The 131,848-nt window shown below is 42.5% G+C and overlaps 1 protein-coding gene across 1 annotated transcript; it reads left to right on the top strand.

Moving 5' to 3' along the window:
• The first annotated feature begins 18,955 nt into the window (after window positions 1-18,955).
• Window positions 18,956-84,637, top strand: LOC126213050 (uncharacterized). Its single transcript, XM_049940660.1, has 6 exons — window positions 18,956-19,115; window positions 67,078-67,257; window positions 72,443-72,565; window positions 77,292-77,408; window positions 77,523-77,588; window positions 84,410-84,637. Exons 1-6 carry the CDS (start codon window positions 18,956-18,958, stop codon window positions 84,574-84,576), a joined length of 813 nt encoding a protein of 270 aa, XP_049796617.1. The 3' UTR covers window positions 84,577-84,637.
• Window positions 84,638-131,848: the final 47,211 nt, after the last annotated feature.

Raw genomic sequence — 131,848 nt, 5'->3', positions numbered from 1 at the left:
GCTTAGCCTATCCAGTCCTTCATCATTTTAATCAGTCAGAATTCCGTCTTCTACCCCAATTTCTTCCGTGATCTACGGGCGTCACCGCCAAGAGGTGGACAAGGAGAATGTGTTTTCCCCCTCCCTGCCCCCTAATATTTTTTGAAAGGAAATTTCAATTTGTTGAGCCTTGACTGACGAAACATTACCGCGTTGAACGAATATATCCAAGCTTAAGTAAGTTCTCATACTCAAAGCTATTGTGCAGCTAGAATTAATGGTTTACAGGATTCACTAACACGCCAGTAAATCAAATCCACTTATATTATTCACTAAAAAGAAAATACGCCGAGTTTTAACGGATTGTGTTGGCACAATTACGAGCGATGAAGGAGCAAGGTAGATAAGCACGAATCTGCTTAGGTGTGCTGTAAGTTTGTAGGAAGGCTAACAATCGAATGCCACGCGATCATCACTTAAAAGACAGGCTCAAACTGGCATCCTTTAGAAGTTTTATGTGCCATCGAAATATATTGTCTAAGACGTCCAGAATGCCACAAAAAGTGGTTTTGTCCTCATTATTTCAATTTTTTCAAGGGGATTCTGAGTTTAGAACCCCTTGTGATCTGCGGATTCATCCCCCCTCCCCCTTCACAATAATTCTGCACTGATGACACCCGTGCCGTGACAAATTTGTTTCTTTTTCACTGCCTCTGTTAACAATTCCCAACATACACCTCCCCACTGACTGCTGAACAACTCTCAGATTCAAAAAATGTTCATTACAGCCCACGTCTAACTGCTATTAGCAGAACCTGTTATACATATGAGCTGTAAATTTTTAGACTTAGGCACGCTGAAAAGCAACTTCTGAAACCTGTGCCGTATTAGAGAGTGGTAGGGATAGGTTGACCTGCGAGTAATCATTATTTTTTAAGTTTCATTTAATAAAATGACAATGAATAAATATAACACTTGATAAAAAAACTTAATAGAAGCACCGCGTCAAACTTCACTACCAGATATTCAGTAACAGACTCATAATGTTGACTGGAATACTGTTTTTCAAATTCTAAAAGTTTCAGGGGTAAAATACAGGAAGCGAAAAACTATTTACAATTCTTGCAGAAACCAGATGGCAGTTATAAGAGTCGAAGGGCATGAAAGGGAAACGCTGTTTGAGAAGGGAGTAAGACAGGGTTGAAGCCTGCCCCCGATGTTATTCGATCTGAATATTGAGCAAGCAGTAAGGTAAACAAAGGAAACATTTGGATTAGGAATTAAAATCCGGGGAGAAGAAATAAAAGCTTTGAGGTTTGCCAATGACACTGTAATTCAGTCAGAGACACCACAGAACTTGGAAGAGCAATTGAACGGAATGGGCAGTGTATTGAAAGGAGGATATAAGATGAACATCAACAAAAGCAAAACGAGGATAATGGAATGTAGTCGGATTAAATCGGACCATTCTGAGTGAATTAGATCATGAAATGAGTCACTTAGAGTAGTAGATGAGTTTTGCTGTTTGCGAAACAAAATAATTGATGATAGACTAAGGGGGAGGATATAAATTGCAGACTGGCAACGGCAAGAAAAGAGCTTCTGAATAAGAGAAATTTATTAACATCGCGTATAGATTTAAAATTCAGGCAGTACTTTGTGAAAGTGTTTGTATGGAAGTGGAATATGGACGATAAATAGTTTAGACAAGAAGAGAATAGAAGCTTATGAGATGTGGTCTAGAGAAGAATGCTTAAGCTTGGATACGCAGATCATGTAACTAATGAGGAGGTACTGAATAGATTTGAGGAGAAATTTGTGGCACAATCTGACTAAAAGGATTGATAGTTTGGTAGGACACATTTGGAGGCACCAACGGTTGTCCAGTTTAATACTGGAGGGAAGCGTGTGGGGTGAAAATCGTAGACGGAAACCAAGACATGAATACTGTAAGCGGATTCAGAAGGACGTCGGTTGCAGTAGTTACTCGGAGAGGAAGAGGCTTGCCGAGGATAGAGTAGCACGAAGAGCTGCATCAAACCAGTCTTTGGACTGAAGACAAGAACAACAACAACATGCTATGTATACGTCGAACATGTCCGACAGAAAAGACACTGTACATATACAGCGTATTTCTTGAAACATTAGGTAAGTAAATATTTCGAAAACGACGCATCGTACGGAAAATATGTTCAAGTTAGACACTTGATATTAGTAAAGGGGTCATCTCCTTGTGTTACAGCTGGCCTCCTCCTAACCACCTTTCCTCCGTGGGCGGTGCCATCTTTTTATTTTCAAATGGGAACCACCCATTTTTGTTGCATATTCGGATTACACGCCAACAAATACGTATGATTTATTCAAACCATTATTTTCCATCCGTGGTACATGGCGCTGTAGTCGACAAATATCAAATGTGCCTGTTTTTGCAATTAAGACTCGTCTCATTTGGTTCTACATTTAATTTATGATGAAAATGTAAAATCTCAGTTTTCTAATGGTTGATACTGAGTTCAAATTTCACTTGATTGTTGCATAACAGTACAAATAATATAGGTATTCAGAGATATTTCTCGAAACTAAGCTACTTCTATGGCAATGTTGTTCTCTCCTCTATGCGGGGTTGATTGTGGTGAGTGCCTAAATCATCGGAATCTATGATTTCAGTGGCCGCCCTCCAACGCCGCCATCAGGATTTCGGTCTGTTCTTCCATCCAACCACCGTCACTCTCGCCCCGGCCGTTATGAGCTCCTGAGGACTGCAAGACACAACCATTGTAATGAGGTACAATGTCCATAAAGTGATAGAGTCGAATAAAGAAACGCACCCTCGCCACATTGCTCAGTGCCTCACCACGCGCCACGTCCCGATGCAGAAGGAGCCTTTATAACGACCTACAACGAACATTTAAGCATGATTCCTTTCTCTTGCCTGTTCTGTCACAGCTAGTGTAATGGATGTTGTGTCTCTTGCAAAGAAAATCGAAATAATTTTAATTTATGGCAAGATTGTGTGAGTTAATGGACAAGTTGCGGCGCCTTTGAAATATTCAAAGTTCAGAGTTGGCGGCCACCGCTCGGCCCGCTGGGCAAGCCGCGGCTCGTTAGCAACCGCGTAATGCCGCACAATGGCAGGACCACGTGGTCCATCGGCAGCGTGGCTGGGAATTCCATAGTGACGCTGTGTCAGTGAAGCAGACCCGCCGGGAGTGCCAAAGATGCTGGACTTTGGGAAACCATCATGGCAGACGTTTCACAGTTCGTATACAAATTAATATTAGCCAGATGAATCATGGTACCTCAAAAAGAAACACGTACATTACTATCATTTGCACGACGATTCTGATGATGTAATCAGATTTTCAATATCTTTATTAGTTTAAAGTTTAGTATCTGACGGTAAATTATACAAGTAACACCCAGCAACGAATTTCCAAAATTTAAACACTTCACCCGATTTCGTCGATCGATGTGTCTTTAGAAAGCTATTAGTGTAAACCTAAATTGGTATAAACTACAGGCATGTAACTTGAATAGTACATGAGTTATTGGAGGTCAAAGTGGCCGATTACTATCGATCGCGTCAGGCCGTAAGTACTCCACAGTTACACGAAAAAACGGTAGCAGCCTGCTTATAAATATATTTATTCATCATGTCTTTGTTTATATCCGATATAATCCATTCATGAAGAAATTAGTTAAATATTTACTGTGTTTTAGAAAGCACAGACACATTAGGCTACTGGCCTACCTTCTGTTCTATTCCTTTGATATATCTTTATTTAACTTTTTTATTTATTTAATAATATGTGTTAGAACGTGTTTACGGTGCAGTCATAGAAATATTTATTTAATTTCAAGTGACTTAAATGTAACTCCAGTATTTAGTATGTGTTTAAATATGTTTGTGAGTCTACGTTGGACTGAAGACATGGCGTGAGCGGTCTAGCCAATCACAGCGTTCGTTAATGGAGAGACTGTATGGGAGTGGGGGAGGAGCATGGAGTACGGGAGAGGACACGGGAAGGGCTGGACGCGACGGCGCGGCGGACGCTCGGTCGCGACAGAGACTTGGAGAGAGTGGAGCAGTTTGCTCGTGGTCGCGGCAGATAGAAATACTTCGGAGTGCCGACTTGAGCAGTTGTGAGATTTCCGTGGTTTCTACAGTGAAGACGTAGTGTGCGGTTAGAAGTGAATATCTCGCGAGCTGTGTTGTTGTTCATAACTAATTATGTGCTGTAGGAATCTACTGTTTCCCTGTTATTCAACTTATATTTTATTTAATAGCTGGATCATCGACACCAATATGTGTTTTGCAGAAATATACCGCATTCTCAAAAGTACTTCTACTATCATACTCATCATTTAAAGTCGTTAAGATAGTACCTGCAGATTTTATTTAATTGCAATCTTTCATTTATAAATTTATATGTTACATTCATAATTCGCAATTGCCGAGTGATAGAAACCTTCGACCATTCGATTCATGTGTGTATTCTTATCGTATACTGTAGACTCAGCAGTATTTGGCCTCTAATGCGGCAACTACGTATCCTAGCCCCTAGACAACGAAACCAGCCAAAACTTTTAATATTGCACCATTGTGTCGGAGGGCGCGTAGTCGTTTTGAAAGCCCGCAATTGCAAGACGCACCCCTACGAAGAGAAACATGGGGACTCACCAATATCAAGCACCCCAATGGTGAAAGGCAGATGGACTCACCAACATCAAGCATTCCGGTGTGAAAAGAAAACTATTATATCCACGTCGTTGTTCTTGTACACGCTAAACGTAGTTTCTAACCAGATACTGAAACAGGTAACCATACTGTACTGTACAATCAAATTTGAAGACCACAGTGAATTTTGAACATGAATATGAACTGTTGGAACACAAAGGTTTACATTTACATCCTAAATGAAATGTAGAATCAAACGCTTCGTTTCTTAATTGCAACACACTACACATTTATCAATTACAGCGCCATCTACCACGAATGGAAAACGGTGGCTTGAATAAACTGCACGTGTTTTCTGGCATTGAATCCGAATATGGAATAAAAGTTGGGAGTTTCCCACTTCAAAACACAAAACTGACACCGCCCACACTATAGTGAAAAGATGACTGCTAATTTAGTAAAAATAGTAACATTTATTCCTGCCTTAACTGGAATTGTAGTCCCCCGACATAACAGTGCGATGCATTCTCCGTTACATCAAATTGTCATTACAGATCCGTTCCGTAGCTTTAAACATCAGCAGTACAGGCACACAATAGTAGAATGCAAGAGTGAAAGAACACGTGATAAATATGATAAAGCTGTCAGAACATCGTCATGCGGTTACCTTTAGTTACCATTTTACCTCCTCTATTGAACTTCAGCCGATGTAAGATCAATCTGAAGTAGAAAGGGTCCTGTGCATCTTGAAGAATGCTAAGTATAGAAATTCAAGGCAACGAGTCAGATTGCCAAAATTAGGATAAAAAGTGGTAGTGATACCAACGGTATTTGTCTCATACTGGCTTCAACTCTTAAAATGTCAATTGCAGAGGCCTGACTCCATGAAAATGCATGTTGTCGATTAGATGGTTCGTTTCACATATTTGTCGTTGGGAGAGGCACTTCCATGGCTTAGACTGAAAGTTCAGTTAACAAACGCATGAGGTATACAATGTGCTTTGTTGAAGACCTTCGAAATTTTATTGTGGGGCACGTGTTATGTATAGATGGCAGGATGGTTCTTGTATCGTACTAAAAAATATTAATAACTGCGCTGCGTTTCCCACTCGTGATATTTTACTTCAAAGAACATACTTCTCATGCCACTGTTTATGAGCTTCTCCTACAGAGAAACTACTTCCAAACAAGCATCCCTTCTTTTTCACTGTTGAGAAGACTACTGAATAACAACATTCAGTCATAAAGGTTTTTTTTCTTGAGGTTTACGATGGTCTTCGCGATATATAGACATTGTCTTCAATGTAGAAAGGTATTACATCTATATTTGTGTATGGCTACTTAATCATCTAACGGATCGTTTTTCGACTTCTTAAACAGTTGCGTATTATTGTAGTGAACACACAAAAAATACAAACTACATTAGTCTTCTATGGATTTTTGGTTGTTTTAAATAATATTTCTTCTTTCGTCGTATTAAGCTATCACTAGCGGTTATAAGATCTAAGTATTTGATAAATGATACAGACATATTTCCAAACATCAAAACGGAGAAGCTAATTGTTCTAATACTATCACCCTCAAGCTATAGATAATTTAGTTACTGTACAAAATAAAAAGATGTATACAGGAATTACAAAAATATATTAAACGAATAATAAATAAAATCCTTACATTAGTGTAAGCATCTGCAACGAAACGTATACATTTGCTGTTTGTAAATATTAGGCGACATATCTTCCATAACACGCCTTAACCAAGGTGTTTTCTTGTGACAGTAACATACCTACAGCTTGGCAGTGTTAAATCTGTAGGTGATAGTATTATAGGAAGAAAAGCAATCGTGTGACGTTATGATCGTTACATTTATTTCATGTGTTGCAGTCAACAACTAAAAGGCGAACGTTACAGTATATTTGGTTGCGAGAGGTGCTGCGGTTTCTCTGTCGCCGGGATGTCGGCTTCGAAATGTGGGAAGAAGAAACGTCGTCCCTCTTTCAACGGTTCCAGAGCGGCGGTGGCGGTGGGGGATCGTGACTCGGTTCCGGCACTGGGTCAGGGGACTAGTGCTCCATCCCATGGTACTCATGTTGAGGCAGGAACTCGTGCCGAAAGTCAGGGTACGGCACGTGCTTCCAGCTGTGAGAATGGCTCTTCCGCTCTGCAATGAAGGACAGTTGTTAAAAACAGAACGTAAAAAATAGTAGAGAAAGATATTTTTCAGGTTATCGAAGTATTTAGACATGAAATTTAGAGATATGTAATGTACTTTTCATTCTCATCGGCAATTTATTTCTTAAATTTATGTGTATGTAGGCTCGTGAAAGAGTGGCTATATACAATTATTTTAATGTGTGCTTAAGTTTTCCTATGTCAAATATTAACTCTACTCGCCTTAGATCCACACTGGTGTCTTTTCTCTCGAGTTACGAGAAAGTGATCCCTTCAGGGAATAGCTTTCCCACTTGCAACTACTATGACGATCTAAAAAACATATGTTAATATGCTATTCATGTAATTATTTCAGACTGCAGTCTGAAGAACTGTGTTAAAAAGTAAGTAATTTCCTTAATGATGTATGTAAGGTAACATAAACACAAGGATTTTTTGCCGATAGATGAAAATGTGTCATTGTTAAACATCTTTATTACAAAGATGAGAAGGAAACTCTAAAGAATAATTGTTCATATTTCCTTAATGACATCTACACGTTATCGAGGAAATAACGTAGGGGCCTACTCAACAGTAGTATCACACTTACGTAGAAACACTTACGAGAGTTGCTTGATTGTGAATTTCACGTACATGCAATATTTGGCAGCGTTAAGCAACAAAATATTTTTGTGGTACTTCTAAGGCGTCTTATATTCTCTTTAAAAACATTAACTAGCCTGGAACTGAGTTTATAAACAACTGATTCGAATCATATATCAGAAACGAATGCAAAGTGTTATGATGATAATTCAATCAATACTGGATGGAGAAAAAATGTAATAACTGGGCATGATCTTCCACAGGGCTCATTTTTCGGGCATGTGTACGTATACATGTGAATGATTTCCTACTTAATAATCACAAGAAAAGTTAACACTATTTTTTGCAGATGCTCCGGTCTTATAATTAATTCTACTAGACTGGAAGTGACAGATAATACAGCTATCAATCGTTTACAGGGAACTACCCTGGTTGCACAGGAAAAGTGCATTACCACACACTTCTTGTGTTCATCAGTCAATACAGTTTATGTCCTTAAATGTGGCATTCCATTACGAGCAACAACCTCGAGTTACTGCATCTTATATAGTGGAAACTTTCCAGCAGTTGGTTCATAGACTTACCACCAAGACTGCTAAGGTAGCAATCGATCTGGTTCCCAGTCTTCGTACAGCCATACCAATCAGTGGCTGCAAGAAAACATAAAAATAATTTATATCGTTTTTAAAACAGGAAAATAAAACATTTTTGTCTATAAGTGCAATATGTGACCTAGAAATGAGTCTTGTTCCAGCTCGTATAACTTACCCTTTCCACTCGCCGGCACCAGCGGCTCGTGTGACCAGGGACACAGTCTCAGCTCGCACGAGAGTCTGTCATCCACTATATCGCAGTGATACCAGTTCTTTCGGCACGGCGGCGGATCTACAGAGTTACAGTACTTACATCAACGAGTGCTGTAGTAGAAATAGACTGTTCTTGTCATAATATATTCTACTGTATGCTGTGGTCGAATTTTCATCACTATGCAATAGTTTTTCTCCTTACGGCTTATCTTCAGTGGAACTCTTTCTCAATCATATCTTTGGAATTTTTTCTACTAATTCCTCATAGCCATGCAGTCCAAAATGCTATACAAAGTGTTCCTAAAACTAGAATTTTCTGCGAATTGGTGTACTTTGTAATGATGGATTACAGATCAACTCCACAGAGCAATAGGAGAGCTGAAGAATCCGTGAACGAGATGGAACATGAACCGCAGAATTCTAACGAAGCTCGGGAGCTCCTCAGAGATTGATTTTTACGGTAGTGGATAAAGTGAGTAGGGCCTGTTCCATGAGCATTTTGTATCCAGAAATTGAAACCTCTTGATTTTGCTTCTGGAAGATTTACTGCAGGTACAATTAGTACACAATCCGACTGAGTGCGAAGGCTGAGCTCAGAATACGAAACATGACCGCGTTTGAAGAGGTTGCACCTGCCTCTCTGCAGCAGCTTCTAACAGAAATGAATTAAGGAAGGGTGTCTGCCACAAAACGAATAGAAAATACGACTACTGTTAAAAAAACTAGAAGGTGAAAAGAACGTGACTAATTTTCTATAGAATGGTCAATTAATTTACACTGATGAGCCAAAGAAACTGGTACACCTGCCTAATATCGTGGAGGGCTCCCGCAAGCACGAAGAAGTGCCGCAACAAGACGTGGCATGGACTCGACTAATGTCTGTAGTAGTGCTGGAGGCAACTGGTACCATGAATCCTGCAGGTCTGTAAATTAATCCTTAAGAATACGAGATCTCTTCCGAACAAAACGTTGCAACCCATCCCTGATATGCTCAATAGTCTTCATGTCTGGAGAGTTTGGTGGCCAGCAGAAGCGTTTATACTCAGAAGAGCGTTCCTGGAGCCACTCTGTAGCGTTTCTAGACGTGTGGGAGTGTCGCATTGTCCTGCTGGAATGCCCAAGTCCGTCGGAATACACGATGGACGTGAATGGTTGCAGGTGATCAGACAGGATGCTTACGTACGTCTAACTTGTCAGAGTCGTATCTAGACCTTTCAGGGGTCCCATATCAGTCCAACTGCACACACCCCACACCATTACACACCCTCCTCCAGCTTTAACAGTCCCCTGCTGATATGTAGGGTCCATGGATTCATGAGGTTGCCTCCATATCTGTACATGTCCGTCCGCGCGATACAATTGGACTACAGTCTGGAACCGAGCGACCGCTACGGTCGCAGGTTCGAATCCTGCCTCGGGCATGGATGTGTGTGATGTCCTTAGGTTAGTTAGGTTTAACTAGTTCTAAGTTCTAGGCGACTGATGACCTCAGAAGTTAAGTCGCATAGTACTCAGAGCCATTTTTTGATACAATTGGAAACGAGACTCGTCCGACCAGGTAGCATGTTTCCTGCCATCAACAGTCCAATGTTGGTGTTGACGGGCCCAGGCGAGGCGTAAAGCTTTGTGTCGTGCAGTCATCAAGGGTAGAGCAGTGAGCCTTCGGCTCCGAAAGCCAATATGGATGATGTTTCGTTGAATGGTTCGCACGCTGACACTTTTTGATGGCCTAGTATTCAGATCTGCAGCAATTTTCGGAATGGTTGCACTTCTGTCTCGTTGAACGATTCTCTTCAGTCGTCGTCGGTCCCGTTCTTGAAGGATCTTTTTCATACCGCAGCGGTGTCGGAGATTTGATGTTTTGACGGATCGGCTTATACAGGCGTTGCCGACCGCATCACCGTATTCCGCTTGTTTACATATCTCTGTATACCAGTTTCTTCGGCGCTTCAGTTTATATAGCTGTGTATAATTGTAAAACTGTTATTGAAGATCTTTGTAGCTGTGTGGCTAATTGAAACTGAATATTAATGTCAATCAATGTCTAAATACAACTTTATTTTCACAATTCTCATTTGCGAGTGAAGTTTCATTAACACTCTTTAAATCTGCTAAGTAAAAAAAATCGCAAATCGTTAGGTTAGGTTAGTGTTTTTTTAACGTCTCGTCGACAACGAGGTCATTAGAGACGGAGCACAAGCTCGGGTTAGGGAAGGATGAGGAAGGAAATCAGCCGTGCCCTTTCAAAGGAACCATCCCGGCATTTGCCTGAAACGATTTGGGGAAATCACGGAAAACCTAAATCAGGATGGCTGGAGACGGGATTGAACCGTCGTCCTCCCGAATGCGAGTCCAGTGTGCTAACGCAAATCGCAACATGGAATAAGGAACCAGAGAAACAGAGCTAACCATTTTTGATACGGATACTGTATGGTACCCACCTGCATATCTTTGTGTTACGATACTCTTACACGCAGAGAGACTAAAAAAAATGGCTCTGAACACTATGGGACTTAACATCTGAGGTCATCAGTCCCCTAGAACTTAGAACTACTTAAACCTACGTAACCTATAGACATCACACACATCCATGCCCGAGGCAGGATTCGAACCTGCGACCGTAGCGGTCGCGCGGTTCCAGACTGAAGGGCCTAGAACCGTTCGGCCACAGAGGCCGGCCAGAGAGACTAGCTATATCCTTAGTAGTGATAGTGTCGGTTATCTTCACTAAACTGTGTATTATTAATATCGCCCTTTTCAAACAATGTACATTGCAGGATGATAAAAACGTTCAGTTAAATTATCCTCTGCGTTGTCATCAGAGTTTCGATAATGTCATACCTGCGTACTTTTGTATTGCTAAATCTTTCACTTATTTTCCCAAGTGCTATCAAACGCAGATAATGTATGCATGCTTCCTTTAATAATTAGTAATTGTTTCAGTATCCCAGACCATTAAATGTTATTAGTATTAGTCATATAAAAGGAAACTCGACCTTCACTTGTGTTATAATTTGTCACAAATCGTATTTCGATAAGGGTACCACTTATGATGTGTCAGAATGGCCTTCGCTACGTGATAACCTTATTACGTTTACCAGTCGAAAATAGGCACAAGAGAACAACTGCTGTAATACCAACGGTGAAAGAAGATCGCAGACTGACGAAGTCGGAAAGGCGTAGCTGCTTGGCTTACTACCACAAGCAATTTTGTTTAAGTTCCAACACCAACGCCTCAGTGTTGCCACAGTGATCGAAGGCCAAAGCTTGCAGGCAATACTGACGGCCGACTTTTGCATCTCGCGCTTAATACATCACCAGAGTACTGCCATGTGTTGTTGTTGTTGTTGTCGTGGTCTTCAGTCCTGAGACTGGTTTGATGCAGCTCTCCATGCTACTCTATTCTGTGCAAGCTTCTTCATCTCCCAGTACCTACTGCAACCTACATCCTTCTGAATCTGCTTAATGTATTCATCTCTTGGTGTCCCTCTACGATTTTTATCCTCCACGCTGCCCTCCAGTACTAAATTGGTGATCCCTTGATGCCTCAGAACATGTCCTACCAACCGATCCCTTCTTCTAGTCAATGTCATGTGTTAGGGCTCTTCATTTACCATATGGACTATGGCACATTTCGCAAATAAAAATATTTAAAAAGATTATATATGAAACACGCGTATTCACAAACATACGTTCTGTAGGCACTCATATTCAAAACAAACTTGCACATAAGAACAAACAATTTGATCTTCTCTTGCATACGAGATTTATATACACGTCACGCCCACAGAGAATTCATAAGAGTAAACATAATCCACCTTCCACCTTGTTACGAAGTGTCGTATTGCTTACGATCTGCCTGTTGTTGCAGCCCACGTTATTGGGTATGTAAACTGATGTGAATGTTTGAGTTAGTGAACGTTATTTTTATATGTTTATCAATAAACAATAAAATCCACGTTAAGCTGTTATCACTAATATCATCAATATTTTGTTTAGCATGCCATATTAAACAAACGTGAATAGTTATTACCTTTATGATGCCATTCAAGTGGTTCTGACCATGTTCTGTCCGATTTGGAGCAATATCTCAGGGATAATTTTATTTGCCCTGCGTAGTTGATATAATTGTATATGAAACCGAAGTCATCATGTCCTGTGAAAAGAAATGCATGTCCGATATAAAACACCATTTTTATTCCTTTTAAAAGAGGCTATATAGTATGAGAACAAAATCTGTCAACGAATTTTTGTAGATGGGTAGCTGGTAACAGAGCATCACTTTCATATGAGGAAGTTATGATGGCCAATGATTTAGCATTCAGATGATTCGCGGTGCCTCTAGCTCCACTATAGACGGAAATTTCTACGTTATAAGGAAAATCAGTCAACTATTAGTTACGTTCTGTACTGTTAGGTTTGATTTTGTCGATGCTAAAGAAATGTTGGCAAAACAGATTACGAATATTGCAAGAGCTACGAAACAATCATCAGATATTGTCGACAACTGATACTTTCTTCTGCTGCAGTCGCAGGAAATAATATTCGGAAGTCTCTGCAGCGCTGTCCTATGTGTTGTACTGGGACGCCTCTGTGTAATGCGGAATAGGCCACTAGAAGTCTCGAGAGGCGTATCAGATAGTACAAAGGTTGGCGGGTTCAAATGGCTCTGAGCACTATGGGACTCAACATCTTAGGTCATAAGTCCCCTAGAACTTAGAACTACTTAAACCTAACTAACCTAAGGACATCACACACACCCATGCCCGAGGCAGGATTCGAACCTGCGACCGTAGCAGTCCCGCGGTTCCGGACTGCAGCGCCAGAACCGCTAGACCACTGCGGCCGGCCAAAGGTTGGCGGGAAGAGTATTATGATCCCAGTATAGAGTAGTAGTAGCAGAGTGGGTCCTTCAGGACACCTCAGCCCGGGTACCGTGTTATGTGTTTTCCTCATCATTTCATCATCAACATCATTCGTGACAGTGGTTCAATTGGATTGCGTCAAATTGTGTGAGAAAATTGGGACTTTGTACGGGCACTGATGACCGCGCAGTTGAGCGCCCTATAAGCCAAACATCATCATCATCATCAGGACGCCTCAGCGTCTTCGAACGAGGACAATCATTCGATGTCACGTGAATAACAAATCTATCAGACACATTTCAATCCATCTTAAGCTTCTCAAGTCGGCTGTTAGTGATATACACTACTGGACATTAAAATTGCTACACCAAGGAGAAATGCAGATGATAAACGGATATTCATTGGACAAATATATTATACTAGAACTGACATGTGATTACATTTTCACGCAATTTGGGTGCATAGATCCTGTGAAATCAGTACTCAGAACAACCACCTCTGGCCGTAATAACGGCCTTGATATGCCTGGGCATTGAGTCAAACGGAGCTTGGATGGCGTGTACAGGTACAGCTGCCCATGCAGCTTCAACGCGATACCACAGTTCATCAAGAGTAGTGACTGCCCTATTGTGACGAGCCAGTTGCTCGCCCACCATTGACCAGACGTTTTCAATTGGTGAGAGATCTGGAGAATGTGCTGGCCAGGGCAGCAGTCGAACATTTTCTGTATCCAGAAAGGCTCGTACAGGACCTGCAACATGCGGTTGTGCATTATCCTGCTGAAATGTAGGGTTTCACACGGATCGAATGGAGAGTAGTCCACGGGTCGTAACACATCTGAAATGTAACGTCCACTGTTGAAAGTGCCGTCAATGCGAACAAGAGGTGACCGAGACGTGTAACCAATGGCACCCCGTACTCACGCCGGGTGATACGCCAGTATGGCGATGACGAATACACGCTTCGAATGTACGTTTACCGCGATGTCGCCAAACACGGATGCAAACATCATGATGCTGTAAACAGAACCTGGATTCGTCCGAAAAAATGACGTTTTTCCATTCGTGCACCCAGGTACGTCGTTGAGTACACCATCGCAGGCGCTCCTGTCTGTGGTGCAGCGTCAAGGGTAACCGCAACCATGGTCTCCGAGCTGATAGTCCATGCTGCTGCAAACGTCGTCGAACTGTTCGTGCAGATGGTTGTTGTCTTGCAAACGTCCCCATCTGTTGACTCAGGGTTCGAGACGTGGCTGCACGATCCGTTACAGCCGTGCGGATAAGATGCCTGTCATCTCGACTGCTAGTAATACGAGGCCGTTGGGATCCAGCACGGCGTTCCGTATTACCCTCCTGAACCCACCGATTCCATATTCTGCTAACAGTCATTGGATCTCGACCAACGCGAGCAGCAATGTCGCGATTCGATAAACCGCAATGGTGATAGGCTACAATGCGACCTTTATCAAAGTCGGAAACGTGATGGTACGCATTTCTCCTCCTTACACGAGGCATCACAACAACGTTTCACCAGGCAACGCCGGTCAACTGCTGTTTGTGTATGAGAAATCGGTTGGAAACTTTCCTCATGTCAGCACGTTGTAGGTCTCGCCATCGGCGCCAACCTAGTGTGAATGCTCTGAAAAGCTAATCATTTGCATATCACTGCATCTTCTTCCTGTCGGTTAAATTTCGCGTCATCTTCGTGGTGTAGCAATTTCAATGGCCAGTAGTGTATTTTTGAAGCGGTAACGGAGGGAACAACTACACCTAAACCAAGACAAGGTGGATCTCATGTACTAACGGACAGAAACTATCCAGTATTGTCAGGAGTGACTGCAAAAAATCGCGTGAATTCAGTGGAAGGAATCATTCGTGTGTTCCAAATTGCCAACAGCAGTCATCACACCGTGGTCTCGTGGTTAGTCTTGCTGACTCTCGATGAGAGGACGCTACATTCGATTCCCGGAGAGTCGGCGAATTTCTCCATTCGGGACTGGGTGTGTATGTTATCCTCATCAGTATTTTATCGTCATCGACACACAAGTCACCGAAGCGGCTTCAAATACACTCCTGGAAATGGAAAAAAGAACACATTGACACAGGTGTGTTAGACCCACCATACTTGCTCCGGACACTGCGAGAGGGCTGTACAAGCAATGATCACACGCACGGCACAGCGGACACACCAGGAACCGCGGTGTTGGCCGTCGAATGGCGCTAGCTGCGCAGCATTTGTGCACCGCCGCCGTCAGTGTCAGCCAGTTTGCCGTGGCATACGGAGCTCCATCGCAGTCTTTAACACTGGTAGCATGCCGCGACAGCGTGGACGTGAACCGTATGTGCAGTTGACGGACTTTGAGCGAGGGCGTATAGTGGGCATGCGGGAGGCCGGGTGGACGTACCGCCGAATTGCTCAACACGTGGGGCGTGAGGTCTCCACAGTACATCGATGTTGTCGCCAGTGGTCGGCGGAAGGTGCACGTGCCCGTCGACCTGGGACCGGACCGCAGCGACGCACGGATGCACGCCAAGACCGTAGGATCCTACACAGTGCCGAAGGGGACCGCACCGCCACTTCCCAGCAAATTAGGGACACTGTTGCTCCTGGGGTATCGGCGAGGACCATTCGCAACCGTCTCCATGAAGCTGGGCTACGGTCCCGCACACCGTTAGGCCGTCTTCCGCTCACGCCCCAACATCGTGCAGCCCGCCTCCAGTGGTGTCGCGACAGGCGTGAATGGAGGGACGAATGGAGACGTGTCGTCTTCAGCGATGAGAGTCGCTTCTGCCTTGGTGCCAATGATGGTCGTATGCGTGTTTGGCGCCGTGCAGGTGAGCGCCACAATCAGGACTGCATACGACCGAGGCACACAGGGCCAACACCCGGCATCATGGTGTGGGGAGCGATCTCCTACACTGGCCGTACACCACTGGTGATCGTCGAGGGGACACTGAATAGTGCACGGTACATCCAAACCGTCATCGAACCCATCGTTCTACCATTCCTAGACCGGCAAGGGAACTTGCTGTTCCAACAGGACAATGCACGTCCGCATGTATCCCGTGCCACCCAACGTGCTCTAGAAGGTGTAAGTCAACTACCCTGGCCAGCAAGATCTCCGGATCTGTCCCCCATTGAGCATGTTTGGGACTGGATGAAGCGTCGTCTCACGCGGTCTGCACGTCCAGCACGAACGCTGGTCCAACTGAGGCGCCAGGTGGAAATGGCATGGCAAGCCGTTCCACAGGACTACATCCAGCATCTCTACGATCGTCTCCATGGGAGAATAGCAGCCTGCATTGCTGCGAAAGGTGGATATACACTGTACTAGTGCCGACATTGTGCATGCTCTGTTGCCTGTGTCTATGTGCCTGTGGTTCTGTCAGTGTGATCATGTGATGTATCTGACCCCAGGAATGTGTCAATAAAGTTTCCCCTTCCTGGGACAATGAATTCACGGTGTTCTTATTTCAATTTCCAGGAGTGTATAAAGTCTTGCAACATTCCAACGAAATCCCCAAAAGGCGACTCCTGGCCCAGTATGGTATATGCACATCTCATTTTTTGCTACCAGCTAGCAGAATGACTGTGTGTAGGGAGATGGGGTACAATGATCAAGCAGCTTCTCAAAGGCCACACATTTCCTTAAGCGATGCTAAGTGACGCTTCAAGCGGTGTAAAGAGTGAAACCTCTGGACAGAAGTTGACTGAAAATGGGTGACTTTGAGTGATTTAGGTTTGTCAAATGCCTGGAGAACGTTATCTGACATCACGTGTAGTATGAACAGTGAAGTAATGAGGATTTGAGTTAGAACGTCGACTTCACTCTAGATCCTAGCAACCGATATCACTATATTTTCTGTTGAAAGACTAACAGCCCTCGGTCACTCTTTTTAACAAATCAATCTGGTTTCAACACTGCTAGGAGTGTCTTCCTCAGAATTTAAATCAAAGAATGGTCTATATTCTATAACATGGTCACAGAATTATGACTAAAAACGTATGATAGGGTATAAGTACGGAATCATCGTAAAAGACTGGCAGTACTTATGTGTCATTTATAAAACAATAAATATGTAAAAAGGGCATTAGTCACAAAGATATTTAAGATAAAGAAAACTTACGTGTTGAGCCACTAAGGGCTGCTCGTTACTTGCGTGGCGCAGGTTACAAAACGGACGTGTAGTATTAAATGTATCAGTCAACAGTTCTGAACAAATTATGTAACTACAGCTCCACCAAAAAACTAAAGAATGGCTTACCACAAGGATCAGTGCTTGCACCACTGCTGTTTAGCCTCTGTATTGCAGACCTGCCGGAAACACAATCAAGAAAGTTTGGGTATGCTGACGATTGGGCCCTCGCTACAAGATATAGCACAATTGAAGCATCTGAGGATATCCTAACGAAAGACCTGAAGACAATGGGTGAATATTTCCGTAAGTGGAGACGTCAACCAAATGCTTCCAAAACAGAGGTTAGTTGCTTCCATCTCAACAACAAACTCGGTGGAAAGGAACTCAACATTCGATTTGAAAACACCGTTCTCAGGCATAATAAAACTCCGAAGTACTTGGGCATGATGCTGGACAGAACACTATCTTTTAAAGAGCACCTAACAAAGACTGACGAAAAATTAAAGACAAGAAACAACATTATTCAAGAGCTCTGTGGTACTACCTGGGGAGCAACGACCTCCACTCTCCGCACCTTTGCTTTAGCATTTGTATTCTCGGCTGCCGAATACTGTGCTCCGATTTGGCTAAACAGCCCACATGTAAAAAAGGTGGATGTCCAGTTGCATAACACTCTAAGGTAATTAAACCCGCTCCAACGCAATGGCTCCCAATATTAAGCCACATCCCGCCCCCACACCTGCGACTTACTGACGCCCTTGTACGTGAATACAAAAACATCATGGGAAATCGAAGCCTGCCAATCCACCAAGACACTGACGCTGCAAACACTAATAGGCTTCGATCTAGGAACCCGCCAACAAGAACAGCAAGGAACTGTGTACAAGAAGGTTTCAGTATCACAAACGCATGGTCTGAAAAATGGAATGCATGGCAAAATCATAACATGCCTTGCATCACACAAAAGCCACCTGGTTTTGACCTACCACGCAAAACGTGGTCCATTCTAAATAGGATTAGAACTGGTCATGGCAGATGTGCTTACTCCCTGTATAAGTGGGGTAAAATACCATCCCCTCAGTGTGACTGCGGAGAAAGTCAGACCATCAGCCACATTGTTGAAGAGTGTTGCAGAAAAGCCTATAATGGGAGCCAAGACGACTTCCTGCTCGCAACTCCAGAGTTGATAGAGTATATTAATAGACTTGATGTTTGTTTGTAATCGGTAAACTTTGTTGTATTAGTAATTTTGGTTTGCAATTATTAACGTTTGTTATATTAGTGATTTGTCTGTTTGTTTCTTATGTGTCTGTATTGCCATACGATAAATATGAAAACATATTGATATTTTATTTCAATTCAGCGCAGTAAATAATTGAAGCATTGTCTTCGGGACATGAGTCAATTTAAATAAAATTTCTTTTGGTTTCAATGTGTCGTAATCGAAAGAAAACGACAGAAGTTTCAGCCACAGTTACATGCATCCTTCATCAGGTAAAGAGGAATGCTGATCAAGTTTGTCCTTCCCAGCAGGCTAGCGATTTTTCTTGAAGTTAGTGGGAAATGGATTCGCTGGTGCCATGCGACACAATAGTGAAGTCAAACAGCAAATGAGTATTATACATTACGCGCCGGGTATGTGGTTTGTGGAAGTAGAGAAACTAGCTCTCTTAGACTCTTCCAAAGTTTAAGACAGAACACGTACCTGTGTTGTGGTCCTGGTTGCCCGTCGCAATGGAGCGCGTCCAGAGTGGGGCTAGCGGCTCGACGGAGCCGCGCTTCACGTTCACCTCGCAGATGATGCCGCCATCGTGGTGGCCCCGACACCAGTACCAGTTGTACAGCAGGTCGCACGACGGCCACGGCGACAGGGCTGGGTCTGCAAGAGTCATCGGTAGGAGTCGCCAACAGCGCCTGCTGCCTGACGGGTAGGTTGATGTTCCTGACCGGTGCGTACCCTTTACATTTCTGCTAACACGTTTTCCAAGTATCTGTTGTCGTTCATCATTAAGCATTCGCATGCATTTAAATATTCTTGTCCTACTACTGTATAGCGCTTTAGTTTTGGTTTCCGGTATGCGTCTCCTGTTGTAGATATTTTTAGTTAAACTATTTACTGCTACCATTTGATTAATTCTCACGTCTATTGCACATACTTAAATGTAGTAAATAGCACTGTTTTACCTGGTTGTGCTGCTACATGTTTTGGTGCATTCTTTATATTTGCCATGAAATCTGCGTTTTCAGCTGAAATTCTGAGACCAGGCCTATTCAATTTTTTCTCGCAAAAGATTTATTTGACTAATAACTTCTATCAGTTGTGGAAAATCGTCTCCAAAAGCCAGGTAGATCAGTCTAATTCCGCTTGATTTCCTTTCCAGAATTACTACTTCAATTTTAGTATTTTTAACTCCAAATATCAGATTCTTGGATGTTTATCTAAAACATAGTTGAAGAGAAAATGTTATATACCATCCCCTTGTCTAGCACTACTTATTATTTCAAATGTCTGAAAAATTTCTAACACAGATTTCATTTTAGATATCGCATTTGTTAGAGTAATATGAATTATACTTCATAACATTGCTTTAGCGTCTTACTCTCTAACGTTCTTTCTGTTCGTTCTCTGTCTACAGAAACAAATATTTTTTTGCAAATCAACAAATAATTCTATTACAGGTTTTCTGGTTAACATCCCGTTGCAAATTATTAATTTTAAGTTAAAAATCTGTTCTGTGCATGATATTCGCTTTCGCTAACCATCCAGTTATACCTGCTGTTTACCTAAAATTTCTTCAGCTCTGTTCAGGAAAATTTTTCGTAGTATTTTGTACTCCTCGGAGATACTTGAAACTTCCCTGCAGTTGTTCACCTTCCGTTTGTAACCATTTCTATGTAGTGTTAGATTAATGCTGTTTACATTCTTCTAAAATCTTTTTCATTTTCCAGATATTCTCAAAAAGCGAGTTTAGATCACCTATATCCTTTGGTCCCAGTCTTTATTTATTACTATTTAATGAAGTCCTGCCTTCTTTATATTTATTACAAGACGTCTGACACAAAAGTAGCTCTCTATTACAAACAGAACATTACCTATAGGAAAACAAAATGTTTCATACAGCAAAATGAGCACAATAAAATGAAATTTTCGTGTACTCGTCACCAGCTGAAGATCAGAAACTAGACCTAATCTATAATCGTCGGTGCGGAAGGGTTGTAACATATATGTTTGAGAAGACCGCGCACAGAACAGCTGTTTTAGGAGGTCTTGCTGCTCGGTTCCTATTTCAGCTAGAAACTTGGGGTACAACGTTTTTGGTTTATACCGGACCAGCTGCCATTTGTATAGCCTTTCGAACATCTTACTGCAGCCACTTTTGAATAACAATCCGTTGGAGTCCAGGTAAATTGTGTAAATCGATTAATTTCTTTTGCAAAAGATGTGAAATTGATTCTCTGCTAACGGCGCCATTTGTATATGGACCATTCGCAGTGTCAAAAACCTATTTCCCTGGGAAGTTTTTGAAGCGCACTGCTTCTATTTTAAATCTGAATGGATTGGTTCAGACTTTGTATTAAGATAGATAGATGGATAAACTCAAAATGATATTTTTTTGTCAAGTAATCTTTACCCATTGTTGAAATACGGTGGTTTAAAGTCGAGCTAAATGTAGCACGTAAAAATAGCTCTTACATGAACTGAATGCGCGGGAACGGTATAAATGATTCTTACAATAAAACTGAAAACTTGCTTTTAAAAAATATAGCCTCATTCGGATTTTACATGCAGAAAATAAGTGTTTTGTGATGTTTTTACGCGCACCAATTCCACGTTTCGTGTGGGAATCAGTTAAAATTTTGTAGGAAGGTAGACGCATATAATTAATGGTCGTCCTGTTGTTTTGTGAAAGTTTTATTCGTTCCCACGATATAAGCAACATGCTTCGAAAGACACTAAAAAACCTATACAGCATCACCTATGGCTGTCTAATGTCAGAATTATATAAGAGTAAGAGTTGGAAATCAAAGTGAAAAATGCTCCTTTCATAGCACAAAAAGGTGAACATGTCGTAGGTGGAATTAGAGATGTAAAAGAAGCGAATTAGCTTTCAGACTTGGCAGGCAGCATCAAAGACATTTAAATCAAGATAATCTTGACATATACGCGCTTTTTTACGAGTTAACTGTACTTCCACAGCCCAATGAGGGCTCTTAGCTGCATGGTGTTGGCACACCTGCGTCTTGCAACTCATAGGCTTAAGCCCATGATCCTGTGCCCAAAATCCAGTAGATTCGCCAGCCACAGTAAATAATATATAATGTCATATGGCTATATAGTTTTTCTGGAGGATAAAATTTCTGTGAATGGATTTGTTCCTACACGAAGGACATCACGTATGATGTTACTTTACGCGATGCATTACGTCACGTGATATGGGTACTAATACCAACAAGTAAAATAGAGCGAATATGCCAAGATGTTATCATTTAAATGTCTCTGAATCTAGCAGATAAGTCGTTCCCAGCGAGAGTTTCCCCAACTGAGAGGTGAAGGACAGAAGCCAGAATGAACTATTTCGTGCTAAGACTGGATTCAAATAGCCCATCTTTCGATTTGCATGCACGAGCTTCGTAAGCTGGACCACCAGGCCCGACCACTCCATCTATGTACGACCATTCAACACGTAATCCATGTACGAGGTGCATTCAAGTTCTAAGGCCTCCGATTTTTTTTCTCCGGACTGGAAAGAGATAGAAACATGCGCATTGTTTTAAAATGAGGCCGCGTTCATTGTCAATACGTCCCAGAGACGGCAGCACTGTACGGCAGATGGAATTTTACCGCCAGCGGCGAGAATGAGAACTGTTTTAAATACTTAAAATGGCGACGTTTTCCTTACTTGAACAGCGTGCAATCATTCGTTTTCTGAATTTGCGTGGTGTGAAACCAATTGAAATTCATCGACAGTTGAAGGAGACATGTGGTGATGGAGTTATGGATGTGTCGAAAGTGCGTTCGTGGGTGCGACAGTTTAATGAAGGCAGAACATCGTGTGACAACAAACCGAAACAACCTCAGGCTCGCACAAGCCGGTCTGACGACATGATCGAGAAAGTGGAGAGATTGTTTTGGGGGATCGCCGAATGACTGTTGAACAGATCACCTCCAGAGTTGGCATTTCTGTGGGTTCTGTGCACACAATCCTGCATGAAGACCTGAAAATGCGAAAAGTGTCATCCAGGTGGGTGCCACGAATGCTGACGGACGACCAAATGGCTGCCCGTGTGGCATGTTGCCAAGCAATGTTGACGCGCAACGACTGCATGAATGGGACCTTCTTTTCGTTGGTTGTGACAATGGATGAGACGTGGATGCCATTTTTTCTATCCAGAAACAAAGCGCCAGTCAGCTCAATGGAAGCACACAGATTCACCGCCACCAAAAAAATTTCGGGTAACCGACAGTGCTGAAAAAATGATGGTGTCCATGTTCTGGGACAGCGAGGGCGTAATCCTTACCCATTGCGTTCCAAAGGGCACTACGGTAACAGGTGCATCCTACAAAAATGTTTTGAAGAACAAATTCCGTTCTGCACTGCAACAAAAACGTCCGGGAAGGGCTGCGCGTGTGCTGTTTCACCAAGACAACGCACCCGCACATCGATCTAACGTTACACAACAGTTTCTTCGTGATAACAACTTTGAAGTGATTCCTCATGGTCCCTACTCATCTGACCTGGCTCCTAGTGACTTTTGGCTTTTTCCAACAATGAAAGACACTCTCCGTGGCCACACATTCACCAGCCGTGCTGCTATTGCCTCAGCGATTTTCCAGTGGTCAAAACAGACTCCTAAAGAAGCCTTCGCCGCTGCTATGGAATCATGGCGTCAGCGTTGTGAAAAATGTGTACGTCTGCAGGGCGATTACGTCGAGAAGTAACGCCAGTTTCATCGATTTCGGGTGAGTAGTTAATTAGAAAAAAAAAATCGGAGGCCTTAGAACTTGAATGCACCTCGTACATTCAAAATCTCATGGACCTCTCAGAAAGTAACTACACTAAATGTATCTAAGTTACTGAGTACCCTCCGGCTGTTTCGTGTCTAGGCACTGATCGAGTCTTAATAAGTTCTTGTGCATTGTTGCCTTTCTAATTCCGAACTAAATTATACGCGACTTTAATAACACTTAAAAGAACTACCAAATACACTTACATATATATAACAATCAACTACTGAAGTCCAGCACACTGTGGTCTAAGAAAACAAGGAAGGGGTGTTGGAGTTTAACGTCCTACCAAGGATGAGGACGTTAGAGATGGAATGCAAGAACTGCATTTACTAATTTGGCATGGTCTTCAGATAGCGGAGGTGCGTGACTCAGGATGACGGCACATTACGCAAAAGAAGCAGCACTTATTTAGGCTTGCATTTAACAATACCAGTTCTGTCTCAGAGCTCGTTCAGAAAACGTGCAATAACTAATACGGCCTGCTTTTAGAGCAGGGGTTGGCTCGGCAGCACTTACGATTGGCCGCTGCTGGATAGAACAGCGCGGCCAGAAGGGCTACGGCTCCAGGAAGGATGGACGGCGCCATCGTCACCGCTGGCTGCCAACTGCGCCCACAGCACAACTGAACTACTTTTATGACGCAGACGTGCTCACATTTTCTCGATAAGCCTCGCCGTGTTACTGCACATGGACTGCCAAGACTGTGATAAACACGAAACTGTAAACTAAGTGGAAATGTTCGCTGTTCGTGGTGACCACAAACGGACCAACCGGACCATAAACCTACAGCTGTATTCCGCGTTCGAGTGTGGTAATTAGCGCTGTTCATATTTTCATCATGACCATTATATCTCCCATCATTAATTCGTAAAATATTTATCCGTTCATATTACATTTATCAACTTCTTAACTTCCAAATAAGCACGAAGACATTATGTAACTCTTGATCTTCGAAACTTCGTCCCTCTAAGTTGATCCAGCACCTCTCTGCTGAAATCATTTGCTGGGTCTTGTTGGAAGAGATAATTTGTGATATTCTTAAACATTTGGTTCGTGTTGATGTTTGCAATGGGCAGGTGCTGGGCAGTGTGCCTTGCATGTCTCGCGCTTGGTAGTAAACAGTTCACGTCTCTCATTCAAATGTAGCTGCGTACCACTTGGTTCTGTACTTTCATGCTACAGATGTCAAACTGTAAATAATTATGTTACTTATACCAATTCATGATGAAGATGAAATGGGAGATACGATACTGCGTGAAGAGCTTGACAGAGCACTGAAAGACCTGAGTCGAAACAAGGCCCCGGGAGTAGACAACATTCCATTAGAACTACTGACGGCCTTGGGAGAGCCAGTCCTGACAAAACTCTACAATCTGGTGAGCAAGATGTACGAGACAAGTGAAATATCCTCAGACTTCAAGAAGAATATAATAATTCCAATCCCAAAGAAAGCAGGTGTTGACAGATGTGAAAATTACCGAACTATCAGTTTAATAAGTCACAGCTGCAAAATACTAACGCGAATTCTTTACAGACGAATGGAAAAACTGGTAGAAGCCGACCTCTGGGAAGATCAGTTTGGATTCCGTAGAAATGTTGGAACACGTGAGGCAATACTGACCTTACGACTTATCTTAGAAGAAAGATTAAGGAAAGGCAAACCTACGTTTCTAGCATTTGTAGACTTAGAGAAAGCTTTTGACAATGTTGACTGGAATACTCTCTTTCAAATTCTAAAGGTGGCAGGGGTAAAATACAGGGAGCGAAAGGCTATTTACAATTTGTACAGAAACCAGATGGCAGTTATAAGAGTCGAGGGGCAAGAAAGGGAAGCAGTGGTTGGGAAGGGAGTGAGACAGGGTTGTAGCCTATCCCCGATGTTATTCAATCTGTATATTGAGCAAGCAGTAAAGGAAATAAAAGAAAAGTTTGAAGTGGGTATTAAAATCCAGGGAGAAGAAATAAAAACTTTGAGGTTCGCAAATGACATTGTAATTCTGTCAGAGACGGCAAAGGACTTGGAAGAGCAGTTGAACGGGATGGACAGTGTCTTGAAAGCAGGATATAAGATGAACATCAACAAAAGCAAAACGAGGATAATGGAATGTAGTCGAATTAAGTCGGGTGATGCTGAGGGAATTAGATTAGGAAATGAGATGCTTAAAGTAGTTAATGAGTTTTGCTATCTAGGGAGCAAACTAACTGATGATGGTCGAGGTAGAGAGGATATAAAATGTAGACTGGCAATGGCAAGGAAAGCGTTTCTGAAGAAGAGAAATTTGTTAACATCGAGTATAGATTTAAGTGTCAGGAAGTCATTTCTGAAAGTATTTGTATGGAGTGTAGCCATGTATGGAAGTGAAACATGGACAAAAAATAGTTTGGACAAGAAGAGAATAGAAGCTTTCGAAATGTGGTGCTACAGAAGAATGTTGAAGATTAGGTGGGTAGATCACGTAACTAATGAGGAGGTATTGAATAGGATTGGGGAGAAGAGAAGTTTGTGGCACAACTTGACTAGAAGAAGGGATCGGTTGGTAGGACATGTCCTGAGGCATCAAGGGGTCACTAATTTAGCACTGGAGGGCAGCATGGAGGGTAAAAATCGTAGAGGGAGACCAAGAGATGAATACACTAAGCAGATTCAGAAGGATGTAGGTTGCAGTAGGTACTGGGAGATGAAGGAACTTGCACGGGATAGATTAGCATGGAGAGCTGCATCAAACCAGTCTCAGGACTGAAGACCACAACAACAACAACATACCAATTCATATACCACGCTTGAGAATGATCTGAGGGCAGAGTCACGGTGAAATAATGTATTAAAACATAGTGCAGCTACAGTGGAAAAGTAGTTTGATATTCTTCACGAATCTGTCTGACTTAATCCGAGAACAGTCGTACATTACACAATTGTGAGACCATTGGGCGGATATTAATGCGCAATTGCTACACCATCAATCACTATACAAAATGAAATGAAATGAGTGTATGGCATCGTTGGCCACGAGGCCTCATCCGGGTAAGTTCGGCCGCCAAGTGCAAGTCTTGTTTCAGTCGACGCCAGATTGGGCGACTTGCCCATGAGGATGAAAGAATGATGACGATAGGGTAACACCCAGTGCCCGAGAGGAGAAAATCTCCAACCCGGCCGGGAATCGAACATAGGTTCTCTTGCATGGGAACCGAGCACGTTACCACCCAGCTAAGCAGGTTGCCAATCGCTATACAGAGACTGTACAATATTTCTACACATCTTCAAACTGCTTCAACTTATGGCAGATTTTTATTTGCTGCTATTAAAACTCTTTTTCTCTTTCCCATCATGGGTTGTGAAATCTATGAAGCCTCAATACTATAGCCACAGCTTTTGGAACAATGTATTGTTAAAATAATGCAGAGCCTTAAATGAGGTGAAATATGAGTAGTTGCCATCTGAAAAGCATTTTGCTGATATCATACATGAATAACTAACTTTCTTTCATAGTTAGGTTTCTGTGACATTCCCACTACAAGTTTACACCCTGTCATGTTTTTCCACCCATATCCAGTTTAAAGAGGCTCGGTGGGGTTTCTACAACACTCCTCAACAGTAGCCGATCAGTATCAGCTACATCGGCATGCTCCAGATACTGTGAATATTGGAACAACACAGATTGTGCCCCGAAGTACCGTTATCGAAAATGTGGGGCTATGACGTCACAGACACACCCCCAGTGACGTCATCCAAGATGGCGGCCGTGACGTCACAAACACTCCCCCCAGTGACGTCAATCAAGATGACGGCCGTGCCGTCACTGACACACCCCCACCGACGCCAATCAAGATTGCGGATTTTGGCGGCGAGTTTGAATTTTCGCAGGAAAGTGCCACGCCTCCCTCCCCCAGAAAATGGTGCAAAGTTCAAATTCCAGCAGGATAATGCACCACACAACTCTTATCTCTACTAAGCAAAGAAAATGGCGGGAAATAAGGACTTGTCTTTATTATTTAACCAATTTCAAGCATGTGTGTTCGCCACTGGGTCTGGACTCCAACTGACTTAGTACACAACACCACCACCAGAGGGTGCCCTCATCTGTGACATAATCCAAGATGGTGGATTTTGGTGGGAAGATAGGACACTTGGCCTACCTCAACTAAACTAACCCCTCCCTCCCAAAAATGGCGCCAAGTTCAAATTCCAACAAGATAATTCGTCACAATTATTTATCTCTACTAAGCAAGGAAAATGGCTGGAAAAAAGTACTTGTCTTCGCTATTGAACCAATTTAAAGCAGGTAAGAAAAGGGGTTCGCTATACTTTCAACTACCTAGTTTCAACTACTTTTCAAGGTCCAGACCGCCACCTCTTCCTAGGAACTGGCGCCGAGTTTGAATTCTGGCTGTAAAGAAAGGTCATTTCTGCTTTTGGTACCAACCTAAGAAAATTGTTGCAAACGAAGCTCACCACCACTAACCTAAGCCTCCAGCATGCAACCTCTTCCTAGGAGTTGCTGGTAAAAGGACTCAGTCTGCACTAGGCTGATGGAGAGAGGAAGGAGTGTACTTTATTTATTTGGGGGGGGGGGCAATTTATTTAATGGTTCCAATGGCTCTGAGCACTATGGGACTTAACTGCTGAGGCCATTAGTCCCCTATAACTTAGAACTACTTAAACCTAACCTAAGGACATCACAAACATCCATGCCCGAGGCAGGATTCGAACCTGCGACCATAGCGGTCGCTCAGCTCCAAACTGTTGCGCCTAGAACCGCTCGGCCACTCCCGCCGGCGCAGTTTATTTAGGGATTGAGTATATGTATCAACAGAACACACGCTCTGACATGCCCCACAGCATACAGACCTGCAAACTACTCCTACATAACCCATGTATAAGGCTCTAAACACACACTTGCTAATTGTAAACCATAAAAAATAACGCATTGCACAGCCTAAAGACATGCGAACCACTCGTAAATAATGCAGTGCATTTATGTCCAGATAGCCAAACAACTCTTAAATTGTCAAAATAATAATCCATCTACACTCCTGGAAATTGAAATAAGAACACCGTGAATTCATTGTCCCAGGAAGGGGAAACTTTATTGACACATTCCTGGGGTCAGATACATCACATGATCACACTGACAGAACCACAGGCACATAGACACAGGCAACAGAGCATGCACAATGTCGGCACTAGTACAGTGTATATCCACCTTTCGCAGCAATGCAAGCTGCTATTCTCCCATGGAGACGATCGTAGAGATGCTGGATGTAGTCCTGTGGAACGGCTTGCCATGCCATTTCCACCTGGCGCCTCAGTTGGACCAGCGTTCGTGCTGGACGTGCAGACCGCGTGAGACGACGCTTCATCCAGTCCCAAACATGCTCAATGGGGGACAGATCCGGAGATCTTGCTGGCCAGGGTAGTTGACTTACACCTTCTAGAGCACGTTGGGTGGCACGGGATACATGCGGACGTGCATTGTCCTGTTGGAACAGCAAGTTCCCTTGCCGGTCTAGGAATGGTAGAACGATGGGTTCGATGACGGTTTGGATGTACCGTGCACTATTCAGTGTCCCCTCGACGATCACCAGTGGTGTACGGCCAGTGTAGGAGATCGCTCCCCACACCATGATGCCGGGTGTTGGCCCTGTGTGCCTCGGTCGTATGCAGTCCTGATTGTGGCGCTCACCTGCACGGCGCCAAACACGCATACGACCATCATTGGCACCAAGGCAGAAGCGACTCTCATCGCTGAAGACGACACGTCTCCATTCGTCCCTCCATTCACGCCTGTCGCGACACCACTGGAGGCGGGCTGCACGATGTTGGGGCGTGAGCGGAAGACGGCCTAACGGTGTGCGGGACCGTAGCCCAGCTTCATGGAGACGGTTGCGAATGGTCCTCGCCGATACCCCAGGAGCAACAGTGTCCCTAATTTGCTGGGAAGTGGCGGTGCGGTCCCCTACGGCACTGCGTAGGATCCTACGGTCTTGGCGTGTATCCGTGCGTCGCTGCGGTCCGGTCCCAGGTCGACGGGCACGTGCACCTTCCGCCGATCACTGGCGACAACATCGATGTACTGTGGAGACCTCACGCCCCACGTGTTGAGCAATTCGGCGGTACGTCCACCCGGCCTCCCGCATGCCCACTATACGCCCTCGCTCGAAGTCCGTCAACTGCACATACGGTTCACGTCCACGCTGTCGCGGCATGCTACCAGTGTTAAAGACTGCGATGGAGCTCCGTATGCCACGGCAAACTGGCTGACACTGACGGCGGCGGTGCACAAATGCTGCGCAGCTAGCGCCATTCGACGGCCAACACCGCGGTTCCTGGTGTGTCCGCTGTGCCGTGCGTGTGATCATTGCTTGTACAGCCCTCTCGCAGTGTCCGGAGCAAGTATGGTGGGTCTGACACACCGGTGTCAATGTGTTCTTTTTTCCATTTCCAGGAGTGTAAAACACTCTGCTTGCTAATCGTCAACCGTCGAAATCATACACCAGCCTTTATATAAAGAATTAGAGGCAGCACCACCACCCAGTGTAATCGCCACTGAATCCAAGCCCAACTGACTTAGTTCATATCGATGCCACTATACGACGCTGTAGTGATGTCAGGTGATGACGCAAGTACTGTAATCTCAGATGGCGCCACCTAGTGGGTTCACCACGAGCTCCAGACCCCAACTGTCTTAGTAAATTTAATCGTCGCCAGACGACACCTCCGTGGCACCAGCTGATGACACGAGTACAGGTATCCATGATGGTGCAAACAGTGTGTTCTCCACGAGGTCTAGTACTCGGTAGCACCAGCAGAGGACGCTGTCGTACTTTTCGTGACGTATACCAAGTTGGTGAGGGAAAACGGCGGGAAAACGACTCAGCTTGCTCTGGCCTGCTGGGGAGAGTAAGGATGGAGTGCACTCTATTTATTTTGAAACAACTTATTTAAGGACAGAGTATATCTATCACACTCATACAAAACATCCACTCTGATGTGCCCGGGGTCATGTTGCACAGCCCACAGACACGCAACCAACTCGTAATTTCAGTACACATAGCAAACTGCTCCTAAATAATTCTTCACACTGATGTGTAGACACGCTCAGTACTCGTAAACTATCCAAATAGCGCATAGCAGGGTCTACAGAGCTGGTCGCGAGATAATGCAATCAACACGTGCAAGCACAGTCCACCGCCACCTGTCCAGTAGAGTACACAGGAGGTAGCGATAAGTAATGCATCCGACAGATGTCAAACCGCGCACAGCCCCTGCTCGGCTTTCACAAGCATGAGGTGGCGGCACCCCCATTCAAACGTAACACATGAGAAATTCTTATCCAAATACGTGTTCACCTACACACACATGTTGACGTGATCAGGCGGGAGCGCAACTGTGAGCTGCAGCCGAACGCCCCCGCTGCACTCAGTGGTAGTAAACTATTTTACACTGATCACCATTTTGCACCGACAACTAAAGAATGGAAAGTTGTCTACAGGTCATCAAATACATGCAATACTCTCAAGAATATTGGAGTGTCAAACCGATTTCCATCCAGGGAATATATCACCGAGTACTGTCTCGATCTAGTAAATACGCAATTCATATCCCCCACCATACCAAATCATCCGTTTACATCAGCGAACCGAAGTCACTCTCTCAGAGCTGATGTGAAAGACAGGCTCGTTTCCCCCGGCACAAATACGTTACTGTTTCCGTTTTCTTGCTCGCATTTCTACAGACATCTCCAGACTCGTCGATTAAAAGAACAACCATATTTGCGCCACAATATTATACAATGTTCGCCGTACTTCTCGATATCAAGCACACAGCAGTAAGCTCCCGATCGCTATCGCAACATAATGCACAAGATATAGACTGTGAATTATTTCTCCACAAACACCAAACTTTAGCTAGGTGCAGTGTGCTATAAACCATTGACTAACTAGAAACAAATAGAGTAAAATGATATTTGCACTCTCGAATACCGAAGTCGGTGATGTAACAGATTCCAGATGATCAATATTATTTGCAAACCAACTAGGGTCTTTCCCACGTCTAGAGAACAGACAAACGCGTGTCCAACACACCACAATCGATATTCCCTCAACTAAATAAAGGCACCAAATGTGCAGTAGCAGTCGACCTAACAATTTACGTGGGAGGGAATAACGCTCCACCGCAAACGCAACATCTTCTCAAAGCTACACTTGATCATGAAAGCCGCCCAGCACATACTTAGTTCGCTATTCGGTCATGTAGAAGATGGTAAAGTAAACGATGATACATTCCTACACTCCAACAGGCCTCTGCTTTCGGATGACTGCTACTATTAACATGGTAACGCGAATCAATACCATCACTGACTCTGCGTACACGATCACAGTCTAGAAAACCTCTCACGTATTTCTTCTATCATTATACTTACAATTAAATCTTACGATCGAGGTCTCAACTGAACGGTATTCGGCATTGAGCGAAGTATCGGAAACACACTCTGTACACTGCTGTATTACACCTCCCGATTAGTGCATTTGGGCTAGGTGTTGGCAGCTGTGTTAAGTTTACAGGCAATTTTAGGACCCAGAACGAGCGGTTACGTCGTGATCGCAGGGACAGATCTGACGTAAAAGCGATAGAATTGCGAAAAATGTCTAGGGAATTGGTATAAATTGATCGAATATACACCGAAATGCGGGGAAATTGAGGAAGTACTTGGGTATGTTCTGGTTCGCGCCGAACAGTTTGTACATTGGATCAAGTATGTGCCAACAAGAGCAATGCGAGAAAACGTTGAGATCGAAACGAAGGGGGATAAGGGAGGTAGTCAATTTTTTCCAGTTGAATCAGTATTATACTGTATGTCTATTGAGGTATCAGTGATACACGCAAGTTGACTATTGTATTTCGTGCTTTTGAGGAGTACAGAGATCGTTTCAGCTCTAAACTTACTTGCATCTGCGTTATAGGATAACAGAGACTGGAGGGCTTGGTCGATTGAGGAAGAGCTGTAACGAGGTACGATTTAGAGGTTGACTAATTCATTCTAGAGTAGGAGAAGTAGGTGCAGGTCAATTTTTTTTTCTCCAGTGTTCTATCCAAATGCATGGGTCACGTGACATAGCCTGCGTTCTACTCGTATACAGCTACGTGTTCCGTATGTGGTTTAAAGCAGTGTCTACTTGCGATCGTTAGCGGTAAACCTCTCGGTCATCAGTGGACTTCCATCTCATGTGTGATGAAACTTGACACATTCCTCTAAACAAATTTTGATTTTATGCGATCTCCCTGTCGCATGTTGGGTGTAAAATCGAGACCTCAGGGTCATAACTAGCTTAGCGGTAAGAGCTTGAGATGCGCTGCAATCCCTGTGTACAGATTTGCCCGACTGATATGCTGTTTACAGAGTTAGTGACGGAATGACTTGTAACGTCGGACACTGCTGCTATGCGTTTATCTGTTTCCTTGCAGGATGTATCCCCCGCTACTATCTATCATTTTATATATAAGCCTGATGTAGGCATCGTATAATTTCTGAACCGTGATCGGATGTGAACAGTGGACACTATACGTCTCCACAAAGTTATATTGTGCTCGTATCATGCAAGGCAAGTGTTTTACGGTTCGATAAGATAATTCAGCGTAGATAAACGGGAAGAAGAAAGTGTGTCTCATAGGTTGGAAATGTATGCGATCTAACATTATGGCCAGTTTTTAAGTGCAGAATGTTGTAGTCTTAAGAGAGCGTGTGCTTATTTTGTCTCTCTTAGGAATACCTTCCAGGTGCGGATCCTAGGCTCTATAACAATACTTTAGAGTTGATAGCTTGGTTGATTTACGTAAAAATGCGTTGAGCTCCATCAGTCTGGGGCTCCATTGCATATAAAAATCAATCCTTTGTTGTTCTTCTTAACTGTCTGCTATTATATGACCGCACTTTGGAATCTGTTACTATGCATCGATAAGGGGTGCTAAGCTCCTCGACATGGTCGCATCTCGAGAAATCTCGTGCACTTGGACGGGTTAGGACACGGAAAGCTCAATTCATTCACGAGACGTGGAGTGTAGAGGTCTTCTTATGGTCGGTTGCAGATTAACTCGCTAACTGTGCTGCAGGGCTGGTTGGTCAATGATAGTGTGAGGATGATCTTTCACCTTAATACAGCGACAGTTCTCTGTGACTCCCATACGCTGAGAGATAGATCGTAAATTAAAGACCATGCTGGAGGTGATAGAAATATGTAGAGCGCTGTCTCATATACATTGATGATATGTGTTCGAGAACTAAGATTTAATGTACGCATTGCTCAGTCATCTATCGGTGTTCGCAATGATACTCGCAACGTGGATAGGGCATGGTTTAGCTATGATACTGAAATTGGGCAAAGATGCTGTCACATCATTGGCCGGTGCTGAACTTAGTGTAAAATTCTTTGCGCTATCAAGTCTGTTGCTTAATATTACGGTACATCGACGCTGTCTTTTTTCCATCACATCTGTGCATTGGTTATGACATAATGATTGAGTGTCATCGCTTGTTTGAGTTGGGGAAGAAGTTTTGGGAATGGGTGACAACTTCTAGGGACTGCTAGCAGCTAAACAGCGATCGCGTACATGAGTGGAAAGTAAGGAATAACTCGAAATGGAACGCAGAGCCATAATCTATTCCATGACGGTTACATATGAATTTAAATCACTTGGATGATAGTTTGGAAACTCTCCACAACGCTGCCAAACTCTTCTAGTTTCCTTATGTTGTAAGTGTGTTTTATTGAAAAATCATCCAGTGTTATGCTATCCGGCGTAAGAATATGATTTACACCCTGTGATGTCTAGTTTTCTGTGAGAGGTCGTGGATCAGAGCGTCTCAATGTCAGTTTAGAATCTGACACAGACCTCGAAGTCGTGGCAGAAAAAGAAATGTTTGCCAATGTACAAAAGCGTGTTAGAAAACAGTGTTTAAATCAGGACCAGTGTCGGCTGGAGTGGCCGAGCGGTTCTAGGCGCTACAGTCTGGTACCGCGCGACCGCTACGGTCGCAGGTTCGAATCCTGCCTCGGGCATGGGTGTGTGTGATGTCCTTCGGTTGGTTAGGTTTAAGTAGTTCTAAGTTCTAGGGAACTGATGACCACAGTAGTTAAGTCCCATAGTGCTCAGGGCCATTTGAACCATTTTTTTCAGGAGCAGAGGGAATGTCTCATACGATAATTCGCTTAGAGTATAGGTGATGAAAGTTTAAAGTGGTCTCTGCGGTGTCTGTATATTTAGCATGATCGTCTCCACATAGGCAGGTGCAGTTTGAGGTGTCGGACTTGGTGAACACCTGGATGGCTGCACACTACGGTATTCTGGGGAAGTATTGTGAAATGTCTTTCTTCGCACTGGAGAGCCACCGTAGCTATACGTCATTGAGCCCGCATTGACACCTGGGTGACTTGTAAATAGGATGAACTTTTATAGTTCGTAATTCTTCTATGTTGAGGTGGGTATAGAATAACGAAGACAGCATGTTGGGGGTCTGTAGTACTTGTATCTAGTTTGGGTACGCATTTCCACCGGATGCTCATAACGCGGTCCTGTTTGCAGTAACTCAGCTCGATCTGTTTCTACACGGGTTGCAGAAGGTGTTGGATATGTCTTTCTCTGACTTAAATTGGATCTAGCACTTGCGGAAAGCTGCAGAAATGGGTGTGACTGGAGGAAGTGTAGGGTGTGATTAAAAGGAGGTTGTAGTTTTACTGTAGCAGACAGATTCAAGGAAGGTGGCTCGTTTAGAGATATGAGAGTGCGTGAAATATGATTGACTTGTGGTTGTGAGCCTATGGAAGTATGTGTTTGAAAGGACGTAATTTCTAATATATAGCGTAAGGCTAGAGATCTGAGAAGTTAATGTATATTTTTCTTCTTAGGACCTCAATCAGCACATCATCTACTATTACTGTCTGTCATCGCCTATAACTCAGCGGATATATCGCGGAACGTCTGATATGGTCTCGAGACAGAATACGTTGCAAAAACTAATGAATTATGTTGTTGCATGTGGTGTGATGGAGTCGCAAATAGCGCTTGCGTACCACGTTCCTTAGCCCAATGACTTTCAAAGTTCATTGAGTTTGATACAAGGTTGCATCGTTGGCTCTTAATACACACATTTCTACATTATTTGTCCGGAAAACACCGCTTCATTCAGAGATAATGTCATACCTCGATTCGTAAAGCGGTTATAGGTTTTAACATGGTTACTTGGGTGCACCTGTAGAACCAATACTGATTGTGACAGTAACATGCACTAGTTGCTGGGATCGGTTTTTTTTTTCTTTAACATCTCACCGATTTCGTGGTAGGACTCGAATGAAGAACAAAAGACATGCACACCCATCATTGATTTTCGGTCAGTATTATTTGGTGTCGTAAGCATCCAGTTATTGAGGAGGTAATATTATACTTAGTACTAGTGCTAGATATGTGATATGTTCGCATTTGAGCATCAGGTTTATAAAGTATATCTGTTTGTGTAAAGGAAATGTCTAAGTGCTGTTGTAGGAAGGATATGGATTTGACTTGGAGTACTGTGATAGCGAAGGGAAGAGTATGTCTAGTGGTAAGGAAGGTACAGGTATTTCCAGAGCCACAGCGGTCAACTGAGTTTATTTCTGATACTTTGCTCAATGCCGAATAACGCTCAGTTGAGACCTCGATCATAAGATTTAATTGTAAGTATAATGGTAGAAGAAATATGTGAGGGGTTTTCTAGAATGTGTTCGTGTATGCAAAGTCAGTGGTGGTCGTCTTGGATGATGTCACTGGGTGTGTGTCTGTGACTGTACTTTGGGCACAATCGGTGTTGTTCCAATACTAGTGTGTTCTGGCATACATTGTGAACCACAGACGCACTCGGAGGCCTGTCTTCCACCAATTCAGTGCCAGTAGGCGGCGTAGGGCCCATGACCAGTTAAGAAGGGTGTTAGGCCTCCTGAGGGTTTCAGATACTTCATCCCCATTCGGATCATCCACCTATGGCAGAAATGATGAGTTGATGCCGGAAGAGCGATGTGCCCCTATCGTTTTATGCCAAATATAGATCGGCAGCAACTGAATCGGAACGGAAGACTCCATGTCAAGGAGGGACTGTTTTGCGAATCAATGGCAGATCTTGGGCAACATTGCTGACGTTATTTCAAGAAGGGTTTGGGCAGCGAGTTATTAACCAATCTCCGTCTACTGCACTACGAGAGGTTGCGGCAAAAGATCGAGAAGCAATGCGGTGAAGGCAGATGAGTCAACAGCTGCGGTAGAGGAACTGCCAACACTGTAAGCACAGCCATCGTAACATCACCAGAGAGAAACGCAGCCGTAGGCTGTGTCTCGCCACCCAAGAAACCAGAACCGGCGTGACCTGGGCCGGCGACTGGCTGCACTCACCATCGGTAACATTGACGCTCACTTGGAACAGAGGAATCCTTCCCTGCAACCAGAGAAGCAGCAAACAATCAAAGAGGTAGATACAACCACAGTGCGCTCCAAGCACCCAAGGAACCGGCAGGGCAGGACGATAGAGTGTGTTGCGGAATATGGTAGATAAAAACTGAAGTTATCATAACAGCAATGGACATAGATTTGGTACTAAGTGTAGCTTTTGCTGATAGTGAAAACAGTTTTTAAGGACTATTATAATTGTAACACCCCTCCCGTTGCTTGTCCGATTTTTGTGTGTGTTCGCCCCTGACAAACAACTTACAGAGAAATTGGGAGTGGAACTGTACGCAAAAATGGATAACGCTAGATTGAAATGTGACCCTGTCACCCCTAATTAATCTGCGGTGGTAGTGTTGACGATAAATCACACCTATTTTTACTTCCAAACATGAACGATCACGAGCACTTAGGGTGTTCAATGACATCAAAATAAAGCAAAAGGGTGAATTCAGGATCAACTACTGAAAGTAAAGGTTCTACTGAAACACAATAATTTTATTATAACCTTCAGATCAATGCTGAATAAAACACAATGAACAATTTACAAATTATCCTCCTAACTGGCATTGGCAGTAACTGTATTAAAATCGGTCCAAAACGCGATCTCTTATAACATATATACGAAGAACCACTACACCCCAAAGTATCGTGAAACCTCTGTGGAAAGAGCAGTTGCAATTGATCCAACTATTTAACATTACTCCTAAAACAGGCCGAAGTGGGAGCGATCTCACCGTAATATTCCTGTTGTAGCGGCGATCTCCGATGGCGACGGCGCGGCCGTGCGATCGGCGTGTGGCGTCTCGGAAAGTACAATCTTACAGTATTCGTACACCAGACTGCTGTCCGTAAACTTCTCTAATTGCGACAATGTTTCCGTCGGCAATGAGATAGCGCGGCTAACGTCGTCTCAGAACGAAAGACCAAGCGGGGAGACGACTTGGCTAACGTCCTCTCAGTACGAGAGCCCAGAACGGAAGACCTCTACCGAGACTGCAGCAAGATCGCTCTTCACCTTTGTTTTCTCACCTCAACTTTTACCGAGGGAATCACATCACTAGATGCTCTCAAAATACTCAGTTTCCTAGTGCCAACCAATGTACGGCCTGGGAACAGAACTCTTTTCCACAATTCTTTTATTTCTACAAAATTTCACAAGTAAACTCCGCCCTCGCTGGCTGGGAAGAACCACAGCTGTGGGCAATAACACGTTTACTGGAAGTTTTCTCCCAAGAGACCACTCGAGATTTTCCCGGCAAGATTCCCCGTCGTAGCGAACACAGATCCTTGCATTGAAAGTTTGCTATTCGGAACTCCTGGCCTGCCCCACTTGAGTTACTCGAAGACTGTTTTGGTAAACACTTAAACACCTGCAGCTGCGCGTCCCTCAGAGGTTGGCGGCCGCTGTGGCCTCTCTAAACGGATTACAGAAATCCCCCAGTTCACCATTCATACCGTCAGGCTGTGGCCTTCAGCGGCTAGGCAGGGACGTATCCGAGCTCTGTCCCGCGTACTGCCTTTCTGCAAAATCTTATAATTACAAAATCGCGGAATTCTCTCGTGCCAATGCGTTTCCACATACATTTCCTACAACGTAATTTAGAGTATTACTCCAACAAAACCTAAAGTGTCACGTTAAATGGACTCATGTAAGGTGCAAGGCCGTTGCCACCTTACATAATAATAATAATAATAATAATTGTTATTGGTGATGGGAGACAGTACTGTGTAGGATGAAGAGTATTAATGAATATTGCATAATTTCTGTAAGAATCATTACAGGTTGTGTTTAAGTTATAGGTAACATGCTACAATGGGATGGAGCAAATAAATAAATGGGAAAAATCTTATGCACTTGTTCATTACATTTAATGTGGCTAGTTCTCGCTACAGTTTATGTGACCGAGGGAACACGGCCGTAGCTTCAGAGAAAGCTGCAGAAGATCATTGGAAAGTGAGTGAAACAAGTAAATACATAAAACTGCAACCAGTCACTTTTTTAATATTATTTATTACTCCATGAACCGGTTTTCGAACCTTCTCAGGTTCATCTTCAGATGGTTTTCTGGATGTTACATCGTTATTTCTAGAATAATGTATAAAGTATAAAACTTTGTTACAAGCAACAGTTGTATAGCGCATGATGGATGCTGGCAAAGCCTCGCTGTCACAGTTTAAATGAATACAGATTGTGTAAAAAGTGTGTAAAGTGATGTACCAATTGGCCATCAAAATAGAAGCAGACAGATGGGCACTAACGAAAAAAGCCACCCATACCGTCGCAAGCCAGCCCCCAACATTATGTTGGAAATAATGATGTAACATCCAGAAAACCATCTAAAGATGAACCTGAAGAGGTTCGAAAACCGGTTCATGGAATAAAAAATAATTTAAAAAAAAAAGAGACCAGTTGCATTTTTATGTATTTACATTCAATTAAGAGTACAGGTTCTACAATATCCGTAATGGATAAGCTTGATGTAAGTGAAACATTTTTTGTAGGAAAAATGGACCGCAGCGCTGCAATACGATTCACCTCATCGGCCAGCTGGTTGTCAGAACCCTTTACGTGTTTTGTGGCACAGCGGAAACCTGAAATTCCAACTGCTCAGTGAGCTATCCTGTCACTCTTAAAGGGTTATAGCGCCTAGACAGTACCCAGTTTAGTGTCTGAATGTCTGTCTCTAATAATTATCCATAATCTAAACAGAACTTAAATTTTTCCAAGCAAATAGTACAGCCAGTGCTTCCAACTTGTATAAAAAGCATTTAACTATTGCCGTGGAGAAAGCACTCGATGCATATGTGATCAGCGGAGGGTCTCCTTTAATTTTTTGTAACAGGACTGCAGAAATTCCAGAACTGGAGACACCAGTCTGGAGAACCGGGGGCATTACTGAGAGCCTGCTTGAATGTATCAAAAGCCGACTCCTGGGTATTCGACCACTGAAACTGCTCTCCCTTATGATGAAGTTGGTTTAAGGCGACGGATAGTTGGGCGAAGTTTCAAATTAACTTCCTGCAGTTACCCTTTCCAATAAACCGTGCAATTCTTTTCATTCCTGGGAGAGACGGAGTTCTAATGCCCTTGATGTGCTCAACTGTTACGCCACTGGCTGAAGCTAGGCGACTCAGAAAAGAAACTTCAGCATGGACTACATTAACTTCAGTAGTGTACCGTCTCCTGGAATTGATTTTAGTAAAGACGTTAAATGTACGTTAAGAATTGTTTCTATCTACGAGGTGCATTCAAGTTCTAAGGCCTCCAATTTTTTTTTCTAATTAACTACTCACCCGAAATCGATGAAACTGGCGTTACTTCTCGACGTAATCGCCCTGCAGACGTACACATTTTTCACAACGCTGACGCCATGATTCCATGCCAGCGGCGAAGGCTTCTTTAGGAGTCTGTTTTGACCACAGGAAAATCGCTGAGGCAATAGCAGCACAGCTGGTGAATGTGCGGCCACGGAGAGTGTCTTTCATTGTTGGAAAAAGCCAAAAGTCACTAGGAGCCAGGTCAGGTGAGTAGGGAGCATGAGGAATCACTTCAAAGTTGTTATCACGAAGAAACTGTTGCGTAACGTTAGCTCGATGTGCGGGTGCGTTGTCTTGGTGAAACAGCACACGCGCAGCCCTTCCCGGACGTTTTTGTTGCAGTGCAGGAAGGAATTTGTTCTTCAAAACATTTTCGTAGGATGCACCTGTTACCGTAGTGCCCTTTGGAACGCAATGGGTAAGGATTACGCCCTCGCTGTCCCAGAACGTGGACACCATCATTTTTTCAGCACTGGCGGTTACCCGAAATTTTTTTGGTGGCGGTGAATCTGTGTGCTTCCATTGAGCTGACTGGCGCTTTGTTTCTGGATTGCAAAATGGCAACCACGTCTCATCCATTGTCACAACCGATGAAAAGAAAGTCCCATTCATGCTGTCGTTGCGCGTCAACGTTGCTTGGCAACATGCCACACGGTCAGCCATGTGGTCGTCTGTCAGCATTCGTGGCACCCACCTCGATGACACTTTTCGCATTTTCAGGTCGTCATGCAGGATTGTGTGCACAGAACCCACAGAAATGCCAACTCTGGAGGCGATCTGTTCAACAGTCATTCGGCGATCCCCCAAAACAATTCTCTCCACTTTCTCAATCATGTCGTCAGACCGGCTTCTGCGAGCCCGAGGTTGTTTCGGTTTGTTGTCACACGATGTTCTGCCTTCATTAAACTGTCGCACCCACGAACGCACTTTCGACACATCCATACCTCCATCACCACATGTCTCCTTCAACTGTCGATGAATTTCAAATGCACCTCGTAATTCGCAGGGTAAATTGAACCAAAGACTGTAAGTAGGCTGTTTATGTGTTTGTTTGTTGGCAGCGCTATGTAGCGCGCTGCATTAATAACTGTGACAGCGCTGTGTGCACTCTGTAAGAGACTCTGTGGCTGGTCGGACAAGCTATTGGAGGAGAACAGCCTGCAGTGATGGAAGTTGGGAGTGAGTAGTCAGCAGTGATGGAGGTTAGAGGTTAATAATTAGCAGTGATGGAGGTTTACAGTGTTAGCGCGAACGGACGGTCTGAATGTGTATCCGCCATTGAGATTTATTACTGATGATTATATAATTTTTAAACTAGTCATCACATTCTTAAGGTAAATACATTGTTTGCTCCGCAACAAAATCTTTCCTTTGCTAACCACATGCCCATTAGCAGTCAGAGCCTTCAGTAGTTAGAATCTTTTATTTAGCTGGCTGTATTGGCGCTTGCTGTATGGAAGTAGTTCGTGTAATGAAGATTTTTGTGAGGTAAGTGACGTATGATATGTATAGGTTATTGTTAGTATTTCCTCTAATTCAGGACCATTCTTTTGTATTAATTATCTGAAGTCAGGTTATTAATTTTAAAGCAGTCAGATCGCGTTATCCTTGAATATTGTGAATAATTAATGAATAGGAAAAGTTTAAGTTCTGTCTGTCAGGGCAAATTCTGTAGATCAGTGTTGAAATGATTAGAATAAGTAAAGATAAAGTAGGCTCAGTACGTTCAGTTTCACTCAGCATTTTAAGTAAAAACTATTAAGTTTCAAGACGTAATATCAGTAGCTTGTCTGTGTGTGTGTGTGTGTGTGTGTGTGTGTATGTGTGTGTGTGTGTGTGTGTGTGATCTCGCAGAAAAAGACAAAGGCACTACTAAAACTAGATAGCAAGTTTTTTTGTCTGGCTAGTACTGAACTGAACTGAATGGACGCAGTAACATTTTGCTCGATGTATATCTCTCAAGGTCTGTAGCAATTAATAATTTCTTACTTTGTGTTTGAATATACATGTATTATTGTAAAGTTTAAAATAATATTCTTTCGTTGTGTAAAAGTAGCCCTTTCCTGGCTAGTACGATATTAACATTAGTGGACTATGACTGCGATTAACTTGGGAGCAAAGACGATTTGCCTGTTAAATCAGCCACCTCGACCTCAGAAAATCTTGGCCCTCGCAGATCAAAGACAAAAAAGATTAATATGATTTTAATAAACTGCAGGAGCATCCAAGGAGAAGCCCCAGAATTAGCTTCGCTTACTGAAGGTTATAATGCAGAGCTAGTATTGGGAACAGAATGATGGTTGAAGCCAGGCGTCAATGACAACGAATTCCTAAATTCAGACTGGAATGTTTATCGTAAGGATAGGTTAGTCGCCAATGGTGGCGGCGTGTTTATTGCAGTAAAAAATTCGATAAAATCTAGCGAGGTTATTACGGCTTCCGAATGTGAATTAATCTGGGTGAAATTGGATATAAAACAACGGTCAAAAATGGTGATCGGATGCTTTTATAGACCACCTGGGTCAGGATCTGTAGTTATAGAGCGCCTCAAACAGAACTTGCAGAATATCATTAGTAATTTTCTTGATCATGCTGTTGTAATAGAGGGTGACTTCAACTTGCCAGATATACACTCCTGGAAATTGAAATAAGAACACCGTGAATTCATTGTCCCAGGAAGGGGAAACTTTATTGACACATTCCTGGGGTCAGATACATCACATGATCACACTGACAGAACCACAGGCACATAGACACAGGCAACAGAGCATGCACAATGTCGGCACTAGTACAGTGTATATCCACCTTTCGCAGCAATGCAGGCTGCTATTCTCCCATGGAGACGATCGTAGAGATGCTGGATGTAGTCCTGTGGAACGGCTTGCCATGCCATTTCCACCTGGCGCCTCAGTTGGACCAGCGTTCGTGCTGGACGTGCAGACCGCGTGAGACGACGCTTCATGCAGTCCCAAACATGCTCAATGGGGGACAGATCCGGAGATCTTGCTGGCCAGGGTAGTTGACTTACACCTTCTAGAGCACGTTGGGTGGCACGGGATACATGCGGACGTGCATTGTCCTGTTGGAACAGCAAGTTCCCTTGCCGGTCTAGGAATGGTAGAACGATGGGTTCGATGACGGTTTGGATGTACCGTGCACTATTCAGTGTCCCCTCGACGATCACCAGTGGTGTACGGCCAGTGTAGGAGATCGCTCCCCACACCATGATGCCGGGTGGTCCCTGTGTGCCTCGGTCGTATGCAGTCCTGATTGTGGCGCTCACCTGCACGGCGCCAAACACGCATACGACCATCATTGGCACCAAGGCAGAAGCGACTCTCATCGCTGAAGACGACACGTCTCCATTCGTCCCTCCATTCACGCCTGTCGCGACACCACTGGAGGCGGGCTGCACGATGTTGGGGCGTGAGCGGAAGACGGCCTAACGGTGTGAGGGACCGTAGCCCAGCTTCATGGAGACGGTTGCGAATGGTCCTCGCCGATACCCCAGGAGCAACAGTGTCCCTAATTTTCTGGGAAGTGGCGGTGCGGTCCCCTACGGCACTGCGTAGGATCCTACGGTCTTGGCGTGCATCCGTGCGTCGCTGCGGTCCGGTCCCAGGTCGACGGGCACGTGCACCTTCCGCCGACCACTGGCGACAACATCGATGTACTGTGGAGACCTCACGCCCCACGTGTTGAGCAATTCGGCGGTACGTCCACCCGGCCTCCCGCATGCCCACTATACGCCCTCGCTCAAAGTCCGTCAACTGCACATACGGTTCACGTCCACGCTGTCGCGGCATGCTACCAGTGTTAAAGACTGCGATGGAGCTCCGTATGCCACGGCAAACTGGCTGACACTGACGGCGGCGGTGCACAAATGCTGCGCAGCTAGCGCCATTCGACGGCCAACACCGCGGTTCCTGGTGTGTCCGCTGTGCCGTGCGTGTGATCATTGCTTGTACAGCCCTCTCGCAGTGTCCGGAGCAAGTATGGTGGGTCTGACACACCGGTGTCAATGTGTTCTTTTTTCCATTTCCAGGAGTGTAGATTGTGAGTGATATGCCATCAAAACTCGTGCCAGAGACAAGAAATCGTGTGGCATTGTTCTGGATGTCTTGTCCGAAAATTACCTTGAACAGATAATTAGAGAACCAGCTCGTGATGGTAACGTCTTAGACCTCCTGGCAACGAACAGACCTGAACTTAATCGAATTAGTTAACGTAGAGGAAGGTACCAGTGATCATAAGGCTTTGACAGCATCTATGGCGACAGTTCCTACAAGGAATGTTAAGAAAGGTAGGAAGACATATTTGCTCAGCAAGGGTAACAGGATACAAATTTCAGAATGTCTTATCAGTCAACATCAAATATTTGGTGCTGAGAACGAAGATGTGGGAAACAAATGGAAAAAATTCAGACATCGATCAATATGCCCTAGACAAGTATGTTGTAACCTCCCAACAGAAAATTTAATAAATAATATGAATAAAATTCTCATTTAACCTCCCCACAAAATTCATTCACATTTAATCTCCCCACAAAAATTCGTTCCCATTTAATCTAAGCTCAAAATTCATTCAAATTTAGCGTAACCTCACAACAGAAAAATTCCTAAACCTCTCAATAGTAAAAAATTATAATTATGTCGTTCACATTCAGTGTAACGTCCCAATAAAAAATGAATTCAGTAACCTGGTAAAAAAAACAATGTAACTAACCTTTCAATTAAATTGTCGCTCACTTATGACTTTTCAATAATTCACTGTGAATTTAACCTGGTAAATTTTGGACGACAGAAATGCTGCGTCATGGCCCTGAAAGATCATTTTGAATAAAAAAAGGAAAAATTCTTACCTCAATGAAGTCGCCGGATATGTCTCCTCTTACAATAAATTTTTCCGGCACAGCTCTGTGCAATGCTGCCCGACCTATCTGTCATTTATGAAAGGAAGCAACTGATTTTTCTATTGCAATAATCGGGATGATCATGGATGGGAGGAATTAGTAAATTCTTTAAATTGAAATGAATGGTTGTTAAAAGGTACTTTTTCTGAGGAAGATTATTATTACGAGAGTTTTAAAAACATTTACATGCGACTTGAGATAACATTACTACATATGGGCGAGGCTGTTTTTTTACCTTATACAATAATACTCAGGCTCCGACACCGCTGCACCGCGACCGGGCCAGCCAACACGATACACCATACCAGACCAGAGCAGACTCCAGACTAGCAACAACTTACTGCTACAGCTACACAGTTCCTACTGCAGTCAACACTGCTCTCTGGTCAGAGATTTTCTTATACCTTGCATATCGCAGGCAGCGCATAAGCAATACACCTCTTACAATGTTACGAGTAAGATTTAAGGGATGGGGAAGATCAACCATGGTTTAATAGTTGTGTTAGAAAAGTGCTACGTAAACAAAGACCACTTCATCTCAGATTCAAGAGAAGTAAAAACCTAGCTGACAAAAAATTAACGAAGCGAAAATGAGCGTAAGGAGAGCTATGAGAGAAGCTCAAATGGTTCAAATGGCTCTGAGCACTATGGGACTTAACATCTATGGTCATCAGTCCCCTAGAACTTAGAACTACTTAAACCTAACTAACCTAAGGACATCGCACAACACCCAGTCATCACGAGGCAGAGAAAATCCCTGACCCCGTATGAGAGAAGCGTTCAGTTATTTTGAAAGTAAGAGTTGTCGACTGACCTGAGTAAAAACCCTAAGAGATTTTGGTGCTATGTAAAATCAGTAAGTGGGTCAAAATCATCTATTCATTCTCTCAGCGACCACACTGGCACCGAAACGGAAGATAACAGAGAGAAGGCCGAAACACTGAATTCGTCCTGCCGAAGTTGTTTCACCGCGGAAGATCGTAACACTCTCCCTCCTTTCAATCGTCGTGCGAACGTCGAAATGGCAAATATTGAGATAACCGATCGCGGAACTGAAAAGCAGCTACAAACGCTTAGCAGTGGAAAGGCTTCAGGACCAGATGAAATACCTATTAGATTCTATAAAGATATGCGAAAGAACTTCCTCCCCTTCTAGCAGTAATTTATCGTAGATCGCTTGAGCAACGAAAGGTACCTAACGACTGGAAAAAACCTCATGTCATTTCCGTTTTTAAGAAAGGCCATAAGACAGATCCACACAATTATAGACCTATATCGTTGACGTCAGTCTGCTGTAGAATTATGGAACATGTTAATGTTCAAGAATTATGACGTTCTTGGAAAATGAACATCTCCTCTATAAGAATCAACATGAATTCCGCAAACAGAAAGCCTGCGAAAATCAGCTTGCCCAGATCCTCCATTAGATCCACAGCGCAGTGGACAACGGCGTATCTTGATGCTGTGTTCCTTGATTTCAGTAGGGCGTTTGATACCGTCCCGCATTGTCCTTTACGGAAAAAAAAAAAATACGAGCTTACGGAGTATCGGAGTAGACCTGCGATTGGATTCAACACTTTGTTGCAGATAGAACTCAACACGTCGCTCTTAACGGAACTAAATCAACAGATATAAAGGTAATATCCGGAGTACCACAGGGAAGTGTGATAAGACCGGTGCTGTTTACAATACATATATAAATGATCTAGCAGAAAGCGTCGGATGCTGTGTAAGGCTATTCGCAGATGATGCTGTTGTCTATACCAAAGTAGCAACGCCAGACGATAGTATGAATTTGGAGAACGACCTGCAGAGAACTGATGAATGATGCACTCTGGCAGTTGACCCTGAACGTAAATAAATGTAACATATTGCGCATACATAGGAAAAGAAATCAATTACTCTACAGCTACACTATTGATGACATTTGGAGACAGCGTCAGCCGTAAAATATCTAGGCGTAACTATCCAGAGCGACCTTAAGTGGTATGACTATAAAATAGATAGTGGGAAAAGCAGATACAAGAGTCAGAGTCATCGGAAGAATCTTAAGGAAATGTAACTCATCCACGAAAGAAGTAGCTTATAAGGCGCTTGTTCACCCGATTCTTGAATATTGTTTATTTATCTGGGATCCCTAGGAGGTAGGACTGATAGAAGAGATAGTGAAGATCCAACGAAGAACGGCGCGTTTCGTCACGTCATCGTTTAGCTGACGACAGAGCGTTACGGAGATGCTAAACAAACTCTACTGGCAGACGTTACAAGAGAGGCGTTGTGCATCACGCAGAGATTTACTATTGAAATTTCGGGTCAGCACTTTTCAGGAGGAGTCAGACAACATATTACTTCCCCCCACATACATCTCGCATAATGACCACGACAAGAAAATTCGAGAAATTAGAGCCAATACAGAGGCTTACCGACAATCATTCTTCCCACGCACTATTCGCGCGTGGAACAGGGTTGGAGGGATCAGATAGCGTTACCGAAAGTACCCTCTGCCACACACCATTAGGTGGCTTACGGAGTTGATGTACATGTAGATTACGATGGCCCCCTTCGCAACATAACATACAGCCGAATCAACCATAGACGCACAGTGTGCAGTCATTGTGGAGGTAACTGACGGTAATCAGGCTACACCTTCACAGCTACCAACTATGCGCGGCCACTGCAAGCCTTCAGCAGAGGGTCGCGGCTCAGTGAGAAGGCACGCAATACTATGTGTTAAATATGCTAAGTAGAATAACGAGTGTGACCTCAGGCAAGAGCTGTTAGAGGAACACCGTACTTGCAAAAGGCAGGACAGTGAAGTGATCGAAGCTGAGATAAATGGCAGTTTTAACGCTATTAATGTGCAATTGGTGATTGACACAGGAGCGTCAGTTTCTGTGATGGATAGTGAATTCTTCAAACAGGTTAATCAAGTCAGAAAATTACATTTCCTGTGCACAACTGTAACGTGATACGATCTCTCGGTGCAAAAAATCAGTTAATTAAGCACCAGGTGCAAGCCGAAAAGAAGCCTGTCAGATGCAATTTTCTGTTTGTAAATAACTTGTCGTTGCCTGTCGTATTGGACTGGGAACTTTTTCACGAGAGGGCCTCAAGGATCGATCTCTCACGTGAACTTTATTGGCTGGTAGATAAAGGAGAAGACAGAGCACTGGAAATGGTTAAGACTATTGACATACGTGGCAAATATTTTCATAACATTGGGGTAAAATGCACCAGACCGAATGTTTTGTTTATAAGCAATAACCAATCTGAGGAGAGTTATTGCGACGTAAAAATCAACCAAAGTGAGTTGTCACGTACCATTACCAAACGAAATCTGACTACCTGAGTCTGCCCCAGCAGCGAGACCCTTCTATGTTCCTGAATGATTATCAAGACGTATTCTCAAAGGCTACACCTATCTTATGCAAATTTATGGATACCAGACACACTGTGCTGCCTATAATGTGCCCTGGACGCAGATGGAAGCCGTGATGAAGGAGAGTTATGCCCGAGACAAAATGCTGGAAGGGTTTAATACCTATTTAGTATGTTCGTGTAGTAATTAGTGTTATTTCTATGGAAATATTCATTTTTGTCTCATTTCTAATGTGCAGAACCCACGGTTATATTTGTGTATCAAAATATGTCATGAAAGTTGACGATCAGTTACAAGACAATGTACCAGTTACGTTTAAATGAATGCAGCGTAGACCTCCTGGTACTTCTTCAAGTCAGAAACATGAATATCCGGGCGTATTTTGTCCATTTGATTTTTTTGGGATGTTGTGCATAGTAAGGTCGTGATCTACCCTTGCTCGCGAGTTTGTCTCTCACTGTGAAGAAAGGAACTATATGGATATAGGTCCTCGTTTTATGCAGAAAGGTGAAAAGTGAATCTGTGTTGAATACTACAGAAAATGTACAGCATACACAGCATTACGTAGTACGGTATGATCAACTGATCCAATATTGAGCAAAGAACGTTATATATTAAAAAAAAATTGTAGGTAAACCTTTCGTACGAATGCATCAAACTGTCAGAACGTCTTAAAATGTAAATGAGTAGAAGAAAGATACCGACAGGAAAATAATATTTGAGTATGAATGAGGATCGCGAAAAGTATCATATAAAAAGAACATTTACTTGATTTTTGTGTGCACAAAGTACCTTGTAGAAACTCTTACGTATGAACAAAAAACATGTAAGTAAACTGGTGAAGCAGTCTAGTGATTTTGTCAGTGAGTCACGAACGCTCTGCGAGCGAAATATAACTTTTAAATTGAACAGAAAGACGTCCGCAAAATAACTGTTTAAATAAATAATAAGATATTTCAGTCAGACCTGAGAGATCAGCAATTGCGTGTGGTAAAATGTATATGGTATTGGAAACTGGGTCAGACTGTGTCTGTGTAGTGTTCAATAACTGACATTCCAAACAGTCTTCCGGAACAGCGAGCACCATGGATGCCGACAAATCAAAATTTAAACATATAGACTGCCACGTACATCGCCAGGAATATTTATTTACTTGAAAAATCGTGGTGAAAAAGTGTCGAGACTATCATTAGCCGAAAAGGAATAGCAAAATGCCCAGTAGAAGCTGGATTATAGAACAGAGCACACATAAATAGTGATACTACAAAACACGTGTGACAGTATTGTGCTATGCCTAACAATGTCTTCAAGAATGAAGAATGTAATCTTTACATAGGACAAAAACGATCTATATAACATAAAAAAGTTCCAGAAACAGAACGAGAGCTTGGAAATTTTACATGATATGTAACCACTCTTAACTAGCTTGACGATACGTGGAACAACACCTTGTTTTCATGCCTTAACCCTTTAACCACCATGGGCGTTGACAGGAACACAGTTACAATGGGAGGGTTGGTGTGTGGGGTCCCTAAGACCGGTTTTTTATTTTCTATTTGTAAAACCAGTGGTTTGCTGAATACATATTTTCAGGAGTTCTTGTCGTTTACTGCAGTTCTTGGAAGTAGACTTCGTGGAAATTTGAATGTTTTTCAGCAATGCAGAATTTTGAAGATTTAGTAAAATAAAACACAACAAAATTAGCGGTATATTTTTGATTTGTATTGCGAAGATAACAGTAGATAGTTAGCTCTCAACTCACTCACTGATTACCATCAAAGAGATAATATTACAGATTCGCAAAATAACTAGTTGGAAAACCACTCTTCATTTATGAGAAATTGGATGCAAAGTCAGCTTTGAGTTTACTGTTCATCGTTTCAAAATAGAGGGACTATGCAATCCATAATTCAATAAAGGGAAAAATCTGATCACATTTCACATTTAAAAGAACAAGTACAAACTAATAATGTAGTTTTTAACATGGCTGCTGTTCAGTAACCGTATCCTAGTTTCAATATAAGACTAAACAGCTATCTGGTTGCACATAAACATTAGGGTCATTGACCTAGGGTTCGATACCTACTGTGGGTGTCTTCACCAGAATGAACAGTTGCTAAATCCTATAAAATGATATATAGAAAATCAGGTGTAACAAAAAACACGTTAACCAAGGTTATAATTTTCATGACACACAAAGGTTACTTAAGTAAAATTACATTCCTAAAAAGGAACAGTTAGAATTTTTTGAAGTTCTTATTTTTATTCCCTCTATTATTTAATGAGCGTTTTATTAATGTGATTGCTTATTATTATTAATTGATTTTTATTTTTGGTTTGGTTTAGCGATTCCTTTTCACTGTTTGTGCCTTTTATTTAAGTTGAGTGCTTTTAATTATGTTTGCGGTGGTTATGAAATCTATATTGCTTACTGTTCTCCGTAAGTTAAAGAACACAGTAATACCATATGCGTTTCGCAGCAGCAGATCTCGTTGAGTGTCCTTGCTGGAACTTCTCCACCTGAAATCGTTAAAGATAATTTATCGCTCTACGGAAATCTAGCGGTACAGCCAAGTTTTATGCTGTGTCATGTGTGTGTAATGTGGCGTCCAACTTTAGTTCGGGAAATTTAGGTCTTCGGAGAAATATTCTCGACGAATCCCAAAACCGTGTAAAACTGCAGGTTCGCACCATTAAACCACACAACACTTCCGAACGGCTTGCATGTTTATAATCATGGAATATTCCTTTTGAAATGATTAAGGGTTATGAACTCTACACATCTTGCTTTTGTGTTTTTATATGTATTTATTTTCTTCAATGTCATAAAACATAGATTACTGCCTTAATGTCGGCTTCCAACAATCTCCTCTCAATCCGACATAGAACATCTCTCTTCCAATATCCAATGTGGAATATTTATCTCTTTGCCGTAGCTTAATACAGTCTGTATATCTTTGTTATAGAGTTCGCACGGAGATGCTTAAATTCCACAGAGTATTTATGTCTCGCGCGGGTATTTTACATTTATCGTCGTATTAATAGTGAATAGTCGGTCGCACTTTACATTGCTGCCAAGAAAACAATACGAGTTACGCCGCCTATCAGGACTGGACAGTAGTATGTGCCCATTTGAAACATTATAACAAAAATAACTGTAAAAAGACAGTCAAAACATAAAGAGGGCTTAATGTGTATCAGATATAACGCAGTAGTCAAGCAGACTAACTATAATAGAGCCATCTGTTAGGCTTTACAGAAATTATTATTACGTAAAGGGCAGAAAGGCATAGAAAAAAATCTTACAAACAGCTGTAGAATCCAGAAAATATTTGCATGAAGGTAACTTTAGCATCACGTATCTATGAGATTAGAAGAAAATAATGATTCGAAACCAGAAGCAGGAAAAATACAGTAAGAAACAGAGGAATCAAAATTCCGCGAGCAGTGGATTGAAACAATTGGAAAATTTTTTGTTACGTAATTGTAACTGTTTGTTGAGGACGAGGCCTTCCTTCTTAGAAATATGCTTGAAAATCTCTAGCTCTTCGAGTACATCGAGCCTATGACCTTTTCTTTCTCTATGCAAAATGGAAATTTCTTCAACGCGTTTCGGGTTGTGTCCGGAAAGTTGCAGATGTGGAATTGTGTACATTAGTGCCTCTTTTTCCTAACAAATGTTCTTTGTACCTGGCACTAAAAGACCTTCCAGTTTGTCATGGACTGAAGAGCCAAAAAAACTTGTACACCTGCCTAATATTGTGTATGGACCCCGCGAGCACGCAGAAGTGCCGCAACACGACGTGTCATGGACTCGACTAATGTCTGAAGTAGTGCTGGAGGGAAACGACACTATGAATCCTGCAGGGCTGGTCATAAATCCTTAAGAATACGAGATCTCTTCTGAACAACACGATGCAAGTCATCGCAGATATGCTCAATAACGTTCATGTCTGGGGACTTTGGTGGCTATCGGAAGAGTTTAAACTCATAATAGTGTTCCTGGAGCTACTTTGTAGCGATTGAGGACGTGTGGGGCGTCGCATTGTCCTGCTGAAACTGTCCAAGTCCATCGGAATTCACAATAGACGCGAATGGATACAGGTGCTCATATCACTCCAACTACACACGCCACACACATAGAGCCTACATCATCTAGGACAGTCCCCTGCAGACTTGCAGGGTCCATGGATTCATGACGTTGTCTACAAACCCGTACACGTCCATTCGCATTTTGACTCCTTGGGCACAAAGGAAACTAGTGTCATGTCTTCTGTAAAACCATAAACAGTTGTCCTCAGACCTCGTTTCTTATTAGGTAGAAACTGCTGTGGTATCTCCTTTTTACTTCTTTTCAGCATGCCGATGTATGTGAGTCCTGTTTTCGATAGTTCACTGACTAGTTCTTATGATGAGTACTAATTGTCTCCCGTAATATTTCTCCCTGTGTTTTGAATAGGTTTTACCAATCGAAGTACAGCCTGTATGGGAACACTGTGACCTTTCTTATAGTTTGAAAGGGTGTGACCGTCGCTGCCTTTTCCGGAATAAATGTACGCATTATACCAGTAATTCGTCCGACCATCAGGCAAGCACTGAATTTTCAGGCCATATTTTGCCGATTTGTTTGGCATATAAATTTTAAACCCACATCTTCCACGAAAAGGTACAAGTATTTCATCGACAGACACCTATAGAGCAGCAAAGTTCTGTTTTCGATGAAGCCCAGAAAAATTTGTGAAACTGCTTTCCTGTCGACTCCCGGTTCTTCCTCTGTCACTTTATCAGACACGTTCTCCCCCTCATAGAGGTCTTCAGTGTTCTTTTTCCATCCATCTGCTATCTCCTCTGCATTTAACGGTGGAATTGTCGTCGCACTCATAATGATACCGCCCTTGCTCTTAATTTCACAGAAGGTTGTTTTGAATTGTCTATATGCTTAGCCAATCCTTCCGACAATCATTTCTTTTTCGATTTCTTCACATATTTCATGGAACCATTTCGCCTTAGCTTCCCTACACTTCCTATTTATTTCATAGCGTTTATTTCTGTATTCATGAATTTCCCTATTTTTATACTTGATTCTTTCAACGACCAACTGAACTATTTCTTCTGTTACCTTCCTTTTACCTAAGTTTTTCTTGGTAACTTCTGTGATGGAACTTTCTAGGGATGTCTATTCAACTGAACTGCGTACTGAGCTATTCTTTATCGCAGCATCTATAGCCTCAGAGAACTTTAAAAGTATCTCTTCATTCCTTAATATTTTCATATCCAACTTCTTTGCGAACTGATTCTGCCAGACTAGTCTCTTAAACTTCAGCCTACTCCTCATCATTACTAAATTACGATCTGAGTTAAAATCTACTCCTGAGTACGCCTTACAATCCAATATCTGATTTCGGAATCTCTGCCTGACCATGATGTAATCTAACTAGAGTCTTCCCCGGCCTTTTCCAAGTATATCTTTTCCTCTTGCGGGCTTTGAACAGACTATTCGTTACTCCTAACTGATATTTGCTGCAGAACTCAGTCAGTCTTTCTCCACTCTCGTTCCTACTACCAAGGCCAAATTCTCCTGTAGCCCTTTCTTCCAGTCCCTCCCTATAACTGCATTCCAGTACTCCATGACTATATTAAATTTTCATCTCCCTTTAAGTGCTGAATTACCCGTTCAATATTCGCACATAATTTCTCTATCTCATCATCGTCTGATCGCGATGTCGGCATGTATACCTTGTAACCCCCCCAAAGAAAAATGTTAAATAAAAAATGGAAATGGAGCCAAGTGTAACCTCCCAAAGAATAAAAATTACATGAATTTTTCTAATATTGTAACCTCTGAACAAAATTGGCTTCCATTTATTGTCGGTGTGCAGAAATGCATTCACATTTAATGTTACCACAAAATTCTTTTCTCATTTAATGTCAAGTTCGAAACAGAAAAATTCCTAAACACCAAAATAATAAAAAAAATTTTGTAACCTGATGAATTTTATGAGGATAGCAGCGCTGCCCTTCGGCCCTGTATTCTGAATAAAAAAAAAAGCAAAAATTCTTACCTCAATAAAACTGCAATTATATCTGCTCTAAATTAGACATTTTTCGACACAGCTTCGTGCAATTCTGGCGTATATATTTTTTTTTTTTTTTGATTCTTGGAAGCAATGATAATGCATTGGAAATTCTTTAAATTGAAATGAATGCTTTTCTTTAAAAGAGTTACTTTATATTATAAAAATTATTATTGGGACATTTTTTTGAACAAATTCAATTACAATTAACATACATTATTAAATATGCGCAAGGCTGCTTCTTTACCTTCTACAACAATACTCATCCTCCAGAGTCCTGACCAGAGTCGCGACCAGAGCACACAGCCGACGCATGCCGACTCCCGCAGACTACTACTGACTACTACAGTCGACTCGCGCAGACAAGCGCAGACTAGCGACAAGCAACAACTAACGACAAACTACTCTCTGGTCAGAGATTCTGTCATGCCTCGCCCATTGCCGGCGAAGCATACACCTTACAACCTGAACTATGGTTGCCGGGGTTGGTTTGCTGTCGGTTCTGATGAGAACAAACCTATCACTGACCTGTTCAAAGCAACACACTCTCTACCCTACCTTCTTATTCGTAACGAATATTACTCCCGTTAAAACTTTCTCTGCGGCTGCTGATATTACTTTATACTCCTGTGGACAGAGATCCTTGTCGTATTGCCATTTCACTTCACTGAACCCCACTACATCTAGAATTAACCTTTGCACTTCCCTTTTCAGATTTTCTAGCTTCCCTGCCACATTTCTAACATTCCACGCCCCGATCCCTAGAAAGTTGCCTTTCGTTGGTTATGCAATCTTTTTCTCATGGCGGTCTCCTCCAGGAGATCCGAATGGGGGACTATTTTGGAAGCTTTTCAAATTATTCAAATGGCTCTAAGTACTATGGGACTTACCATCTGAGGTCATCAGTTCCCTAGACGTAGAACTACTCAGACCTAACGAACCTCAAGACATCACACACATCCATGCCCGAGGCAGGATTCGAACCTGCGACCGTAGCAGCAGCGCGGTTCCGGACTGAAGCGCCCAGAACCGCTCGGTCACAGCGACCGGTTTGGAATCTTTTGCCGCTGGAGAGATTACCATGAAACTTTTTCAATTACAGGCTGCATATACTGTGGATGTGTCTATAATTCAGTGGTTTGCATTGACTTCTGCGCCCTTATGTCACTGACCCCGCCTTTTAGGGGCCGTTCCACACCCCAAGGGCAAGAGAGTGCCCTGAACCTCTGTCCGCTCCTGCGCCCTCTTCGAGAAGGCCATTGGCAGAACGAGGGTGACTTGTTATGCCGGAAGTTTTTGGTCGCCATTGTTGATGACTTTTATTCAAAATTTAAGTAGTGGCGGGATTCTATCCCAGGATCGAGGATGTGTTGATTAATAGTCAAAGTCGCTGCCACTAGAACCCTAATAACTCTACGGACAAGTTAGGTCACAGATAGTAACCGCAAGTACCACTAGATGTGCCTGCAAAGGTGATACGACGTCGTAAACAATGAGATAACTAAAAATGAAAGTGCAGGCAAAATTCGGAAGAGATACGGGCGAAATATGTGTACAAATTCGTTTGAAGTATGCTAAATACACGTGAAATGTATTTGGCGTGTGCGTACGCGGGCGAAGCCGCGTTAAGAAGCTCATTCTAAACTGCTGGAACGATTTCAACCAAATCTGGTACACACATTAATTACGATCTGGAAAGGGGTAAGAACCACCAGCCTCCAACTGGACTGATGGACTGATAGCTTGGAGAGGAAAAGGAGGAAAAGGGGAGGAGAAAGTGGACAGACAGAGATGGGCAGCGGGGGGAGGAGGGGGGGGGGAAGAGGAGATGAACACAGGTAGAGGGAAGGAGGAGATGGACAGAGAGAGGGGAAGGTGGAGTGGTCTAGTAGAAGATCGGAATAAACACATACCAGGGCACCTTTCTATAACTCTCTGTTTAACCGCGGGTAACACCGCGGAGCGGAGCTAGTGATGAAATAAGATGTGAGTACAGTTTCTATATTATCTGTGTAACAAAGCGTGTGTTGCACCGTGGAAGGTGTAGTACTGGAAGACTCGAATTTAGCGTGTGTGTGAGGATGACAGACCACATTCAGTGATCATAGATCTGGAATTGATGAAACTTGATAGTAACAGCTGCATCTTCAAATGCAATACCAGGCACCACAAGATAAACTACAAAAGCAAATTCTACGACAACAATAGCAGCTCATCAAGCCACCATCCAACACCACCATTAGAGCCATTTAATCCGTAATACGAAGACTGTGGATCACACTACAGACGCCTGGATCCCCACCTCTAGGCGAGGGTAGTTTATTTATTTATTTACACGTCAAGTTCTGTAGGACCAAATTGAGGAGCAAATCTCCAAGTTCATGGGACGTGTGAGTACAAGAAATTACAACATAAAAGTAATAAAAGATAAAAATAAAATGTTTATGGACCCGAAAAAAGTCAGTCCATAGGTTGTCTGTAAGAACTGTCAGAGCATGTGCTTAGATAAGTGCCGATGTGATAGGGAATACCACTCAATCTATGATAAGAAGGTTGCAGCACTGCATTGATACCAATGGTCATCACTCCGAACATCTTCTGTAAATGTACGTTCATGCCACATTTTTTACCTTTGCTGATCTTCAAAGACCTTACTGTTACACATCATTGGTTTCGTCTCGATAGCCGCTATCAGAAAATAAGTACCAAACTATAGCATCCCATTTTAAAAAAAAAAACTTGACCTTCATATCTCTGAAGCGACCCCACCTAGCGACAAAAAACAAACATCATATTTTGGACCCCGTTGTACCATGCAACTTTTGTCCCCCAAACTTTTCAGCTCCTATCATACTTTCGGAGATATTCTTGGTGGCAATAATTAGTGACTCACCCTGTATAATTCGAATGTCAAATATCACAGAAAAACTGACAATAATCGCCTTGCAGAAATTTTTTGCCACTGAAGGTGCTTGAGTGTGTTTCAGGATTTACGCTCCCAAAATGCCTAAACGACCTGAGGTCGGCACCGTTCCAAACAGGAAGCAATGGTGGAGCCGAGCGGTTCATCCACACCTGTAACGGGCGGATGCAGAAGGGGCTATCCGGCGCACCTAAGGCTAAGGTTCTGAGCCAGTTCCTGACTGCTGGAGGACCACACCGATACAGGGACACGGAAATCCTCCTTGGTCGCCTACACGGGGCCCTCTGGGAACTTCTGAGGTCTACAACATGTATATGGCAAGCAAACCTTTGCCCCCACCTTTCGGAGGGGGACCAGGATAGACACCGTGCGTTATTAGAGCCTCCGAGGGACGACAAAATGTACTCGCTGGCACGATGCCCCAAGCCCCTGCGCCGACACTTAGCACGCTTCTACCTCGAGATAACCACTAACACGACTCCCGGAACCTGCTTTGTACAGCTTCAGCTGTCTGGCAAACTTAAGCCCCAGGAACAGCAGCGTCGGAATTGGTCCCTTGTGGAATGCGACCCTTTTCCACCTCAAGCGCCACTGACTTGTAGCACGGACCTAGACGCACAACAGCAGCTCCATATTGTGGCTGTGACATAATGGAAAGTGAGTAGATAGTGTTTGAGAACATACAGGAGCAGCACGAGTACGTAAAGCTAAATCCATATTCATGGAAAAGTGTGGAGGAAGCTTTTATCCTGCAGTGTATGCCAAATAGCTAATGACTGTGATGATGATGATTTTCACATTTTCGTTTTTATCTATATAGCATGTGTTTCTTAATACAAGTTGCATTAACATGCAAATATAATATTAAGTGGCCTCTGACATGAGAAAATAAATAAATTCCACTAAAAAATGGTCATTTATGCGTAAAGTTCGGCATTTGAGTACAGTTGATGTTTGAAGGCTGACAAATCTAAGCACTATAGAAGCACAAGCTACTGACGGAACAAACCATCTAAAAGACAAGGCTAAACGTTTGCTTGAGATAACACATTTTAGTACGCGCAGTAGTACTAACTGGCACCCTATCCTCAATATCGATTTCCAGCAATACGCTGCGAATAAATGACCAAGTCCACAGTATATCTCGAGTAATTCTCGACCGGCAGCCATCTTTTGACGAGGCGCCACTCGCTGGTCAACTGAGCGAGCTGTAGTCGTTCGTGCTGCCTTGTGATAACAGCCCGCCTCATTTACCAGACAGTACCAACACACATGGGCCATTAGCTGTACAGTGGAAGGTGTCTGGCCTTTCACCGAAGCACGCACCTCTTCTGAGACGACGTGACGAGAGAGAACGCTGTGCCTGCATTTGGCACGTCGCGTTTTCTCAGTGTTTTCCTCTAAATATACACAGGAAACACGCAGCTGGATGTTTACCATGGCTGGTTAGCAACAAGCTGCATTGCAACATCAGCATCCTCTTGTATTGAGTTATCTATGCCCATGATCGTACGAGAATCACGTTTGACGTTAATGTGATTAAAACATGTGGTACTTCGGGCAAAGCAAGAAATTTAAAAATTATTTGTGGCAATGTTACGAGTAACAGGCGACAGAGTAACTCAGGAGGTGTAAATGTGCTGGCCGGCTACTGTGGCCGAGCGGTTCTAGGCGTTTTAGTCTGGAACCGTGCTGCTGCTACGGTCGCAGGTTCGAATCCTGCCTCGGGCATGGATGTGTATGATGTCCTTAGTTAGGTTTAAGTAGTTCTAAGTCTAGGGGACTGATGACCTCAGATGTTAAGTCCCATAGTACTTAGAGCCATTTGAACCATTTTTGTAAACGCGCTTTATTATTTACTCACATATTTCCAATTAACACAAGGATTTTCTGCGTGTAGAACCACGTTATGTTGTAAATCGACTGTCAATGAAATGACAAAACGTACATTTCGGCCACGGTTGCAATGCCCCTCCACTGAGTTTACTTATGGATATTTCTCCATTAGTAGACCCACACGAAAATTCAGTTTCGTCTATGTAGTGATAGCTATTTTACAACGTGACACGACTGTACACCCAAGAAACCTGTATGTTAACAGATTCTGACCGTGGAAGCGTAAGCGCCTGCATTATTCCCATTTATTATCACACAAAGATGTCCACGTCATACTCACCAAGATAAGCTGGTAACCGAACCAAAAATTTTATTTACTATCAGTTTCGTCGCACAGGTCATCAACAGATGTAATAAACATGTGGATCAAGCATACTTAACATAGATAACACTATGACCTCAATAGTAAGCTATGGTTCTCTAATACAGTCATAACCAACAAAAGGCTGTACAGCAAGGTAGATGCGACAGCCGTATATCGTCTGCGTCGCAAAAAATGAATAGTGGTCTTCCTTACTGTCGACAATCACCAAATTACATATACGTAACGCACACAAGTATTTCGAATATAGCGTGAAGGCCATAGCAACTCCTTGCACACTTATTCTATAGACTCTGTAAGTTAAAAAATGTGTCCCGGAATGCGTCTCATCTGTTCCATCGCTCTGAAGAACGTGTACTCCGTAGTTCACCGATACTGAATACGCTCAGTAAGGAAGACTTGAGAACACAATTAGGAGAAATCACTGAGTAGCTAAGATAGCCGCCATCCTGAACACAGGGAAAGTACCACAGCTCGCACGGCTAAAATCGAATGTAGATTACTTTAAAATACGGGTGTGTGTCTGTTCTACCACTCACCAAGGTCATTTATCTGTAAAATTCGGCATTTCAGTACAATCGAGTTTTGAAGGCTGACAGACCTAAGGACTATAGAAGCACAAGTTACTGATGGAACAAACCATCTAAAAGACAAGGCTAAACGTTTGCTTGAGATAACATATTTTAATACGTGCAGTAGTTACAGTCATATTCTGCTGTGTCGTGCAGTGCTGTCGTACTTTCTTCACTTTTTCGTTATCGAAGTGCAAATGTGAAGTTTCAGTGAAATTATTAAAACACGGTGGAATGGAAAAGCTCGTGGCGAAGATCTGAATTATGGGATCTTGATACTAGACTTCTACAAGGCAGCTACAGCGGATGGTGTAGCCTGCCAACGTATTGCCCTTATCAAGTGTGCACGCCCATTTCCCTGTGTTTTAATCGCTTCGCTGAAACACTACACGCACACTTCGATAGCGAGTAAGGAAAGAACGCACGACTGCTTTTGAACCGATACCTCAGGTCATCTGAGTTCTCGAACTGAGTTGTTTGGCTGGCTAGTGGTCCCAGTAATCAGCACGCCAACGCTATTGGTGCTCAGAAGAGAGCAGTGTGAACATCCCATGTTCACAACACGATTAGCTAAGAAAATATACAACCGATCCAGACAAAACTTCTACGTATCTGGACCAGCCTAACCCAAATAGTGTACGACAGGTCCTCCATGCGCTGCATTGTAACCACTGTTTCGTCTCTACGGCCATCTAACCTATATACATGTACCACAATATAAGTTTCAGATGGTTCTTACAGAGTTTAATCCCATTTTCACAACCCAGATGATTAAGACAAGATGCACCCTTTTGTAAGAGACATAATATTTCACCATCACAAGTCACCTTCGCCCCTGATATGATCACCGAATTAAAAAATAAATGGCTTTCATGTAAGGACAAAATCATTTCTTTCCCATGGGGAGGGTTTTCGCAGCACTCTTGAGCAACATCAGCATGTGGTGTAACGTCCCTTTGCTCGGATGCAGGCCTGAGTCCGTGGTGGCGAACCACTGATCAGTTCACCTTGCACGCCACAGTCTAAATTGTCCTACCCTTCTATGGCGATTCCGCACTAAGTCGCGCAGAGTGTTCGTTGTCGACGTCCAAAAACAGCTAGTTTCAATCGATCCTATACACGTTCGTTTGTGTTCTTGTCCGGGAACAGGCAGTCCACTCCGTTCTGATGTTCTTAGCATGCTGAAGGAACATCACGAAGAGCACGCGTGTTGTCATCCACCAAAATAAAATTATCTCCAGAGTATTGGCGGTACGGTCCCATATTGACTGCGCGATGTTGTCCCTGTACTGTAGAACTGTGGAACTGCGGTTATCAGGGTGCAAACAGATCAGAGTTTTGTCCGTATACAACACCCGACGCCAATCTTTTGGCATCCATTATATACGATTTCTTGCTTATCTGTAATGGAGACCATGGCGCCGTGATGTACGATTTTGTGCTCGCCATAATAAAGGGAATGTAAATCGTCTCCTAAGAGTTTAATGCAATAGAGAACCTCCTATAGTCTCTTCGAACGCCGAATTCAGTTCTGGAGCACTCAGCCTGCGGCTTATTTGACTCAAAAGTCGAAGATATCGATCATATTGTGCACCCGTCAAACGTCTGTAGCATTCTGTACATTCTACCTGTCAACTGGAACCGATTCCAAGTCCGCGCCACATCACTTTCACTCTGGTGTTCACGTCGAGCAGCTTCCCTGCTTGACAAGCCTTCTGCCCGTGAATTGATGATGTGTACCCGTGCATTTCTCGCGACTGTCGTTCGTAGCATGATAGATGTTCACTTTACTGTTCCACAGACGTCTCTAATGCGTCCATACTGTTACTTTACTTTCAACTGAAATTGTGCGGCGTTCTATCAATAGATAGCGTTCATGGTAACTGTGTGTACGCTTTATGGTTCAAATGGCTCTGAGCTTTATGGGACTTAACATCTGAGGTCATCAGTCCCCTAGAACTTAGAACTAGTTAAACCTAAGGACATCACACACATCCATGCCGGAGGCAGGATTCGAACCTGCGACCGTAGCGGTCGCGCGGTTTCAGACTGCAGCGCCTAGAACCACTCGGCTACACCGGCCGGCGTGCACGCTTACAAACAACGTCAGGGCTCATCTTCTTATCGGTACAGGAATAGCCACAATAGCAACACACCTGATCATCATATCGGGGTGGTTCAAAACTTCTGTTGATCTGTGTACTTTGAGACTTAGTAGTATGAGGTTTGTAGTTAATGTTCTAGTTGTGTTAGTTCTGAGTAACTTCCTCCCTCTCGTTGCTCTTTGCGTAAGCTTGCCATTTCGTACTTCAATTCCAAAGTCAGACATTATTATAACGGCTTAGATGCAGTGTCTGTGGGCATATTTTACGGTATAGACCGGTTTCATGATTTTGTTTGAACGCTCGAATGTAGTTTTCAAAAGAGTAGCAGCTTACAACGTGAACCAACAACTATTTAAAAGTTGTACACTGTGTTGTTTCCATTGACGATGAATACGTCACAGTAGAACCGAATCCTTGATGATTGTTATGACGAATATTCTGTTGTTTAACATTTCCCATTAATACGAATGGGGGTCCACATTCTTATTACCTGAACCAAATATCACTGTGGAACTGAATCCTTGGTGATTGTTATGAGGCCGGCCGGGGTGGCCGAGCGGTTCTAGGCGCTACAGTCTGGAACCGCGCGACCGCTACGGTCGCAGGTTCGAATCCTGCCTCGGGCATGGATGTGTGTGATGTCCTTAGGTTGGTTAGGTTTAAGTAGTTCTAAGTTCTAGGGGACTGATGACCACAGCAGTTAAGTCCCGTAGTGCTCAGAGCCATTTGAACCATTTTTGATTGTTATGACGGCTATTCTGCTGTTTAGAAACGAGGGCTCACATTCTCTTGCAGAAGTCCTCTTCAAGGAGTCTACTACCAATTCCATTCTCTTTTGATGTGCAGTCAAACTCAGTTTTCAATCACAAGTGACCTTGATGTCGAGACGACGTTAAGTTGCATCATTCGTTCCTTTCGACTTCTGTTTTCCATCAGTTTACGAGACATTACGGTATTTTATCAGAGAGGTGCTTCTTCAATTTAGAGGGAGCAAATGTTTGAAGATCAACAGCTACACATTGTCTCCGTGCTTATTTAGTTGTTAAGAAGTTGGTCAAATGTAACATGACCGGATAAATACTTTAGGAACTGACGATTTAAGACATCCTGATCAGGGTGATTATAACAATAACGGTGATTACCACTCTCGCACGTGGATCAGAGATGGGGGTTTATAACCCACTAGGTTCATAATGTTCTTACCTGCGAACATTACGACTTTGCTTACAGTATGTTCAGTACGTGCTTATCAGTAAGTCTCGGCAGTCCATGTCCAGTTGCACGTCCAGTGCCCGCTTCAGAAAAGCAGTTCAGTTTTGGCTGCGGGCGCAGTTGGCACCCTGCGCTGACCATGGAACCGTCAATCCTGACCGCCGTTGCAGCTCTCTTGGTCGCGCTGTGTTGTCCTGCTGCGGCCAATCGTAAGTTCTACCACGGCTGTCCCTGTACACTCCTCGCGGTTTACAAGTTATTACACGCTTTTTGAGCCATTGCTATTGTTAAATGCGACTCTAAATAAGTATTACTTATTTTGAATTATGGGTCGTCTCTGCAAGGTAGGAATCTTGTGGTCAATGCGGAACGATGGTCTTGTACTCCATCTCTAATGATCTCGTCGTTGCTAGGACGCTAAACACTTGTCTCCCTCCCTTCTTCCCTGTATGAGAAACTACGACACACTGGAATTTAATATTTAAATTTTATGAGTGTGTATTTGTTAGTTTTGTATGGTATTATTAAAAGCAGTGTCTAGGATTTAGCATTGTAAATAGAAAGGCAAGGACTTACAAAGAGACGATCAGCGCCGAGATGCGAAACAGACTGGGTACCGAGTACATTAGATATAACGTAAGATACTTAGGTTATGTTGCACGGCAAGTGGCTAACAGGACTTGTCTTTTTCGGAGACAGTTTTAAGACCTTGAACGTACGTAAGCCTAATGAATTAGCGCTAAGGCGCGTGCCTGGAACTCGAAAGGTCGCGGGATCGAATCCCGGTTGTCCACGGAATATTTCAGTCTACCTTTAAGCTATTCGACACATCTCAATGCAGATAGGGCTCACGTTCTTATTATAGATGGTGGTGAATTTATAAGAATTTCATTTTTATACTTATTATATTAAGTTACAATCAACTTTCTGTTTGTAAATTGAACAATAATAAATTATAATATTATAATAAAGCGCTATTTCTGTGTCAAATTAAGAAAAACACACATCAAGAAGGCAGCTCTTCATAAAATGAAAATAAATAAATAAATAAATGAAGACTGGAAGAGATCTACATTTGCATTTTGAGAATGTATGGAAAACAGTAAAGATTCCAGACGAATGGGACATAGCGCTGATCCACCTACGACATAAAACGAGAGACAAACAAAATGTCAAGTTTTATCACTGGTGTTCAAAATATTATCAAAAATACTCATGACCAGAGTTAAAAAACTTTAGACAAATAACTGGCAAAAATATCAGGTCGGTTTTCGAAAGTGAAGATTCTGTACAGGACATATTCTTCATTTAAAATCAATAATTCGCAACGGATTGTTAACCTACAAACCTGTAACAGTATTGTTCATTGATTTCAATAATTGTTTCCTTCTATAGACGGAGAAACACCAAACAAAACCATTAGAGAATTAGATTTTAAAGCAATATTATCAAACATAAGTTGTGGAACTCATACAAATACAATATTTCAAAAGGAATTTGTAGGAGAAGTATCTGAACCATTTGAAATGATAATTGGCGTTTGAGAAGAGGATGGTGTATCCCATTTACTATTTAACTACTCGTATGTTTTAGAAAAAAATTAAGGATCTGGACTTGGAGCTAACAAAAAATAACAAAATTATACCAGTATTTCTGGGAAGGTAAGCAAATGAAATTAAGTTAACCTGTTTGGCTTGTCCGGATCATTATCAATACTGACAGAAGTTGTTGCACAACAAAACCTTCTGTAAAGAATGTCCAATACAACTGGTCTCAAAATTTCAGGTGAAGAAACTAATTTCAAGACGTATATAAAATACATAGCAACACAAATAGGTAAAAACGGAGCATTTAATAATTCTAAACATCAGAAGGCATTAGAAAAATTTGCAGCATATTTGAGAATTAATCAAATGGATGGAATATATGCTTAAACTAAAAATATGTACAAGGTATGCAAATCCAGAAATACAAAACTAAAACACTATACCAAAACTATAAGACCAGAATGTATATATGCTTCTGAATGTTTAACGAGGAACAGACTACAGTTACTTAAAAGACGGATTATCAGAAAAATAATGTTTTTTTTTATTCCAGTCTTTGATCACAATATCAATTCTTTTGTCGATGACCGGTTTCAGACCGTAATGACCATCCTCAGATATTTTCTACACCATGTCCTAAAGTGATAAGGCCATAATGTAATTGACATTGCCATTATGGCCTTATCACTTTAGGACATGGTGTAGAAAAGATCTGAGGATGGTCATTACGGACTGAAACCGGTCATTGTCAAAAGAATTGATATTGTGATCAAAGTCTCGAATAAAAACATTTGACAGTATTGGGTCACTGTTCGTATACGCGACTATGTCGCAGGTGCTGAAAGAAAAATAATGGATGCACTTCAAGATACGAATGGTTGTATTTCAAGGAAAAAGAAATCAATGGTACCATTGGTTGCAGAAATAAGAAAAGAACTAGAAGAAAACAACATCAAAGAATATGAACCATGGACCTTGCCGTTGGTGGGGAGGCTTGCGTACCTCAGCGATACAGATAGCGGTACCGCAGGTGCAACCACAACGAAGGGGTATCTGTTGAGTTGCCAGACAAACGTGTGGTTCCTGAAGAGGAGCAGCAGCCTTTTCAGTAGTTGCAGGGGCATCTGTCTGGATGATTGACTGATCTGCCCTTGTAACACTAACCAAAACGGCCTTGCTGTTGTTGTACTGCGAACGGCTAAAGGCAAGGGGAAACTACAGCCGTAATTTTTCCCGAGGGCATGCAGCTTTGCTGTATGATTAAAGTATATGTATGGAGTGTAGCCATGTATGGAAGTGAAACGTGGACGATAAATAGTTTGGACAAGAAGAGAATAGAAGCTTTCGAAATGTGGTGCTATAGAAGAATGCTGAAGATTAGATGGGTAGATCACATAACCAATGAGGAGGTATTGAATAGTATTGGGGAGAAGAGGAGTTTGTGGTACAACTTGACAAGAAGAAGGGACCGGTTGGTAGGACATATTCTGAGGTATCAAGGGATCGCCAATTTAGTATTGGAGGGCAGCGTGGAGAGTAAAAATCGTAGAGGGAGACCAAGAGATGAATACACTAAGCAGATTCAGAAGGATGTAGGCTGCAGTAGGTACTGGGAGATGAAGAAGCTTGCACGGAATAGAGTAGCATGGAGAGCTGCATCAAACCAGTCTCAGGACTGAAGACCACAACAACAACATGAAAAAAGTTATAACTTTAGAAGGCTTTCAAGTTAGAGTATAAAAACAGGAATGAATAAAGAAAGAAAAGGATGTGAAACTGTTACATGACATCAGTTGATCAATGCAAAGATTTAAAAAATGTTATACGAACAACCAGCAAATGGGCCCATCCCCTAACTTTCATCAGATGATCTCCTATTCCGTCTCCTTATCGCCTCCAAGGAAGGGCGTACCAGTCAGAATCTTTGACTTACTTTTCAATTACAACCGCCGATCAGATATGCTCTGGCCAAATTTACATCCCAACTAGATCCACTGGCCAGCCTCGAATTTGCTTTTCTCTTCCTATGGTAGTTCCGGATTTCCCCGTAAGGTTCGTACTTGTGGGAAACGCCAGCCATCAAGCTCTGTTGGTCACCCCTAGCGACGACTGTTGCAGACCCGGCTCCAGCGCATGCGCCGTGGCCGTCGTGCGACCTGCTGTACAACTGGTACTGGTGTCGGGGGCACCACGATGGCGGCATCATCTGCGCCACCAGCGTCAAGCGCGGCTCCATCGAGCCGGTCGCCGTACTCTGGACACGCTCCCTCGAGTCGAGCAACAAAAGCCACATCCCAGGTACGTACGAGTATTTTGCAGTGAGCCTTTAAAAAGTTCCAGGGAGATTAAGTTTCACTACTCTCAGACACTCCTTTTAGTAACTGAATCAGACATCGACCAGAACTCGACGCATAGCGTTCTTTTGCTTTTTGCTTTACCCATTGAGTTGCTGGGCACTGGTGAGGCCATTATCATTCACAAACACTCGTCATCAACATGCGGTCTTTCATAGTTGGAAGTTGGTGACCCGCTACACAAACCTCTTAAGGGGGGTAGGACGTCAAACGGGCCGACATGGAGCAGGAGAGGCATCACGGGACATTTTAATTTCCAGTGTCCATACTTTTTCAAATAAATTCATAAAACTTAGTCAGCATCACCAGGAAGGATTCAGGATTCACACCCATTGCAGTGGAAGCTCGAAAACATAACAAAATAATTTTTTTTACGTGCGAAATTTCATCATTTTTTCACTTATTAATGGCTGCATTTGTTGCTATAGGTATACTTTTCTTCATAAGTTAGAGAGATTCTTCGATGAATTTTGCACAGCATACATACCATACTCACAGGTGTATGAAACTCTAGAATTTTTTTTTAAAAAAAGAAAAGAAAGGAACGGTTGCATTCAGTTAGTTAGAATGAGACAGTATAAAGATCTGCGTGTGCGGAGCACGTATTTTCATCATTAATGAAAGTGCGAATTGCTCTGGCATATACATCTTCAACAAACTGCAGGAAGGTTTCATGGCCATGAGTATCTTAATCCCAAGTTAGAAGACCACATTCTTTTAGATTTTGCAAAAATACCCAGCACCTATTCAAGTGTGAGTGCCGTTATTGCACCATGCAAAACCGAATGGAATTTAGGAAAGCTTGTCTCGTAATGGAGAGTCATGAATTTCGCTGGATACAGCCATTCACATTCAGATCTTTTGTCTCAGTCAAAGCGAATATCAGCGTGGTTTCTAACAATTGTCCATTTCCAACACCTTCCACATCCCTCTTTTAGTAATTGTTGTTACTACTCACTGTGTTCAATTATTATATTCGTGATGTATTCTATGACTGTGTGGGAATGTCATTGTGCACAAATGGAATAAAATACACTAAATAACGTGAAGTAAGTTAATACAAAAAATTACGTACGCAACTGTTAACAGCTTATGAAAATCTGTAGGTATTTGGTTTCAATTCAGCATCGTAAGTAACTAAAGCATTTTATGCGCGTAGATCATGGCGGCCGAGGTCCGTTTGAATAAAGCTCCTTCGTGCATGTAACTGCTTTATGATGAAAAGAAAACAACCAACATGAAAGATGTATGTATTAGGGAAAGAATTCTGCAATTATACTGATTCCTTTCTATGAAACAGAAAATTAACTCGAACTAGCATGAACAATAACTTTCTCTCAGCATTGTCATATACCATAAAAATTACTTTTAAACAGAATATTTAAATTAAATAAAATTTCCTCTTTGCCCTTATGTATCAAATATGTTTACAATAGGCGGTGGCAGGAAACTGACTACAATACTAAACACATAACTGATAATTCGTCCTGGATGTCAACACGTAGGTATTGTTAAATACAATGAAATCTTGACATTACAATACTTCGCGATTAGCGCTTGCAACAAATAAAACTTTGTGTCTGTTACCTTCTTCCAAAAGTGTTGTCTCTGTATGAAATGATCTCAAATCTTATGAAAGATGTACATATCATGTGAAATAATACTTTGCTACATTTGACAGTTTATTTTTAATGTTTACCACGACGAGCATCTTCACATGGCTGAAGACATGAGTAATAACATATTATTTGGCTACCAGAAGTTCTATTATCATTGATTGAAGGCTGGCCGAGCGAGGGAAGCATTCGTCGGCCAGAGAAAGACAGTGTGTGTGTGTGTGTGTGTGTGTGTGTGTGTTTGTGTGTGTGTGTTGTATCTGGCAGAGTGAGGAACTTGGATGTCGGACCTACAGCACAGAGAATGGAATTCTATTTGCCATGCTCCCTGATGGGTAATTGAAGACAGATGATGTTTTGAGATGACTCGATGGAGAGACGAGTCTTTTGGAAGAAGGTAACAGTCACAACATTTTATTTGTTGCGGGCGCTAATCGCGAGGTATTGTAGTATAAAAATTTCATTATATTTAACAATACCACGTGTTGACATCCAGAGCGAATCACAGTTACGTGTTTAGTATTGCAGTTAGTTTCCTACCGCCATCGATAGTAAAAGTATTTCGTATAAAAAGGTAAAGAGCAAATTTTACGTAATTTAAATATTCTGTATCAAAGTAATTTTTAAGGCACATGATAAAGCTAAGATCTGGATGAAAATAACGGACCAACAAATCGATCTTTCAACAACTCGGAATGAAGCAGAGATTGTCCAGTATCTGTTTCGAGCGAACCCTACAGTTCTTAGATCTCATAATTCACGACAGGAAGATAACTTTGAAAAGATGATCATCCAAGGCAAAATAAGATCTAAGTGAAGACCACTGAGATGATGAATAGACCATCTAAAGGAGAGCACGCACCAAACATGGGAGAGCTCCGAGAAGCAGAAGACCATGAAAAATGGAGACAGACTGTTAAGGGGGGTAGGACGTCAAACGGGCCGACTTGGAGCAAGAGAGGCACCACAGGACATTTCAATTTCCAGTGTCTATACTTTTACAAATAAATTCATAAAACTTTGTCAGCATGACCAGGAAGGATTCAGAATTCACACTCATAGCAGTGGAAGTTCTAAAACATAACGAAGTAATTTCTTTTACGTGTGAAATATATTCATTTTTTTAGTTACTAATGGCAGCATTTGTTGCTATAGGTGCACTTTTCTTCATAAGTAAGAGAGATTCTTCGATTAATTTTGCACAGCATACAAATCATACTTAAAGGTGTATGAAACTCTAGAATTTTCCAAATCTATTAAAACTGTGGTAAAAATTGAGGTAATTAACTATAAAATTTGTGTTTTTTCTAAACATGAAGTTTAAAATATAACAGTTCATTCGTTTTTTCATAAATTAAATAAATTCTAGAGTTTCATACACCTGTGAGTATGGTATGTATGCTGTGCAAAATTCATCGAAGAATCTCTCTAACTTATGAAGAAAAGTATACCTATAGCAACAAATGCAGCCATTAGTAAGTGAAAAAATGATGAAATTTCGCACGTAAAAAAATTTATTTTGTTATGTTTTCGAGCTTCCACTGCAATGGGTGTGAATCCTGAATCCTTCCTGGTGATGCTGACAAAGTTCTATGAATTTATTTGAAAAAGTATGGACACTGGAAATTAAAATGTGAAATAACACTAAACACAAATTGAAAACCTTGTTTTTGGACCAAGAGCACTTTTCGTGAAATGTCAGTTCGCCGGATATGACACTGCAGAATTTAAAAAGTGGTAATCAAACGTCCTTATATGATTGGAAAACTCTAGTCATGGTGCATATTCTGAAAGATAAATTTAATATTGATACGTATAACACTTAAATATATTCACTGAATCACAATATCCGGGCTCAGAGAGATAACAAATGTCACATAAGCAGCTAATCGTAATCTTTAGAGGTAGGTACAGTCAGATCAACCAGTTTCATCATTACAGTAGTTAGCGTACATTTGTTTTCTCTGCCAGGAGGCAGCTGGTTCGAATCCTGACGGCAGGATATCTGCACCAAATTCAGAAGAGATGTTGGCGTACAGTTTCTTATTATCAGGCTATACACCAACTTCCTGAATTTAATGCCTAATCTACAGACAGTGCCTCAAGGTGTGGGAGTATGTGTGGCTAGGGCCGTCAGATGGAGCTGTTATAAAGTTGTACACGTAAGAAAAACGGGTCGTTGAGCGGCACTCCAACCAAAAGCGTCTTTTCGCTGCATATGACTGGGCAGCACGCTTCAGGGTGCGCATAGAACATTCAATGTTGATTTCCCTGCTAGTTTAAAGCACAGAGAGGGTCTTAGCCACTGAAGTGGTTATGGATGCCACGAAGAAAACACAACAATTATTACGTCAGTAACAGACAGATCTAGTTCTTCGAGCATATAAATTCATCCAGGGAGAGCCAGAAGCATTGTTAACAATGTGGCGCTTAACCCAGAGCTGCAAGTTACAAAGAGAGGCAACGGCTGGAGTGGTTCAAAAATGGTTCAAATGGCTCTGAGCACTATGGGACTTAACATCTATGGTCATCAGTCCCCTAGAACTTAGAACTACTTAAACCTAACTAACCTAAGGACATCACACAACACCCAGTCATCACGGATCTGTCTCAGTGCTTCTGCATGCCTGACCAACGCCCGTTGAAACTGATGTCAAAATATGAGTTTCAGCTAATGACTATTTCTGAAGTCATTAGTACCAAAACAAAGCAACGAATACTGAGCCTACAAAAAAATATAAATGCAACTGTAAATAAATAACGTCCTGACTGCTCCCTATTGTACTGTGCGTTTCATTCCAAGTAGACACGCGAAACACCGATTGACATAAAACTGACAAACTACACACAAACTAGCATCCGAGGACACAGGCGCTTGTCTCCTGGCACATAAAATTAGCGTAGGATGTCTATTGTAGCAGAGGAATATATCAGTTATCGACAGTTTCTGTTGATTCTTTCGTAGCTCATGTACTACTCGTACTGTTTGGCCATTTTTTTCTCTGGCAGTACTAGTTCTCAATACACTAGCAGTTATTTCCGAATGTAATTGATTATTCTTTGTAACATAGGAATTTTCATCTGAAGTAGAGCTAGGCGCACGAGAAACGCTCGTACGTCAGCATGAAATATCTAAATTATGAATCTTCCAACATCATAGCTCCCTCATTTACAAAAAATGGTTCAAATGGCTCTGAGCACTATGGGACTCAACATCTGAGGTCATCAGTCCCCTAGAACTTAGAATTACTTAAACCTAACTAACCTAAGGACATCACACACATCCATGCCCGAGGCAGCATTCGAACCTGCGACCGTAGCGATCGCGCGGTTCCAGACTGAAGCGCCTAGAACCTCTCGGCCACAGCCGCCGGCCCTCATTTACATGAGCTCATCTGTTTTCAGCTACCCGCCTTCAAAAATTTAGTCGTAGAGCTTGTTTTTATCCTATGATGACGCTTGTTACATCAATGAATATAGTGTTTTATATCACATGTACATTTCTTTTTACAGGACAGGATGAGTTTGGAATGATATACAATTTTATCAACTACGCAGGACAACTAAAATTTACGCTGAGATTTTGTTCTAAATCGGACACAACGAAGATAGAACCCATTGAATGGCATCACGAAGGTAATAAGTTTTCTCCTTTTGCTAATACGCTGTAATGGACGTAGTATTGATATATGAGTGACAGCAGCTTCATAGGATTTTAGTGTTTATGGATCAAAATACAAAAGACAATTTTGGCTACTTGAAACTGTCACATCCGAGGGATTTATGTAATAATTTGAGTTCTAATGGGAGAGAGCTCCTGAACTATGTGACAGTTTGTAACCCTGTGGGAAGTGCATTTGGTTTCGAAGTATGATCTCCGTATGGGAGTGATATGTAATTAAATCTCACATGTGACAGGATGTCAAATTGTTTGTGCTTGTGTGCAAGCTTGTGAAGAATATGAGTGCCTGAAGAATGTTTGGAAGTATGCTTGTTTCCCATATCTTCTTTTTATTCGGGATATGTGTACACGGTATGGCGAAAGAAGAGCCCTAACAAACGGCAGCATTGATACCAGCTTTCAAACGCGAGATGCCAAAGGCGGCCATCACTACCGCCTCAGAGCCGTAATCTTCTACCGCTGAGGCAACAGTGAGGCGTTGCTGTAGAAACGTAAACAAAACTGGGTTACGTACTTGCTTGTGCTCGAACGCGAAACAGCCCTCGTCGTTAGTACTGTGGAAGTTGTCTTGTGCCTATTTTTTATTTGAATGATACAACAGATTTATCAAGTAGAGAAGAAGATTATGATACATCACCGGTACCGCTATCGAATTAAGATTTGAGACAAATAAGAGTATAAGCAAGCGGCAAAATTTTTCTCTGTGATTAATACCAGTAACATTGTTATGAAGAAATTATTAAATTCTGCACGAAACGATGCACTGGTTAACTACGTTTGATAGCTGTTGGAAAGATAAGTAAAAGCGTTAGCATTACGGAAGTACACGGATATTAAATTACCGAAACTCAAATTATATTGCACAGGAAAAATTCAAATGAAAGTTTTTATTAATGTGCGATGCACACTGTTAGGATTGGGCGACATTAATACTACGTTGCTTCTTGAGGGTTATCGAAACTATCACTTCTAATAATATATCAAAATACCCAATGTATACGAGTATCGTAACATAAACAACGGGGTACAGGAAGGTACCACATGTTTTCCGTTCCATAAAAGTTAGCTCCACTTTGTTGGTTCATAATTACATGATGTGATTCGCGATTCCTTTTCTCAGCAGGCTGAAATGAGTTTTGAAGGAATTTTACTCGCAAATGAAAATTGTGTATATAAAGTTATACTCAGATTTTGTTTGCCACCAATATTTAGTTTCAATCAGTGATACAGCTACAAGGAGCTTCAATATTAGCTTACGATTGTTTTTTTTTCTTCCAGATTTTTCAAAGATAATCATTATGTGTGGGACCTCCTCGCTTAGTTCGATTTGGTTTCAAACCCGCTGCTGCAAGTCAGGCATGATTTCTTCACCTGCGGTACGGTTTTTTATTCTAAGCTCATTCTATACAGTCTGCTGGATAGCGTACTGACTCTGATAAAATTCCGGAAAAAAACTAAAGAGCTGTCAATTGCTGCATACAAATAATTCGTGCCCCATACGCTTTATCTATTGCCATCGAAATGAGCCATTGGAGAGGACTCTTTAACTTCTTTAGAATTGTGCGGCCGTGTCTCATTTTGTTGGAAATTTCTGCGGCTTTCTGAGCCTCTCTATCGCTCTGTGGAGTTGAACTTTTTCCCAGCAATACAAGGCACACTAATCCACTGAAATGTCTTAAATTGCTTTCTGAAACACTTTTGACGAAGCAAGTTTAGCATCCAATCTCATTTGCTATGTCTTTCTGTCTCCACAAATTTTCTAAATTTTTTATCTAAACTATGAGAATGACAATATACACTCCTGGAAATTGAAATAAGAACACCGTGAATTCATTGTCCCAGGAAGGGGAAACTTTATTGACACATTCCTGGGGTCAGATACATCACATGATCACACTGACAGAACCACAGGCACATAGACACAGGCAACAGAGCATGCACAATGTCGGCACTAGTACAGTGTATATCCACCTTTCGCAGCAATGCAGGCTGCTATTCTCCCATGGAGACGATCGTAGAGATGCTGGATGTAGTCCTGTGGAACGGCTTGCCATGCCATTTCCACCTGGCGCCTCAGTTGGACCAGCGTTCGTGCTGGACGTGCAGACCGCGTGAGACGACGCTTCATCCAGTCCCAAACATGCTCAATGGGGGACAGATCCGGAGATCATGCTGGCCAGGGTAGTTGACTTACACCTTCTAGAGCACGTTGGGTGGCACGGGATACATGCGGACGTGCATTGTCCTGTTGGAACAGCAAGTTCCCTTGCCGGTCTAGGAATGGTAGAACGATGGGTTCGATGACGGTTTGGATGTACCGTGCACTATTCAGTGTCCCCTCGACGATCACCAGTGGTGTACAGCCAGTGTAGGAGATCGCTCCCCACACCATGATGCCGGGTGTTGGCCCTGTGTGCCTCGGTCGTATGCAGTCCTGATTGTGGCGCTCACCTGCACGGCGCCAAACACGCATACGACCATCATTGGCACCAAGGCAGAAGCGACTCTCATCGCTGAAGACGACACGTCTCCATTCGTCCCTCCATTCACGCCTGTCGCGACACCATTGGAGGCGGGCTGCACGATGTTGGGGCGTGAGCGGAAGACGGCCTAACGGTGTGCGGGACCGTAGCCCAGCTTCATGGAGACGGTTGCGAATGGTCCTCGCCGATACCCCAGGAGCAACAGTGTCCCTAATTTGCTGGGAAGTGGCGGTGCGGTCCCCTACGGCACTGCGTAGGATCCTACGGTCTTGGCGTGCATCCGTGCGTCGCTGCGGTCCGGTCCCAGGTCGACGGGCACGTGCACCTTCCGCCGACCACTGGCGACAACATCGATGTACTGTGGAGACCTCACGCCCCACGTGTTGAGCAATTCGGCGGTACGTCCACCCGGCCTCCCGCATGCCCACTATACGCCCTCGCTCAAAGTCCGTCAACTGCACATACGGTTCACGTCCACGCTGTCGCGGCATGCTACCAGTGTTAAAGACTGCGATGGAGCTCCGTATGCCACGGCAAACTGGCTGACACTGACGGCGGCGGTGCACAAATGCTGCGCAGCTAGCGCCATTCGACGGCCAACACCGCGGTTCCTGGTGTGTCCGCTGTGCCGTGCGTGTGATCATTGCTTGTACAGCCCTCTCGCAGTGTCCGGAGCAAGTATGGTGGGTCTGACACACCGGTGTCAATGTGTTCTTTTTTCCATTTCCAGGAGTGTATTAGTGCATATAGTACCCAGTAAAGGCATAGTAATGTCAAATTCATAAAAAGGCTTAGTCTCATTGAATTTCATTGCTCGTTGCATACTACTTGCTAATATAGTTGCAGTGATCTAATTAATTAACACAGAAACTTTGTTAGTTACGAAATATGGTTAACTGAAAAGCTTAATACAGTATGCACCTACATATTTAGTGAGCGGTAGGAAACATATTTCAGCGTATTAACGCCTATAATTTGAAAGCGCCTATCTCCAGCTTCTCCATAATGTATCTAAAATTGTCCGAAACTAATTATCTTCCGAATTTATCATCATTAAAGCTTTAAACCATAGCTAATTCCCGTTACAAATTATGTCAAAATTACTGTTAGATTCTGAACTTCGGCAGTACAATTTCGTTGATATACTTTTTTGTGTTCCATTTGACGTGCAGCACGTGTTAACTAAATCACTAACTAGAAAGTTCATTATTTTGAGAGTCATGAAATTGTTTATTTAAGATGGTTGCCGTCAGTTATGAGTAATGTAAAACATATTGTTCTTAGGTGAAACCATATGTGGACCTATATCGCGTCTGAGGCCAGTCTACGGCTGAGAGTAAGGGGGCGACACCTGTGTCTTTTGTCATGAGCAATGTGCCTTATAGTCCGGTAACTAACATTCTGGAATATTCGCATATAGCGCTTACAGTTCGTTTTCTTCACTCGTGGGTTTAATTTATGACTTCTGTGACAATAATTACTGATTAATTCCGAGTGAGAACTTATTAGAGGAACACGCAGATTATTGACTCCTGTGATCAATGTCTGGTTAGCAGGCCAATGTTGGTGGACTTACTGATTACTTTTATTCACTATCTTAATTGTTTCGAGTTCCTTAAATTGTATGAGGACAGAGATATGGTGAACTGGTGCGTTTAATTTTTGCCATGTGTGATTTGTTTTTAAGCACGGTACAGTGTTGTGTGATTACTGCACTAAGACAATTTCACAATTTATGAACTAGTGTAGTAGGTAACAACCTGCTTTACTTTAATTCGAACTGTATGTGAGACCGGAAACTGGCCATATCAGTGAATAATTTACACCAAGGATGTGATTAAAATGTTTTAAATATATCTCTGGTATTGCTATAGACTATTAGCAGAACTGACATCTTTCAGCCCGTTCTGGGGCCAGCGCAGCAACCGAGAAGAAGCAGAAGGAGGCAGATTTATTCCACACTACGTATATTATTTTGAGTATGGTTTGAACTTAATTTCAATGAGATATCAGTCGTAAAAATTCGAGGGAAATGATTCAGAAAAAGTTTCTTTGAAGAGAGGCTTCCAGGGGATATACTATACCCTAGTGATGAAAATTCGATAACACCATAGAATTGTGATACATTATGAAAGGACTACGTCTGACAGTCAGTGTGTATGAAGACAAGTTGAAATGAGAATCTGTAACTTTGCAGATCCCCCACCGTGCAAAAAGAACTGGTACAACTGTGACCTGGTGGAAGACAGGATCTCGTGCCAGCTGAGACTATGTCCATGGTCCCACGAACCACTGCTGCCGGCATCTGGGAAGGGTAAGTTCTGAGAGCTACAGCGAGACTCATTTGTAATTCACAACACCATATTTATGAAAACAAGAATGTTTTCCTTTTTTTTAATCATGTATTATTGTTTATATTCACTTGCAGTCAGCGACTGGTACGGCTGTACAAAACGTGGCAACCAGGTTGATTGTTACCTTAGCAGTCTTGGTGGTAAGTCTACAACCCAATTCCTCATAAGTTTCTAAATACAGGAATAACTTAAACAACTTTAATGCTAGAAGACACATATTCCAAAACCGAATGCTTGCGATACAGTTGACCTGACGTGCCCCTTGCGAAATGATGGTTAATTGAATAATTTAAAATGAAAGTATTGTGTCTATGAGAATGTTGTTTGTATAGCAATGCCAAATGTAACGATATGAGGTGTGAATATTGAGGAGCACAAGACTTGTGTGTTAATATACGGCCGGCCTTTGTGGCCGTGCGGTTCTAGGCGCTTCAGTCTGGAACCGCGTGACCGCTACGGTCGCAGGTTCGAATCCTGCCTCGGGCATGGATGTGTATGATGTCCTTAGGTTAGTTAGGTTCAAGTAGTTCTAAGTTCTAGGGTCCTGATGACCATAGATGTTAAGTCCCATAGTGCTCAGAGCCATTTGTTAATACACGTTCTCCAATCAGAAAGCGCAGTTCTTTGAAAACATGGTTAACAGTACTATCTATTACTTCTGCGTCGTCTGCAAAAATAGTGCCAACCTTGCCCTTTTATGTTCAGTAGGAGGCTAGTCAAATATGTAAGTAAGAGAAGTGACGCCAAAAATTGAACCATGCCGAAAATACTTTGTGATATCCCCTCAGTCATTAAAAAATATTTTCCCCTTCGAGAATTGATTGAATATTCAGCATAACATATTGCATTCTTTTTTATAATATATGATTATAACCAGTTGTTTCTAATCCCATCCATTCGAGAAAACTCCAGCTTTTCTATGTGAAGTTCATGCATTGTGGTGTCGAGGAGAACGGAGGGGGGTTGTGGCTCACTGGAGTGTGTGGAGGAGTAGACGATGATTTTAACCAAAAATAGTCATAGTGCAATTCGCTTTCAGTAAGCAGACAACAGGCAGCGTGCGTTCAACCCTAGAGCGACGTACGCTGGTGAGGCCACGCTCCTGTAAGTGCTTCTCGAACAAGCAGCCCAGCAGTGAGTGCACTTGGCCGTTGCTGAGTCAGGATGGCGTGACAGTGCCCTAAGTCAGTTGATCAGGGAGGAGCAAGCTGGTGAGAAGCCTGGTGGGTGACGAAGGTGACATCCGAATTTGGAACCCTGAACCGATGGCTGGAACGTTGTGCTGGTGATGTTGAACCCCATCAGCACTGAGCTTGGAGGACCTCATCCTGTACCTTGGACTATGCTGCGGCTGCAAGGTCACCATCGGGAAGTCTCGTGGAGATGGCGGCTGAGTGAAAACGATTTGATTCTTAGCGTGTCAGGGAGCGATCGTTGGCTTGCAGCCCATCTGTTTTGATGATAGGTTGCTTCAGAAGGGAGTCAGTGATCCCATGGCAGAGACTGCCACATAGTGGTCGTTGTCACATAGTCAGGCCACTCCTCGACTGGCTCAGGGCTACGTATTCAACAAAAGAGGACTTGTTACTGTGGAAGAGAGGCACTGCTGCATACTTCAGTGTCGAAGTAACTGCCTAAAGACTGGACATTGCCTGGGGAACTGGGTCGCTATTAGGAAGCTGCTGAAATGGTGAAATGTTGCATTGGCTGGTTGCAACCCACATCGTGGATGTGGAATGGGCTTCTGCCTGGGCCCTTATCATGACATCTCCTCCCTCCTAGGAATAATTGGGCCAACCAAATTCATGCTCTAACAGAAGCACCAATATATTTACAAATATTTACACTTTGCATTCCCCTGCTCTAGTCTGAAGTAACGACTCATAATCAACTTACAACTTCTAGTGCCTCTTTCCTTTTATATTTAAAAATGGTTCAAATGGCTCTGAGCACTATGGGACTTAACATCTGAGGTCATCAGTCACCTAGAACTTAAAACTACTTAAACCTAACTAACCTAAGGGCATCAAACACATCCATGCCTGAGGCAGGGTTCGAATCTGCGAGTGTAGCGGTCGCTCGGTCCCAGAATGAAGCGCCTAAAACCGCTCGGTCAAAGCGGACGGCCCTTTTATATTTACACTATGTTCATTGTCTCACTCCTATCAGACACGAACGATGAGTCTATTGGTCCTGGTTTGCACTACTTTACTGCTACTCTTCCTTTTTAGGCTGGTAAGCAGCTGTGTCATTCCACATCATATGAAACGGGATGGAGATCAGAAAGGCATCCTATCACTGTAACCCCACTAATCTTACCCACATTTGTAGTATCTTCCTCGAAATCACTGATTCTGAATAACTGGTAAGAAGACATGAGCTACATTTAGGAAGGGAGGAAGGATGATTAGGATTTAATGTCCTGTCGACCTCGCGGTTAGTAGAGACAGAATTAAAGCTCAGAATGTTTCAAGGATGGGGAGGGAAACTGCATGCGCCATTTCAAAGGAACCATCCTGGCATTTCCCTGAACTCTTTAGGGAAATCATAGAAAACTTAAATGAGGCTGACCCTTCACGAATTTGAACCGTCATTTTCCCGACTGCGAGTCCGGTGTGCTAACCACCACACCACTTCGCTTTGTGTGACCCACAGGGCCATGCTCTGTGCAACCTTAGGTAAACAACATTAGGTAAACAACATTATGCGCTCTTCCAGCGCTCAGGACCGAACCACCACAGGCGCTTTTCCTACCTTCAACCTGTGTCCCTTAATACCACTCAATAATTATCCTTCGTCATAACTCGATAATACCTGAGAAGTTCTCCCGTAATATCATTTCCTTAGCTATCTAAGGCGGATTTTGTGGTATCATGCACACTGTATCTGGAGGGACCTGGAACAATAGAACTGATGACATCACCGCCAATGACTCATCTCGAATCAGTGGTATTGCAGCCCCTTGTCGCTCTGAGTTAGTGTCACATAATACGAAGAAAGGAAAGCCTGAACATAGAGTATTTGCTCCATGTTCTTCTCTTTCAGCGCTGCACCACTGTCTTATTAGAGGTAAATATCATTCACTATCTACTGATCTAGTACTCATCAAACTACCAAAGTGCATGTTCTTCGTCATCTAATGAGTCCATGTTCTTCTTTGTCAGCACTGTACGACTGTTCACATCTACCTTATTAGAAGTAAATTGCATTCACTGGCTACTCATCTAGCGGTCATCATACTATCAGGCTGCATGTTGTTCGTCACCTAATGATTATCTCCTTTACTACCATACACTTTAATGGTTTATAACACTCACTCTGTTTGGTACAGGTATGTCACATAAACTGGTACCGACTAAATTCCTTGTTCTTCATTTACAACAAGGCTATCTCGCATTTGCCTGTTATTTACATTGACCTAGATTGTCTTGGTATCTACAGCATTCCTTATTTAGCCAAGTATTTTTTCTATACTGCCTGGCATATATCAGTCTGCTGAGATAGCCATGCAATTTGGTCCATGGGGCTGCGTACCCTGACAAATTACGTAGGGTACATTCAACTGGCGTCATCGTTTCATCCCTTAGCCCCTTCCCAGATACTGTAACAGAGTGTAGACCCTGACATAATAGGAACAGGACGAGGAGAAGAAAACAAACCCAAGGATTCAAGGATCCTACAAGTGTTGTAAGTCATGTACTTGCTACTGCTTAATTCGCTGCTGCCATACATATTTAACCACTATTGCAGCCCTTCGTTGTCATCCACTTCAGCGTCCAACGGGTCCCACTTCTGTCAGCAAAAGAAATGGTGTCAGAGACAATAGAGTAGGCTATGGTTCTCTGCTGGAGGTGGGTGTAGCCCTAGACGATGCAGGCAGCCAAATGTTGTAAGAGTTACTTACTGTTAATGATAAAATGTAGCGCAATGCACCTGCAGTAAGCAGACGACAGGCAATTAGTGTTGGACCCTCCAACTAGGCACACCAGTGAGATCAAGCAGCTCCAAGTGCTGTAGACAGGGCATCCAGTAGTGAGTGGCCTTGACTGTTGCTGAGTTAAGATGGTTTGAAAGTATCCTGACTTGGGTGGCTAGAGTGCAGAAGGCCAGTGGCCACCCCGGTGGGAGACAGTGGTGATGTCCAGCTGTAGAACTCTGGACAGAGAACTAGACAACTGTGTGTGGCAGCGTTGGGCCCAACAAGCAGCATGGAACTGGAAGGACCTCAGCTGATACACGGACGATGATACAGCAACAGGATCCCTGGCTGGCAGTCTAGTGGAGATGGTGGCTGAGTGAAGACAACCTGATTGCTACGCTATCAGGCTGTGGTCGTTGGTTCGCAGCCAAGCTGTGTCAGTGGGAGCTGTGTCAGAAGTGTGTTGGCAATCCAGGGTCAGAGACTGACAGCAGCAGGTGTTGGTGCATAGCCTAGCCATGCAGATGACCTGCCTGGCAGGCCCAGGAGTATAAGTATATCCAAAGAGGCTTGTTAATGTGGAAAACAAGCATTGCCACATACTACCTGTAGACAGGTCATTATCTGGAAATGACGAAATGCTGCATTGCCTGGTTGCAACCCATGTCCTAAGTAAGGCTCAGGGCACCAGTCTAGACTCATGCCATCACACATGATATATTAAATGTCTCGGAAATATAAAAAATATTTTATTTTTCGACTAATTATAAAATCCGGTCTAAGTGCCAAAAATAAAAAGTTTCGTTTTTTTGTCAAAATATGTGCTATGTGCCTAACCTTCGTCAGTAAAAACCGGGCTATCTGGTAATCAGTATGGAAGTGGTTTAAAACATTGCCACCAGAATGCGCCAGGTGCTAAGAGCCACCTGTTTTGAAACAAAATCGGGGCTATGTGCCCGTACTGTTATTTTTAATTTGAGATTCGATTTTGCTCAAGTTCCTGTCTGTTGTGTTTACTATTGTGGTTTATGTGATGGATGAAACAAGAAAACGTCGGCAAAAGGGTAAAGGTAGTGTTTCCCAAATAAATAAGAAGCTAAGAGCCCAGAGAAAATCATATGAGAACAACACGAAAGTTACTGTGCCTCAAAAACAACGTCCATCTGATGAGGTAAGCGTATATGATAACTTAACGCCTTAGGGCTACGGCTTTTTGGAAGAACTTCGCTTGATTATGATTTTTCTGTGGCGTTTTAAGCTAACGTATGTTTAGATTGACTAGAAGAAGGGATCGTTTGGTAGGACATGTTTTGAGGCATCAAGGGATCACAAATTTAGCATTGGAGGGCAGCGTGGAGGGTAAAAATCGTAGAGGGAGACCAAGAGATCAATACACTAAGCAGATTCAGAAGGATGTAGGTTGCAGTAGGTACTGGGAGATGAAGAAGCTTGCACAGGATAGAGTAGCATGGAGAGCTGCATCAAACCAGTCTCAGGACTGAAGACCACAACAACAACAACAATGTTTAGATTATGCAGACCACGTTAGGTTATGTTTGACTTGGTTCCTGGACTATAGTAGACATGCTAACTGTGCAGAGTAGCAAACAAACTGGTTATTCGTAGCAATAAGAAATTATTTAATGCCTCTAATTCCCCTGTTTGTTTGTTGTACGAGGGTTGGAACTTTAATAGTGGCAACTATTTATTTACAGCTCGTACAAAATAAATACGTGTTTCAAAGTTTTACTGACCTTCAAAGTAGTCACCAGCATTGTGGATAACCCGTTGCCAGCGATGTGGAAGTCGTAGGATACTCTTAGCAGTGCCAGTTGTGTTCACAGTTCGAGCGGCGCCGTCTATTGCCCGACGAATTCGTAGCAGTTCTGAAGCGAATGCCGTGAACTGTTTCCTTCAGTTCAGAAATCGAGTTGAACTCACGAGGGCTTAAGTCAGGGGAGTGCAGTAGGTGGTATAGCACTTAGCAGCCCCATCAGTCAGGCAAATCAGTAACAGCTTGAACTGTACGTGTTTGAGAATTGTCCTGCAAAATTATGGTCAGGTCCTGCAGAAAGTGTCATCACTTCTGTCTCTAAGCTGGTCGTAGGTTGTGTTCCAAAAATTAATAGCATAGATATTATTATCCTTCCCAACCCCTTTATTTACAGATATAAGTGGTAGTCTTAGCCCGGTTTTTATGTTAGAGAGATTGGCACATAATCCTGTTCTTGTTTTGTTCCATCAACAATCTTTTTGTTGTGTTGTTAAATGTTTCACAGTAACTTTACTCTAAAAATGTTTGTAGATTAACTGTCTTCGTTTGTGTAGGCTATAAAAAGAAGAAGAATATCAAAAGGGAATTCTTTCTGGAAGTTTTTTGCGATTTCCTCAATAGAGCAGTTGTGGCACTTACCACGGAATTTATGATTAGTCGATATTTAAGCGAGTAATATTCTGTGAGTAAATAAAAATGTTACATTCATAATAGAGAATTACTTCAATTTGCAACATTGTGTCTATTTAAGTGTGACACCACTCTTCATTACTTAAATATTTTGCAAAAATCATATAGGTGTCTGTAAGGAAATATATATGATTATTCGAAGGACCCGTTGGTCACGTTTCTTACAAAGAGATTTAACAATGGCATGTTTCCAGCTGCCGGTAAAATAGCCTATGATACTAAAACCTTAGATACGCTATTAAGAAAATGAATTACTTCAGGATTACTATCTGAAATTTCATTAATACCGCATGAATTGCAGTTTTTGAGGTCGTCTTAGTAGTTGACAGTAGGGAAAACTAGGTCCTGGAAGAATACATAAATCGAGAGAAGCCACCAGCGTGCTTCTAAGGCAAGAGCTAATACCGGACACAGAAAAATTTTTCTTCAAGGCTAAGTTAATAAATGGAATGTTAAGTTAAGCACTTTAGGGACTTGGTTGCAGATGATTATGAAAAGTAGATTACATAAGTATAAATTTCATGTCTTTTTCTGATGTGATAATATTCTATTTTCTATGTGTGTCTGCATCATTTCAGAGCGCAAGAGTCATCCTCACACCTGGAAGCACGTGCTGTACCCCGAATTCCATCACGAATTCCTGCCTCACCACGAACATCCTGATATGCCGCCCGAGTTCCATGGCCCAATGCTGGAACCGATTCATGAGTTACCTCCTCCACCACCACCGGCCTGGGAGCACTGACTGAAACCGTAATGGCTGCGCTTCTTCTAGTACTTTGAAGCCGAAATGCTATCTCCGAAAAGCCAACGGAGATCTCGAAACCAAACATTCAGTACCATATTGCTAGACTTTAAGTATTAATGGCAACATTTGAAATAAATAGAACAAGGTTAACGTCAAGCCAGTGTCTTTTTTTCCTGTGATACTGTTAGCTGCACATACATATCCGTCAACTGCCGAATAGTTGTAACATGACTAAGCTCAAGTCATGTTACTATCACAGACGAAACACCATAGGTAAGGCATGTTATGGAAGCTAGCTCGCCGGACACTTACGTACAGGGTGGTCAGAAACAATCTGAAAAGCGTGTTAGGCTGTTACAGAGTACGCTGCGCTGAGAAACAATTATTCAGAAAAAAAATACCATACGTTGCTCCGTTCCCGAATTAATCGGAATTGAAGTTAGCCAGTCAGGCTGTTGCGGCGCCCAAATTCAAATACTGTCAGTTGTTCTCATACCGTATACGATAGCACACGAGACTGTTCAGCGGTTCATTTGGATTCGATCCTTATTGCCGTCCCGTGTTCAGTTTTTGTATGGCTCTCTTGGTCAGCTTTAGGAAACCAAACGAAAACCGTGTTTGGCAATACAGTCTCTGGCGGACTGCTTGAATTTGTGCACAGTGGCATGACTGGCTTATTTAGTGCTAACCAATCCGTCAACCGGCACAGCGTATCGAATTTTTTTCTAACATTTATTTCTCAGCAGAAACTACGGTGCAACACCCTTACAAGCTCTTCAGACTGTTTCTGACCATCCTGTATTGCTACTGCATCAGTTTCGTTTGAAATTTTTGCAATAAAACAAACATTTTATTTATTGAACTTTTAAAATATTTTTGTGTCCACATATACGCCTCTTAAGTTTATTTAGTACAGTAACTGAATTATCTGAAGCATTAATGTGACTGTAATAGAAATAAGATATTTGAAAATATCTACGTGTCATTGATTGAATACTTAGCAGGAATTGTAACTGCTGATGACGGCTGAATATAAAGAATGAAGAAATGTTACTCAAAAAATCCATGAATCTATAAAAGACTAATTTTGTATTTTTTGTTTGCTTACTATAATAACTTGTAAATAATTTAATACTCTAAAAAAAACCATTCGATACTTCAGTAAGTCAAAGTATTTAGGGAACGAGAGTAGAGAAGCAGAGGCAGGAAACCTGCACTGCCATTCGAGCCAGTGTCCTAGTGAAGGTGGTTTGCCGTTGCCTCCATCCGGCCTGTATGAAGTGTCGAGTGTGTGTCTGTGTCTTGTAGATGAGTGTGATGAGTTCTTGTACAGAGTGCGAGACAACTCGAGCTAACCAACCATTCGATCTTTCAATAATCTTTTCTGGTTTGACCAACAGAGTGACATATTGCTCCCCATGAACTGAGACAAGCCGGCCGAAGTGGCCGCGCGGTTCTGGCGCTGCAATCTGGAACCGCGAGACCGCTACGGTCGCAGGTTCGAATCCTGCTTCGGGCATGGATGTGAGTGATGTCCTTAGGTTAGTTAGGTTTAACTAGTTCTAAGTTCTAGGGGACTAATGACCTCAGCAGTTGAGTCCCATAGCGCTCAGAGCCATTTGAACCATTTTTTGAACTGAGACACAGACAGGAATCTGTTGGGCAATGGATCGATTAACGAGAGAAATTGAACCCTTGGAAATGAGTCATGGGTGTCAGTTCTCACAAAATCTTTACGGATCAATAATTGGCGAGGGTCAACTACCTACTGAAATGAAGGTTTTGGTCAAGAGTAACACCAATTTTATTTGCTCTTTGCGAGCACAAATATGAAACAATGGAAAACTGCACATTGATATGAATAACAATTACGGAAAAAACCAAAATGGATGGCAGTTATTGAACAGAGAAACAGTTTAACTGAAAATTAGTTCGGCTGAGCAAGGCCCACATGGGACGGGTAAGTTGTGAGTAAACATCATACCGACAGGTCGTTTCTAAAATTCATAACCTTTGCAGGATGCACAATGATTGGTGTACATTCCACATGCAAATGCCCAAACCCGCTTCGTAATGGATGTCCTTGACTACAAGACTAGACTGAACTGCGCTGCATAACCGTACGCATTGCGAAACGAATAGGATACAAGACTGCCGGCAGCAGCAGCTCGTCTGTAATGGTGTAATGAGTTGATTCTTGAGACAGGAGGATTCGGCTCTTGCCATGGCTACAAGCCAAGTCCGCCCACTTCCGTGTCTACACCCACAGTGTCCCAAAACTTTTAGCTTTCCTCTCTGCTCTCCACATATGAACTTCCGCCAATGAGAATGGCTCGGCCAATGATTAACTAATAAGATTTTTATAAATTGTAGTCGAACACACCACCTAGTAGTATTTCTTAAGCTGCCCAATGAGCTGCCTTTTAATGTATGAAATGTTGTGAACCATGCACTGTGGCAGCGTATTAAGCCACGTACTCTTTACTTCTGGATAGCAAAGACGTAGTAAGTCACTGTGCTAACGTCACATTGCTTTCTATTTGACTTCCTGTTGCTCTAATACCCGAGTACACTTGCTGTCCAGCAAGCCAGAAATGATTAAACATACAGTGTTTATATTGGGGTGCGTTATTAACTCCTACCGCGAAATTGGTCTCAGAAAGTTCTAGGGGTATTTCGAGACTAATTGTTATTCAGAGTCCAATGAGTGGAATAATATAAGACACTAACTTACACAAGAACAAATACTTTTTACTTCAATTCAGAAGCAGTGAGGCTAAGTACCGTTTCTGTGCAGTATACAACAAGAACTAGCTTTTCGGTATCTCAAAAACTTACATCACTCAGCGAGACACTTAATGCCTCCTATTGGAATCTCAATTGACGTAAAAATCCTACTCGCAATGAATATGAGTCCTGAGATATTCTAATTAACTCGTAAAAATTTTAACCTCGCATTGGCTTAGTTGGATATTAACTCAAAAACGACGCCATTAAGAATTCATGGTAATGTCCAAGAACGCTTGCAAGCGATATAAATCGAACGTGCGACTCTTGCAGAGCAAGATATCGATTTTGTTTACAGCGACCGGAACTACTATGACAAGAGACGAACGATTTGGATTTCGGTTATAGCTGTAGCAACCACAAAAACAATACATCAATGATGACATTGAATGTAATTTCACTTACCTTACTCGTCATCGATATTTGCGTTTGTGTGCAACGCTAAGAGACCAAATTGCTGAGGTCATGGGTCCCTAGACTTACACACAACTTAAACTAACTTTAACTTACGCTAAAAACAACACACACACCCATGCCCGAGGGAGGACTCGAACCTCCGGCGGGAGGGGCCGCGCAATCCGGCACATGGCGCCTCAAACCGCGCGGCCACTACGCAAGGCGATATTTTCGTTTCTGGACAATTCCATATGATGTGTATGCTGCCGATAGAAGACCCTTTTTTACCATAGCAATATCTCTTAAGCAAACTGGCAAAGTCTCACAGGGAAGTTTTATACCATGTAAGCGAAAATTTTGGAAGTAGATGAATTGAAAAATACGTAGTTCATCTCGGTCTCCCGGCCATCGTTCTCTTTTGATGGAGGATTTCAAGGATTTCCATAATTGCTCAATGTTCTGCGTGTGCACAAATGGATCATAAAAAGAAACGAATTCGACAGAATGGTTCAAACTCGTAATGAAATACCTCTTCCTTCAAAGTGGTTGTACGATTTCCATCCATCTGTAATGACTTTGGTGCTGGGAAAGATGAAGTTCTTAATAAGAGGCAGTTGTTTAGCTCTAGATCACGCTTTTACAACGCAATATTTTCTTGAGTCTCTTTCTCTGCCTCCAGATAGCCAAATATGTTCAGTTTCGTCCTTATCCGTATTTTCTAGCTGTTATGTGCGACTCTCTTTTACCACAATCTTGTTGATACCTCCTATTGGACCACTGTCATTAGTCACAAATACATAACACACATCATTTGGTACAGTACAACTGTAATAGGGACTCACAATCGCTACTTTTTGAATCAAGTTTGACGCAGTAGCAGATGGTACTCCCAACAGACTAGAGATGGGCAAAGTGAAACACGTAACTGTTTCGAAACAAATGAAACAGTACAATGTAATGTTTGGATACGCTGTTTCGAAACAGTGAAACAGTTTGTGTTTTGTAATCTAATAAACCTACACACTTTATCGTCTTGAATGTCTACTGTATAAGTATGTCCATATAAACACAAATGAGGTGCGAGAGCGCTAATAATGTCGCAGAAAGTATGAAACTATCACTTAGGCGTCTTGGCAGTTTCGTATTTCCTGCAGCAAATGCGCTGCTTTCGTGTCGTGTGACTTCCATACTTTTCAATTGGCTGAGGACGGCCATAGCTGAAGACAGAACCACCACGAACGGAACTGGAGGTGGGAGCAAACTGCAGAAACAACGGATATGCTACTGGGATTCCCACATTCCGTTAGTATGGGTAATATACCCAACCTGCTAATTTCCATGCACAAAAAGGGAATCATTGTGGATAATAGGCACAGTGACTATAGACTCACAAATAAGGCCAAATAATTCGAATAAATAACAAAATATAACAGAAAAAATTTTGTCTTTCAAGGTGTTTCGAACCGTTAGTACAACTTCACCATGCTCCCCAGCCCTTCCTGTTCACCATTATACAGGGTGATTCAAAAAGAATACCACAACTTTAAAAATGTGTATTTAATGAAAGAAACATAATATAACCTTCTGTTATACATCATTACAAAGAGTATTTAAAAAGGTTTTTTTTCACTCAAAAACAAGTTCAGAGATGTTCAATATGGCCCCCTCCAGACACACGAGCAATATAAACCCGATACTCCAACTCGTTCCACACTCTCTGTAGTATATCAGGCGTAACAGTTTGGATAGCTGCTGTTATTTCTCGTTTCAAATCATCAATGGTGGCTGGGAGAGGTGGCCGAAACACCATATCCTTAACATACCCCCATAAGAAAAGATCGCAGGGGGTAAGATCAGGGCTTCTTGGAGGCCAGTGATGAAGTGCTCTGTCACGGGCTGCCTGGCGGCCGATCCATCGCCTCGGGTAGTTGACGTTCAGGTTTTTCGTAGTACTCTCCATACAGTTGATTGTGGAATTTGCAGCTCTCTGCTAGTCTGCGAGTCGATTTTCCTGGGCTGCGAACAAATGCTTGCTGGATGCGTGCTACATTTTCATCACTCGTTCTCGGCCGTCCAGAACTTTTCCCTTTGCACAAACACCCATTCTCTGTAAACTGTTTATACCAACGTTTAACAAACCACCTATCAGGAGGTTTAACACCATACTTCGTTCGAAATGCACGCTGAACAACTGTCGTCGATTCACTTCTGCCGTACTCAATAACACAAAAAGCTTTCTGTTGAGCGGTCGCCATCTTAGCATCAACTGACGCTGACGCCTAGTCAACAGCGCCTCAAGCGAACAAATGTACAACTAAATGAAACTTTATAGCTCCCTTAATTCGCCGACAGATAGTGCTTAGCTCTGCCTTTTGTCGTTGCAGTGTTTTAAATTCCTAAAGTTGTGGTATTCTTTTTGAATCACCCTGTATTATCAGTGAAATGTCAAACAGATTGCTTGCAATTATACCTACATCAAATTTATGTATATGTCTAATATTTGTCACTCTACGCCTTTTTTTATTCAAAATGTTGTAGGCTTACTTGCGTTTCTTAATGTGATTACTGTACATGAACAGAGAAGCGTATGTTATAAAAAAAGTGTAATTTAACTGAATGATTTTCACATATTTTTGAATGCGAATAGTATGCGTTGTTTTATTGTTTGGTTAGTGTTTATAAAGCAGATGTTACGCCATGTCGGAATAGAACAGTCAGCTAGAAACGAAGCTTTATTTTCGGATATCTTAAGCTTCATGCTATTGCTTGTCAAAAAGACTTCGACACTCTTGAAAGTGTTTCATGAAGTGGTATGTTGTGTTTCAGTACCTGTGCCGAGTCCGAATCTCTTTCCGACACAGAGCGAAATGAAACATCACTGTTTCGATACAATCAGTCAGTTCCAAGCACAGGTGGACTGAAGCAGCATTATTTTGAAACAACGATACATTTTCTGTGTCTGGCTCGAGATCGAATCTGGTCCGGTTATCCGAGACAGGGGTGGAATGAAACACCACTGTTTCGAAACAGTGAACCACAGCCGTTCCGAAACACTGAGAAGTTCCACGTATCGATACACTGTATCGAAACATAGAAACAGTGGCCAAGTCTGCAACAGACGTCTAAACAATTTTCAGCAGTACGCAACCTAGAAACCAGATCACGCCACGTGAGACTAACACTACCGGAAACTGTAGCTCGTTCAGTCATTTGTACGAGACTACTGAAAAAAAAATATTCTTTGCCACTTATTATGTGTCAACGCTGTCGCTCCAAGCGAGATTCCTTGCCGCAGATTATGTGCCATCGCTGTAAACAAAATCGATATCTTGCGCCGAGACAGTCGCCGTTCGATACATAACGCTTGTAAGCGTTCTTGGAAACTGCCAACTTCTTCTGGTGCATCGTAATAAATCGCTATCATTTGTTCACTGCGATAAATTTCCTAGCGCCAAATAGCAAATATCTTTGAATGCTGCACTCGTCTATAATTAATTATAGCAATAGTTATGAATATCCACAAATCTATCTCTTCCTTTCTTTTCTGAGAGGTAGTTAAACTTAACAGATATATCTTAGTAACCTTCGCTTTCGAATTTCTTTCTTGTTCAAACACCACGTCGTGATCGGAACTTCAGATAGCTTGTCAGTTAGTTGCAATATACAGGGTGAGTCTCCTAACATTACCGCTGGATATATTTCGTAAATCACATCAAATACTGACGAATCGATTCCACAGACCGAACGTGAGGAGAGCGGCTAGTGTAATTGGTTAATACTGTTAAAAGAAAAGAAAAAATTCCTTGACGTCTATATTAATGTGCTGCTCCATGGCTCTGCTGTCAATATCTTTATTCTTGGCTTGTGTGTAACTTCTGTTTTTTCTTTCCGTAAATATGGTTTTTTTTCGTATCCAGGGTGTAATTACAAAGGTAATAAAATGTTTTCTTGCCTTTAAATAATATTTTTCATCGGGTTATGGGCCCAGTACACGTGTAAAGGCAAACAACATAGTTTAATTAAAACAATATTTGAAATGAGCCTATGTCTGTAAAGAAACATGACTGCTAGTGGCGATTATAAGGTCAGCATTGATAAGCTTGAAGGGCCTGACGACTGGGCCAAATGTAAATGGCATATTTCTATGGTGCTGCGTTCATATGGACTAGAAGATATTATTAACGGTACACGCGAACGTGTAGAGTTGCCGCAAGATGCGACAAGTGCACAAAAAGAAGCGTATGTGGAATGGCACAAGAGGGACGCAAAGGCAGCAAGTCTTATATCAAGTGCACTAAGTAAACCTGTTGCAGAACTCGTCTTAACGTGCAAGAATGCTAAAGAAATCTGGGACAAATTACGCGCCCGATTTGAACGTAGCAGTACTCAGCGTTTGAATATGTTGATTGAAACATTTTTCCGTGTTAAACGTGACGAAACGAAAGATATTAGTGCACATGTGGCCAAACTGCAAAAGTTATTTGTGGATCTGAACGATGAATTAGCTAAACATGAAGAAAATACGCTATCTGAAAGAATCTTAAATGGTCGAATTTTGTCTACACTGGGAAAAGACTACGACAATTTTAAGGATCTCTGGGATACGATACCGACAGAAAAGCAAAGCTTGAATCTATTGATTGAAAAACTCTGTACTATTGAACTGCGTGAACAAGACATTAATGGAAGTGCAGCTTTTGTCGTTTCTAAAACAAGAAAACGGCAAACAAGTAATCAGCAAGTAAAGATGACTAAGTCACAATTAAAACAGAAGTTTCCGTGTAATATATGCAAACAATTAGGTCACTGGGCAGCAGAGTATCCACAGAATACTCGTGACAGCAATAAAAGAAAAGAGAAGAAGCGAGAAAGTGAACACGCTGCATTTACTTCATACGCTATGGGTGTGTTTACCAGTAATCACAGCGACTCAAATAAATGGTATTGCGACAGTGGCGTTACAAATCATATCACTCCCAACAAACAGTATTTTGTTTCGTATAGTGAATTTGATGTTCCTCAAGTCATTTCATTGGGAAAACAAGATGTCAAAATGTGTGCGTACGGTCAAGGAACAGTTTACATCCAAATTCGACGAAACAATAAATGGTACAATGCTAGTATGGACAATGTTTTGTACGTCCCTGATGCAAGTGCTAATCTGTTCTATGTGAGAGCCATTGCCTGCAGAGGCTACAGTACTAATTTTAGTTATAATAATGTCTGTGTTCGAAAACGTCAGTGGCAATATTGTTATGACAGGTTATGTGAAAAATGGACTTTATGTGTTGAACATGCGTGTTGTTAGAAATGCAAAAATAAATCGTGTGAGCTTGATGACTTCATCCGAAACATTCCAAGTGTACCATGAAAGGTTTGGTCATCAAAATAAACAACATGTGAAGAATATTTTAAAAGGAATGAACATTAATGTGGAAGATGCCAAGAGTGAATTTTGTGACGGCTGTGCGGTTGGACAGATGCATAGGCTGCCATTACTGGGGAATTAATCCACGCGGATGTCAATGGACCAAAGAGCACGAAATCTTTTGGAGGTAAGCATTATTATGTATGTTTCAAAGACGATTTTAGTAAATTTCGTCGAATTTTCTTTTTAAGACACAAAAGTGAAGCGTGTACTGTGCTTAAGCAGTTTTTAAACGAAGCACGAACTAATGGACATGTTGTCAAACAATTTAGATGTGATGGTGGCAAAGAATTTAACAATAAGAATGTCAGTGAACTGCTTGCAGACAGGGGAATAGAGCTACTGATTCCTCCTTACACTCCTGAACAAAATGGTGTGGCTGAACAGGAAAATAGGACCATTGTTGAAGCTGCCCGGTCAATGCTAAATCCGAGTAAATTACCTAAAGGGTTGTGGGCAGAGGCATGTAATACAGCAGTCTACCTAATAAATCGTACTGGAAAATCTTCAGTTGAAAATAAAACCCCTTATGAACTATGGTTTAATCGACCAGTAGGACGACTTGATCATCTCAGAATTATTGGCACAGGCTGCTATGTTCACATTAATAAACAATTCCGTTCCAAGTTTGATGATAAGGCAGTTTTTGGATGACTTGTTGGATATGTTAATGACAAAGATGGGTTTAGAGTTTGGATTCCATCTAAAAGAAAAGTGGTGTTAAGTTACGATGTGAAATTTAAGTCAGAAATTGTTTGTGATTTACATAGTGATCATGTTGAATATAGTGATCATGTTGAATTTGAAGTCCCTCAGGAAGAATTTAATGATCCGAATTCATCTAAAGACGACCAATGTAAATCTCCTAGGCTGTACACTTCTGGAGGAAGCCAAACTCAAGAAAAAATTGGCACTCTCGATTCTGGAGAAAGTCAAGAGTCGAGTGAATCTGACGAAAATAAAGAATTAACAAAATTTCTAAAAGTAGAAGCTGCTGAATCTTCTAATGAAGAGAAACAGATGAATAAAAGACAACGAAGAAAACCAACCTGGATGGAAAGTGCTGAATTTTGTATGGCAACAAAAGTTGATGCACTTGAATACAAAGATCCAAACTGTTTTTCAGAAATATTGCAGTCAAACGAGAAGGAAGAATGGATGCAAGCTATTAGTGAAGAACTTCAATCACTAAAGAAAAACAATACCTGGGTGCTGGTTGACCGTCCGAAGAATGCCGAAGTATTGCAAAACCGCTGGGTTCTACGGCGAAAGGTCGCAGTCAATGGAGGTACTCGCTTTAAAGCCAGATTGGTTGCAAAAGGCTGTATTCAGAAAGCAGGAATTGACTATGACGACGCCTTTGGCCCTGTGGCACGTTATGACACCTTACGAACGCTGTTGGCTGTAGCTGCTTCAAAGAAAATGCTGCTAGAACAATTCGATGTAAAGACAGCTTTTTTGAATGGAATACTTGAAGATGAAGTATATATGGAACAACCAGAAGGTTTCGAAGATGGTACAGGTCGAGTGTGTTTCTTAAAGAAGAGTCTTTATGGGTTGAAGCAAGCGCCACGTTGCTGGAACAAACGTTTTGTTGAATTCATGAAGAAAGCTGGTTTTTCAAACAGTGATGCAGACCCATGCCTATTTTATCGTAGACAAAATGGAAATAGCCTTTATGTGGCAATCTACGTTGATGATGGCCTGATTGTCGGCAATAACAAGAAAGAAATTGCTGTTTTTATGGATGTTTTACAACATGAATTCGAAATAACAACTGGCAGTCTTGACAATTTTCTTGGCACAAAAATAAAGCAATATTAAGATGGAGCAATAATGATAAGTCAAGAGAAATACACAGAAGAAATTCTGCAAAGATTTCGAATGGCAGAATGCAATACAAACTCAACTCCTATTGGACGTGAGGACAATAATCAAAACGAAGAAGTTTCGTCATCTGTACCCTACCGTGAAGCAATTGGTTGTCTCATGTACCTTTCAACAGTAACTCGTCCAGACATCACTTTTGCAGTCAATAAAGCTGCTCGAGCTATGGAGAAACCAACCACTGAAGACTGGAGTAGAGTAAAGCGCATTTTCCGGTATTTGAAAGGGACCTTAAATTTTGGAATTGTATGTAATAAAAAAGAAGAATTAAAGATTTACGCTGATGCAGATTTCGCAGCTTATAACCGGACAAGGTGCTCAACAACTGGAATTCTTGCAAAGTACTCAGGTGGTGCAGTGTCATGGACAAGTCAGTTGCAGAAAGTAGTGGCCACATCCACAACCGAGGCGGAAATAATTGCAGCTAGTGAAGGAGCGAAAGAGTTAGTTTGGTTACGTCGTCTGCTATCAGAATTAGTGGAAATGTCGGGGCAGCCTCCAGTTCTTTACATTGACAATGCTAGTGCATTGAAGTTGGCAAAAAATTCAGAATATCATCGACGTTCTAAACATATAGAGGTCCGACATTTCTATGTTCGTGAAAGATATCTGAACGGTGAGATTTTCTTGGAACACATTGATGGACACAACCAGTTGGCAGATATTTTGACGAAACCCCTTGAACAAGTTCGATTTAATTTCCTATGTTCAGAAATTGTCATGCAAGAGACAAAGCAATAATTTCATGATTTTTTCTTTTGGAGGAAGTGTTAAAAGAAAAGAAAAAATTCCTTGACGTCTATATTTATGTGCTGCTCCATGACTCTGCTGTCAATATCTTTATTCTTGGCTTGTGTGTAACTTCTGTTTTTTCTTTCAGTAAATGTGGTTTTTTTCGTATCCAGGGTGTAATTACAAAGGTAATAAAATGTTTTCTTGCCTTTAAATAATATTTTTCATCAAATACAAACCATAAAAAAATGCACGGAAGTATGTTTTTTAACACAAACTTACGTTTTTTTTAAATGGAACCCCGTTAGTTTTGTTAGCACATCTGAACATATAAGCAAACACGTAATCAGTGCCGTTTGTTGCATTGTAAAATGTTAATTACATCCGGAGATATTGTAACCTAAAGTTGACGCTTGAGTACCACTCCTCCGCTGTTCGATCGTGTGTATCGGAGAGCACCGAATTACGTAGGGATCCAAAGGGAACAGTGATGGACCTTAGGTACAGAAGAGACTGGAACAGCACATTACGTCCATATGCTAACACCTTTTTATTGGTATTTTTCACTGACGCACATGTACATTACCATGAGGGGTGAGGTACACGTACACACGTGGTTTCCGTTTTCAATTACGGAGTGGAATAGAGTGTGTCCCGACATGTCAGGCCAATCGATGTTCAATGTGGTGGCCATCATTTGCTGCACACATTTGCAATCTCTGGCGTAATGAATGTCGTACACTCCGCAGTACATCTGGTGTAATGTCGCCGCAGGCTGCCACAATACGTTGTTTCATATCCTCTGGGGTTGTAGGCACATCACGGTACACATTCTCCTTTAACGCACCCCACAGAAAGAAGTCCAGAGGTGTAAGATCAGGAGAACGGGCTGGCCAATTTATGCGTCCTCCACATCCTATGAAACGCCCGTCGAACATCCTGTCAAGGGTCAGCCTAGTGTTAATTGCGGAATGTGCAGGTGCACCATCATGCTGATACCACATACGTCGACGCGTTTCCAGTGGGACATTTTCGAGCAACGCTGGCAGATCATTCTGTAGAAACGCGATGTATGTTGCAGCTGTTTGGGCCCCTGCAATGAAGTGAGGACCAATGAGGTGGTCGCCAATGATTCCGCACCATACATTTACAGTCCACGGTCGCTGTCGCTCTACCTGTCTGAGCCAGCGAGGATTGTCCACGGACCAGTAATGCATGTTCCGTAGATTCACTGCCCCGTGGTCTGTGAAACCCGCTTCATCGGTAAACAGGTAGAACTGCAACGCATTCTCTGTTAATGCCCATTGACAGAATTGCACTCGATGATTAAAGTCATCACCATGTAATTGCTGATGTAGCGACACATGAAACGGGTGAAAGCGGTGACGATGCAGTATGCGCTTGACACTACTTTGACTCAGTCCACCGTCTCTCGCAATGTCCCGTGTACTCATGTGTGGGTTCATAGCAACAGCAGCTAACACACCAACTGCACCCGCTTCTCCTGTGACGGGCCTGTTACGGACCCGTTTGCGTGCTACGACCATACCTGTTGCATACGGTTGACGGTAGATGTTTTGCAATGTGCGGCACGTTGGATGCTCTCTGTCCTGGTACCGTTCTGCATACACCCTGCAGGCTTCAGCTGCATTTCGTCGACACTCGCCATAGATGAGTATCATCTCCGCCTTTTCAGAGTTCGAATACACCATTTTCACAGTTCCTACAACACTACACTATCACAGACGTCTGGTAAACGGTGTACTACAGTTGGTCTGCGTGCGGAGACGAATGCAGAATAACCATAGCAGCAAGCGCTACATGCGGACACTGCGACAGCTAGACCAAACCACAACAGTGCACTACAGCCACACTCGTAAACACGGTCGTCATCGTAAACATGTCCCTGCAGATGCTGCTCGCCGACCGCGGCCCGTGTTTGTTACAACACGCAACTGAACGTCGGAGGTTTCAAGCGTCAACTTTAGGTTACAATATCTCCGGATGTAATTAACATTTTACAATGCAACAAACGGCACTGATTACGTATTTGTTTATATGTTCAGATGTGCTAACAAAACTAACGTGGTTCCGTTTAAAAAAACGTAGGTTTGTGTTAAAAAACATACTTCCGTGCATTTTTGTACGGTTTGTTCAAAAATGGTTCAAATGGCTCTGAGCACTATGGGACTCAACTGCTGTGGTCATAAGTCCCCTACAACTTAGAACTACTTAAACCTAACTAACCTAAGGACAGCACACAACACCCAGCCATCACGAGGCAGAGAAAATCCCTGACCCCGCCGGGAATCGAACCCGGGAACCCGGGCGTGGGAAGCGAGAACGCTACCGCACGACCACGAGATGCGGGCTTGTACGGTTTGTATTGAACAATTACACTAGCCCCTCTCCTCACGTTCGGTCTGTGGAATCGGTTCGTCAGTATTTGATGTGGTTTACGAAATATATCCAGCGGTAACGTTAGGTGACTCACCCTGTATAGTAGACATAATACAATTGTTGAATTTCAACGGCAGTGCATCATCAACGGTTATTTACTCAAAAGAAACTCTCAAACCAACAAACTGGTTTACTTTCTATTATATTTTTATCTTATCCTTTTCGTTAACTAGCCGAAAGTATCAAAAAGACTGCCAATTACGTATTATATTTAGTTTAATTGAAACCCGAATTTACAACCAACGAGCAATTTTAATTTTGCGTTCAAAGCGAAACCCTTAACTTTCCTTTCCTTAGCGTTTGCCGATTACGGTAGTCATTATAAGAACATTCGTCTTTTAGAAAATTAATTTACTGATTCTGATTACTATACCCGATTCTGGTAAATCCTGCTAATACTAAATCTCTTTCTAGCTGGCTTTATCTACGTAAACCTAGCACATTTAATGCAAATTCTGCGACACTGAATTACGAACGATCACGTCTATCTACAATAGCTATAATTCAGGACACAATCTTTCTTTTGTGTTTCAGTCACTTAGTATCATATTAGTTGAACGTTTTTAATGCATTTCAATTAAATTTTCTCGAAATAAGTGAAGGAAACATAGTAGGTGAATATGGATTGGGGCTAAGAAATGAAAGAGGAAGACACCTGGTAGAATTTTGTGTAGAGCGTAACTTAATCATAGCTAACACTTGGTTCAAGAATCATGAAAGAAGGTTGTATACATGGAAGAACCCTGGAGATACTAAAAGGTATCAGATAGATTATATAATGGTAAGACAGAGATTGAGAAACCAGGTTTTAAATTGTAAGACATTTCCAGGTGCAGATGTGGACTCTGACCACAATCTATTGGTTATGAACTGTAGATTAAAACTGAAGAAACTGCAAAAAGATGGGAATTTAAGGAGATGGGACCTGGATAAACTGAAAGAACCAGAGGTTGTACAGAGTTTCAGGGAGACCATAAGGGAACAATTCACAGGAATGGGGGAAAGAAATCCAGTAGAAGAAGAATGGGTAGCTTTGAGAGATGAAATAGTGAAGGCAGCAGATGATCAAATAGGTAAAAAGACGAAGACTAGTAGAAACTGTTGGGTAAAAGAAGAAATATTGAGTTTATTTGATGAAAGGAGAAAATATAAAAATGCTGTAAATAAAGCAGGCAAACAGGAATACAAAAGTCTCAAAAATGATATCGACAGGAAGTGCAAAATGGCTAAGCAGGGATGGCTAAAGGACAAATGTAAGGATGTAGAGGCACATATCACTAGGGGTAAGATAGATACTGCCTACAGGAAAATTAAAGAGACCTTTGGAGAAAAGAGAACCATTTGTATGAATATCAAGAGCTCAGATGGAAACCCAGTTCTAAGCAAAGAAGGGAAAGCAGAAAGGTGGAAGGAGTATATAGAGGGTCTATACAAGGGGGATGTACTTGAGGACAATATTATGGAAATGGAAGAGGATGTAGATGAAGATGAAATGGGAGATATAATACTGCGTGAAGAGTTTGACAGAGCACTGAAAGACGTAAGTAGAAACAAGGACCCCGGAGTAGACAACATTCCATTAGAACTACTGACAGCCTTGGGAGCGCCAGTCCTGACAAAACTCTACCGTCTGGTGAGCAAGATGTATGAGACAGGCGAAATACCCTCAGACTTCAAGAAGAATATAATAATTCCAATCCCAAAGAAAGCAGGTGTTGACAGATGTGAAAATTACCGAACTATCAGTTTAATAAGTCACAGCTGCAAAATACTAACGCGAATGGAAAATCTGGTAGAAGCCGACCTCGGGAAGATCAGTTTGGATTCCGTAGAAATGTTGGAACACGTGAGGCAATACTGACCCTACGACTTATCTTAGAAGAAAGATTAAGGAAAGGCAAACCTACGTTTCTAGCATTTGAAGACTTAGAGAGAGGTTTTGACAATGTTGATTTGGAATACTCTCTTTCAAATTCTGAAGGTGACAGGGGTAAAATACAGGGAGCGAAAGGCTATTTACAATTTGTACAGAAACCAGATGGCACTTATAAGAGTCGAGGGGTATGAAAGGGAAGCAGTGGTTGGGAAGGGAGTGAGACAGGTCTGTAGCCTATCCCCGATGTTATTCAATTTGTATATTGAGCAAGCAATAAAGGAAACAAAAGAAAAGTTCGAAGTAGGTATTAAAATCCATGGAGAAGAAATAAAAACTTTGAGGTTCGCTGATGACATTGTAATTCTGTCAGAGACAGCAAGGGACTTGGAAGAGCAGTTTAACGGAATGGACAGTGTCTCGAAAGGAGGGTATAAGATGAACATCAACAAAAGCAATACGAGGATAGTGAAATGTAGTCGAATTAAGTCGGGTGATGCTGAGGGAATTAGATTAGGAAATGAGACACTTAAATTAGTAAAGAAGTTATCCTATTTGGGGAGCAAAATAACTGATGATGGTCGAAGTAGAGCGGATATAAAATGTAGACTGGCAATGCCAAGGAAAGCGTTTCTGAAGAAGAGAATTTTATTAACATCGAGTATAGATTTAAGTGTCAGGAAGTCGTATCTGAAAGTATTTGTATGGAGTGTAGCCATGTATGGAAGTGAAACGTGGACGATAAATAGTTTAGACAAGAAGAGAATAGAAGCTTTCTAAATGTGGTGCTACAGAAGAATGCTGAAAATTAGATGGGTAGATCACATAACTAGAGGAGGTATTGAATAGAATTGGGGAGAAGAGGAGCTTGTGGCACAACTTGACTAGAAGAAGGGATCGGTTGGTAGGACATGTTCTGAGACATCGAGGGATCACCAATTTAGTATTGGAGGGCAGCGTGGAGGGTAAAAATCATAGAGGGAGACCAAGAGATGAATACACTAAGCAGATTCAGAAGGATGTAGGCTGCAGTAGGTACTGGGAGATGAAGAAGCTTGCACAGGATAGACTAGCATGGAGAGCTGCATCAAACCAGTCTCAGGACTGAAGACCACAACAATAACAACAACAGGTGATCGAGTGCTTGCAACAGACCAATACCCCACGAATCGGGAATAACACAAACAGCAACAAAAAAAGTTCCAAATGCCACCGCCTCTTTGAGCGTGACAATTAAAAATCAAAACAAAGCTCTGCCTCTATAGGGATTGGTGCGAAGTGACCCATTACTACTACCTATTTGAAAGTAGGTCACTCTGCATTTTTCACTCTGCAAGTCTTACTTGAGTTACGTGCGGTTCGTTAATGGTTCCACTTTACTACTAGGTGCACTAAATAGCGGCTGGGGTATGACCTGTTTAACTGTTGGTAAGCCAATTTAGACTAACGAGCCAAATGATGTCCATTAGGGCCCAAAATTCCTTCAAAACGCAGTCAACCTAATTCACCACTGACAGACCGGTGAACAAGCCCGTTACTTCAGGGCGACCTGTAAGACACTAACGATACGTCGCGGACCAAAAAATAAGATTTGACCACAAAATTCAGTTACTATTACCGCATCGACGCTTTGCTCCAGCTGTGTGTTCCACAGCCGAATTTATCACAACTCGCTATAACCCGGGCATTAAAAATCTAGGAAAAGATCACTCATGTCAGCCTACTAAATGGTTTATAACTGCTTCCAAGAAAACTCGTAAGAATCTAAATATTCGCGAAGACAGGCCTTTTGGGGGCGGTTGCGAGGGGGTGGGGGGGGGGGGGGGACTCTCGCAGCTACAGCAATTCACAGTACTCTCTTCTCAAAAATCTGACCTACCGCACCAGTAACCCTTCTATACAGGCAATCTGATCACTAGAGTCTATTACTCTAGCAACGCCCTCGCCTAACTAACGTCGATTGCCTTGCGACAATCCATCTCGCATGGTGAATGTGTGTAGATGGATTAAGATCAACAGCTGGACTGCCTGAGGCCCATACGTGAAATGTTTATCTCTATATAAATCACATGGGAACAAAGACGTAAAGCCACTTCGACTTTTGGCAGTTAGTATATCACTAGCAGCGGCCTTTGGTAAACTCGAACGGTAGCCAGCTATTTCTTAGTGCTATTGTAGCATCGCTGTCTTCTCTGATGGTCAGTGGTCGCTTCGCAGATACAACATGTGTTGGCCTGCTGTCATTTTGGTGTGTACCGTTCATCAAGAACATTGTTTTAGCACATCGTCTAAGGTATCATACACACGAAATTTTACGTTTTCACTTGGTTTTAATGTGCATATGTGTTCGGATGCCGAGCTGTAGTAAAGGAAATATAAACTATGCATCTGAGACAGTATAACTCGAGTTACAAATTCCCACAAAGCCGATATATTTTTTAACCAGTGAGCTGCCTTCTCACGTTGTGTGTGTGAGAGAAATTTGCAGTCCCCTTTAGGGGCATCGAGATGGGACCAAATGTCCCCCAAAGTAGAAGAAGAAAGAAAAGCTTTAACAACGACTGCCGCACAGATTCCCACGTAATAGCAAGGAGATGAGTATATTGCAAGCAGTCGAACTTCCCTCAGGTTTTTCGGAAGGCGCGTTGGCGAAATACATGGCAGGAGAATGTCCTTTGAGCAGAGATTCCCACTTTTAATTAATTTATTTTGCGCTAGCCCAGACGTGTGTCATTGCACCTCAGACCGAGCTTTTCAGAAGGAGTCCTCCACTGCGCACCATGGAGGCTGCAGTTCTAAGGAAATTTTCCCACATGTGTCTGGTCGGTATCGTAGCTGACAATACAGCGCGACGGACATAGTGATCAGGCCAGTGTCCCCTGTCTCTTACAGACCACGTCTTTGAAGTCACTTTTACGCCACAAGATCTCGGCCATTGCCTGTAGCTAGGTTCCCCTGCTGCCTGCTGTGGCTCACCCAAGGCTCCGCAGTATCATGCAACTGATTATATGGAAGACATGCAAATGAATATAGAGAACGAAAAACTAATTGAGATTTGCATTAGTGGCTCAATCTTTGTAATCGTTGACATTCTCCACGACATCAGCACAGATGTCTATCACTCACTACACTCGTTATACAGTTTCTGACAACTAGTGTGATACCAATGAAATATATCTGTCCAAACTTGATTGATGCATTTTAAGTGTAGTGTCATATTTATGTTGTTGCGGATGAAGTCAAGGGAGAGGGTAAAGCGCAGTGACAACACATAATCTGCTCCTCTCGAATAGCACCAAGGAGGCCGAGTTTAACGTCCTCTTCCAGCGGACAGATCACCATCAAAAGTGTCCCACCCTCACTCCACGAGGTACAATGGAGAGCTTCGGAAGTCAAGCCAGGACATTGCCGTGAAGATGGTTGATCAGGAACAGTATGCAACTCATTTTCCTCCACTTGGCTGCAAAATACTGTCAGTGACAATATTCCACCCCTAGGATCGAGTTGGATTTACCTACAAGTCGAGCACCACCGCACAGGTGTTCCAACTAACTTACCTCCGACTCGTACGCCACTTTGCAGCCATCCAACAGCAATTCTGGCTATTGGCGTAGGTACATATAACCTAGTGCCTCAGCAACTGTATTTGAGTGAAAGAAGAGATGTTATTTTCTGCCTAATGCCAGATGAGTGAAACGCACCATCTAACTGACACTGTGCAATTACATTGAGCTCTTGACTTCTCTATCTGGCATTTTAAGATTTGAAGCAAACGAGTGACAAATACCATTGTATTGTGTATTGAACTGGGGACCTAGAAACGACGGAGAGCCTTCGCCCTCTTGCAGACCTCAGTGGTTCACAACCCCACAACAGGCCACAGCAGTCAAACCACCCCATCGCCACCCCACACCGAACCCAGGGGTTATTGTGCGGTTGAGCCCCCAATGAACCTCCCCCCCCCCCCCTCTCTCCCAGGAACGTCTCATACCAGACGAGTGTACCCCAAATGGTTGCATGGTAAAGTAATTATGGCGTACACGTACGTATAGACAATCACCAACATACTGTAACTGAAGCAGAATGAGGGGAACCAGCCCGCATTCGCCGAGGCAGATGGAAAACCGCCTTCAAAACCATGCAGAGGCTGGCCGGCATACCGGACCGCGACGTAATCCGCCAGGCGGATTCGTGCCGGGGACCGGCATGCCTTTATTATTTTTTTGCACAAAATATTTACGTCGTTGGCTTCAGTGTCTGTACTTACACTACAGGCCATTAAAATCGCTGCACCAAGAAGAAATGCAGATGATAAACAGGTATTCTTTGGACAGATATATTATACTACAACTGACATGTGATTACATTTTCATGCAATTTGGGTGCATAGATCCTGAGAAATCAGAACCCAGAACAACCACCTCTGGCCGCAATAACGGCCTTGATACGCCTGGGCATTGAGTCAAACAGAGCTTGGATGGCGTGTACAGGTACAGCTGCCCATGAAACTTCAACACGATACCACAGTTCATCAAGAGTAGCGACTGGCGTATTGTGACGAGCCAGTTGCTCGGCCACCATTGTCCAGACGTTTTCAATTGGTGAGGGATCTGGAGAATGTGCTGGCCAGGGCAGCAGTCGAACATTTTCTGTATCCAGAAATGCCCGTACAGGACCTGCAGCATGCCGTCGTGCATTATCCTGCTGAAATGTAGGGTTTTACAGGGATCGAATGAAGGGTAGAGCCACGGGTCGTAACACATCTTAAATGTAACACCCGCTGTTCAAAGCGCCGTCAATGTGAACAAGAGGTGGCCGAGACGTGTAACCAATGGCACCCCATACCATCACGCCAGGTGATACGCCAGTGTGGCGATGACGAATACACGCTTCCAATGTGCGTTCGCCGCGATGTCGCCAAACACGGATGCGACCATCTTGATGCTGTAAACAGAACCTGGATTCATCCGAAAAAATGACGTTTTGCCGCTCGTGCACCCAGGTTCGTCATTGAGTACGCCATCGCAGGTGCTCCTGTCTGTGATGCAGCGTCAAGGGTAACCGCAGCCATGATCTCCGAGCTGATAGTCCATGCTGCTGCAAACATCGTCGAACTGTTCGTGCAGATGGTTGTTGTCTTGAAAACGTCCCCATCTGTTGACTCAGGGATCGAGACGTGGCTACACGATCCGTTACAGCCATGCGGATAAGATGCCTGTCATCTCGACTGCTAGTAATACGAGGCCATTGGGATCCAGCACAGCGTTCCGTATCATCCTCCTAAACCCATCGGTTCCATATTGTGCTAACAGTCATTGGATCTCGACCAACGAGAGCAGCAATGTCGCGATACGATAAACCGCAATCGCGATAGGCTACAATCCGACCTTTATCAAAATCGGAAACGTGATGGTACGCATTGGTCCTCCTTACACGAGGCATCACAACGTTTCACCAGGCAACGCCGGTCAACTGCTGTTTGTGTATGAGAAAGCGGTTGGAAACTTCCCTCATGTCAGCACGTTGTAGGTGTTGCCACCGGCGCCAACCTTCTGTGAATGCTCCGAAAATCTTTTCATTTGCATATCACAGCATCTTCTTTCTGTCGGTTAAATTTCGTTTCGGAAGCACGTCATCTTCGTGGTGTAGCAATTTTAATGGCCAGTAGTGTAGTATTCTTCACATCAGAGTGATTTTTCAGAGCAGCTGACGCTCATTAGGTGAGGACAGATTTACTGTTGTGAACGTCAACCATGGCAGAAAACTGCTGTAGTTCATACAAGGTAGCCATTGCATGGTTGCTACGTAACACTTGTTTGACAGAGCGCTCTATAAAGGAAATGTGGCAACACAATAAGAAACAAAAAATTACTGTTGTTTAGAATACACAATTTGATACTTAACTTTCACACAGGCTTGATGTATGGCACTTAATGTCACAAACCTAATACAGCAATAGCTAAATAACTTTTGTTGCCTCTTGACTTTCTATATCTTGTCACTATAATCGACAGTACTGTGCCGTAGCTCTACATTTGGTGCCTATTCTCCATAAAGGGTTGGGTTGTTTTGGGGAAGGAGACCAGACAGCGAGGTAATCGGTCTCATCGGATTAGGGAAGGACGGGGAAGGAAGTCGGCCGTGACCTTTGAAAGGAACCATCCCGGCATTTGCCTGGATCGATTTAGGGAAATCACGGAAAACCTAAATCAGGATGGCCGGATGCGGGATTGAACCGTCGTCCTCCCGAATGCGAGTCCAGTGTCTATTCTCCGTAAATGGCTACTGACAAGACGGAAGGTGGTCTTCAGAATACTTTACTGGGCGAACAGCTGTCGCTGAGCTGAACTGTGCAATCAGTAATTTATAACTGTTTGAGTGTCTGTGGCACGTCATATACGCTTGAAAATGCTTTAATTCGGAATAATGTAGATAGAGAGGCAATAATCGACACACATTCATGAAATGACATGTGGTTGTATTGAAACCAGAACGAGTGCCAAAACTGGTTGACAGATGGTGCTGGACAGCAACACATTCGTGACACCCCATGGGAATCATGTAAAAAATGGTTTGCATATAGTGGTCAGGAAGAGGCCCAGGTTTGTGAGCGCCATATGGAAGTGCTGCACATAACTGAGAGGCGCCAGGTGAATGGTAGTGAGCAGGGTACTACTGCTGATAAGAGGTGAGCTTCAAATGACGTTTGGTGTCGTAATAATGCCAACACAATTGTGTGTGTCATTTCACGGTCACTGGCGTCACACATAAAGGTCACACCCTCCCCTCCCTTGCCGCTCTTCATCCCCTACCCCTCTGCCACTCCCCATGCGCCATTTCTGCCCTCTATTCCTCTCCCCTGTTAGCTCTTGTCCAAGAGGGACCATTAGAGGTCTGAGCTCTGTAGTGAAAGGATCGTCCTGAAGTGCTAATAGCAGGCATACTGCTAAAAGCACAAGAAGTAAGAATTTTGTCCATCCATATCTAATAATTATTGTAATAATTTTGTGTGTTTTATTATACTTAAGAGATTTGTTATGATTGTTGCAGTCTATGATCCACTTCTGGAAGAGGATATGTAGATACTCTGTATGACACTATTGCCTGAACTACCACAGCAGCAGCAGCAGCAACACCCATTGTCCACAGCATGTCTTGCCAACATATTGGATCTGTTATCATTCGAAAATGAGGTAGCACAGCCACGGCAACAGCAGCTGGAACTCGAGTCTCAGCTAAATGCTGATAGAATGCTGCTGTCTGCCAATGCATACAATTTGAGTGCTAGTAGATCTAAACTCTAAACATGTGAATGAAAGACTAGTACCAGGTAGTGCTTTTGATGTGGTTATTGGAACTGAGAATTTTAAACATCTTGGAACTAGAGTGCAGAATTTGTGGTATAAATGAGGCTATCTGTGCAGTATGATAGAGTTCGTATACAGAAATATCATATATGTATACAACTCACCATATAGGGTCCCTATTAACGTCAGTTTGTTAATGGTTGAGACATCAGTTAGTGATATGTATGGAGAGACAGTGCTTGGATCGCAATGTGAGAATGTACATTAAATGTATTAGTGTGGTGAATTTAAATGACCTCCACAATGCTTTAGTGATTGCAGTAGACAGACTGAGCCTGTTGCATCCTCTATATATTGTACTTTGTAGAATAATTGTATGCAAACAGTGTAAATATAAAGCAATTTGAACTGCATATTTAAATGCCTGTATTTAACCAGTGACAAAAAATGTAAGTGTTGATACTGTAATTGTAAAGTCTGTAAATGCCGAATTTTCTGAAGGAGCACCTACATATTGAATTGCACTGTTAGTTCCGAGGCCGGCCGAAGTGGCCGTGCGGTTAAAGGCGCTGCAGTCTGGAACCGCAAGACAGCTACGGTCGCAGGTTCGAATCCTGCCTCGGGCATGGATGTTTGTGATGTCCTTAGGTTTGTTAGGTTTAACTAGTTCTAAGTTCCAGGGGACTAATGACCTCAGCAGTTGAGTCCCATAGTGCTCAGAGCCATTTGAACCATTTTTGTTAGTTCCGAGTACCATTCAGACTGAATTCAAGGCACATAGTAAATATTATTTGGGCAATACTCCAAAAACTGAATAATTGTGTGACAGCACACAGACACACACACACACACACACACACATATATATATATATATATATATATATATATATATATATATATATATATATATATATATATATATATATATCCTTGGACGCCTTCATAAGTTGGAAGATAAAAGGGAAAGTTGAAATGTGATGTTGGGAACATAGGTTTGACGTGGGGCCGCAACTTTTGGAATGAATGTCATTCATGGCCGCCATCTTGAATCCGCCATTTTGGATTCAAGTCTTTTTTTTTAATGGGAAGGGGGGTGTATGGCACATCAAATAACACTCCCTTGAGCTCTGTAATTGAGTGGTGTCATTTGTTTTTGTCTATCTTGTACAGTTTAGAGGTTATTAATGTTCAAAGTTGGGAAATTACCTTCATACCGACTGCTACAATTCATGTTCTACGTGTTGTCCATCACGTGCTATGGGGACATCTTAAGAAGATAGTGTATGCTGAGAGCATCCGTGATTTGAGACACCTGGAGGAACGCATACAACATGCCTCTGACCAAATTGCAGGAGACACTCTGCTCCGTGTGCAGTCAGAGTGGTTGCAGCGACTACAGTTGTGCATTGCACGGAATGGACAACATGTAGAACATGTGTTGTAGCAGTCGGCATGAAGGTAATTTCCCAAATTTGAACATTAATAACCTCTAAACTGTACAAGATAGACAAAAACAAATTACACCACTAAATTTCCAGAGCTCAAGCGAGTGTTATTTGATGTGTCATACACCCCCCTTCCCATTAAAAATAAATAAAAAATGACTTGAATCTAAAATGGCGGATTTTAATATGGCGACCATGAATGACATTCACTCCAAAAGTTGCGGTCCCACATTAAACCTATGTTCCCATCACCACATTCCAGTTTTCCCTTTAATCTCCCAACTTATGAAGGCGTCCAAGGACGTGTGTGTGTGTGTGTGTGTGTGTGTGTGTGTGTGTCTCATAGCAATGTTTCGATGGAATGCGTCTCCATCGTCTTCAGGCGAAGTGTCGGGATATCATCGGCCGCGGTCTTATGCCTCTGCTGGACCGCTCCCCGCTTCCCGCCGCCGGGCAATCACGCGCCCGCGGAATCGCCCGATGCGCCTGGAGCTGCAGGTGGTGGGGGAAACGCTTGTGCGGGGTTCGTGTTCCGGCGTCCGTCTCTGCTCCGTCCGTGTCCCTTGGTGGAACGGAACGTTCTTCTCTGATTTTCCTGATTGCAGGCTCCCACGCTGTGCTGAGATGGTAGCCACTATCGCGGTTTATTAGGCATAACCGTATTTCTATGGACTCTTTGATTACTGACAAGGGAACCTTCCATCGCACCCCCCTCAGATTTAGTTATAAGTTGGCACAGTGGATAGGCCTTGAAAAACTGAATACACATCAATCGAGAACACAGGAAGAGGTTGTGTGGAACTATGAAAAAAATAAGCAAAATATACAAACTGAGTAGTTCATCTGCATGATAAGGAACATCATGGGATTATCACATCCACAAGAAAACCTAAATCGGGCAAGGTAGAAGAATCTTTTTACCCATTCGTCAAGTGTACAAGTTAGGTGGGCCGACAAAATATTCCTGTCATGTGACGCACATGCCGTCACCAGTGTCGTATAGAATATATCAGACGTATTTTCCTGTGGAGGAATCGGTTGACCTATGACCTTGCGATCAAATGTTTTCGGTTCCCATTGGATAAGCACGGCCTTCCGTCTACTAATCGCACGGTTTTGCGGTGCGGTCGCAAAACACAGACACTAAACTTATTACAGTGAACAGAGACGTCAATGAACGATCGGACAGATCATAACTTTGTGAAAATAAAGAAAGTAAAATTTCCTCTGGAGGGAAGACTTGAACCAAAGATCTCTCGTTCCGCAGCTGCTCACGCTAACCACGGGGCCACAGCGCTCCTGAGTTCGCAGTGTCCTTGATGTTATCTATCTTGCCCTTGGACTACTCAGTTTGTATATTTTGCTTATTTTTTTCATAGTTCCACACAACTTCTTCCTGTTTTTCTCGATTGATCTGTGTTCAGTTTTTCAAGGCCTATCCACTGTGCCAACTTATAACTAAATCTGAGGGGGGTACGATGGGGAGGTTCCCTTGTGAGTCCCAAAATCCGTTTGTGCTGCATATTTTCTTTGTGTCCTTGGAATCGAAGGTGTGCTTCTCGTCAATTCTATGTTCTGCCACAGCAGATTTGTTGATCTGACTCAAGCGTACATGCCTGATGTATTCATTGTAGCGCTGTGAGATACAATGCTGCGTCTCTCTTATATGTTGCATCTCACATTCGCATCCGATCTTGTACATACCAGGTGCCGTCAGTATGGCAAGAACGCACAGCCCATTGCTTCGTCTTCATCTGGTCTCTCTTTTCTCTTCTTGTGGTCGGTCTTCAGAGCTCTCCTTATTTGTGTCTCACTGTATCCATTTTTGTTGAAGGTGTTCTTGAGGTGTTGCAATTCTCCTGGCAAACTTGCCTTATCGCAGATGGACCTGGCCCTGTGCACTAAGGTGTTGAGTACAGAATTGTGTCACAGCTGTTGGCATTAAGAAAGACGTCTGCGTGTGTTTTCTTTCTGTACACTGCGTGTCCCAGCGTGCCGTCCATGTTTCTTGTGATCAGGATATCCAGGAAACGTAAGCTACTGTTCTCCTCTATCTCCATGGTAAATTTGATATTTCCATGTGTACTATTGAGGTGTTGATGTAACTCTAGCAGTTTGTCCTTGCCATGTGGCCAAACTACAAAAGTATCGTCAACGTACCTGTAGAAGGCTTTTGGCTTGTGTTTAGCGGTGTCCAGTGCTAGCTTTTCGAAGTGCTCCATGTATAGGTCGGCTATGCCTGGTGCTAGGGGGGAGCCCATAGCTACACCATCTATCTGTTTATAGAACTTCCCACCACATTTGAAATAGGTGGTGGTTAGCACATGGCGAAAGAGCTTGATAATATCCTCCTCAAAATGTTCTTCGAGTAAAGCCAGGAAGTCTTTTATTGGTACTCTTGTGAATAAGGCTGTCACATTGAAGCTGACTAGCAGGTCTTCATTTTCCAGCCGCATGCCCTGCTGTACCTTCACAAACTCAGCCGAGTTTTTCACATGGTGTAGACCGTAACCCACCAAGAGTTTTAGCATCTGTGATAAATGTTTAGCAGTACCATATGTCGGCGAGTTAATAGTGTTCAAAATAGATCGTAATGGGACGCCTTCTTTGTGGACCTTTGGGAGGCCATATAGACGTGGTGGTGCCGGTGCCCTCGGGTACAGCTTCCTGATGATATTCTTCTCTAGTCCCGAGTTGTTGAGCATCTCAACGTTTTTGCGAGTCACTGTTGTGATGGGGTCCTTCCCTAGTCGTTTGTAGGCAGGATTCTGCAGGAGGGCGTCGATTTTTGGCCAATAGTTTTCTGATTTAAGCAGCACTGTCGTGTTCCCTTTGTCCGCCGCCAAGACCACTGTGACTTGGTCCTCCCTGAGTGGCCGTAGTGCCTTGTGTTCTGCCGCCGAAATGTTATTCTTCGGGATCTTTGTTTTGTCTAGTACTTTGCAGACGTCTCTTATTACTTCTTCTGCAGCCTCTTCAGGTAGTCTCCTTATGGCTTACTCTACCCCACTTATGGTGTCCCGTTTCGGCGGGGTCCCCGGAACCGGGGCGAAGTTTGGGCCCTTGGACAGCACCTCTTGTGTTAGCCCATCCAGTTCCTTGTTTGTTACATTAATGACCACCTTATTGGGAGATGGTTTTTCTTTCTGTTGTCGCACTTCCGGAAGTCGAAGGAATTTCTTGCACTGCCTTTCGGTGGCTTTCTTCTTGGACCATTCACCATTGGCAAAGGTATTGCCTTCTATCCAGTCCCAGGTGTGCTGCGGCAGACAGGAAGCCAATCGGATGCGTAGAGAAAGCAGGCTTCTAGCGTTCTTGTCAAGTTCCATTTCTTGTGACTCTGATGTGTTCTCGTACTAGGGCCGCGCTTGGCAGGTTGGCCTTCTTACTCCGATGTCGGGATAAAGGAGTGACGCCTAAGTTCGCCAACTTGTGGCATCCTGTCAATACCAACAGGATGATCTTATGACTGGCGAGCGCGGGCCTAGTACAAGAACACATCAGGGTCAGTGCACAAATGATTTAATTCATACTTAACTGTAAAAATGTAGAAGGTTGAAGTTAACAGTACAGACAGTCTATAAAAATCAGCAGATCCTCTAACTGGCGAGGTATAAGGAATGGTGTCCCATGGGATTCAGTCTTGTCTGTCTTATTGTTCTTAATGACTTGCCACTCTATATTTATGAAGATGTAACGCCAGTTCTTTTTTCTGGTGTTAGAAGTAATGTAATCACACCCAACAAATAAGAATCAGCTGAGGAAATTGTAAGTAACGTCTTTCAGAAAATTATTAAGTGGTTCTCTGGAAATGAACTCACTAAATTTTGAGAAAACACTTTATACAAAATTCTGTACAGTGAATGGCATAACACTATTGATAAATACACACTTTGAACATAATTCTGTTGCTAAGGCAGAATATTCAAAATTTCTGAGTGTGTGCATAGATGAGAAATTGAACTGTAAGAAACACATTGATAATCTGCTAAAATGGTTAGGTTCAGCTACTTACGCTATTAGGATTATTGCAAATTTTGGTGATAAACATATCAGTAAATTAGCCTACTATGCCTATTTTCATTCACTACTTCCATATTTTGGGGTAATTCATCATTAAGATAAAAAGTATTTATTGGACAAAAGAATGTAATCAGAATAATAGCTGGAGCCCACAAAAGATCACCTTCCAGACAATTATTTAAGGAACTCGGAATATTCGCAGTACCTTCCCAAGACATATATCCACTTACGAAATTTGTTAGTAATAATCTATCCCAATTCAAAAATAATAGCAAAGTGCATAGGTACAACACTAGAAGAACGGATGCTCTTCACTTCCTGACTTTGTCATAGAAAGGGGTGTATTATGCTGCAACAGAAATCTTTGATAATTTGCCAAATAGCATTAAAAGTCTGACAGATAGCCAACCCACACTTAAAAACAAATTAAAAGAATTTCTGAATGACAACTCCTTATACTCAATAGATGAATTTTTAGATATGAAGTAGTAACTGTAAAAAAAATTAATTACATTGAGTAAGGAAAACTTATGTTAAACTGACACATTCCCCATCATTAAGGAATATCATATTCATGATCTATGGAACAAGTATTAATGTCATGTAACATACTATTGGATAAAAACGATGGCGTGCATTCATTAGCAATTTCAGCAGAGAACTGAGGGCTTCTCTCGTCAGCAGCTTTAACTGGACAGAACTGCCTCGGTTCTGAAAGGCAGGCAACTTGTCTCACGTAGGCACAGCTGAAGACGGCGTGGGATGAACTTGGAAAGATATGACAGAGGCCTAAGAAATAAATCTTTTAAATCAACTGCCTAAATACTCCTTACTGGCATCCATCCTGTACAACACACATAGTGTGCAATCTCATCCTCTCTCGAGCAGATAGTGCGAGAGTGGAAATGTCCTGATCCTATCTGCTCAGATGAAGCATTTGAGGTCAAGACGCGACAGGCTGACTTTCAGCTGCACTACAGTATGCACCTCATGACCCCATGACTAAAATATTACTTGGTGCACCCTGTACAGAGAGTCTTCAATCATGAGAATTTGTGAGATCACACCTGCATCTATACAGCATATATATACATTTTAGGTCTGATCCCTAGAAACTGCACAATCCGTGAGCCATTCACCTCATCCTTCATCAGGCCGATAACCTGCATGTTCTGAGGTGTTATCAGCCACATATCCAACCATGTCAAATTCCTCAGGAGTGTCTCTAATTGCTTCATATGGCTCGTGATCTTTTACCAAGAAAGTGAAACTATTCGTATTCTTATAAAGAGACATGGTATCAGCGAAGTTTGGTTTTGCAAACTTATGATGGAATCAGTCCATGTAGAGTTTGCTGGGTCCAGAATACACATACTGATGTAGACAGTCTTTGTAAACTCCATTGAAACATTAAGCCATCTCCACAGTATCTGCTACTTCATATTGGTAATTTACAAGGGTTACTATACTTTCAAGTAAGTGTTTCAACGAATTTTCAGTCATTCAGCTACCCATTTCCCATACATGTAAATACTCATAAATGGAAGACTTTTTTAGAATTTTTGTCAGGGTCGAGAATACAAAAAGAAATATTCTTGTACAAAACCTTTATTAATTTCTAAATACACATTTATATAGAGAAAATAACGATTTCTTTAATTTTTTGGTGTAGTTCTCTTCTACTTCACGTTCCTGTGAAATCTCTGTGTAGAATTTTAAGCTCACAGTTTTTGAAACGAATGACCCTTAAACGCTGTTGTTGTACTGGTTTTAATATTTGCAGACGGTTTTTTTTTTCTTACCTGCCCACATCCAGTCCACCATACTTAGATACCTTTCTTTCAAGTAGATCCAGAGGGAATAGAGCTCTACAAATAGATTTTTCATGTGACATTTAAAGAAGTAAACACTCGCGATTCCGACGCTTTCGGCCAGTATTCTAACAGGCGGCTCTCTAACATCTCTATTTACAGTAAATGTTAATATGTTATATTCTCCAGTTGTAGTCAGAGTTATCCTTGCCCCGTGTTTAAAGCAATTTGTAAACCTTGCTTGTGGTTCTGCAGTACCGTCTTCTTTTTCCAATAGCAGTTTATATCCTTCCTTATGACAATTGCGTTCACCATATGCTCCAGTTTTCGTTTCTTGACTTCGATGTTCTCCATCTGCAGTTTTCATTTTCGTATACATAACACATTAACCATATTTCAGGGAGTAATGTCTTCAATAGGGAACTTTGTTTGATGCATTGGTTCTTTATCTTAACATATGTCGAATTACATTATTCGTCGGAACCATTGATAACTAGGAGATATCTGTATCTCATGGTATTGAGGATAACAACGTCCTTTAGAAAAATATGATTCATCTTTAATATAGCACATCCATGTAATACTTAGATCATATTCGTTGGATTTTGTGTTAAGAATCTCGACTTGGTTTATAACAAATCAACTGTGGATTATTAAATTTTTCCTTTTTTGCCTTGTTACGGTGTACTTTTTCCGCGAAACGGAAGTTCTAAATAATTGTACTAATATTTTTCTTATAAAATATTGGAAATATTGTAAAACAAAGTGAATATTAAGCGTAAAATACTTGTACATAGATGCACTGGCTTAGTCAGGGTTATACGCTGTTACAAAGAGTATAGTGAAGTTGCAATCGCATTATCACTGGGCGTGCGAGCGCTCTGGCCGTTAGTGTAGAATGGCGTTGGAGATTTGAAAAGTCGAGTCGAGTCACGTTCATAGAACGGTGCAGAGAGTAGCGCCGCAGCATGTGTGTTGAGACATAGTTGTAAGGCAGTGGTGCTGAAACATACACTCCTGGAAATTGAAATAAGAACGTGAATTCATTTTCCCAGGAAGGGGAAACTTTATTGACACATTCCTGGGGTCAGATACATCACATGATCACACTGACAGAACCACAGGCACATAGACACAGGCAACAGAGCATGCACAATGTCGGCACTAGTACAGTGTATATCCACCTTTCGCAGCAATGCAGGCTGCTATTCTCCCATGGAGACGATCGTAGAGATGCTGGATGTAGTCCTGTGGAACGGCTTGCCATGCCATTTCCACCTGGCGCCTCAGTTGGACCAGCGTTCGTGCTGGACGTGCAGACCGCGTGAGACGACGCTTCATCCAGTCACAAACATGCTCAATGGGGGACAGATCCGGAGATCTTGCTGGCCAGGGTAGTTGACTTACACCTTCTAGAGCACGTTGGGTGGCACGGGATACATGCGGACGTGCATTGTCCTGTTGGAACAGCAAGTTCCCTTGCCGGTCTAGGAATGGTAGAACGATGGGTTCGATGACGGTTTGGATGTACCGTGCACTATTCAGTGTCCCCTCGACGATCACCAGTGGTGTACGGCCAGTGTAGGAGATCGCTCCCCACACCATGATGCCGGGTGTTGGCCCTGTGTGCCTCGGTCGTATGCAGTCCTAATTGTGGCGCTCACCTGCACGGCGCCAAACACGCATACGACCATCATTGGCACCAAGGCAGAAGCGACTCTCATCGCTGAAGACGATACGTCTCCATTCGTCCCTCCATTCACGCCTGTCACGACACCACTGGAGGCGGGCTGCACGATGTTGGGGCGTGAGCGGAAGACGGCCTAACGGTGTGCGGGACCGTAGCCCAGCTTCATGGAGACGGTTGCGAATGGTCCTCGCCGATACCCCAGGAGCAACAGTGTCCGTAATTTGCTGGGAAGTGGCGGTGCGGTCCCCTACGGCACTGCGTACGATCCTACGGTCTTGGCGTGCATCCGTGCGTCGCTGCGGTCCGGTCCCAGGTCGACGGGCACGTGCACCTTCCGCCGACCACTGGCGACAACATCGATGTACTGTGGAGACCTCACGCCCCACGTGTTGAGCAATTCGGCGATACGTCCACCCGGCCTCCCGCATGCCCACTATACGCCCTCGCTCAAAGTCCGTCAACCGCACATACGGTTCACGTCCACGCTGTCGCGGCATGCTACCAGTGTTAAAGACTGCGATGGAGCTCCGTATGCCACGGCAAACTGGCTGACAATGACGGCGGCGGTGCACAAATGCTGCGCAGCTAGCGCCATTCGACGGCCAACACCGCGGTTCCTGGTGTGTCCGCTGTGCCGTGCGTGTGATCATTGCTTGTACAGCCCTCTCGCAGTGTCCGGAGCAAGTATGGTGGGTCTGACACACCGGTGTCAATGTGTTATTTTTTCCATTTCCAGGAGTGTATAATGGCTCGACGGAAGTTTTGTGCGGCCAAGCACAGTATAAGACATCAATATAATCAGTGCAGGAGGATACCAGTTAACACGATGAGTACTGTGGGTCCAGTCTCATTTATTGTGGAGCTGCAAGAAGGAGAGCCTGTGCCACACATTGTCAATGAACAATGGCATACATTCACAGATAACTCAACACGGAGTAATATTTAACGAATTATTTGATTAGAGTTCTATGCGGCTAGCCAGCGTCGTAGTTAATGTTGTGACTCAATAATAGCAAGGTATTTCAGTGTGTTGATTATCAGTTCCGCCTATGATAATTTAGCAAAGCAGAGTCCATCCTATCCATTATTACTAATCCGAGAAAATCGTAATGAGTGAAAAGCAATTACAATAATTTTCTACAAGACAATAGAGTAAAATAAAATAACTAAGCAGCGAGAGACTTTTTATTATGCTGAAAGGAGTAACAGCAATGAAAGCGTAATTGTTTGCAAGAGAGCAACGAACTAAAGTATCAAGTCTAGCAATTTGAACAGTAATTTCAAAAGCAGGCTTAAGGAAGTAAAATTCAGTAACAGGTTTTGTTGTGTGTTTTTGCAATGAAAGAAATAAGTTTTCGTTTCATGCAACTCCAATCAGTCAGAAGCATTTGTCAAGTCTTCAGCAAATAATGGTAGTAATTGTACAAAGTGATTTTTAGTAATTGTTAATCAATAATACTGTAAGTTGAAGTTATTTGAGATTAACAAGTCAGCAGAATCGTTTCTCGATATTTGACATATTTTCGCAATTGAAATTTAGCTATGCAGATGAGGTAATAGTGACTAACATTAAAGTAATCATTGAAAATGGCTCTAATGATTACGACGTTTTCCAATTTAAATTGCAGCATTTGATAATGCCCCCCCTCCCCCATGAACCATGGACCTTCTCGTTGGTGGGGAGGCTTGCACGGCTCGGCGACACAGATAGCCGTACCATAGGTGCAACCGCAATGGAGGGGTATCTATTGAGACGCCAGACAAACGTGTGGTTCCTGAAGAGGGGCAGCAGCCTTTTCAGTAGTTGCAGGGGCAACAGTCTGGATGATTGACTGATCTGGCCTTTTAACACTAACCACACTAACCAAAATGGCCTTGCTGTGCTGGTTCTGCGAATGGTTGAAAGCAAGGGGAAACTACAGCCGTAATTTTTCCCGAGGGCATGCAGCTTTACTGTATAATTAAATGATGATGGCGTCCTCTTGGGCAAAATATTCCGGAGGTAAAATAGTCCCCCATTCGGATCTCCGGGCGGGGACTACTCTGGAGGACATCGTTATCAGGAGAAAGAAAACTGACGTTTTACGGATCGGAGCGTAGAATGTCAGATCCCTTAATTAGGCATGTAGGTTAGAAAATTTAAAAAGGGGAAATAGACAGGATAAAGTTAGATATAGTGGGAATTAGTGACATTCGGTGGCAGGAGTAACAAGACTTCTGCTCAGGTGAATACAGGGTTATAAATACAAAATCAAATAGGGGTAATGCAGGAGTAGGTTTAATAATGAATAACAAATAGGAGTGCGGGTAACCTACTACAAACAGCATAGTGAACGAATTCTTGTGGCCAAGACAGACATGAAGCCCACCACGCCTACCACAGTAGTACAAGTTTGCATGCCAACTAGCTCTGCAGATGATGAAGAGATTGATGAAATGTATGATGAAATAAAAGAAATTATTCAGATAGTGAAGGGAGACGAAAATTTAATAGTCATGGGTGACTGTAATTCGAGAGTAGGAAAAAGAAGAGAATGGAACGTAGTAGGTGAAAATGGAATGGGGGTAAGAAATGAAAGAGGAAGCCATCTGGTAGAATTTTGTACAGAGCGTAACTTAATCATAGCTAACACTTGGTTCAAGAATCATGAAAGAAGGTTGTATACATGGAAGAACCCTGGAGATACTAAAAGGTATCAGATAGATTATGTAATGGTAAGACAGATTTAGGAACCAGGTTTTAAATTGTAAGACATTTCCAGGTGCAGATGTGGACTCTGACCACAATCTATTGGTTATGAACTGTAGATTAATACTGAAGAAACTGCAAAAAGATGGGAATTTAAGGAGATGGGACCTGGATAAACTGAAAGAACCAGAGGTTGTAGAGAGTTTCAGGGAGACCATAAGGGAACAATTCACAGGAATGGGGGAAAGAAATACAGTAGAAAAAGAATGGGTAGCTTTGAGGGATGAAATAGTGAAGGCAGCAGAGGGTCAAATAGGTAAAAAGATGAAGGCTAGTAGAAACCGTTGGGTAACAGAAGAAATATTGAGTTTAATTGATGAAAGGAGAAAATGTAAAAATGCAGTAAATGTAGCAGGCAAAAAGGAATACAAACGTCTCAAAAATGAGATCGACAGAAAGTGCAAAATTGCTGAGCAGGGATGGCTAGCGGATAAATGTAAGCATGTAGAGGCAAATCTCACTAGGAGTAAGATAGATACTGCCTGCAGGAAAATTAGAGAGACCTTTAGAGAAAAGATAACCATTTGTATGAATATCAAGAACTCAGATGGAAACCCAGTTCTAAACAAAGAAGGGAAAGCAGAAACGTGGAATGAGTACATAGAGGGTCTGTAAAAGGATGAACTTCTTGAGGGCAATATTATGGAAATGGAAGAGGATGTAGATGAGAATGAAATGGGAGATATGATACTGCGTGAAGATTTTGACAGAACACTGAAAGACCTAAGTCGAAACAAGACCCCGGGAGTAGACAACATTCCATTAGAACTACTGACAGCCTAGGGAGAGCCAGTCATGACAAAACTCTACCATCTGGTGAGCAAGATGTACGAGACAGGCGAAATACCCACAGACTTCGATAATAATTCCAATCCCAAAGAAAGCTGGTGTTGATAGATGTGAAAATTACCGAACTATCAGTTTAATAAGTCATAGCTGCAAAATACTAACGCGAATTCTTTACAGACGAATGGAAAAACTGGTAGATGCCGACCTCGGGGAAGATCATTTTGGATTCCAGAGAAACGTTGGAACACGTGAGGCAATACTAACCATACGACTTATATTAGAAGAAAGATTAAGGAAAGGCAAACCTACGTTTCTAGCATTTGCAGACTTAGAGAAAGCTTTTGACAATGTTGATTTGGAATACTCTCTTTCAAATTCTGAAGGTGGCAGGGGTAAAATACATGGAGCGAAAGGCTATTTACAATTTGTACAGAAACCAGATGGCACTTATAAGAGTCGAGGGGCATGACAGGGAATCAGTGGTTGGGAAGGGAATGAGACAGGGTTGTAGCCTATCCCCGATGTTATTCAATCTGTATATTTAGCAAGCAATAAAGGAAACAAAAGAAAAGTTCGAAGTAGGTATTAAAATCCATGGACAAGAAATAAAAACTTTGAGGTTCGCTGATGACATTGTAATTCTGTCAGAGACAGCAAGGGACTTGGAAGAGCAGTTGAACGGAATGGACAGTGTCTCGAAAGGAGGGTATAAGATGAACATCAACAAAAGCAATACGAGGATAATGGAATGTAGTCGAATTAAGTCGGGTGATGCTGAGGGAATTAGATTACGAAATGAGACACTTAAAGTAGTAAATGAGTTTTGCTATTTGGGGAGCAAAATAACTGATGTTGGTCGTAGTAGAGAGGATATAAAATGTTGACTGGCAATGGCAAGGAAAGCGTTTCTGAAGAAGAGAAATTTGTTAACACCGAGTATAGATTTATGTGTCAGGAAGCACTTTCTGAAAGTATTTGTGTGGAGTCATGTATGGAAGTGGAACACGAACGATAAATAGTTCGGACAAGAAGAGAATAGAAGCTTTCGAAATGTGAAGCTACAAAAGAATGCTGAAGATTAGATAGGTGGATCACATAACTAATGAGGAGGTATTGAATAGAATTGGGGAGAAGAGGAATTTGTGGCACAACTTGACTAGAAGACGGGTTTGGTTGGTAGGGATCACCACTTGAATATTGGAGGGCAGTGTGGAGGGTAAAAATAGTAGAGGGAGACCAAGAGATGAATACACTAAGCAGGTTCAGAATGATGTAGGTTGCAGTAGGTACTGGGAGATGAAGCAGCATGCACAGGATAGAGTAGCATGGTGAGCTGCATCGAACCAGTCTCTGGACTGGAGACCACAACAACAACAACCACATTTGATAAAAATGCAAATGGCTCTGAGCACTATGGGACTCAACTGCTGTGGTCATAAGTCCCCTAGAACTTAGAACTACTTAAACCTAACTAACCTAAGGACAGCACACAACACCCAGCCATCACGAGGCAGAGAAAATCCCTGACCCCGCCGGGAATCGAACCCGGGAACCCGGGCGTGGGAAGCGAGAACGCTACCGCACGACCACGAGATGCGGGCCACATTTGATAATGAATAAGTATAAATCCCTTCTACACAAAACTAACGACATTACATTTAGTAACATCATGATGTTTACGTTATATATGGCCATTCACAGTTAATGAAATTTTCGTGTTTTCTGTTAATTTTTAAATTGTGAAGTGAAAGTGAAAATTTGTTGACCACCGTAGCATATCCAGTTGAAGCAGTACTAACGTAATATAAAACAGTTTTGCGCTGTTTTCTTCTGATCAAATATCAAGTATTCTTACGTAAATTTACCAGCAACACAAATCAGTAATTATAGAAACAGAAATTTGGCTCTCGCAGTGGGCTAGCGACCATTATGTTTCTTCATTCATTAAGTAAATTCATAACATTTTTAAAAAAATTTTCTGACTACTGTGATTCCATTTCAAACTTTATTTACATTTTACTTTAACGGAAATTGGTATTCTCATCGTCATTGCTAGAAGCACTGAGCATTGCAGCACTTACATTTCGTGGATGTCATTTATTCTTCGGATGCCTTTCCAGCACAACGGGGAATGTTAGGTACATGGCCCATGTAAATCCTGATTAGCAGAAAGAGTGCACAGTAATGAAGAATGTCGATCATGGTAATGCAAGCGACACAAGTAATACTAAGTCACAATCTGAACACAGATATCTTTTATAGTGAGTCAGATACTAACTGTCAAACCAGCAATACTGAAGAAAGGGCAAGCTTGAATAAGACATTAGGAAAGAGGAAAATCATTGATTGTAGTGACACAGCGTACGAAAGTAGTGTAAGCGAGACTGAAATGACAGTAACACTAATAGTGGAACTGTGCAACAGGAGGGTAGCGTTCGCACAGAGTATCATGGTCGGTAGATGCGCATACTGCAGGGCATGCGAGGGGAGAGCGACAGTGTTGCGAGAAACGGGCAGGCGCTGTAGATGAAATGTCGAGTGCTGGAATGAAAATACCGTTCTAAACGGATACCTAAACTCACATTCTTTGTAAATATTAAGCGGGGCCCGTCCACGCCCACACTTGCATGACGACCATTCAAAAAGATCTGTCATCTCTGCATTGATTAGTGTCTAAAAAGAATTCCACCAGAAATGCAGTTACTTTCGCTTCGCTTGCTAACCATTTGTAACTTTAGAGAAGTGTCGCGAATGGCGAATTTTCAGTAAAACCTATAAATTTTTCTTGTTGCCAAGTTAAAATTTGCTTACTTTGCCAAAACACAGCGGACTTCACACGATCTCACCTCTCTAACATGTTGTGCAGACGCAGTTGCGAGATAACTCTGAAACAGTGGTTTTTTTATGTTTATTAAATGAGGAAGTGACAAAAAGTAGGATCAATATCTTATGAAAAAACGCGTCCTCGGTACAAAATTAACGTGTAATGTCTTCACTTATGCTGTTCCAAAACCCCTAGCATTTCTCATTTCACCAGCCATCGGTGGCCCTTAAAAATTCATCATAATGAACCTGCACACATAAAGCTACAAGTAAAACAAAGATGACTTTTTGGACCAAATAGTTTCTGTTTAATCATTTGAGGAAGATTGTAGGGACTGCGCGTCTATTCTGTCATCGCCGAACAGGTGAATGGTGGCACACTGTGTCGGCCTCCCCTTCTGAACAAACGAACTAACTCGGCCAGCGCTTTGGACGAAAATTGGTCACTGCACATAGGCCTCTGCATCCTGTGAGGACTCTAGTCTGAGCGTAGTTGGTGTGAGCACAGTTATGCAGGTGATTCAAGAAATGTGTAATGAAATAACAAAAAATGTGAGTGCAGGAATAGATTCTGTGAATAGGAAACAGTCAAAAAATGTTCAAATGTGTGTGAAATCTTATGGGACTTAACTGCTAAGGTCATCAGTCCCTAAGCATACACACTACTTAACCTGAATTATCCTAAGGACAAACATGCCCGAGATAGGACTCGAACCTCCGCCGGGACCAGCCGCACTGTCCATGACTGCAGCGCCTAAGACCGTTCGGCTAATCAAGCGTGGCTTTCATGTCAGTCGTTATGTACTGAATCAGAGAATTGTAATCATTCATTGGACAAGAAAACAGGTGATTTGGGTAAGTTGGTTGACAATAAATTAATAAATGAAATGAATTCTTTGAAAGAATGCATATACAAAGATTTAGATACCAAAATTGGTGTACAAAAAAAAAGGCTTCAAACAAGCAGTCTAATAGTAAATATACAGAACCAGACAATGAATTCAGTGACGAAATGAAGTAGTTCACAGACCTATTTACTAACAGAATGAAAAAAATATGAAGGTAAACATGGAATAACAGCTGGGTACCCTGTAGACGAAAAATGCAGTCTTATGAAAAATTAGTTGAAAGAAAACCTCGATTAGCAAATGGAAGAGGTCAGGGATGACATCAAGGTGAATGGAGATCGTAAGTTTGAAACAACTCGTTCTGGTGTGAAGCAGTCTGTCGATTCTTTGCAAAAAAAAAAAAAAGGGGGAGGGCATTAAAAAGGAAACGATAACTGAAGTTAAGAAGGGTGTGCAGAACATAATTCAAACGTTAGAGACTATAACTCGCGTCATATTGGAAGACGACCCAGTTTTCTACCGTTCTGCGCATTCCCCTCCACTAGCCACTGGCAGCCAATAATATTCATTCTCTTTCCGAGCGGCTCGCATCGAGTTACAGCTAGACAGCGAGAATCTCGCGCTGCACTGTTGCCCTACTTCGCGACAACCGAATTATCCATTCAACTGTCGGGTTTTTTTCCTGGTAGCATTGTAGGTGTGAATGTGTTTCTGTAAATGCGGTTAAAACGAAAAAGCTAGGTGACGGCAATAAATGTGAAGTGCTTCACAAGCAAGCGAGGCGGATTATTTACCGCATTTATAACTTTTTCAAACGTGAATTTGAAAGCGGATCCCCTACTGTTGATGTTTGAAGACACAAGAACGGACTTCAGAACCATCTGGCGTCGCAAAAGAACTGTAAAGAGAATTGTAAACGAAAGTGTCAAAGCTGTAGGAACAGAAAAATTTGGTTCTGTGTCGCCTGGAAAGCATCGAAATCACAAGGAACCTGTAACGCAAATGGATGGTTTTAACAACGATGTTTCAAAGTGCTCCACATGAATGATGAATGCCTCACATCACAAAAACGTGTTACAGTTATGCAGGAGAAAATTAGCTTCAGTGGTAAGCGCTTCGTCAATGTAGTGAATTTTAAAAGACGTTGGTTCCTGATATTTGAAGAGGAGAGTATTTAGTTCAAAGAAGTGACATAGGTGCAGCACGAATTACTTATAAAGATTCTCGAGACAAGAGAAGAATGTAGCTCAACAGTGTATTACCTTGATGAAACATGGGTCAATTAGAATCATTCCAGGAAGATCAGTTTTAAAGTTTTCATAGAAATAGGTTCTCGGGTAATTATCATGCATGCTGACTCTTCTTCTGGTTTTGTTTCTGAGAGTAAACTTGTATTTACGTGCAAGAGAAACAGCAGTGACTACCATTCGGAAATGAACACTGTCAGTTTCGTGACGTGATTCACAATTCTTGCAATACTTAGCTTCGAAGTCAGTCACTGCCAGTTATAATTTAACTGTTACAAAAATGGTTCAAATGGCTCTGAGCACTATGTGAGTTAACTTCTGAGGTCATCAGTCCCCTAGAACTTAGAACTACTTAAACCTAACTAACCTAAGGACATCACACACATCCATGCCCGAGGCAGGATTCGAACCTGCGACCGTAGCGGTCGCGCGGTTCCAGACTGTAGCGCCTAGAACCACTACAACCGGCTAACTGTTACAGAGAAAACACCAAGTACAAACACCAGAAAAGCGTATATTTTTCCCTGGCTTAAAAATAAAAATATTAAGCACACTATAAACCATACTCAAGATAACATTCACTGAATCGCTTGTGTATGACGCAATAGGCAACGTCCCACCTGTAGCGTGGGCACAGTCTGTGCGGCATGCTGAAACGCTTCAGAAAGAATAATTTGACATGGAAGTGATGATGGATATAAGCCTTAAACTTATCATCGTAAATTTACAATCAGATTGTTCGGAAACATATTCAAATAGAAGTGACGGTAGTATTATGTATCCTTCGAATTACGCAGACTATAATGTTCAACATACTGCCAAAGGAGATGTTAAGCTTCTCCCACCATGCTGTATGCTCTAATAACACGCTAGAATGCAGCTGGATAAATTCGTCAAAAGTCCGATATTTCCACATCTAAACCCCTGTCATTTTCAAGGCAGAAATGGATAAGGAACTAAAATGACAGCAACTATTACTTGTCGAGATATCGGTGGTTTTCGATGTTATCCGTCTTCATTCCTTGGAGTTATTCGCAGATGATGATAAATTGTTTCCTTGTTCAATGGATTATAAATGCGGTCTCTCATTGTAACGTCGACCGAGTTAGTCTTCACTCATATGCCCGTTAACAGCGAAAAACATGACAACTTACTGGCCATTTTTATGATAGTCTTTTCATTAGTCTTTTCTACCACTAATTCTTTTTTATGCGCAGTGATTACACTTAACTACAGTCAAACACATCAACACCTTATACACGTGTTTAAAAATCGTGTTGAGTAGAAGTAGTTGTCAAGCAAATGTAGTGATTTCGGTTTGTGCTTGAAGTTAATTTTGTTGTGTTTTAAATTTTTACTTACAATACAGTTCAAGTCGCAATAAATGATAATAATTGCAAGCAATTTCTATGATCTCGTCGTTAGAAAATTGTCAAATTTGAGAAAAATTGTACTTCAGGTCTTCACAAAGCTGTGTCACCTGTTTTCGCCTCCCAACTTCACGTAGCGTAAATCAGTGGAGCAGTGGACGCAACATCGTCAAGACGTGATTCAATATTTCTCTCATGACGACTGATCGAAATTGGTTTTAATACATACTATTCCCCTCATAGATTTGAACGTATAATCGGACATACCGTAGGCAAATGTGCTTGACTGTTGTCTGCAGCAACACAGTTTGGCAACATGGACTTTGTTTGCCCACTCTCCGCTGCCACGCATGCGCAGTTCTCATCCTTTCACTGCTCCGCTTCCACGCGCAGAAGCACCGTCTTACATGACGTGCGCTACAGCATTTGTAGACTTGGAAAAAGCTTTGGACAATGTTGACTGGAATACTCTCTTTCAAATTCTGAAGGTGGCAGGTGTAAAATACAGGGAGCGAAAGGTTATTTGCAATTTGTACAGAAACCAGGTGGCAGTTTTAAGACTTGAGGTGGCATAAAAGGGAAGCAGTGGTTGAGAAGGGAGTGAGGCAGGGTTGTAGGCTATCCCCGATGTTATTGAATCTGTATATTCAGCAAGCAGTAAAGGAAACATCCTTCCACACCAATCTCCTCTCCAAAATCCCATGTATCAAATTTGGTACATGAGCTGTCCTTACCTCCTACCACACCCCCTCCTCTCAAAAACGGCTCTGAGCACTATGGGACTCAACTGCTGAGGTCATTAGTCCCCTAGAACTTAGAACTAGATAAACCTAACTAACCTAAGGACATAACAAACATCCATGCCCGAGGCAGGATTCGAACCTGCGACCGTAGCGGTCTTGCGGTTCCAGACCGCAGCGCCTTTAACCGCACGGCCACTTCGGCCGGCCCCTTCCTCTCCCTGACAGCCTCAACCTCCCCGACGTCCACTGACCTCCACCGCCGTTATCACGAAGCTTAGCCCTGAGATCACAGAGGCTGAGTTGTTGGCAGAACTCAATTCCCAACCTGACATTGATATCCACTCAGCCCATCGCATCTTTAGTGATGCCAGGCCGACTTACCTTATGAGATTATTCACAGAATCCTCCTCCTCCATCGCCGGTCTCCTTACATTATAAATGAAATCTTCCTCCAACCCCCTCTCTCTGTCTCCACAGCCGCTTACACACTCCAACACACAGATAACCAGTACTCCATAGCATGTGACAGGGTTGCTATCGGCCACTTTAATCACATCCCAACCTCTCCTCAACAATCCAGCCATGCATCTCACTCTCAGTCTCTTCTTCCCCACCCTTACTGTCACATGTGCCACCATCTACATCCACCCTCACACCCCTATTCCAGACAATTTCCTGGCCCATATTGACCACACCTTCTCCACCTACATGATTGCCACAGACCCCAATATCCACAGCCGTGCTCCTGCTGATCTCCAGTGGTGGCATTGGTTTATCATCATCCTCCAGGGAGACCTGATTCCCCTCGCTCAACACGTTGTTGTTTCAGTCCTGAGACTGGTTTGATGCAGCTCTCCTTGCTACTCTATTCTGTGCAAGCTTCTTCATCTCCCAGTACCTACTGCAGCCTACATCCTTCTGAATCTGCTTAGTGTATTCATCTCTTGGTGTCCCTCTACGATTTTTACCCTCCACGCTGCCCTCCAATACTAAATTGGTGATCCCTCGATGTCTCAGAACATGTCCTACCAACCGATCCCTTCTTCTAGTCAAGTTGTGCCACAAGCGCCTCTTCTCCCCAATTCTATTCAGTACCTCCTCATTAGTTATGTGATCTACCCATCTAATCCTCAGCGTTCTTCTGTAGCACCACATTTCGAAAGCATCTATTCTCTTCTTGTCTAAACTACTCATCGTCCACGTTTCACTTCCATACATGGCTACACTCCATACAAATACTTTCAGGAACGACTTCCTGACATTTAAATCTATACTCGATGTTAACAAATTTTTCTTCTTCAGAAACGCTTCCCTTGCCATTGCCAGTCTACATTTTAGATCCCCTCTACTTCGACCATCATCAGTTATTTTGCTCCCCAAATAGCATAACTTCTTTACTACTTAAAGTGTCTCATTTCGTAATCTAATTCCCTCAGCATCACCCGACTTAATTCGACTACATTCTATTATCCTCGTTTTGCTTTTGTTGATGTTCACCTTATACCCACCTTTCAAGACACTGTCCATTCCGTTCAACTGCTCTTCCAAGTCCTTTGCTGTCTCTGACAGAATTACAATGTCATCAGCGAACCTCAAAGTTTTTATTTCCTCTCCATGGATTTTAATACCTACTCCGAACTTTTCTTTTGTTTCCTTTATTGCTTGCTAAATATACTGATTGAATAACATCGGGGATAGGCTACAACCCTGTCTCACTCCCTTCCCAACCACTGATTCCCTTTCATGCCCCGCGACTCTTATAAGTGCCATCTGGTTTCTGTACAAATTGTAAATAGCCTTTCGCTCCATGTATTTTACCCCTGCCACCTTTAGAATTTGAAAGAGAGTATTCTAATCAACATTGTCAAAAGATTTCTCTAAGTCTACAAATGCTAGAAACGTAGGTTTGCCTTTCCTTAATCTTTCTTCTAAGATAAGTCGTAGGGTCAGTATTGCCTCACGTGTTCAAACATTTCTACGGAATCCAAACTGATCTTCCCCGAGGTCGGCTTCTATCAGTTTTTCCATTCGTCTGTAAAGAATTCGCGTTAGTATTTTGCAGCTGTGACTTATTAAACTGATAGTTCGGTAATTTTCACATCTGTCAACACCTGCTTTCTTTGGTATTGGAATTATTATATTCTTCTTGAAGTCTGTGGGTATTTCGCCTGTCTCATACATCTTGCTCACCAGATGGTAGAGTTTTGTCATGACTGGCTCTCCCAAGGCCATCAGTAGTTCTAATGGAATGTTGTCTACTCCCGGGGCCTTGTTTCGACTCAGGTCTTTCAGTGCTCTGTCAAGCTCTTCACGCAGTATCATATCTCCCATTTCATCTTCATCTAAATCCTCTTCCATTTCCATAATATTGTCCTCAAGTACATCGCCCTTGTATAGACCCTCTATATACTCCTTCCACCTTTCTGCTCTCCCTTCTTTGCTTAGGACTGGGTTTCCATCAAAGCTCTTGATATTCATGCAAGTGGTTCTCCTTTCTCCAGAGGTCTCTCTAATTTTCCTGTAGGCAGTATCTATCTTACCCCTAGTGAGATAAGCCTCTACATCCTTACATTTGTCCTCTAGCAATCCCCAACCCGAACCCAGCGCCACTCCTGACGTGATCTTAGCATCTGCTAACCTCCGTGGGCGCATCACCACATACGTCCTTGACCTAACTGACAGTGACCACATCCCTGTCCTCACTATCTTTGATGGTCGCCACCCCCACCCCTTCCTCGACCCGACATTCCTCCTAAACTTGTCCATGATTACTCCTGCGCCAATTGGGATGCTTACTGCGACTCAATACACACCCAGATCGAATGCCACAACCTTACCCTCCAATCTCCTGATGATATCTCCTGAACCATTGTCTTCCTTCACCATACATTGACTGACGCCGTAGCCACCAATATCCCTACCAAAGCCATCCACCCTCTGCAATCTTGCTTTCAGATGCTTTATCACAGGCATAATTTTATAAATGGTTTTACTGCCACGTACATTTTAATGTTCTGTGTTGTCATCAAAATGTAGAAATCTTGTCAGGAGTCACTCATAACATAAGGGAAGAAGGGCGTTTCTAGCATGTTGCATCTGGTAAGATACATTTCAGCCAATCTTTTATACACAATCCTCATCAGCAAAAATAGAGCTAAAAGAACTTTGACTTCATCAGCATCAGTTGGAAACCACTTCACAAATCGTGATTTCTTCAGATAAAGTATTTTTTCACTTTCCTTTTGTAAAAAAAATTCTTCATATTTATCTGTTTCTTTGACAATCATTTTTATTATTTCATTGTCTAAGAACAATTCAAAATAAACTAATGGCCCTGCATTACAAGGAATTCGGAGTTTCAGCCTACTTTCAGCAATACTCGATGTAAATGCAGTAGGTGCAAAAATAGTGTCACATTCCTTCCAGTCAGGCGAGACTGCATCCTGCACAGTAGATTCATCATCTGCATAATCATCAAAAGACAATGAAAACTCGTCTTCCTCAATATCACGCTCAATCAAAAGTTGCAGAACTTCATCTTCCGTCAACCCAGCCATTGCTCACGACCTATGGAGAATCGTCACGCACACAATGACAAAAACATTCGTAACCCACGTGAATCACAAATGCTAACTCCCGAACTCGGTCAACATGAAGCTAAGGAATGTATGACACTGCCATCTAGCAGCCTTCATTCAAAGTACATAGACCGAGAGGATAAACGAATACATAAAGCGCAGACGGCATATGACGTCGCACACGCTGGACGAGAAGTCGGCGGTGAACAGCATATGTCGTCACGCACGCTTGAGGGGTGGATCGAAACAGCATATCCAGACACTCTGGAATGATAATGGCATTGAAACAGAGGATGATACGCGTAAAGCTGAAATACTAAACACCTTTTTCCAAAGCTGTTTCACAGAGTAAGACCGCTCTGCAGTTCCTTCTCGAAATCCTCGCACGAACGAAAAAAATGGCTGACATCGAAATAAGCGTCCAAGGAATAGAAAAGCAACTGAAATCCCTCAACAGAGGAAAGTCCACTGGACTTGACGGGATACCAATTCGATTCTACACGGAGTACGCGAAGGAACTTACCCCCCTTCTAACAGCCGTGTACCGCAAGTCTCTAGAGGAACAGAAGGTTCCAAATGATTGGAAAAGAGCACAGGTAGTTCCAGTTTTCAAGAAGGGTCGTCGAGCAGCTGCGCAAAACTATAGGCCTATATCTCTGACATCGATCTGTTGTAGAATTTTAGAACATGTTTTTTGCTCGCGTATCATGTCATTTCTGGAACCCAGAATCTACTCTGTAGGAATCAACATGGATTCCAGAAACAGGGATCGTGTGGGATCCAACTCGCTTTATTTGTTCATGAGACCCAGAAAATATTAGATACAGGCTCTCAGGTAGATGCCATTTTCCTTGAATTCCGGAAGGCGTTCGATACAGTTCCGCACTGTCGCCTGATAAACAAAGTAAGAGCCTACGGAATATCAGACCAGCTGTGTGGCTGGATTGAAGAGTTTTTAGCAAACAGAACACAGCATGCTGTTATCAATGGAGAGACGTCTACAGACGTTAAAGTAACCTCTGCCGTGCCACAGGGGAGTGTTATGGGACCATTGCTTTTCACAATATATATAAATGACCCAGTAGATAGTGTCGGAAGTTGCATGCGGCTTTTTGCGGATGATGCTGTAGTATACAGAGAAGTTGCAGCATTAGAAAATTGCAGCGAAATGCAGGAAGATCTGCAGCGGATAGGAACTTGGTGCAGGGAGTGGCAACTGACCCTTAACATAGACAAATGTAATGTATTGCGAATACATAGAAAGAAGGATCCTTTATTGTA

This window comes from Schistocerca nitens, chromosome 1 (assembly GCF_023898315.1).
Source record: "Schistocerca nitens isolate TAMUIC-IGC-003100 chromosome 1, iqSchNite1.1, whole genome shotgun sequence".
In the NCBI taxonomy this organism is placed as follows: Eukaryota; Metazoa; Arthropoda; class Insecta; order Orthoptera; family Acrididae; genus Schistocerca; species Schistocerca nitens.
This window is presented reverse-complemented; position numbering and strand designations above follow the sequence as displayed.

Excerpts from the sequence above, each read along its gene's own strand:
- LOC126213050 (XM_049940660.1), top strand. The coding sequence starts at position 18,956 with ATGGAGCGCGTCCAGAGTGGGGCTAGCGGCTCGACGGAGCCGCGCTTC. Across the intron at positions 77,409-77,522 it reads GCTGCCGGCATCTGGGAAGG|TCAGCGACTGGTACGGCTGT; the intron begins GTAAGTTCTGAG and ends ATTCACTTGCAG. Across the intron at positions 77,589-84,409 it reads TTACCTTAGCAGTCTTGGTG|AGCGCAAGAGTCATCCTCAC; the intron begins GTAAGTCTACAA and ends GCATCATTTCAG.